This window comes from Cetorhinus maximus, chromosome 6 (genome assembly GCF_964194155.1).
Source record: "Cetorhinus maximus chromosome 6, sCetMax3.hap1.1, whole genome shotgun sequence".
Lineage (NCBI taxonomy): Eukaryota > Metazoa > Chordata > Chondrichthyes > Lamniformes > Cetorhinidae > Cetorhinus > Cetorhinus maximus.
Window position 1 is genome coordinate 125,819,601 of NC_135884.1, and position 144,179 is coordinate 125,963,779.

Here is a 144,179-nt window from a genome sequence, read left to right on the forward strand (position 1 = left end):
AAAGAAGTCAGAATAGACACCAATGTGTTCATGTTAAGCACATACCTCCTGTTGCACACAATAATATTGTTTAATGTCAAACTTAAAAAATAAAATTTTAATTACCCATATTGACTGCCTGTGTGCTTTCCTAAGATTACCATAAAGTCACAGATTTATGATTTCTAGAACATATCACTAGTTGTCTTCAAATTGTTTAAAGTAGGCAAACTTAGCGCTGCAGAAGATACCACCATGTACTAATAGTATTTTCCAGATATTACAAATTAGTTCTCTGCCAATTCATTTTTCAATAAACAATTCTATTGAATTTGTTGTTACTGTCTATATTAGAAAATATCATTTATTATCCCTATTAGAATGTAACAGCATTAAATTAGATTTATTACTCCCATGTAGTATTGTGACTATAGAGAGGCTTTATATATTAGACTTCTACAAATTAAATATAAAAGTAACCTCCAAATCAGTTACATATATACACAACCATTCTAGGTTCTACAATGTAAACTGCTACACAAAACTGTTGAAACATATTTGCTGAGACTGTGCTAATTGGAAAGTTTTCTGCAAATGTGAAATGGTTGTATGAAGGCTGTATTTTAAGATTCATGAAAAAAATACTCGATACATATTCTATTAAGTGCTCCTTAAGCTCTCATTTACCACTGAAAATTGAGAGGAGGAAGGAGGGAGTTTCTTGTAGGAGAGATGGGAATTCCTGCACTGTTCAGATTGTTTGCAATTTGGATCAGTTACTTTACAGAACTGTACCGACAAAACAGTTTCAGCTACATTCAATTACATTGTTTCTTCCACTTGCCCTCATTGAAGTTATAAAATTCAGTCTCACAGGAATTTCCCTGCTCAGTTTTCAGGGGAAGGAGGAGAAACAACCAACCAGCCCAACCACCACAATAACTAAATGGTCCAAGCCTGAATGGCCAGTAACTAACTAAGAATTGAAAACATAACTGTATATTTGGAGAGAGTTTAGAATCACCTGTGGTTTGCAGTTTTGGATACAAGAGTCCACATTCAAAAACAGATACTGGTATGATTCTTGTTGATATTTTCTCCTCCCTTTTCAATTCACTAATTATTGTTCAGTGTATTTGAGAGCTTCCACCCGCTTTGTAAAACATAAGAACCCCAATACTCAATAACCTAAGAAAATAGTCTTTATTCAAACTTAAATTGCATTCATTAAAGGGCCATCAGAAGCAATCAGCCAAACCACCTCATTACTCTCATTAAGCATTTAAAGCTGTATCACTGTAAATCTATATCACCGATACCAACAATGTTTTCATTCATCCCATTCAATCATCATAGTTCTTGTCTGTTTAACAGTGCTTACCGGCTACACAAGACTAATTATCAACATACAATGTGTTATGCAATCTTGAAATGTTTTTGGCACTTTTTTCAGAACGAATAGGTATGTGTAACAAAGCTTCATACTTAAAAGGAAAGCTGTGTAACCAAGAAGTATCTCTAATATTTTTGTGATTAAGCCTTTATTTGCTTTTTGCCAAACCAGCAAAAAGTTGCACTGATTCATAAATTCTCTGTTCAGATGAAGAGCTTGCTGCCACTGAAGACAAAAGGTGCAAATTGGTATATCTTGTTCTTTTGACTCTGCTAGCGTAGCTGTACATTAACTGGGTTCCCACTCAATGAATGTTTCTGTGCTTAGCTGGTTTGGTTCTGTTTCAACACACTCAGCTGGTTTGCTTTTATCTGTGTTCTGGGTCAAGGGATGAACCATGGACATATGAACATTCAAATTGTGGGCTTTCTCAAACCTCTTTCCACATTGGTCACAAGCAAAATCAAGTTCAGCTTCTGCCTTGTGCTTAGTCATATGGTATTTCAGGGATGCCCTCTGTCTACACTGGAAACCACAAATTTCACACCTACAGGCAGAAGGGAAAAAAGAAACCATATTAGACTCCTGAAAAGAAATGTAGCTGTTCTTTAGATTACTGTCACCAATCCTGCTGGAAACCGTTACTACATTACTATTCTTGGTCCTCCCCGCATAATTTAGTCATAGAGGTCTACAGCATAGAAAAAGGCCCTTCAGCCCATCGAGTCTGCGCCGGTCAAACAAGTACCTAACTATTCTAATCCCATTTTCCAGCACTAGGCCCATAGCCTTGTATGCCATGGCATCGCAAGTGCACATCCAAATACTTCTTAAATGTTATGAGGGTTTCTGCCTCTACCACCCTTTCAGGCAGTGAGTTCCAGATTCCCACCACCCTCACATCCCCTCTAAACCTCCTGCCCCTTGCCTTAAATCTATGCCCCCTGGTTATTGATCCCTCCACCAAGGGGAAAAGTTCCTTCCTGTCTACCCTATCTATGCCCCTCATAATTTTATACACCTCAGTCATGTTCCCCCTCAATATCCTCCACTCCAGGGAAAATAACCCCAGTCGAACCAATCTCTCCACATAACTAAAACTCTCCAGTCCAGGCGTCATCCTGGTAAATCTCTGCACTCTCTCTAGTGCAATCATATCCTTCCTATAATATGGATTCCAGAACTGCACGCAATATTCTAGCTGTGGCCTAACCAGCGTTTTATACAGTTCCAGCATTATCTCCCTGCTCTTGTATTCTATGCCTCGGCTAATAAAGGCAAGTATCCCATATGCCTTCTTAACCACCTTATCTACCTGTTCCTCTACCTTAAGGGACCAGTGGACATGCACACCAAGGTCCCTCTGATCCTCGGTACTTCCCAAGGTCCTACCATTCATCGTGTATTCCCGTGCCTTGTTTGTCCTGCCCAAGTGCATCACCTCACACTTATCCGGATTAAATTCCATTTGCCACTGATCAGCCCATTTGACCAGCCCGTCAATATCCTCCAGACAATTGTAGAAGCTGTTCCATGGTGACAGGAACTGGAAGCATGAGATCAGGTTCTATAATGTTTTCACACCCTCAGGATGGTTCCTTCATTTATATATTAATGCTCACTCTTAGCTCCTCCAAAACAACTGGTTTACTTATTGTTCTCCATCCTCTATGCTCCTGTCGTTGCTACTGTTATCTGGAACCCCTTTTCCAAATCTTTCCACTTTACCTTTTTCCTTTCTACTTTCAAAATCATTATCAACTCTTCAGCCTCCTTTCCCCAATTCCTACCTATAATATTCCACGTATCACAAGGGATTGAGGGCAAAATTATCTGTGGCCTGGCACAAATTAGTTTCAGTAACTGAGAAACTGATTGCGGGAATTGCCTACAAATTTTTGGTAAAATATCTACTGTATCCATGGTCCTACCAATGGAGCATGTCTCCCATAAACGTAAGTAGATTCTGTAATTCTCTCTTGATTAAAATATCAAAAATTTTCTTTTTCTTGTGCTTTCTGATGGCTCGCAACCATTGTTCAATGCAGTGGGTGGTGCATTACCTAATGTTTTCCTTGCTGCAATGTTATCTACCAAGTTTACAAAATCAATCCCATCAAAACATCAGTGCAATATGAACATTTTACACCTACTCTAACAAGTGTCATCCTGCCTCCACTACCCAGCTCGGAAGATTCTTTCAGGTATTGATCACTCTGTGCAAAGAACATCTACTAAAATCAGACCTGAACCTACCCCTTTACCAGTTTTTACCATGGCCAATTATCTAATTATTTTCCTAGTTTGTGTAGAAAAACAGGAAAAATAAAACTATAAACGTTCTGAATTCCATTGGATGCTTACTGTAGAGGTTTTGCTCCAGAATGGCGCATTTGGTGAACTGATAGGTGCTTCCTTTGTTTGAAAGTTTGTCCACATTCATCACAAATGTAGTTTCTTTCTTCTGAAAAGTGAAAAAACACATATTCTTAGCATAGATTTGAGACCACAACCCAGGGTGTAATAAGCAGAGTCCTCAGGTGTATACTTGTTTTAACAAAAATAAAAAGGCAGATGTAAAATGTGCAAATATTTTTAAGACAACACTGGAACACTATCAATTGACTTTAATTTCCACAAAAGTTTTATGATGCAAGTGGGAGTATTCTATTCATTAAGATCACAGATCATGCATACTGACTTGCATTCATATGACACCTTTAATGTAGTAAACATTTCAAGTTCCTTCACAAATTGGACAGACATTGCACAATGGAGTAATAGGTGAGGTGGCATATTTTAACTACCTGAGGACTGGCCTTAATCTATCTTTACTACACAGATGAATGATTTGATTAAGGAGGCCATTTGGCCCATTTAATTAAATCACCCATAGAAACCCAACATATCTACTGCCTCATGATTTGAGTTGTTGCCTCCACTACCCAACTCAGGGTAGTGGAGACAACTTGAGTTGCTACTATTACTCCAACTCAGAAGATCCTTTGATGCAGGGCACTTAGCAAAATTCAAGGCAATCAGGCAGAGTCAACATGGTTTATTGAAGGGGAAATCATGTTTAACCAATTTATTGGAGTTCTTTGAAGGAGTCACACGTGCTGTGGATAAAGGTGGATGTACTGTACTTAGATTTCCAGAAGTCATTTTATAAGGTGCCACATCAAAGGTTATTGTGGAAAATAAAAACTTATGGTGTAGGGGGTAACATATTGGCATGGACAGAAGATTGGCTAGCTAACAGGAAACAGAGGGTCTTTTTCTGGTTGGGGGGATGTAACTAGTGGTGTACCACAGGGATCAGTGTTGGTCCCTCAACTTTTTACAATTTATATAAATGACTTGGATGAAGGGATCGAAGGTATGGTTGCTAAATTTACTGATGACACAAAGATAGGAAAGTAAATTGTGAAGAGGACATAAGGAGGCTACAAAGGGAAATGTGTGAGCAAAGATCTGGGAAATGTGTGAGCAAAGATCTGGCAAATGTGGGCATGTGTGAAATTGTCCATTTTGGCAGAAAAAAAAAGCATATTATCTAAATGGTGAGAGAAATTGCAGAGCTCTGAGGTTCAGAGGGATCTGGGTGTCCTAGGTACAGCAAGTGATTAGGAAAGCTAATAGAATGTTATTATTTATTGAGAGGGGAATTGAATATGCTTCAGTTGTACAAGACACTGGTGAGACCACATCTGGAATATTGTGTACAGTACTGGTCTCCTTATTTAAGGAAGGATGTAAATGCATTAGCAGTCCAGAGGAGGTTCTGATGAAGAGTCATATGGACTCAAAACGTTAACTCTGTCTTCCTCTCCACAGATGCTGTCAGACCTGCTGAGTTTTTCTAGCAGTTTTTGTTTCAGATTTCCAGCATCCGCAGTATTTTATCTCAGAAGATCCTTTTATGTATTGGTCACTCTATATGAGCAACTGCTGATATTTATACTGAACTTGCCCTTTTACTAATTTATACCTTGTCCTGTTATCTACTTTGCCAAGTTTGTGTGTAGAAGACAGGTAAAAGTAAAACTACAGTATTAATTGGTTAAGTCTCTCTACATATGCGGTGTAAGATTCTTACATTTATGATGGTATCGTAAATGCGCAAAAAGATGGGTTCAACTCAGAAATAAAACATTATATACGCCTGGAATTTCCAACCATGTCCCTGTGATTTCCAACAACCTTCACCAAAGTAATGCTGGTAGATCAAGAACACCCCTGAGGAATCTTTGCTCTATAAGCTTCACCATACGGATAGTAACAATTTGATTTTAACTGCAGTGCATCAGTAATCTATTGAACTTGGCACGAGACCCAACCAGACGTTCAGCTGGCATTTAAATGGACCAGTTTTAACCTGTTTCCAGTCCACCAGATTGCAGAACATGCTCATCACACATTAGTATCTGAGATGTGAGAGGAAATATGATGGCAATATAACAGAAAAGCTTATATAATGCTACTGCTGATAGGTCACTTACCTGTGTGAATGAGTTTTACATGGCGTTGCAGGTAGCGATCAATCAAAAATACTTTGTTACATCCTGGGTGGGGGCAGGGTCGCTCACGCACCTCTTCATGATGTTCCTTTACATGTTTCTGAAACAAAAAAACAATTTACTTGTTAGAAATAGTCTTAATGAGGTTAATATTTCATCCATAGGCCATATAATTGCGCAAAGACAGGTCAGAAGATTGGACAGAATATTAAGAACAGCAAAGGTTGACAAAGAGATTAATAAGAAGGGAAAATTAAGAGTATGAGAGAAAGCTAGCTGGAAATATAAACACAAATAGTGAGAGTTTCTATAGATGTTTAAATAAGAAGACAGTTAATAACATGAGCTTTGGTCCTATAGAAAGTGAGTTTGGGGAATTAGAATGGAAAATAAGGAGGTGGCAGATGAATTGAACAGGTATTTTGCAATGGTCTTCACTACAGAGAATACAAGTAACATCCCAGAAGTAGCTGTAAATCGGGAATTGGAAGGATGGGAGGAACTCAGGAAAATTACAATCACCACAGAAGTGGTACTTAGCAAATTGTTGGAGCTGTGGGCTGACAGATCCCTGGGTCGAGATCCTAGGGTCTTAAAGGAAGTGGCTAGTGAGATAGTTGACGCATTTGTTTTAATTTTCCAAAATTTCCTTTATTCAGGGAAGCTGCTATTAGATTGAAAAATAGCAAATATAACTCCTTTATTCAAAAGGAGAGGGAAACAGAAAGCAGGAAACTACAGACTAGTTAGCTTCCCATCTGTCATAGCAAAAATGTTGGAAGCTATTATTAAAGATGTTCTAGCAGGGCACTTAGCAAAATTCAAGGTAATCAGGCAGAGTCAACATGGTTTATTGAAGGGGAAATCATGTTTAACCAATTTATTGGAGTTCTTTGAAGGAGTCACACGTGCTGTGGATAAAGGTGGATGTACTGTACTTGGATTCCCAGAAGCCATTTTATAAGGTGCCACATCAAAGGTTATTGTGGAAAATAAAAACTTATGGTGTAGGGGTTAACATATTGGCATGGACCGAAGATTGGCTAGCTAACAGGAAACAGAGGGTAGCCATAAATGGGTCTTTTTCTGGTTGGGGGATGTAACTAGTCGTGTACCACAGGGATCAGTGATACACGACTTGGTCCCTCAACTTTTTACAATTTATATAAATGACTTGGATGAAGGGATCGAAGGTATGGTTGCTAAATTTGCTGATGACACAAAGATAGGTAGGAAAGTAAGTTGTGAAGACGACACAAGGAGGCTAAAAAGGGACATAGGTTAAGTGTGTGAGCAAAGATCTGGCAAATGTGGGCAATTGTGAAATTGTCCATTTTGGCAGAAAAAAAAAGCATATTATCTAAATGGTGAGAAATTGCAGAGCTCTGAGGTTCAGAGGGATCTGGGTGCCCTAGTATGTAGGTACAGCAAGTGATTAGGAAAGCTAATAGAATGTTATTATTTATTGAGAGGGGAATTGAATATGCTTCAGTTGTACAGGACACTGGCGAGACCACATCTGTACATATTGTGTACAGTATTGGTCTCCTTATTTAAGGAAGGATGTAAATGCATTAGCAGTTCAGAGGAGGTTTACTGAACTAATACCAGGAATAGGCAGGTTATCCTGTGAGGAAAGATTGGACAAGCTAGGCTTATATCCACTGTAGTTTAAAAGAGTAAAAGGTGACTTGATTGAAGCACACAAGATCCTGGGGAGTCTTGACAGGGTTGATGTGGAAAGGATATTTCCTCTTGTGGGAGAATCTAGAACTAGGAGTCACTGTTTAATATATGAAGTCATCCATTTAAGACAGAGATGAGGAGAAATCTTTTTTCTGAGGGTAGTGAGTTTTTGGATCATCCTTCCTCAAAAGGCAGTGGAAGCAAAGTCTTTGAATGTTTTCAAGGCAGAGGTAGATAGATTCTTGATAAACAAGGGGCGGAGGGTTACCAGGGGTGAAGGGTTACTGGGGGTAGGCAGAAGCTTACAGTTAGATCAGCCATGACCTTATTGAATGGCTCGAAGGTCTCAGTGACCTACCCATGCTTCTAGTTCATATGTTGAAATATCCTTTCGATAATAAATGCAATTCATGAGCTTCTAACTTTTCACTTCTCACTTCCTAAATTTGTCATGTTGTTTTGCTATTATCTTTAATCGCAGCCACAATGTATTTGGTTCAGAGGACAGGCATATGTTATACATCAAGTAACATTAGTGTGGTAGTTATACATTTCTGCTTTAAACTTAATACCTTCACCATAAATCCTTGTGCAAGAATATTTTTAAAGCAGTTGTTAACAGCAATGTTGACACCGAATAAATGATTATCCGATCTCTGGTTTTAGGATTTTAATGTCCAATCAACGGTTGCCAGGTTTGTCAGATAAAAATCTTTGCATTTCAAATACTGAGATGTTGTGAGATATGATAAAGTGCTATGTAAAAGAAAGTCACTGTCATTTCGCCTGTGAAAAATGAGGTGTTATGGACCAAATACCATACAGTAAATGAAAAGAATTCTCCAGCCCAATATATAGCTTTGACCAGAAGACCTAAAAGTAGCAAATTTAAAATTCAGTAGTAAATAAAATATTATGATTTTAGATTGAAGGGCCTACAGCCCTAGTAAATTAGTTTATATTCATTCTCTATTTTTGTTGCATTAAAAAAATAAGAAAGTACAACCCATAGGACTAGTAGGGTTTATTCTATGAATGAAGATATTTTCCACACAAGATAATGACATGCTGCCAGCAAAGGTGCGCAATAGATTCCATAACATCAAGCATTCATGTTTGCAACAAGTCATTAAGGGACCTTTCCTTTATCTGATACAATGCTCTACACTGGCCCTCCATCTGCAGACAGACTCACTTGTGTTGATTCTGCATGGCTTAATGATGCTAATGTACCAAACCAGCCACTATCTCCTTATTTGACTTGGTGTCATATTTTGTTTTATAATGCTCTCATGAAATGCCTTGGGACCTTTTATTACGTTAAAAGTGCTATATAAATTAAACTAGTGTTCGAGTTGTTGTTGCTGTTCTAGTTTCGCAAGTAGAAACATTAAAAAGAATATACATATGAAAAGTCCTCACTCTAATATTTGTATATGTTGCAGGAAAACATCCATAAGTTGTCACTTAACAACGAATTGCACTGTGCAAATTCTGTTAAAAATTCATTGATGGAAAAGACCAGAGGAGGCCATAAAAGCCAAGCTAGAGCAGCAACATCTTTTGGTTACATGCCACAACATGCTTAGTCATTCTTGCCCACAGCACATCCCATGTAAATTAAACAGAAGCTTGAAGGATCTGTATGATCCTTTGAGTTCTGCTTTGAAGACTTTTGTCAGCAAGGATAAACACCCTTCTGAATTTTGTCTCTCCTGGCCCAGAAGAAGAAGCTATGAAAGCACAACACTCAGGAAATGTGGAGAACGGGCAGCATGATCTCTCACCGTTTGCATTTTATTCTTGTGATCCATCAGGCTCAACAGGAACATGTACAGTGAATTGTCTAAAGTACATTCTACACTGTTCTCAGTCGTCAAACCCACTTAATTGCAGTAACAATGTAAGATGAGTTCCACCAATACACCCACAATGGTTCTGAATCTGATTGACCACTACCTGGGGAAGCTTTCCACTATAGCCAACAATTAGCTCAAAATCAGCCAAACTAGCATAAAAGACCGAGGGATTTCAAGCGCAAATTGAATTACGGTGATCTTTCATGCGGACTAAAAAAATATTGCACTGGAAGATGGCCTGCTCACAAAACTGGTCATGCTTCAGATCAAATTAATGAATTTGTGAGTTTCTGCCAATTGCACCTGTTTGCAGCCGCACGAGGAGGCTCTTCAAATTAAGTTGAGCTTTTGTTTAAGCTGCAAAGGCACTAGTAGGCATGTTTTAAGAATTTTTAAATATTAAACATTTAACTTACTGAGAAACTAACTAGTGTACAACAATGCCCAAAGTGGAAACTCTTTCTCCCCCACTGTCCATAAAGTCAATTTGAAATAAATCCTAATGTTTATTGTGGGAGAGGATTTACTGTAGACCGTGTCTCCTGCCAATGCAAGATGGCCACCGATATCTGTCTGTGCACACGCACTTGTCAATATGCACTTGACCAATTTGCCTTGAGCATAATTTTACCTTTAGTCCATCAGCTCCTCTGTAAATGGCACAGCAGCCCTTGTACTGACAGCGGTACATGGTGGGAAAGTCTTCTCTGAAAAACACCAAATGTGTGCTATAGGGTCATATTTTGTTTTATAATGCTTACATGAAACGCCTTGGGATCTTTTACTACGTTAAAAGTGCTATATAAATGAAACTAGTGTTCTAGTTGTTGTTGCTGTTATATGCATTATGCATTCAATAGCCATACTGAGTAACATCCAGGCCTCTTTTATTCCAAAGAATTACCAACCTCAGTCAAAACTGACTTGGAGGATTTCCCGTATTTTTGTTTCAGTCGTTATTTCATGCAACATTATGATATTTTTTGTTACGAGGCATGCATTATATTGAAAGAATCCTGAAACTACTAGCTAACTTTCTGTTTATACTGGCTGCCCGTTAGAGTTTAGCAAATATTTAAAGCCTCTTTCTTGATTTATCTTTTTTCTTCATCAATGCATGATGCTGCTTAGTTATTAACAGGAGGCAAAAGAGGGTAAACGCCCAAAAAATAGAAAGCTAGGTACTTTGAAGATAAATAAATATTTACAGTGACTCAACAATGAGCAACTTGAATGCATCTTTCAGAATTATTAACTCTACATTAATGGTACTGTAACAGACTAAAATAAACTAAGCCTCGGAGAATTAATAAAATCTTATTTAATATCATAAATTACTTCAAGCAAATCAATTCCTAGCCTAATCCAACCACACCCCAGCCAAATTACAAAAGTGTCTTTCAAGTTGTACTGCGTTTGGTGCCTAAAAAAAGACAATTGCATTGAAACAGAACATCATTTAACCACCTTCATTCTCCAGAAGAATTAGCATTAGTACCTTTCAGAGTTTGACTTTGGTTTTCGTCCACGCTTTTGTCCGGGTGTTTTCTTCACATCCTTACTATCGCATTTCTTAGTTGGTACTTTACTGAAAAGAAAAGAAAAACGAAATCAACTACCTAACAATTACTTTTTAACTGTTCCAAACTGAGTTTGAAAAGGTTAAAAATTGAACAAAACGGTGATGATATAAAGGCTGTCATCTGTGTATTTCTTGTCTATTTACAGAGAGGAAACTGATTTTTATGTCTAATTCCTTTTTTAAAACAAAGTTTTCAACCATGAATCTGAAAGCTGTGGCATCAGAATCATTGCACACAAATATAAAGGAATTCAGCCACTGCAGAGTTATCTTCAGCCCTTGAGAAAATCAAGTCAGTAACTGTTGACAAAAACCGACTGTGATGTTGTACCTTCCAATTTATACTCTGAAGATAGCAAAGTTCAGCCACAAATATTCAGCTCCTTGTTTTGATAATGATATTCAATTTATACTACGGGTGGCAAAAGTTAATGGAAATTCTGCAACAGGAATGGAAATTCTTAAGGAATCTTAGACCAACTGATATTATTGCCAAATTCAGTTTCTAATAAAGACCCAGTTATGTAATATGGTATTTGTCGCTTCATTTGTCAACTTCGGGAGAAAATCCATTGCCTGCTCCAGCACTGTCCAAAGGATGCAGTCCTGTTAAGCCTACTGACCTTGTCCAATTTTAAAACGTTCTTACACTTTTAACACATTAGGACATAAAAACTATAAGCTCTTACACAATTACAAAGATAGAATTTCAATCTAATAAAAACTTAACCAAATTACAAACTAAGTTATAGCAAAATAAATCCAGAAACTGCCATTATACTTCTGTTACATAACTTTTTAGCATTGTTTCATGTGGAACCACAGAATTAATTTTTAGAATAACGGAGAGTTTACGGCGTAGAAAGAGGCCACTTGGCCCATCGGTCTTTGCCGGCTGAGAAACGAACCACCCAGCCTAATCTCGCTTTCCAGCACTTGGTCTGTAGTCCTGCAGGTTACAGTACTTCAGCTATCCTCCTCGCTATCAACCATGCAGCCAATTTTTGTGTCATTTGCAAACTTCTTGATCATTTCCTCTACATTTGCATCCAAATCATTAATATATACCACAGAAAGCATGGGACCCAGTCCGGAGCCCTGCAGAGCCCCACTGAATTTTTGAAGAAACTAATTTCTTTAATTTGGTATTTTTCATCGTAGAATCACTAATATTTAATTCTATCAATAAAACGCCAAATAAAATATTTATTATGAGCAAACTGTCACCATTTTAAATATGAGTGAGCTCAGTGTGCTCCTACCCTCCTGCAGAAGGCTCAATTTTCAACGCAATAATTGAAACAGTGACATCAACAGTAAGGTTAATTATTGTATCAATTACTCAGAGCCAGAACCATTGTGGAAGGCAAGGTCAGCTGAATTAGAGAAATGTACAGTAGGGACTCTATAATTAAGTGATAAATACAGCTCTTAAGATTAGCCACATGGTGCGATTGAAATTAATACCAAAACCATTGGAATACTAAGTGATTATTTGTAAAGGTTAAAAACACTTTAGCCCAAATTACCAGTTTTAACCAAGTATAACTACAATAATTGATAGATAAATGCTTTCTTAGAGCCCCTATATTCAAATCAAAGCCAGTTCGTTCCTGTAAAAGGAACATGTTATGTCTGTTAGGACTCACTTCTTCTCCCAATATGGTTGAAAAGACTCATCTGAAGAACCATTCTTAACTTTTTCCACCCCATCATCTTCACTTGACAAATACCTATAAAAATAGAATTAGTAAGATTCATTAGCACAATTAAAACAGTATAGTTGATAGGATACAGGAAAACTAACAGTGCAATATGTCACATTCCCCTCAATGTGTAGTGTATGGCCTCACTGCCACATGCTGTTTCATCTGGATGCCCAAATGAGAACCTGTCTATCTAAACAGCTTAGCATTGGAACTTGTAGCGTGTAGGGGGGTGGATTCAACTTCATGGAAAATTATGAAAAAAGTGAAAAGAAAGGAGAACCCAGGAGAGGCTATTAAAGTCCCCAGAACACAAAATAGGACAGTGTGTTTGGAAAGGGCTAGGAATCTAACTTCAAGCACATCAGATAAAGGGACGACAATGAGAAAGGGGACGGGAAATACAGGACTGAAGGTGTTGTATCTGAATGCACGCAGTATACGAAATAAGGTAAATGAGCTTGTGGCGCAGATTGAAATTGGCAGGTATGATGTGGTGGGCATCACAGAGACATGGCTGCAAGGGGATCAGGACTGGGAGCTAAATATCCAAGGATATATATCCAATTGAAAAGATAGGCAGGTTGGCAGAGGGGGTGGGGTTGCTTTGTTAGTAAGAAATGAAATTAAATCGATAGCAAGAAATGACGTAGGGTCAGATGATGTAGAATCTGTGTGGGTAGAGTTGAGGAACCGCAAAGGTAAAAAACCATAATGGGAGTTATGTACAGGCCTCCGAACAGTAGTCAGGATGTGGGGCACAAGATACATCAGGAGATAGAAAAGGCATGTAAGAAAGGCAAGGTGACAGTGATCATGGGGGATTTCAATATGTAGGTAGACTGGGAAAATCAGGTTGGTAGTGGATCCCAAGAAAAAGAATTTGTGGAATGTCTACGAGATAGCTTTTTGGAGCAGCTTGTGGTGGAGCCCACTAGGGAACAGGCAATTCTAGATTTAGTGATGTGTAATGAGGCAGATTTGATAAGGGAGCTTAAGGTGAAGGAACCCTTAGGAGGAAGTGACCATAATATGATAGAATTTATCCTGCAATGTGAAAGGAAAAAGCTGGAATCAGATGTAACAGTATTACAGTTGAATAAAGGCAACTACAGAAGCATGAGGGAGGAGCTGGTCAGAATTGACTGGAAGATGAGCCTAGCAGGAAAGACAGTGGAACAGCAATGGCAGGAGTTTCTGGGAGTAATTTGGGAGACACAGCAAAAATTCATCCCTAGGAAGAAGAAGCATACTAAAGGGAGGACGAGGCAACCATGGCTGACAAGGGAAGTCAGGGGCAGCATAAAAGCTAAAGAGAAAGCATACAATGCGACGAAGAGAAGTGGGAAACCAGGGGAATGGGAAGCCTACAAAGACCAACAGAGGACAACTAAAAAAGAAATAAGGAGTGAGAAGATTAAATATGAGGGTAAACTAGCCAGTAATATAAAAGAAGATTGCAAGAGTTTTTTTGATATATAACGGGTGAGAGAGGGGCAAAAGTGGACATTGGGCCGCTGGAAAATGATACTGGAGAAATAGTAGTGGGGAACAAAGAAACGGCGGAGGAACTGAATAGGTACTTTGCGTCAGTCTTCACATTGGAAGACACGAGTAACATCCCCAAAGTTCAAGAGAGTCGGGGGGCAGAGGTGGGTATGGTGGCCATTACCAAGGAGAAAGTGCTAGGAAAATTGAAAGGTCTGAAGGTGGATAAATCACCTGGACCAAATGGATTACACCCCAGGGTTCTGAAGGAGATAGCTGAAGAGATAGTGGAGGCGTTAGTGGTGATCTTTCAGGAATCACTCGAGTCAGGGAGGTCCCAGAGGACTGGAAAATCGCTAATGTAACCCCCCTGTTTTAGAAGGGAGTGAGGCAAAAAACGGGAAATTACAGGCCGATTAGCCTGACCTCGGTCGTTGGTAAGATTTTAGAGTCCATTATTAAGCATGAGATTTCAGAATACTTGGAAGTGCATGGTAAAATAGGGCAAAGTCAGCATGGTTTCATCAAGGGGAGGTCATGCCTGACAAATCTGTTAGAATTCTTTGAGGAGGTAACGAGTAGGTTAGACAAAGGAGAGCCAATGGATGTTATCTACTTGGACTTCCAGAAGGCCTTTGACAAGGTGCCGCACAGGAGGCTGCTCAGTAAGATAAGAGCCCATGGTGTTAGAGGCAAGGTACTAGCATGGATAGAAGATTGGCTGTCTGGCAGGAAGCAGAGAGTGGGGATAAGGGGGGTTCTTCTCAGGATGGCGGCCGGTGACTAGTGGAGTTCCGCAGGGGTCAGTGTTGGAACCACAACTTTTCACTTTACACATTAATGATCTAGATGAAGGAACTAAGGGCATCCTGTTTGCAGATGATACAAAGATAGGTGGAGGGACAGGTAGTATTGAGGAGGCGGGGAGGCTGCAGAAGGATTTGGACAGGTTAGGAGAATGGGCAAAGAAGTGGCAGATGGAATACAACGTGGGGAAGTGTGAGGTCATGCACTTTGGTAGGAAGAATAGAGGCATAGACTATTTTCTAAATGGGGAGAGAATTCAGAAATCTGGACTGCAAAGGGACTTGGGAGTCCTAGTCCAGGATTCTCTTAAGGTTAACTTGCAGGTTGAGTCGGTAGTTAGGAAGGCAAATGCAATGTTGCCATTTATTTAGAGAGGACTAGAATATAAAAGCAGGGATGTGCTGCTGAGGCTTTATAAGGCTCTGGTCAGACCACATTTAGAATATTGTGAGCAATTTTGGGCCCTGTATCTCAGGAAGGATGTTCTGGCCCTGGAGAGGGTCCAGAGGAGGTTCACGAGAATGATCCCAGGAATGAGAGGCTTAACATATGAGGAACATTTGAGGACTCTGGGTCTGTTTAGAAGGATGAGGGGGAATCTGATTGAAACTTACAGAATACTGAAAGGCCTGGATAGAGTGGACGTGGGGAAGATGTTTCCATTAGTAGGAGAGACTAGGACCCGAGGGCACAGTCTCAGAGTAAAGGGAAGACCTTTTAGAACAGAAATGAGGAGAAACCTCTTTAGCCAGAGAGTGGTGAATCTATGGAATTCATTGCCACAGAAGGTTGTGGAGGCCAGGTCATTGAGTGTATTTAAGACCGAGATAGATAGGTTCATGATTGGTAAGGGGATCAAAGGTTATGGGGAGTAGGCGGGAGAATAGGGTTGAGAAACCTATCAGCCATGATTGAATGGCGGAGCAGACTCGATGGGCCGAATGGCCTAATTTCTGCTCCTATGTCTTATGGTCTTGTAAGCTTCTGATCATTGCTCAATTCACTGGGTTGCAGAACAGGAAATCTCCAATTATTGAAATTCCATGAACAAAATAAAATGGTAATAAGAAGCATTGAGATGGTAGAGAAAATCAAACAAGTTTTAAAGTGCAAAACAAAAACAGAATTACCTGGAAAAACTCAGCAGGTCTGGCAGCATCGGTGGAGAAGAAAAGAGTCGCCATTTCGAGTCCTCACGACCTGTTGAAGGGTCGTGAGGACTCGAAACGTCGACGCTTTTCTTCTCCACCGATGCTGCCAGACCTGCTGAGTTTTTCCAGGTAATTCTGTTTTTGTTTTGGATTTCCAGCATCCGCAGCAGTTTTTTGTTTTTATCTCAAGTTTTAAAGTGCAGCAGTTTGAGGGCTTCCAAGTCAGAGAAACAGGAACAGTACGATATAAATCAAAAGACAAGAGGATGAGGGCTTTAAATAGGACAAAATGAAATTAAAGCATTTGAAAGCAGATGACACAAAGATTGGCCGGGTGGTTAACAGTGAGGTTGAGTGTCTTGGGCTACAGGAAGATATAGATGGGATGGTCAAATGGGCAGATAAGTGACAGATGGAATTTAACCCTGAAAAGTGTGAGGTGATACACTTTGGAAGGAGTAATTTGACAAGGAAGTATTCAATGAATGGCATGACACCAGGAAGCTTTGAGGAACAAAGGGACCTTGGCGTGTGTGTCCATAGATCTCTGAAGGCAGAGGGGCATGTTAGTGGGGTGGTGAAAAAGGCATATAGGGCACTTGCCTTTATCAATCGAGGCATAGATTACAAAAGTAGGGAGGTCATGTTGGAGTTGTATAGAACCTTGGTGAGGCCACAGCTGGAGTACTGTGTGCAGTTCTGGTTGCCACATTATAGGAAGGATGTGATTGCACTGGAGGGGGTGCAGAGGAGATTCACCAGGATGTTGCCTAGGATGAAACATTTAAGTTATGAAGAGAGGTTGGATAGACTTGGGTTGTTTTCGTTGGAGCAGAGAAGACTGAGGGGCGACCTGATCGCGGTGTAAAAGATTATGAGGGGCATGGACAGGGTGAATAGGGAGCAGCTGTTCCCCTTAGTTGAAGCGTCAGTCACAAGGGGGCATAAATTCAAGGTGAGGGGCAGGAGGTTTAGGGGGGAATTGAGGAAAAACTATTTTACCCAGAGGGTGGTGATGGTCTGGAATGCACTGCCTGGGAGGGTGGTGGAGGCGGGTTGTCTCACATCCTTCAAAAAGTACCTGGATGAGCACTTGGCACGTCATAACATTCAAGGCTATGGGCCAAGTGCTGGTAAATGGGATTAGGTAGGTAGGTCAGGTGTTTCTCACGTGTCGGTGCAGACTTGATGGGCCGAAGGGCCTCTTCTGCACTGTGTGATTCTGTGAAATTAAACCTTAGTTCAATTAAATTAATAAGAAAATTAAGCACAATCATAGCACCTACCAGATTTTAAGCAATTATATGGAATTTGCTCCATTATGGTAAAACTAGTGGTATATCATTTAGGCCATTTAACTTATGAGCTCTAAATCAAATCCAGTTTTTAGGCTTGAATTGCCAGAGTACTGCAATTTATACTACCTGTTTCAAATGCAAAACTTTGAAACATGAATTGAAAAGCACAACCTGTTTATAGAAAATCATATTACACAAAAATTGTCTAGAATTCTAGCAATCTCAGCACACTAAATCAGAATGTTTCTGGGGCTAGTGCCCAACTGCAGCAAATTAAAGTTAAGTCTGGGGGCTGCTTGAAATATATCAATTATGCATTCATCTGCCATAAAAATTAACAGAACTAACTGTAATGAAGGCCTACCTGTCAGAGAGATCACTGGATTCTAACCCATCTGCAATATCATCCTTTACAGAACATGATGCTTTGTTGCAGTTAATTTGATCTACTGCATGAGAGGTGAAAAAAAATACAGTGACAGAAAGGGTAGTAAATGACCATGGAACAGTATTAAATCAGCACAAAACATTTCCCCATTATGGATTTTGTTATGAAGCGACAATCATACATTTACCGGTAATAAGATAACATCTTCTCCCTCTTTAATTACAATCACTTAACTTAGAAATACTTTCTCTATTTGCTGTGATATTTAGAAACCGTAGTAGCTTTCCTGAGGCCAAAGGTCATATTAATATTTAAAGTAGGCAGCTGTCTTTCCTAGGCCACAACGTTCACTAAAACAAGTAGCATAATACTGTGATTCCTGGTGACAGTGGTAACTCTATTAACTTTGAAATTAGTTCCTTAAATGCAGGTATGTATTCTGTCAGGTACTTCCTTACAACATTTGATGGTGTGCAAAGCCATTCTTGAGATAATTCATTGCTACCATTTGGCTTAGATGATTGGACGGGCCGAACATTACAAAGTCAAACTATTAAAAAAATGAAAATTCATCAAACAGCTGGTTACGTTTCTCAATATTCTACCAATGCAGCTTTAATACTTTTGAAGAATCTCTTCACTTCTAAACGCAACTCATCGTTTTAGAGATTAACACTTGATCAGCAATAATGTTAAAAGTTCAACAGGCTGCAAATCAGGGAGATCACTGGATTCTAACGCATCTGCAATATCATCCTTTACAGAACACAATGCTTTGTTGCAGTTAATTTGACCTACTACATGAGAGGCACCCAAAGAGAGAAACTTTCAACTATACTCAATAAATTTACACACTATGTCATTCCCAGACTTTTGGTTAATGTACCCTCTCCTAAATTTGTGTCACTGCTCCACTTACTTTTAATTTTTCCTCCTACTTAGCAACTTAAACAAAACCTTGTGCATTTACACTCTTGGGTCACAGTCTTTGAAAGTTTTGGGTTGCCATTAGCTGCCCTTTTCAAATGTAATTTTAATCCACTATGTTCACTTTATCTTGACACTGATTTCCTCAAAGAAATTAATTAAAGAAACAAAACCTGCCTTTTATAAATCCATATTGACTTTCCAAAATTAGTCTTCTCCTTTTAAGGGTTCACTAATTTGGGTCTGTATTGTGCACCATACAATCCCAATTTTACAACATTTTATTAGTGCCTATGTTCCTGGCACTCCCAGATCACATTATTACTCAGTCATCCTAAAACAGGGTCTAACACAAGCATGTGGTTTTCAATTAAAAAAAAACTCATCACTATAGTATCCTTATAAGATCAAAGCTCACAGTACATGAGATGTATGCATTAAATGCAACATGCATTGGAGTTTTTCAATGAAGTATTGAAAAAACATGACATTTCATATGGTTCAGATTTATTTTATTCGGACAGATTGAAAGAAGGGGTGCCTTAAATTATACTGCAGTAGAGCACTCTGAATGAATCTCCACCTTTCTGAAAGTGAGAAGTAACATTTTCAGTTTAAAAAGAAAGCTGAATATTCACAACACTGCTGGTTTGTCCTCCCTACAACAAAGCAAGAATAATAACTCATCTAAAAAACAGGATCTCAATAGTGCAGTAGTCCCAACGTCTGCATCGAAGTGTTCCCTTTATCAGGGATCTTCAGTCTTTTTGCTTCTGATCACCATATTGCGTTATAAAAATTCCAATTTCAATTGTGTAATACCAAAATTACAATTACATAATTTGGCATTTCTTACCTTTTGAATTTAATGCTCGCGTGGCATCCTGTGACTGACCTTTTCCCCAAGAGCACTCAGTACTATCAGGATCTATCAGCAAAAACATATCTTTGCTTAACAGACATTCTGTGTTGTCCACATCTGCTGGCTGTGAAGTAACTCCACTGTGTGTACATGGCTGAGAATCAGATGACCATAGCGACACTGGAACTGGTTGAAGCTTAGCGATAGGACTACCCTCACCATTTTCAGTACCTGTTCCATTATGAGGTGGGAGAGGTAATGCGCTTCCCACAATTTCCTCTTTCTTTGAGTCATTATTCTTGTTGTGTGGGTACTGTCCCTCACTCAGTGCAATGTTGTGATTTGGATGCACATCCAGGATGTAACTGTGTCCCTCTGGACATCCCCATACTGCTCCAACTACACCACAATACGCTGCAGATAAGACGCTCTGTACATTTGGTGGTGACCCACAGCTGCTGCCATGATGGTGAGCCCAGGTGACCAAAACTTGCAGACATTGTGGGCTTGCACTTACGGCACCATCATTTAACATCCGTTTAAAATCATCTAAAAATAAGAGAAATGATAAAACAATCTGCAGCACAATGCAATTAGAAAGAGATTTCAAAATAACATTGTTTAATTATTATATTTAATTAACAGTTCTGTTGAAGAGTCATACGGACTCGAAGCGTTAACTGTATTCCTCTCCGCAGATGCTGTCAGACCTGCTGAGTTTTTCCAGGTATTTTTATTTTTGTTATTGTTTAATTATTGTTGTACATTCATTTAGATGTTCAAATATTACTGCAATTGGGCAAATTAAAATGCAAAATGGATATTGCTCCTAACGATGTCAATAAGATGAAGTTATCAGGAAATATTATAAGCAAATTTCAATTCATTCAGGTTTGATTCTCAGTATGCATCAATTGTCCAACTAATCAATCGGGAATAAATTTATCACGGGAATAAAGTAGCAAACCTTTGCTGAACAGGACCTACATAGACTCAAGTATATATGTAATGTTGTACCATGTTCACAAATATATAGCATGCACATTCGATTTATCAAGAAAATTATTTCATTTTTGCCTTTTAAAACTGAATCAATTTATGGGGTACTCTTGATAAAGAAGTTACTCTCTTGGCAAATGTTTTTGCATTGACCTCAAAAGGTGGTTGAACAGCATTTAATAGCATTTTTATTTCAAAAAAACAATTAGCAGTGCACTGAACCCAGATTGTCAAATTAAATGTATGGTAAGGGGACAAGACACCAAAATCGAGTACAACTAACCATCTATTTATATTTTATGTTAAAAGCCCAATGTAGCATGGAGTTCTTTTTATTTCACCCAGTAATTATTTTTGACATCTCCAGCATATATTACTAAAACAGAGGATTTCTCAGACTTCCTCAATCTAAAAAAAACAATTAAAAAGGCAGTGTAATAATTAAGGGAACTTAAATGGTACTATTTTAATAAAGGATTCAAAAAATAATTAGATATGGTATGTCCTTTCACTAAATAATGAAACTACTTATTTCTTCAAGTAATGAGCTATAAACCAACATGTTGGAAATAGTAATGTCTATTCTTAGAAACAGCCTCATTCTTGAATAAAATCGCCATGATTAGCTCAGCCTATACACCGAATTTGATACAAATGACTCAAAAGATTTCTCTAATCACTCAAATAACAGTAAGCCAATGGCACTAAACATCTTAAAGTCTTGTAATAATCCTACACCTGATACAACTGGACAATAAGATCCGAGCAGCATGGAATTGTTACAAGAACATAAGAAATATGAAAAGGCCTTGCAGCCCATCGATCCTGCTCTGCTGTTTAACAACATTTTGGCTCAACTTCTATATCAACTCCATTTTTCCACCATATGTCCCCATATCCTTTGATTCTCTTAATGCCCCCAAATCTGTCCTGAATATATTTATCGACTGAGCATCCACAGCCCTCTGGGGGTAGAATTCCAAAGATTTATAACCCTCAGTAAATAAAACTCCTCATCTTAGTCTTAAATGGACAATCCCTTATCCTGAGACTATGACTCCCTAGCCTGGAGAAACAGTCTCTCAGCATCTACTCTGTTAAACCCTCTAAAAATATTAGGTGTTTCAATAAGATCACTTCTCATTCTTCTAAACACCAGAGAGTATAGGCCTATTCTAGTCAATCTCAGTCTCAACCCAGGAATCAATCTAGTGAACCTCTGTTGCACCTCTTCTAAGGTAAATATATGCTTTGTTAGAAAAGTAGACTAAAACTATACACAGTACTCCAAAAGCTCTTGCAATTAGTTTTTATATTTCTTGCTAGTTTCTCATATTTTATTTCTCTGCCTTTATCATTTTCTTAATCTTCCTTTACTGATTTTAAAACACTCCCATTCTTCAGGCTTACTATTCTTTTTGGCACGATTGTAATTTTCTTTTAATCAAATACTATCCTTAACTTCTCTAGTTAGTCATGGCTGTTCCATTTTTCCAGTGAAGTTTTTGTTCTTCAAGGGAATGTATACTCCTTGAGAATGATCTTTTTAAGTGTTTGAAATTGCTTATCTACTGCCATATCTTTTAACCTAATCTTCTCACACCTCATTAACTTGTGTTGTTTAAACGAGGCCCTCACTTCGGATTTAATTACATCATTCTCAAATTCGATATGAAATTCTATCATATTATGAACACTCTTTCCCCAGAGGTTCCTTTACTCTAAGTGCCTAATTAACCCTGTCTCATTAGACAATACTACATCTAAAACAGCCTGTTTCATAGTTGGTTAGAAAACTCCTTCAAATGCATTCCATAAACTCATCCTCCAAGCTACTTCTGGCAATTTTATAAGATTAAAGTCCCCCATGATTATTGCATTACCCTCGTTACATGCTCCTCTAATTTCCTGATGGTGTCCAACATGATGACTACTATCAGGGGCCTATAAATTACACCCAAGAGTGTCTTCTGTTCTTTATTGTTAACTCTACTCATATTGATTCTACATCTTGATTTTCTGGGTTAAGGTCCTTTCTCTGTACTGCCTTTATCTCATCCTTTATTATCAAGGCTACCCCACCTCCTTTTTGATTTTGCTTATCCCTTTTAAAGTCAAATACCCTGGAACATTTAGTTTCCAAATTTGGTCACCATGTAATAGCTACGAGATCAAAGCCATCCATCGCTATTTATGCCATTAATTCATCTATTTTGTTATGAATGCTCTGTGCATTCAGGTTTGGACCTTTAATTGTTATTTTCTCCTGATGTGGTTTTGGTTACTAATGTTATTAAACACTCTCTCCTTTCCTGACACAATCTGCTTGATTTTACTCAATTCTGCTCTACTGCCTTGACCTTTCCATTCAGACTTATAAATTTACTCTCATCTGAACCCTCCCTCCCTGTTGTCAATTTAAAGTAGTGCCTGGGTTAATGGTGCACAGCCAATTGCTGCATTAAGTTAATGCAATATTATCTATGTTTGCCTGAGTCTGGCCTGGACTAGAACAGCTTTAGTGATAGAAGATGAATTTTGGCAAGTTGTATAAACTCATTCCAGTGACCATGGCAGGCAGTAACGGCTTAAATTCATTTTTCATAGGAAAGTTGGTACCTTTTCCTCACAAGTTGCAACGTTTTTGCACATCTTAACAATTGGAAAAACAGGTCACCGACCTGAAATGCAACTCTGTTTCTGTCTCTACGGATGCTGCCTGACCCTGCTGAGTGTTTCCAGCATTTTCCTTTTTATTTAATCATTTCCAGCATCCACAGTATCTTGCTCTTATTTGGAGAATCTGCCCTAGGTTGTGTAAACAAAGATTACACACAATTCCGAGTATAGCTATTGGTAGGAGTGACGGTTGGAAGAGAAGAGGATGTTGTGATGAGATTAAAAATGACAGGAAGTTATTTATTTTTGCTAAAAGCCTGACAAAATTAGCTGTATAAATTAGATGTATAAAACAACATCAAATAAAAAAGAAAAAATTCACAACATCTCTGAAATCGTGTTAACATTCATGAAAAGCTTGGCAGAACCAGTTTTTGAAGTATGGTTGTGGGAGGGGAAGCGGGTGGAGATGACGGCTTAAATTATTAAGAAACATTCAATCTAATCAAGATTTTTTTATCATGAGTAACATATGTTGATTCATCATCTCAAACTGGTAAGCAGTTTTACTCATCATGAAATGCATTTTTCCCAATGGCAGATATAGGCAGTATCTAAAAGTAAAATTTATTCTGTTATTTCACTAGGGTAGCTAAAGGGAATCTATATCTTTTTGTGGGGAAATCCAGACAAGAGGACATAATTTTAAAATTAGAGTCAGGCCAATTCGGGAGTGAAATGGGGAAGCACTTTTTCATAAAAAGAATAGCAAAAATCTGGAACTGTCTCCCCTGAAAGGCTGTGAATGCTGAATGAATTGACACTTTCAAGACTGAGATTGGTAGGTTTTTGATAGGGAAGGGTGGCAAGGGATATTGGGACATTGTACTATATTAAAGGTGCTATATAAATGCAAGTTGTTGTTCTTAAGTATTATGTTCTATGCACAGTAAACTGAAGTAGAGTTGATACCACGATTCACTTACCAGAGATGGAATTGTCTAATGGAGATTGTGAAAGTGATTGCATTGATGATGACTTTGTTGCTGCAACACATCTACAATGATAAAATAAAATAGAAGCATTATATCCAGAGATTGAAAACAATACACATTACTCCTATAAAACTAAAAGATATGGGAGAGCCAGCGTGGAGAATAGGAAGATTTGTTTATGTCATTGATGGATTTTCCCATAGTACTCTGCCATTGTTTGGAGCTGAATTGCCGTGGCAAAACCAATTCAATTTGCAATACATCTAGCGTTTTGCATTTGTACAGCCTGACAATTGTTGGAAGATAACTGACTACACAATGTGTAGTACTGAACTGTAATGTTAACATTCGGGGTTCTGAAAATAAAGAAATTCTATCCCATGGACTCAATTTTCTGTGATACAACTTTACATCAGTCATTAATTTTTGTAATCTAAGCATAATCTGAACAACAACTTGCATTTATATAACGCCTTTAACACAGATTATATTCCAAGGTCCTTCACAGAGGGGAAACAGAAGCTTGATTGTAAACTAGCTTTCAGAGAAACAGCACGTGCCTCTGCCTACTGATGGTGAAATGGATGGACTGGGGGAAGGTGTTTAAAAAAAAGGAGGAAAGAATGCACTAGAGGGGAAAGATGGAAAGGCAGGAGCTGGAGAAAGTTGCAGACACAAATTGGGGGCAAAGCAAAGAATGATTTTGTAACTGAGGATGAGGATTTTGACTTTGGTGCATTGGAAGTCAGGGCATCAATAGAAGAGAGCAACGACAAGAATGATGGACAGGCTGAACAATATAATAATAATTCAGGTAATGAGGGACATTTTTCAATTTTAATTCAGCTATCCAAATGAATCCTAAAATTAAACTGTTCTTAGTGATGTTAAATTGAGGCTGTGTGCACTCTTTAGGGTGGGTGTGTAAGATCCCATGGCACTATTCAATTGTCCTGTTCACCATCTGGGCCAACACTTATCCCTCAAACAACACCATTAAGGCAGTTTATTTAGGAATTATTTTATAGCTTTTTCAGTGACTGCCCTGGGCATAAATTGGCTGCAAAGTTGCCCCACATTGCAATCATGACTGCACTTCAATAGCACTTTATTGGCTATGAAATGCTGTGGGACATCCCGAGGTCATGAAAGGCGCCAAGAGAACTCTTCCTCTTTTTGCGTAGTGTCATGGAATCTTTTATATCTGTTTGAGACAGCAGACAAGAGCTTTGGCTTAACACCTTATCTGAAAGATGATACCCACACTTGTGCAGCATTCTCTCAGCACTGGACTGAAGTGTCAACTGTGATTATGTGCTCAAGTCTCTGAACCTACAACCTTTTGGCTCAGAGGCAAGAGTGCTATCACTGAGTCAAAGCTGACCCAAATTAGACACAGTAATATTCTCTGCCCCAATCCCTGGAGTATCCTCACTCTAACATAACTCATACTTTTTGTTTCTTATCATTCAGGACATTTCTTATTCATTGCAAGGGTTTCTCCTGAACTCCCGAAACTTTGAAATTAATTAGTAACCTTTTGTGTAGAACTTTATGAAATGTATTTTAGAAGTCTAGGTATGCCATGTCCTATGGCTTTCCAGTTAACTTATGCAACATTTCCTCCAAGAAAAAGGAGAAGGTTGGTCATGCAGGACCTTCCCTTCAGAATCTATCCAAAAGAAATAATGCAAAGGAAGGCCCAAACTCTTCTGCCCCCAACATATCCTGGGTTGATATGCAAAGATAGAAACATTAGGGTTTCACCTTTGCAAAAGGCCTCCAAGATGTTGCCCAAAAAGAGATTTCCTTGCCACTCACAGATCATCAGTCAACTGATGACAAAGATGAGCTTGAGATGCTAAATAATATTCCTGAATCATTTTAATCTTGCATTTTTAATTTGTGAATACAAAATATACTTGGATTTGTTGCATGTATAATAAACAATATACATTTGGTAACATTAGACAATTGAGCACAGTAATCGTTCAATCAGTGATTTGAAGTACCTGCTAGCCTCTTGTCCACGCTGTACAGAAGCTACTGGTGAAGTGTTTACTCTTTGAATGTAGTTTCTCAAGATACTCCGACATTTATAAAATTGAGCATGACAGTTCCTACAGATATATTGTGGCAAAGTGGGATCCTGCCTCACCACAACACCTACTAACTTCTGGAAATCAGCACCAAAAGTCTGTTGTGCTCTGCGCTGCATCTCTGGATTTGCCTCAACCAGAGGAACTTTTGCAAATGCATTACGTAGACTCCTGGAGGAAAACTTTCCATGACAGAGACGGCAGTAGCTGGTCGTCACAACAAGAGGCGCAGCTAATGAGAAATGGGATACAAACACAGAAGTCAACTACTTTGCAATGAACATAAATTATGCTGGGAATCGAATATTCAAGATTACTCTAAGCATTTCACTTAGCATTACATTTAGGATAAAACCCATAAACGTGTGTGAAATTTAACAATGTGCAGCCGTACAGTTGTTATTCTAAGGAAAACTCATTAAATTGGGAGCTCTGGTTTAAGGAAAACACATCACTTAATTGTAAAGATATAATATTTAGAAATAAATTATGACAATTGATCTTGCTGGCAGTGCAGCATGATTGGAAACTGGCACTGCACATCAAAGGTGGTTGAATATAGGATCTCAACTAATTCCGAACTAGATCAAAATGGTAAGCTTGTTCACCAGGAGAAAATATGGTAAGAATGTGGAACTCATTATCACAGGGAGTATTTGAAGCATACAGTATAGATGTATTTAAAGGGAAACTAGACAAGCATATGAAGGAGAAGGGAATAGATGGTTACAATGGTAGATTTACATGAAAAAAGATGGGAGGAGGCTCAAGTGAAGCATAAACACTGACAAGGATTGGTTGGGCCGAATGGCCTGTTTCTATGCTAAATATCCTATATATCATGGGATACATTTAAATTCTATGTCTAGTTACAAAACAGTAGGACCTGAGGTTAAGAGAAAGGGAAGTTAAATTAAATATGTTTTATAGATAATTTGATTGTGCCTATCTCTGCTGATCAGATGGATAAGACGTTGTTTGGGGGAAGCATTTATCTATATCTTAATATTACAATTTATGATTAATCAAATATTTTCTGTACAATGAAGAGAATGTAATCATGTAATGTACTAATAACTTGTAAATGATTTTCAGAGTTCATTATTTTAATGAATAATTCTGAAAAAGGATTTAAATATAAAGCTATCAATGCAACTTTCCTAAAGCAGGAATTTACATTTTACTCATTCTTCAATGATGTACTTGCTGTCTAAATGTTCCCGAAGTGTTTTGTTGATCCCACCTGCTTCAGGTTTAGCATTAGCATTATAAATATATCACATTCAAAGACATAATACAAGGAATACCTTGAAAATCATTTTTCAATAAGATACAGTTTAAACTAAATATTTTTTTCAAGTGACAACTTTCTTTGAGGTACTTTGGTTTAATGTACAATATACGATACCATCCTTCATTTACATAATGTAATATATTCTTGGCAGTATAGCCCGTGAATGTAAACTACTCAAATTGGAAAAACTTGTGTTAACACTCAAAAATACATAAGATTGTAGAAATCATTCTAAAAGCAATCAACGTATAATGAAAAAAGATATCCAAGATAAATGAAAGTCAATAGAAATTAAAAATGTGTCAGATGGTAAATTTATTCATAGAATCCATAACTTTAAGAAACTGCACTGTTAGGTGAAGAATACACTAATTCAATTCAATCATTTTTGCAATTCCAATGAGAAACTGGAACTGTTGTGTTTGCACACAAGGGCATTTTAAATGTCTCACTGATTCTAGCAAACAATGGATCTTATGTTATTTCTCTAATATCATTCTCAATTATCACATCAAATTCTAGGGTGGGTTTGACTACTCCATATGCAGAGAATCACAACTTAGTTTTCTGTATGTTGTTCAGTCTCTTCGGTCTTTTTGAAACTATGTACGATAAAGTTACCAGAAGGATAATTAACAATATGAAAGTAAAATATAAATATTTCCTTTTGGATGTTAAATTGAATTTTAAAATTTACTTCACCTTTTTCGTATTCATTATTTAACAATAACACTGAAACACTTCCACTGTGTCATGAACTCCAACTTGCTGAAAACTCTGACATGTTTATTGTGCCCCACTTGCTCATTGTTTATTTAGTTAGGACAATGCCAATATACACTGTTTGCTGATCTTCCAACAAATTGGTCTGAAGTTTGTGGCAAAAATAACAATGAGGCTATCAGTGATCAAAGTTGAACGTCAATTTCTGGTGGCCACACATGCGTGGTTAAACATGGAAATCGAGAAGTTTCTGTTTGAGTTGCCCTGCTCTGCCAGATGCTGCACCATAACAGAATCCCACCAAGGGACTTAGCATTGAAACAGATGGAACAGTGTGAAGTTGGTGTTCTGCATGATAGCTACCTAGTAAGCACACCATAACATTAGTGCATGCTCATTCCAGTATACATTTTTAACGGCAGTCTCATTCCTTCAGATTTTATGTTAAGTTGGAAAATTAAAAAAATTCTCTTAGTTTTCTTTTATCTCCCACTTAATTCCATCTTCCTTTCCATCTTTTTATTTGACTTTCTGTACATGATGTCATTGAATGAACTATTTTAACGGAGACTTTCCTGGTTCAGACTCCATGCATCGCAGTAAGACTGTACATCGTAGTAAGGATTCTTCAACCTCATGTACACTCGCTAGCCCTGTTCACATGGGTCCCAAATCCCCTGGAGCAGCTGTAGGCGGTTTTCAATTTCTAATCGCTGCAAAAGCCCATGGAAAATCTATGTGAAAGTGTAAGCATAATGAACAACTTGCACTACTTGTTCGCCGCTGACCTAATAAATCTGGGCCATTGTTCTCATCTATAAATCACTCCATGGATTTAACCCATCCAATCTCTGTAATTTCCTTCAGTTCTGTATTTCTTCAAGGACACTCACTACCCCCGTTCTGTGCCATTCCTCAGTCTTCACCCTGATTTTAAAAGGAGTGCAGAAACAATGAGGCCTGGGGGTTCACATACACAAATCTTCGAACAGGTTGATAAAACTATTTTTTAAAAAAAGTATATGGGATCCTTAACAAAAACAGATTTAATTACCTGGAAAAACTCAGCAGGTCTGGCAGCATCGGCGGAGAAGAATAAAGTTGACGTTTCGAGTCCTCATGACCCTTCAACAGAACTGAGTAAAATTAGGAGAGGGGTGAAATATAAGCTGGTTTAAGGTGGGGGGAAGAGAAGTGGCGGGGGGGTTGTAGGGACAAGCAAGCAGTGATAGGAGCAGATAATCAAAAGATGTCACAGACAAAAGAACAAGGAGGTGTTGAAGGTGGTGATATTATCTAAACGAATGTGCTAATTAAGAATGGATGGCAGGACACACAAGGTACAGCTCTAGTGGGGGTGGGGTGAAATAAGACGAACAGGGCATAAAAGGTATAAATTTAAAAATAATGGAAATAGGTGGGAAAAGAAAAATCTATATAAATTATTGGAAAAAACAAAAGGGAGGGGGAAGAAACGGAAAGGGGGTGGGGATGGAGGAGGGAGTTCAAGATCTAAAGTTGTTGAATTCAATATTCAGTCCGGAAGGCTGTAAAGTGCCTAGTCGGAAGATGAGGTGCTGTTCCTCCAGTTTACGTTGAGCTTCACTGGAACAATGCAGCAAGCCAAGGACAGACATGTGGGCAAGAGAGCAGGGTGGAGTGTTAAAATGGCAAGCGACAGGGAGGTTTGGGTCATTCTTTACCCCACCCCCACTAGAGCTGTACCTTGTGTGTCCTGCCATCCATTCTTAATTAGCACATTCTCTTAGATAATACCACCACCTTCAACACCTCTTTGTTCTTTTGTCTGTGACATCTTTCGATTATCTGCTCCTATCACTGCTTCCTTGTCCCTACAAACCCCCCTCCCCAACTTCTCCCTCCCCCCAACCTTAAACTAGCTTATATTTCACCCCTCTCCTAATTTTACTCAGTTCTGTTGAAGGGTCATGAGGACTCGAAACGTCAACTTTATTCTTCTCCGCCGATGCTGCCAGACCTGCTGAGTTTTTCCAGGTAATTCTGTTTTTGTTTTGGATTTCCAGCATCCGCAGTTTTTTGTTTTTATTTATGGTATCCTTAGCTTTATATACCGATGCATGGAGTACAAAAGCAATTATGTTATGCTAAATCCTTTATAAAATCATTGACTAGGCCTCTGCTAGAGTCCTGTGTCCAATTCTGGGCACACACTTTAGGAAAAGTGTCAAAGCTTTGAAGGGGGTGCAAAGAAAACGTACTAGAATGGTATCAGGGGTGAGAGAAGCTGTGATTGTTCTCCTTGGAGCAGAGAAGATTAAGGGGAGATTTAACGGAAGTGTCCAAAATATGAGAGATTTTTATAAGAGTAAATAAGAAATGGTTTCCAAAAGCAGGAAGGATGGAAACCAGAGGAAACAGTTTGAAAATAATTGCCAAAAAAACTAGAGAAGGGATGAAGAGAACTTTTTTTTAAATGCAGCGAGTTATCTGGAATACATTGAAGGAGATTCAATTTTAAGATTCAAAAGAGTATTGGTAATATACGCGAAAAGGAGAAAATTGCAGGGCAATGGGTAAAGAGCAAAGGACTAATTGGATAGCTCTTTCAAAGAACTGATATGAGCACATTCGGGCCGAGTGGGCTCCATCTGTGCTGTTTGATTCTATTTGTGGTACTGCTTGTTACTGCCTTGTATTATTCACTGAATTACCTCACTACACCTCTCTGCCTCTCTCCACCTTTAAAAGCCTCGATCCATCTTTATAAACAAGCTCTCAGTCAAACACACTCCCCACCATCTCTTCTTTCAGCTCATCCTCTATTTTGTTTACACCTATACAACTGGGATCATTGCTTTCAGGGAAAAGCAACAAGAACGATTTGTATATTGTCCTCCTCACACAGAGGGTATCTCAATATATGACAGGGAGGCAACTGAATATTAAGCATTCAATAAGGAATTTAGAGGGTAGACTAAAAGGCACAATTGATAAGAGGTGGCTTTTAATCAGTATTTACGTTTGTGGTTTTCAAACTTTTCTATATAAGAGCCCTTGAATGCATGGACATATTCTGAGAGAATTCATCATGACTTCTGGTAGCATGAATTTGCTTTACGTAGCTGACACCATTATTTTTTGTTATACAGCAGAAATGTTGTGGAAGTAATTTAAGATACAGAAATATGATTTCACAGACCCTTTAATATTCTCTCAGGTTATTATTGTGCAGTAAGCAAGTTCAGTTTGAAAACTTACCTAGTGTGACATAAAGCTGAAGAACTGGGACATTATCAGATTAGTTAAAGTCATTTTCCTTTTCAGCAGCACCAGCATATATTTAGGTTTATACATATAGCATTCTGGATAGCATTGGATTTCATTTATGTATCAGATCAAATTCTCTTGCTACCAATGAACAGTCAATTATCAGGCAGGTGTTTTGGTTGGTGGGATTTTTAAATTACTAGATCCCAAATATTCACAAGGGTTTCTCCCCATCTCCTGATGTAATTATAGTGGTTTCTCACCTTAGAGAAACAGTGATAACTCCCATAGAAATTCAGGGCCATTTAATTTTCAAATGTGTTATTGTAATATACTTTAAGCTACAATAAGCACAATATCAAGAAAGTCTCTGGGAGATAGCTATTTATTTGTTAATGAAGCATGTCAAACAGCAGAGGAATTCTGCAAGTACGTGCAGTACCCAGAACACTCAGGAATACACTGTACTGGAACACCATTACCCCAGACTCCCAGGGAAAAGGCATCATGAAGCAGACAAAAGTCACTGGTCTATGTGCACGCAAAATACATTTCAGATTTATTGTGGCCTAGGAAAGGATGTGATATTATTTGTTCATTGATGACAAACCAAAATGAATGCCTTGCAAGACATGATATCCAAGTAACTTTAGTGATGGGCCAAATGGAAAATCCAATGAGCGTGTATAAAAAGGCTTAAAATTAGAAATGAATATGATTGTCAACAGGAAAAGATTAGCACTTTCCAGTTAAAATATTTTCTCTCACCCAAATAAAGGGTTGTTACAAAAAAAATCATCTGCAAAAGGGGAAATTCTAGATATTTCAAACCAATGCTGTGCTGGAACATTACCATATCTGGTCCTTTGACCAGAAAAGAGCAACTCAGGTAGTATGTCTAGTCAGTGGTAATATTGAAGTTGAACAAGTATTATCATCCAGGACCACATTTTGCTGAACAAAATGAGAGTGACCCGCCATGTGAACCAGACAAGCCACTCTGTGAGCTGGGAGACTTGACAGCATGGTTCTTACTCAATTGAGAAATCGGAGATTTCTCTGCTTGGGTAGGAGAAATTGTGAACAATCTTGGACACAACACACTTCTATTCTTTCTAGGGAAAGGATTTTCCCATATTAGGTGCTAAAGTCAATGTTTACAAACTTCAGTGGACAACTTCTGCAAAAATTGCTGCATTTAATAAACCTTAAAATAATTACAGAAAATTATCTATTGATGGAAGTTTGTCTTCAAGGGGATGTCGAGGGTTCCGCAAGGCCAGATTTCTGCCCATGTTGTTGCATGAATTTTTCAGCATTTGCTGGCATGTTATTTCTGTATGCTAATACAGCTGTTCCACAATGGTAGCACTTTCCTTTATGGGTTCAATACTGTTTATCTGAAGTTAATATGAGGAATTTGTAGAATTCTGTTCACACTTACAAAGAACGCCACATGGAAAATTATGAAAACCACTGAGCTACAGAATTTATTTCTGATTCGATTATTCACACGCCTATTGATCCAAACAGAAAATGGGTTTAGTCAAGCAGACCTGTAACAAATCTGAATCCCTTATTATTACTTTATGGTGATTTAGAAGGTATGTGGATCACACCTTTGAGGATTTTTTAAAAATATATTGAACAGTGAGGGGAAATGTAAAAAAATATAAAAGTCAGAAGAATGGATGGCTTGAGTTGACATGTAGGGCTAAAGGAAGCTGCAAAGATACAGAACAACATGTCTCTAGAGAAACTTACAGATCAGGACGAGGATTTTGATTAAACATTAGAGGTTGGAATACTAATGAAGACTGGTGAGCACAGAATTTAAAGGGGTTCAAGATATGGGCAACTGAATTTTAGACAAGCAGGAGTTTATGCAACTTGAGTGGTCAGCAGATTGAGTGTCAAGGTCAGAGGTGAAAGTAATGGTTGAGGGTTTTAGGTATTAGCTTTGGTTGAGTGGGAAAACTCAGTTCTGCGTCAGCAGGTCCCCAAGGGAGTGCTGCACTGTTAGAGGTGCCATCTTTGGAATGAGACATTAATTAGAGGCCTTGTATGCCTTCTCAGGACATTCAAGATCCTCATACTACTGTTCAATGAAGAGTAGAGGGGTTTCCCTTGGCATGCTGGCCAATATTTATCCCTCAACAAATTATTTGGCAACTTATCTCATAGCTGTTTGTTGGGCTTGTGTGCAAGCTGACTGCTACACTGTAGAAGTACTTCATTGGCTGTGAAGCACATTGGGAGGTTGTGAAAAATATTATATAATTCTAAGCTTTTTCTTCTTTTAAGCACTAGTGGAAACAAGCTGGGGCAATGGGAGTAAAGTTGTGGAGGCAGAAATTTGCATCGCCGCTGGTGACTAGAGTGTGTGGAATTGATTCACAGCCCAGAAACAAACAGGACACCAAAGCTGCACATTATCAGGCTCAATCTGACTGAGTTATTTCCACACACAGACATTTACTAAGTGTAATGGAGACCAAAGAATGTCTTTTAATGTTAATGTTACCTTCAAAAAAGAATAAAAGGGGGAGATTTGAGGACAGAACACTATAGGAAGCCTATTAAGATGATACATTTTGGACAAGCCAATTTTGTGAATTTTGAAGGAGTGCATGAAAGCATTAAAATGGCAGGAAAAATTTACACCAAAGAATCTGGAAGCAAAATCAAAGCATTGAAATGATTTCCTTTTATGGTGCAAAAGCAAATTTTCCCTAAAGGAATGGATGAAATAAAAGATTAAAGCAAAGCATCGATAACTAAGAAAGCTAAGGAAGGCACTAGAAAGAACTATTAATAGCATCCAAAATGCTAAGAAATAAGATGTTAAGAGGAAATGCAAGAAATACATAGCTGTTAACATGAAGAACAGTAAAACCTTCTTTAAATTTGTCAGAAGTAAAGGGATACAAAGAAATGCAGTACCATTAAGAAATGACAATGCAAGACCGAAGGCAAAAGTGTTGCTCAAATATAAAACCATTACTTTGCAAATACGATCACAAATAAAATAGGGGGAGAAATACCAAAAATGAAGACACAGTTTAACAGTCAATGTAGACACAAAACCTACAAGCTCTCAAGGGAGGATCTATTGGGAAAGTTACCATAAAGCAAAAAAGCCCCAGGACTTGGGCAATTTTTCTGACAGATTTATGAAGGGATTGTGAATCTTCTCAACAATATTTTCCAGTGCTGAATGGACTCAGGTCATACACTTAAGATTGGATAGTAACAAATCTGACTCCTATTTTGAAAAAGAGGATTAACCATCAAATTGTAGGGCATTACCTTGGGAAATTGTTTTGACACAGTGATAAAAATTAATCAGTGATGTTGAGTGACAGGAGTTAATTGCAAAGAATGAATATGGTTTCTGTAATTGCAGATTGTGCTTACTTTATTGAATTTAAAGGTTTAGTGGATAGAAATTATACAATTGATGTTGTATACCAGGATTTCAGAGACAGTTGACACTCCCCCACATAACTGACCACTGTGTAAGGCTGTGCCAATGTTGAGCAGTTGTTGAATTGGATTAGAATTCGGTCGTGCTGTAGACAGCAGTAATTTGTGCTGTATGAGGTGGTACTGGTTAGCAGGCAAGTTAAGTGGTGTGCCATGGAAATCAGTGTTTGTAAGTGATTTGGAGAATGAAATCATGTCAGTTGTGTCTAAATTTACAGATGACAGACACCACACTGGTAGCAGTAGCAAATAATGATCAATGTGCACAAATCTAAAAAGAGAAGCGGCAAATACAATTTAACAGAGCATATCTTTATGAGATTTGGCAGAAAAACTTATGACCCCAAACCCCTGAATCTCAAATACTTCTATCAAGTCTGTTTTTCAACAGTGAGAAGTCCTAGGGTAGCTAGTTCCTTTAATTCTGGGATTAATTTAGTATATATTGCCTAAATCGTACATTTCATATCTCCAGGACATCCCTGAGCTTCACATGTAACTTCTGAAGTCTAGTTAACATTGCTTTGTAATCCAATTTCAAAAAATCAGAGAATCTTTACAGAGCAGGAGGCCATCTGGCCCATCGAGTCTGCACTGGCTGAAAGAGCATTCCACATAGTCCCACTCCTCTGTCTTATTCCCGTAACCTTGCACATTCTTTCTTTTCAGATAGCAATCCAAATCCCTTTTGAATTCCTCAATCGAACCTGCCTCCACCACCCTCTCAGGAAGTTCGTTCCAGATTCCAGCCGCCCTCTGGGTGAGAAAATCTTTCCTCACATCGCTATTACTCCTTTTGCCAATTATTTTGAATCTGTGCTCTCTAGTCCTTGAGGCTCTCTTGAGTGGGAACAGTTTCTCAATATTTACTCTGTCCCTACCCCCCAGGATCTTGAATACCTCTATCAAGTCTCCTCTCAGCCTTCTTTTCTCCAAGGAAAACAGTCCCAACCTCTCTAATCGATCCTCATAGCTACAGTTCGTTATCGCTGGAATCATTCTTGTGAATCTCCTCTGTACTCTCTCCAATGCCTTCACATCCTTCCTCAAGTATGGCACCCAGAAATGGTCTCAGTACTCCAGATGAAGCCTAACTAGTGCTTTATACAAATTCAATATGACCCTATTAATAAAGCCTAAGATGCTATATGCTTTATTAACTGCTCTCTCAACATGCCCTGCCAACTTCAATGACTTACGTACATATACACCGAGGTCCCTCTGTTCCTGCACCTCCTTTAGAGTTTCTCCCTTTATTTTATACTGTCTCTCCATGTTCTTCCTGTCAAAATGAATCACGTCACACTTCTCTGCATTGAACTTCATGTGCCACTTGTCTGCCCAATCCACCAACAGGTCTATGTCCTTTTGAAGTTCACGGCTACCTTCATCACACTGGCATTTCAAATCTTAGTATCATATGCAAATTTTGAAATCATGCCCTGCACACCACAGTCCAGTATATTTATATATATCAAGAGCAGCAAAGGTCCCAACACTGACCCCTAGGAAACTCCACTACAAACCTTCCTCCAATCTGAAAAACAACCATTTATCATTACTCTCTGTTTCCTGTCACTCAGCCAATTTCTTATTCAAGTGCTTACTTTCCCTTTTATTATATGAGCTAGAATTTTGCTCACAAATCTATTGCATGGTACTGTCTCAAATGCCTTTTGAAAATCCAAATGCACCACATCAACAGCATTGTGCTTATCAACCTTCTCTGCCACCTCCTCAAAAAACTCCAGCAAGTTAGTTAAACATGACTTTCCCTTAATGAATCCATGCTGGCTTTCCTTAGTTATCATGCACTTGTCTAAGCAACTATTGATTTTGTCCCAAACTATAGTTTTCATGAGTTTCCCTATCACTGAAGTCAAACTGACTGGTCTGTTGTTGTCAGCTTCATCTTTGCACCCCTTTTTGAACAAGGGTGAAACATTCACAGTTCTCCAGTCTTCTGGCACCACCCCTGTGTCTAAGGAAGACTGGAAGATTATCACGAGTGTCTTTGCAATTTCTACTCTCACTTCCCTCAGTACCCTTGGATGCATCTCATCCGGTCCTGGTACCTCATCGATTTTAAATAAGGATAGCCTTTCTGACACCTCTTTCTCAACTGTAAATTCTTCTAATGTACCAGTTACCTCCTCTCTCATCTCGGCCAGGGTAGCATCTTCTTCCTTTGTAAAGACAAATGCAAAGTACTCGTTTAATCCCTCCACTATTTCTCCTGCCTCCACGTGCAAGCCCCCCTTTTTAAATCCCTAATCGGCCCAGCTCTTTCTTTTACCACCCTTTTATTATTTATATGCTTGGGATTCCCTTTTATTTGGGCGCAGCAAACCGCAAAGGTGATAAAGGATCAGAGAGTTTGACAGGTTTAGGTAGCAGGCTGACTGCTTGTCAGGGCCACAGGACAGCTAACTCTCCTGTTTTTCTTCAAAGTGTGCCACAGGATCTCTCGCATCCACCTGAATGGGCAGACAGCGCCTGGGGTTCGCGTCTCCTCAGAAAGACGGTGCCTCCGGCAATGCTGCACCTAAGTGTGGACCCCAGAGTGGAGCCGAGCTCCTGGGCGAAAGGGGAGTCACTCACACACTGAGCGGGTGAGTGAACGGAGTCAAGGTGATAGGCTGCGGATAATCCCGGGACAAACAGACTCGGCGACGAGTGACAGTCATTCAAAGTGAAACGGAAGCAGTCGGCCCAGCGGGCGGCACTGACCTGATTCCAGACCGGGCCCGGGGGCCTCGGCTCCCCCTGGCGGAGCTCCGGCCTCGGGCCCCGGCCGCTCGGTGCGAACCCACCGCTGCTGCTGAGCCTCGGACAGCCTTTCCATCTTCTGCGCCATCGCCACCGACACGAAGCGGCCGCGTTTGTTCCGCTTCATGTTCTTTTCCCTCGAGTCAAAAGTTAAAAAATTTAAAAACCGTCACCCGGGCGAACGGGAAACAACCGGAAACGGCCGGAAAGGGAACCGCGCGGATAAACGCTCCGGACTGCACATCGACACCGAGAAAACGGTTCCGGCGGTGAAAACGGGAGCTATCAATAGACACATTCTGGTCACGCTGATGTCCAAGGCACCTCGAACAGCTTGCTCAGTATCGACATTTTAATCTTAATTCAACAGGATCACATCAAATGCGCCCGCCGCAATTTATAATTAAACGCTGCATCAGTATCCCTCCCGTTCCTCGACAGCTATAGATAAATTAAACATAAAAACTCTCCATTGTTTGAGAACGCAACAAAATTCAGCACCGGCGTTTTAATTAAAGATGTTATTTTTCCGCAAGCTAATGAACTCGAGTAAAGTTATTTTCTAAAGGGTTTGCGTAACTGGGCGCAGGCCAGCCTTGTGGTTGCCCTGATTCCGGCCCGTTCCTGGTCCGACTCTGTCGTTGCCATGGTTACATCCGGTTCCGGCTCTGTGGTGGCCCTGGTTCCGGGTTTCGACCCTGTGGTTGCCCTGGTTACGGCCGGTTCCGGTTCCGACCCTGTGGTTGCCCTGGTTACGGCCGGTTCCGGTTCCGGCTCCGGCCCTGGCCCTGTGGATGCCTTGGTGACGGCCGGCTCCCGTTCCGGTTCCGGCTCCGGCTGAGCGCGTGCTGTTGGAGATGCGGCCACTGACGGAGGAGGAGACCCGGCTCCTGTTCGAGAAACTGGCCAAATAGTGAGTATCGGGCCGCGGCTTCCGGTTTATTGTACCGAAATATCCAGTGAATCGCTGTGGTTGGCCAAGTCTGCTTCGGTGTCTGGTTCAGGGTTGTGGGAGGAGGACAGGGGTGAAAAGCAATTGAGTGAATCCAGGCTTAGAGATGGGGGAAAGCTGGGGAGGGGGGAATCCACCTGTGTGTGTATAATAATGTGTATGTATATTTTACACATACATATATAGGTAATACATATTGCTGCTTGCTATCCAATTCGGAAGAAACTTTTGGAGATTTAACAACGTGGCTGAAACTTGCATTTCCAGCCACTGGGACTGACTGGGGGCCACTTTGGGTCATGTTGCACTTAATATTAGGGAGTTTTTTTTAAAGGCTTCGGACTGGCGTACATTGCTGGGACAGAGTAGAGGCAGTTATGCTGTTTCTAACCACAGTACCTGATCTAGGAGTGCTTAATTTTGACAGTTTTGAAACGAAAAATGTTCCTTTCCCAGCACCAACATCTTGTTAAACTTAAAAAGCCATGATGACAATGTGTTGAAGGCTGCTGGAAAATCCTCCCCATTTGCCGGGAGTATGGGAGTACTGAGCCTTGAATGAAGTTCTTGAGTGTTGACATGAAATTGTGCGATATTGTTTTGGGCTGGAACTCATATTTGCCTATTTTTTAAATCTTCCTCACCATGCAGTATTAAGGGTTTTCTTTAGCAAGATTCCATTGGTCCTAAACTTCTCGTAGTTGTAAGTGTGTAGTCTAGCAAGTTATTGATTATTTTACTGGACAGTTATATTTCTTGAGTATTGCTGAGAAAAAGAGACCTGTCAAAGATTTTCGTCTTGCACTCATCAGGATACTTGGCAAGAGCACCAATGTAAGGATAAAACAATTTATACTGTATTAGAACAGAGTGCTGATTGAATGGCCAGTAGACTCAATTGGTGCATTCTCCATGGCAACGCCTCTACCAATCGGAGTTCACTTGCCAACTAATCAACATTCTCATACAGTATAAATTGTTTTCCACTTATATTGGTATTCTTGTGAAGTGTCCTGATGAGTGCAAGATGAAAACTTCAACATATCTCTTTTTTCAGCGATACTCAAGTTCTGTACCATCAGACAACTAGTTATATTTCTGTACTAAGTACTGATAATTGTGTGGTCATCTTCTAAGTACTGTTTGGCAAATAGAGCACTAACTTTGGAACACAAAATTTAAGTCATTTTATAATGTTCGACTATTTTTCAGTATTGGAGAGAATATTAAGTTACTAGTGGATCGTCCGGATGGAACCTATTGCTTCCGTTTACACAAGGATCGTGTTTATTACGTCAGGTAAGAAGTGCAATAAGTTTTTAAATCCTACGCTCCTGGCTTTGAGAGAGAGGAAGAGATTTCAGCTGAAGTATATTGGGGATTGGGAAATTGAGGAAAGAATTGTTTTAAGGATGAGGGAAAGGTTCAAGAATTTGTGCATTGGTTTTCCTGAAGAGCAGAATGAACAGTTGTGAAAGTGCACATTACGTCATGGCTATGATTAAAGGTTTTTAAGAAAAAAATATTTGTACAGTGCTAACTGGAAAGGACATTGTTACAAAATATACCTGAAATTTGTTTTATTGTCTCCTGTAGTGAGAAAATCCTGAAATTGGCAACAAATATCTCTCGAGATAAACTTGTTTCGTTGGGAACCTGCTTTGGAAAATTCACCAAAACTTTAAAATTTCGACTTCACATTACAGCGCTTGACTATCTTGCTCCTTATGCTAAGGTAGGTGATGTGGTGTTCTGCTAACTGGTAGGAGCATTACTGTGAATGGGAATTTAGTGTTATTTTAATATGGACATTGTTGGAACTGTATTTCATGAATATTAGAATGCTAAGTACTTGAAGATACATGTGGACTTTCAATCTTAACTATATTTTGAATTGTTCCGTTATACAGGGTAATTGTTTCTTTTTATTTCAGTACAAAGTGTGGGTGAAACCTGGAACAGAACAATCTTTCCTATACGGAAACCATATATTGAAATCTGGTTTGGGTCGAATTACAGAAAGCACTGCACAATACCAAGGTGTAGTGGTATATTCCATGGCTGACATTCCACTGGTAAGAGAAAGGCTTGTCCGTCCCTCAACAATTATTGAAACATAACCAAAACCATTCTGTTGGAGGGGGTCAAAGAGACAAACTCTGACCATAATGGCCCAGAACTTCCAAGGAGTAGCAATCACCGTCTATTTTCCATTCCACTCCTTTTTACTTATCCACATTGTGAGCTACACATTTCTCACCTGGACCTCTGACCCCGGCAGGATGAGAGATGTGCAGCGCAGCAGCTCCACAGTCCTTCCAGTGTAATGCACCAGTATCAGGGAAAGTGAAGCCTCGCCCATTTTTTAAAAATTCTTTCACGGGATGTGGGCATCACTGGCTAGGCCAGCATTTATTGTCCATCCCTAATTCAGAGAACATTTTAAGAGTCAACCACATTGCTGTGGGTCTGGAGTCACATGTAGGCCACACCAGGTAAGGACAGTAGATTTCCTTCCCTAAAGGACATTAGTGAACCTGGTGGGTTTTTACAACAATCAGTAATGGTTTCATGGTCATCATCAGACTTTTAATTCCAGATTCCAGATTTTAATTCCAGTTAGGTGGGTAGTTGGTGGGTGGGGGAGGAGAGTGGGAATGGGTAGTCAGGAGAGGTGGTTTTGGGGGCCGGGGAAGGAGGGGTGTTGGTCAGTATTATAATTGCCCAGGAGTTAGAAGTGGTTTTAATCCTTCCAACTTTTCCTGGGTAACTATTCTGCTAAGCGAGTCGGAACCATCCAAAGCCTCAGGTTTAAATCATAGTATTGGGTGGTTGCAAGTGTCAGGTAATTGCCCAAAGGAAGTTTGAACTTCTTGGGAAATTCCTGTGCAGTCCTTGTGTGCGTACTTCCAGGAGGGGTATCCCAGCACATCTCTGGGGTACGCCCCCCCACCACGCCAAATGGAGATTGGAAGTTCTGGTCCAATATATCAAGGTTTACTCTTAGGATATTACTATTTTAACAGATGCAATGACATTTAACATTAATTTACAAAGATTTGCTTCACAACCTGAAATCTGCTAAGTTACCTCTGTCATGAGTGGTCATAAATACAGCTGCCCGTTCCCTTTGAGCCTAAAACTAGTTTCTTTTTAGTTTAGTTCTTTTCCTTATACCTTTTACCTCCAAGTTAAAGGTGCTGAGTAAAGTCATTTTCTCAGTGCTTAATTATTTTTGCAACGCTAATCAACTTTAGGGCTATAATGTGACTCTCAATGTTGACACCTGTTGTTTACTCTTGGTTCTGGCTTTTTAAGCAGCAGCAGGAAACTGATGAGCTAAGCTGTGGTCAAATTATATAATTCACAGCATTTTAAACATTCTTGAATTATTCCTGAAGGGCTTTGGAGTTGCTGCAAAGTCGACCCAGGATTGCCGGAAAGTGGACCCCATGGCAATTGTTGTATTTCACCAGGCTGATGTTGGCGAGTATATTCGGAACGAGGACACGCTCACATAACTCATCTTGCCAATCACATAAAGACACTGTTGTTCTCAAGCTGAGAAGATTATCAACAAGGGTCACTCTTTACTAACCAGGTTCCTCTGACATCCTCAGAAGGAAATGCACAACAACCAATTTTGATGGAGAAATGAAGTGATTTCAACTAACTTTCATCTGAACTACTAACATGTAATAGCAACATGCTTCCAAGTTAGTATCTTTCATAAACCTAGCAGGTTATTAGTTCAGAACTGTTAACAATTGTACACAGGAGCACTTTCTTTTGGAAAATGTTACTGGTGATTGAGCCTCCTCTTTTTGACCTTGTTATTTGTTTGGTTATAAATAATATTGAAATTTCAGATAATGGAGTAATTTAGTAGATTTGACTTTTGAAAACCCTAAAATCCAATTTGTTAAAAAGTGAGACACAAGGTAGAGATGTCCTAGGCATCTCTACATGTATATGTACACATGTGGTTCATTTGTAGCTAAGTGGCATGTTTTAATTGGAAAGCATTGAAAATCATTTTGTTATATTTGAATAAATGTAATTAAAGAGACTGTTTTCACTGCTTGCGCTCTGTTCTTTAAATGTATTAGTTAGTTTTAAATTAGATACCTTTCTACATTATTAGCTGCTTTTTTGTTTTTATAATTTAGACATTAAGTTCAGCTGATCAAAAGAAGTAACAGAATATAGTCCGGTCCAGTGGAGCAGGTGAACTAGATTTTCATTTTCTTCCTTCAATGGGTCTTATTCTAACGTTATACCTTGGAGTTAATAGGTCCATGAATGTGTCCTCTTCGGCAACAGAATATGAAACATTCGATAATCACACTGCATAAGACTGACCTTTGTTTGCGGGAATTTAGTGTTCAGAGTAATTATTGAGAAGTATGAGGTTGTCCATTCCAACAAAACAGATCTGTAATATTGATATCCTTGCCTTTCAGCTGGAATTTGAAAATTGAGCTACACAATATTCAAATAACAGTGGACATTATTGATCCATTAAACCTCCAATGTTTGTGTTCACTTCCTGTCTACAAAACCATAAACTTTTTCCCATCATAAATTGCTGTCTGCATTTATAATGGGAACTGCAAATGTAAACATTCAATCCAAAATTACAGCCCTCTGCTGATGGGGCTGCTGTATTGTTTCAGTTTTGTATACAACAGTTCCTTAACCTTTAGAGCATAGAAGTTTCTGCAGTAACCAACTTTGCTTCCCAAATTGCTATAATATAAATTTTATGTGCATGTACTCTTGGTCAACTTATTTCATTTTGAATTCCTACATGCACATTTATAATGAGCACTGTTCTAAACTCATCACACTGTAATGATGCCCTCCTGCCAATGAGAAACTACAGCAACACCTCTTGTAAAGGTTCTGTAATTATAATGTAATAAAATTGTTCCACCACTGGCAGCCTGCCACGCCCTTAAGACGCTCCTTAAAATCTTCCTCTTTGACCAAGTTTTTGATTACCTGCCCGATTATTTCTAATGTGGTTCAGTGTCAAATTTTGTTGATCTGCCTCTGAAATTCTGTGGGACATCTTACTACTTTAAAGGTGTTACCTAAATGGGCATTATTGTATTTATCATTATAAATGTGGATATGAGTTTATAATAAAAATAAACAATTTCAACTTTAAAATGGGAACTAATACAATCCTTGTACAGTTAGCCTCTAACCACTTCAAAACCCATCCTTTCAACTAAGTCTCTGTAAATACTCCTAATCTCTCTGGTTTAGCATTTGTTTTCCCAATGCCTAATTGTAAAGCATAATAGAGTTGTCTTTGCATTAAAATCACTAGGCTGAGGGAGTGCTGCACTGGTGGTGTGCAGTCTTTTGGATGAGACCTCTGCTGTCTTAAAGTGGATGTGAAAGATTCTATGGTACTATTTCGAAGAAGGGCAGGGGACTCCTTCCTGATGTCTCAGCCAATATCTACCTCTCAACCAACATTTCCATTTATCACATTGCGGTTGTGGGATCTTGCTGTGCCCACATTGGCTGCTGTGCTTCCTACATTACAACAGTGATTATACTTCCAAAATAATTTATTGGCTGTGAAACATTGGGATTTCCTAAGGTCGAGAAAGGCAATAAATAATTACAAATATTTCCATTTAAATGAAAGTTGTGAATCATGCATGCTGTTGCTCATGATGAGCTAAATGTGGTGAGGGGAAGAGAGTGTAAGAACACTCCGACCGTTATCCCGTAAGAGCATTTATCAAGAACACCAGATGAAGCCTCACACTTTTCTCATAATGACCCTTTGGGTTTGCCATCCATTTTAGGAGTTATTGATGTTTAAATTTGACTTGAAAAATGTTTACGCTACCGACTTCCCAACAGGCTCCACAAAAATTACAAGGTGAATTAACTCTTGACAATTATAAAATAAAAGTGGAATGCAGAACTGGAGTTAGTATTGATGCAAAGACTGTCAACATGTAAAAATAGGTTGGACAAGTGGTTGCAGGAAAGGGGAAATAAAGAGTGAGAATATGGGATTAGGACTACAACTGATCAAATATAAACACTAACACGCTGCATGGGCCGAATGTGTTGTTATTTTTGGCTCTTAATTAGCATTTGTTTACTCACTTTAGAATTATAGCAGTACTTGAGTATGCAAATAATTAAGATTATTAAATAGGTGACATAAGTAACACATTTATAAAGTTCAGTTATATCACTAATTCATCGTTAACTGCTTGCTGATTATGGCTGGAATTTTATGACAGGGCCGTAAAATGTGGCGAGCTATTCTAAACTCCATTGACTTCAGCAGGAACGTAAAATCCAGCTGGTGTAAAATTCTGCCTATAAACTTCAGCCAAGATCAGTACCTGAAATTGCTATAAATTGGCCAGATTAATTTAGGATTAGATAACTGATAAAGTAACAATTTTTTTCAAGATGTGTGCATTGAATTCTGAAGTAATGAATCCACCAAGACTTTTAGAGATTTTAGAAATTAAATTAAAATATTTATTAACAAAATAAAAGATTTCAAGCACATGCAATTACTTACTACTTTAATGACCCTTAAAATTCCTAATTAACCTGACTCCCAACTACACACCCCCTTTCAGGCAACAGTCCAAAATAGACTTTAGATTTAAAAGAAAACCAAGTTAACCCACTTGACAGTGGAATTCCAAATGGCTTTTCCCCAACTTCAGTTACTGGACTCAGCCGACTTATGCACAAATGGCTAGAAACTTCTTGAAGGCTGTTTCTCACACTTCTGTTAGATCTTACATGGCCCTCTCACATCGTATTTCATTCTCCTTCATGTTTCTCTCTAATATTTAAATCCATGTGACCTTGGTATGGCACCTTTCCCATAATATAAAAGCTTTCATGTTGCCAATATTGTCAGCAACCTTTAGGAAAAATAAACACACTCCTTAGCCTTGTTTATCTGGCTAGTTGTAAACATACATCCTTTGGAAATCCAAACAATCCCTTCGTTTATCTAAAAATGCAAATTTCCTTCACACCTTACATGCTAAGCCAGCACCATGTTTATTCATTAGCATTTCAAGCACAGTTCTACACCTAGCTTCCTTTGATAATTCCAAATTTGCAGCCCACCTGGCTCCAAATATAATTAAATCACGCAGGCAAACTCAACTATTCTCACATCCATGAACTTATTTTGCAATAAACCAGAAAAGTATTATGAAAATTATTATACTTTTGTAACAAGGTACAAATTAAGCTTTCTACCCAATCCTATCAGTTCCTTGACTGGAGAGTTAGATTAAAATTCCTTCCAATGTCTATGCAGCCAAAGAATGCTGATACAGGGGTGTAGTGCTGCTGGAGTGCCACTCCGGCACCACCTATTTAAAGGTTTTAATATTCACTGCAGGATGGTAAACTCTGCTTTGCTGATTGCCCATCCGTTATACACCTCACTTAATTTTTCTTTCCACTGACCTTGCTAACATTATTTAAGAAACCTAATTTGCATCTGAAATCAAACTTTTCAAAGTTGATTAATCAGAACTTTCTAATGTTCCCCAGAGTGGCAATAATTAAAGGTTTAACAGTAGATAAAAAGCTTGTCATCTGCAGGTGGGCACTGAATACCTCACAGGTAAAAAGACAAAAGACCGAATCTGTAAAATATTCCCTTGGTGATGATGTTTTGTATTTTGTAGCAAAGGGGAACAGTTTGATACAGTCTACGGGAGCAAGTTTTGCAGAGTTGGTGGTAGCATTTATTTGTCTTGGAACAGAAGAAATACGAAGCACATAAAATTACATTAGAAACAGGATGAATGCACCCTAGTTCTGACTTTTGTTAAACAATGTGTGGGGAGTATTTTACAACAAAAAGGTATTATGTGTGAGAAATGTTTTTCCACATCAATCAAATTACAAACCCCAAACTTCCGCTCTTTATTAGAATTGGAATGACATTTGGGCTTTGATTTACTAAGTTTCAGTAAAGTGCAAATTAAAAGACAGTTTACTTCCATCTTAATAGTATATTGTGTTTTATATGCAAAATAACTGGTCACTAGTCAACAATTAATCGTCACGTTCATTCCCTTTTAAGTACAATTGAGTGTCTTGATCTTTGGTGCTCACTTTTCACAAGCATCAATATTTTCTTGCTTTTAGTGCAGGATATTTTCCACTCAACGGTTGTTTGTACTTGAGTACTTCATTAACATTTAGGTACTATATATTAGAAAAATGTGTTGCAGAACATTTAACATAATGTAGGCATAAAATTTTGTAACATGGTACATAAATAAAATTATACCTTTGTTTATTATAGATACACTTTCAATGACTGCACTGCATAATACTAGTATTGAATTCCTCAGCACATCAATAATCTTTATTGCTCAGCTGTAGAAATAGTTTTTTGAATATCAGTGACTTAACTGGTGTTTTATAAAAATGGTACAAAATTACAGAAATCATTCTACTTTCAAAATAAAGCCTTATTCATTTGTATTTTCATTTAAAACAGGCACCTGTTATCAGGTAATTAAATGATAAATTTCTGAATGTTGCAGTTTTGGAGCAAGGACACTTATGTGCAGCAAATACATGGAGTATGTTTGTGTGTGTGTGTACTGCTGTGATGTGATTTTTTTCAATTCTATTTGGTGAAGCAGCTTGAGTTTTTGTTTTTGCCTTTGTTCGGTTAAGATACTGACTGCATGTGTTGATTGACAGATACATGGCGAAACCCCATTCTGCTCTTCACAACATAGGTATGATGGATAGTGATCTCTTGGTCCAGCAGAATACAGGGACCATGCATGCTGTAATTGGTCAGGTATGGGGTCAGCAATTTCTCAACTCCTCCCTTATTTTGCCCCACTTGATTTTTCTTTCCACTGACCTCGGTGGAATCTACTCCATTTATCATCTGACTGGATTTTCAATCTGTAAGATCTGCCACCAGTACTTGTTTCCAGAAGTAACACATGTAGGGGGATTTGCCTCATTGATAGCAACAATTTGAACTGGAGGGAAATCCTCTCTTGACCACATGGAACTGCTAGATGTGTGACGCAGAGGCAGCTGCACGGGGACATGTCGAGTGAATTCTATCTGTGTTATTATGTGGGGCATAAGGGCATGTTTGGCCACGAGTTCCTGGAGTTTGAATTCAGACCGGATGGTAAGAGTTGACCGGAATGTCTGGAACTTGTGGTGTGGCTGTGAATCTGGAGTCTGGGGTGGTTAAGAGGTGGTGGAGGGAATGCCAGGCCCAGCATCCCAGGCCTCATGCTACTGCTGCTGAATGTCTCTGAGTCAATGTGCAGCAGCAGCAGTACAGCTCCCTGACTAAAAAAAAATACAGACCTTACAACTCCCTGCTTTCTCATAAACAGGCGTTTCAGGATCTTTGAAGCTGCAGGTTACCGGGGTCTAAAGTAGCATCAGTATCCTACTGATTGTTTGCCTGCTGAATGTTAGTTCCTTGGCCATGGTGGCCTGAGGATGTGAAACGCGGTAGTGTTTGTATTTCCTGCTGGTAGCTTTACATGGAATTTACAGCACAGAAACAGGCCGTTTGGCCCACCTCATCTATGCTGGTGTTTATATTCCACCCAAGCCCCCTCCCACCCTTCTTGACCACACTGTCAGGGTAACCTTCAGCTTCTTTTCTCCTCATGTCTTTATCAAGTTCCTTGAATGTATCTATGCTAGAACCATAGAAAGGTTACAGCACGGAAGGAGGCCATTCAGCACATCATCTCTGGGTTGGTTCTCTGCAACAACTCAGCTAGTCCCATTTTGTCTTTTCCCTGTAGCCCTGTAAAATCTTTTCTCTTTAAATAATTATCCAGTTCCCTTTTGAAAACAACAATTCAATCTGTCTCCACCACAATCTAAGTTCATTCCAGATCCAAACTACTTGTTGCGTAAAGAAATTTTTCCTCATGTCATCTCTGGTTCTTTTGTCAATCACCTTGGGGTTCTTGACCTTCTGCCAATGGACATTTATTTTGTCCAGACCCCTCATGATCTTGAATACCTCTAACAAATCTCCTCTCAACCTTCTCTTCTCCAAGGAGAACAGCCTATCTTTGTCAATCTATCCACATAACTGAAGTCTCTCAACCTTGGAACCATTCATGTAAATTTTCTCTGCACCATTTCTAAAATGTTCACATCCTTCTCATTGAGGCTAAACCAATGTTTTATGAAAGTTCATAACTTGCTTTGTATTCTGTGCCCCTATTTATAACCCATGATTCAGTGTAACTCATTTACTACTTTCCCAACCTGCCCTGCCATCTTCAATGATTTATGCACATAGACACCCAAGTCCCTCTGTTCCTGCATTCCCGTTTGAACTGTGCCCTTTATTTTATGTCACCTCTCCTCATTCTTCTGACCAAAGTGTATCACTTCACACTTCCCTACATTAAATTTTGATCTGCCACGTGTCCATTCCACCAGCCTGTCTATATCCTCTTGAAGTCTATCACTATTCTTCTCATAGTTCACAATACTTCCAAGTCTTGCATCATCTGTAAATTTTGAAATTGTGCCCTGTACACCCGGGTCCAAGTTATTAATATAAATCAAGAAAAGCATCCCCCAGTCAGAAGTAAGTAAAGTAAAGTAAAGTAAAGTTTTCTGTCATTCATGTTTTAATAGGCTTGAATTAAATAATTAAACTGTTACATAATAAAATTATAGCTATGCTAAAGACTAGTCATTCAAAATTACACATGGTTCAAATAAAATGTCTACCAGCACTAATACTTTTCACTTAAAAAGCACAGTTTTACTGATTTTTGTGGACTCAAATGATTAATACACAGGAAAACAATGTAATGGTAGATTTAGGTATGATATGGCCAACGCATTTTCTTAGAGCTGTGGCACCTCAAAATTTGGCACCACACCCGTGTTGATGTGATTTATGCTTTGAAACAGCAGTAGTGTTTGAAAATGCCATGCCTGATGTTCTGTGGGTAATGCACATGTTCCATTCATTATGGGAAAAATTTGAAAGACAACTGCCTTTGGCAAAATAAGCTCATCCCAATAGTACAGGCGACAACTGCAACTGACACGGTCAATGGTCAAGTCTAAAGTGAGCTCTTTGAGCACAAGTTCCCTATTGCAACTGCTAGCAGACATCATTTTTGCATCAATTGTTAACCTTGATAAAGTCTTGAAATCCTAATTGCTGACTGGTACGTATTATTGGTGCTAAGTGGAAAGATGTTGCTACTACTAGGATTGAGAGTGAAAATGATGGCCACAGTAAGCAAATGGAGGTAAGGTCATGGTGCCAGATTATATGGATTTGCTGAGAAAGTGACAATTAAGCCAGAAATTCTGTGGGACTCTTCAGGAAATAGAGTTGACAATTTTTTAGACGAGAAACAATCTACAATCACAGACTTATTTTCTGAAATGACTGAATTTTGCTTTGTGCAGTGGGAAAGTTTTAGTCATGTGAACTGTACAGTTTCTGGGTAGGTGTGAGACTTATCAAAAGGGATGGGCTCATTGGCTTCTTGCTAAAGATTGTCGCATATAAATTTTCACTATTTCTGAGGCAATTATATTAGCTATATATAAAATGAAAATATTGCAATGCACTCTTGTACCACATGAGGACTCCAAACTGCTTTTGCAAACTCACAAGCACTTCATGGCAGCATTTTAGACTGGGACAACTTTTTACAATCGGTTCCCTGGGTATGATTTCTCTGTTTCTCATTTCTGTCTCTCTAGAAAGGAACCTCAATGTTTGGTTTGCTTTTTTTTTAATGGCCATGTTCACCTTTGTTGCTAATTTCAGTGATTTGTGTATCTGTATCCTTAGATCCCCTTGCTGTTCTACTCTATTTAGACTCTTATCCAGGCAATATGTGGTCTCTTCATTCTTCCTGCCAAAGTGCACTAAATTACACTTGTTTACAACAAAATTCAGTTGCTTCTACATGGCCATTCTGGAAGTTTAACAATGACTTAGTGTATTTTGTTGCATTCTTCCTTTGTATTAACTACAACAACACAAGATTAAAGTACATTCAGGACAGAGAACCAGGGGAAGTTTTTTATATAGAGACTGTACACTACTGTACTTAGTGATTAAACCAGAGACCATGTCAAAGTTTAAGAATAGATCATGTAGATCAGCGGTTCCCAAACTAGGCTATGACCCACAGTGAGGTCACAAGACAAGCAATTGGGACCACGACTTATATGGCAGCTGTGGAGTGGAGACTGACATGTGATAGTCCTGGGATTGGCTGTGAGGCACTTTTAAATGCACATGATTTTTATTTGGTGGTTGGTGCGGCCTAATGTAATGAACTCTGAGGCTCGATTGCTGACAGCAACAAAGCCTGTAAAATAGTAGATGTTCAACTTTTCTTTGTTTGAAGTCCCTCTTCCCCTCCAGTCAACAACCCTTCCCCCTGCTTAACAACTCTTCACCCCCCACCTTCAACAAATGCTCCCCTGCTGCTCAACAACGCTCTCTCACCCCTCCCCCCCACCCCCCCAAGAGTCAACAACTCTCCCCATCAATTATCACTTTGTGGTTGCACCAAGTGCGAAGCATTAAAATGGAGTCACAACAGGAAAACGTTTGGTTTGATTTAGATGGTTGAATGGGAGTATTGAAGTATTAACATGGATTGTGTGGTTCAAACAACTGTTTGGATGTTGCCATTTTTACATAATTCTATGAGTCATGATGTAATCCTGCCTCCTAAACAATATATAATTCCTAACCTACACACAGCCATGTACACAATTCTAAATAGAGTAGGCCACTGTGTTCATCTGTATCAACAGTGTGACATACAGCACTACACTCTGATTTCACAAAACATCGGTTTGTTTCTTAAATTAAATGGAGGAAAAGTAATGCCTGAATTTTCCTTCAGATACAAACTCTGTCTCAATTTAGAGCCTTGAGCTTTAACTGGGCATTTTACCTGGCTTTTAGTGATTGAATTCTAGGTACTATTGCAACCTTTTAGTTGCAGGTTTGTGTGCGAGAGAGAGATGTATCATAGGAATTGTTCTCACCCTGCTTGAGTGCAACTATAATATGCAGGAAATCCTTGAGTGAGTAGAAGAGGCCGGCCAGGCTCTCTGGTTCCTGTATTTTGTGCGTGCGCTAAACAGAGAAGGGAGAGTTGCACAATGGAAATTATACTTTTCGGTCTATTTTGTGGAACAACAGTACCTAGAATAACTTTGAGGAATTACTAACCAAAAAAAAGATGTTTTCTGCTTTTATATAGTTTGAGCCATTAAATAAACCAGTCATTGGAAGCATCTGGACAATGGAAAATACCTAAGGGATAGACTTTTCATAGGGAACTCTACAGAAACAGTTATTTATTCCTGCTTTTGCAGAATTTCTACTAATGCTATGGTGGGAGATTGGAAGAAACCCCATGGAAATTCTGCCTCTAAATCTTCCTTTGTATTCAGATTTTTCTGGGTAGTTGCTCAGGGGCTATTGCTGTACCTCTATCACCTTGTTTAACTCTTACACTAATAAATAGTGTGCTAGGTAAGCTAATGTGACAACTGTAGGCAATAACACCAGCGGGGTTCCATTATTGTTTTGATTCTGATATCCATAGCCAGTTCTGCATTGATTCTTAACCTGTTCATAAGGAATGGGCTCGTCATCTCCAGAAGAGTTGGTCTTAACCTAGAAAACAAGCAGAAATACATATATGTTAGTTAACTCATGCAGTCCATTACCATTTAAAACTTGCTTAAAATTTAATGCCAACCCAAAATATGAATTGCAAATTTTATTGAATTAATGGAAAATGAATTCCATATTATATGGTAGTAAAGTTCAAAGGATGAACATATTGAACATGTACCTTCAATGTTATTGCCGATTTTATGCTGATATTTCTCTTTTATGGACAGTTATACAGAATATATGCACAACCATCAAATATTCAAACATACAAGTGATATATATATGTTAGACAATTACTTTTAAAGTAAGACTAGGAGTGTTGCAAATGAGTTATTGTGCTTTGTCCATAGTCAAGGGTTATGCATTGGGGCATTGACTGGCTGAAAAACTAGCATTCGGAACTGGTTGTAAAATGGATGATGGGACCTGTTGAGAAAATTAAGTTTGCGAAAGAAAATTAAAGAAAAATTAAATAGCACACTGAAATTACAGATAAAATAAAATATAAGCCAATATTTAAATAGAACAGGGAAGTGAGATTAGGGGAAAAGGAAGCCACAGTATGCAGAAGTAAAAGTTTAATTTTAAATTTTTTTTCAAATTGTTTTTAGTTGTTTATTTTAGTTTCATAGGCTCTACAGTCTGAATGCATCCAGTCATGAATGGTGTTGAACAATTAAACAACCAACCAGAGGAGGAAGTTGCAAGAACATACCCATTCTAATGGGAGCAGAGCTCAGTATGTCAGTGCAAAATACAAGGCTGAAGCATTTGCAACCATCTTCAGCCAGAAGTGCCGAGTGGATGATCCATCTCGGACTCCTCCTGAGTTTGCCAGCATCATAGATGCCAGTCTTCAGACAATTTGCAGGATATTAAGAAATGGTTGAAGGCACTGGATACAGCAAAAGATATAGGACCTGACAATATTCCAGCAATAGTACTGAAGACTTGTGCTGCAGAACTAGCTGCGCCCCTAGCCAAGCTATTCCAGTACAGCTACAACACTGACATCTACCTGGCAATGTAGACAGTGGCCCAAGGGTGTCCTGACCACAAAATGCAGGACAAATCCAATTTGACCAATTACCGCCCGATCAATCTACTCTCAATCATCAGCAAAGTGATGGAAGGTGTAGTCAAAAGTGCTATCAAGCAGCAGATACTCAGCAACAACTCACTGGGCAGAATTTTCTGCCTACCGGGTGGGCGGGCCCGACCCAATCTCTGGCGGGCGGGGAGCCGATCCCCACCAGAGAAGCGGGCCCTGCCGCCATTTTAAGTGGGCGGGCCAATTAAGGGGGGGATTCCCCAAATGCGAGAGTGCGCACATCTACCTGAGGCTAAGTGCTGCCTCAGGGAGATTGCTGAAAGTTGTCCAAACTTTAAAAATAGAAAAATAAAAAAATCATTAACATGTCCCCCTCATGTGACAATGTCACACGAGATGGGACATGTTAATAAATTTCACTCAAACTTTATTAAAGTTTTTTAAACCCTACATGAACCCTCATCCCGCCACTGGATGAGGTTTCATGTTTTTTCAGAAGCCCTCTGGGGTTGGATGGGCAGGGCCTTTAATTGTTTTAATTATCTTGTCAATGGCCTCAATTGGCCATTGACAGGTCAGCGGGCACACAGCTGATTTCGCTGTGCCCCCACCTTCCTGAATATTTAAATGAGACGGGATGACGTCGGGGGTTCCCCCCAACGTCATCCCGCGTCATTTTGCATGTCGGCGAGTGGGCCCCGCCCCCTGCTCGCCGATGGCAAAATTCAGCCCACTGTTTCTGACTTCATTCCAGCCTCGGTAAAAACATGAACAAAAGAGTTAAATTTCTAAGGTGAAATCAGAGTGAGTGCCCCTGATATCAATGCAGCATTTGACTGAGTGTGACACCAGGGAGTGCTGACAAAACTGGAGTCAAAGGGAATCAGGGGGAAAGCTCTCCACTGGTTGGAGTCATACCTAACACCTAACACAGAGGAAGATGGTCGTGGTTGTTGGAGGTCAATCATCTCAGTCCCAGGACATCGCTGCAGAAATTCCGCAGGATAGTGTCTAGGCCCAACCATGTTCAGTTGCTTCATCAATGATCTTCCTCCAACAATAGATCAGAAGTGAGGATGCTTGCTGACGGTTGCACAATGTTCAGTACTATTCACAACTCTTCAGACACTGAAGCAGTCCATGTCCATAGGCAGCAAGACCTGGACAACATTCAAGCTTGGGCTCATAATTAGCAAGTAACGTTTATGCCAAAAAACTGCCAGGCAATGGACATCTCCTACATGAGAGAATATAACTGTCTCCCCTTGACATTCAACGTCATTGTCAATGCTGAATCCTTCACCATCAATGTCCTGGGGGTTACCCTTGATTAAAAACTGAACTGGACTAGCCATATAAATACTGTGGCTACAAGAGCAAGTCAGAGGCTGGGAATTCTGTGACGAGTAACTTGCCTCCTGACTGCCCCCAAAGCTTGTCTGCCATCTGCAAAGCACAAGTCAGGAGTGTGATGGAATACTCTCCTCTAGCCTGGATGAGTGCAGCTCCAACAGTACTCAAGAAGCTTGATACCATGTGAGACAAAACAGCTCCCTTGTTTGTCACCCCATACACCACCTTAACTGTTCATTCCCTCCACCACCATCACACAGTGGCAGCACCATGTACAAGATGCACTGCGGCAATTCACCAAGTCTCCTTCAGCAGCTCCTTCTAAACCCGTGACCTCTATATCTTGAAGGATGAGGGCAGCAAATACATGGGAACACCACCAACTGCAAGTTCCCTGAAAGTGGCAAATTCTGGAACTCCCATCCAGGGTGGTGGTGACATAGAGGGCCAGGCTAATTCTCTAGGGACACAGATTCAAATCCCACCACGGCAGCTGGCAAAATTTAAATTTCAACTAATAAATCTGAAATTAAAAGCGAGTCTAGTGGTGACCATGAAACCATTGTCGATCATCATAAAACCCATCTGGTTCACGAATGTACTTTTGGGAAGGAAATCTGCCACCCTTACCTTGTCTGGCCTACATGTGACTGTCATGAAGCTATTAATGTCAATAATATTTTGGAAAATATTTTTCTTTTAAATCAGAGGTTTAGCCTGCGGGTCTGTCTTAACTGGATTAAAGCCAGCTGGTCTGGGTGCTTTGTGTACTAGTTTTGATATGTAAGAGAGATAGCGTGTATTTGCATTTTTTGAATAGACCATTCAAGAATGGGGCTGGTAGGTATAATTTCAGTAATTTTCGGGTGTGCAGGCAGAGGCAATGTGAGATCAAAAGGCAGCCTCAAGCCTCCAACTGGCTCCACAGTGAAAGGAACCTCATTTTGAATCCGTAAAGTGAAAATGCTTTGCCTGGTGTTTGGTTAAGTCTATGGGTCACTGTTGCCTTAATGGAGGTTGGTTTGGGAATTTGTTGAAAGTTATGATAGTAGGAATTTGTAGCAATGTGTACATATATTTTAACCTGTGTAAAATAATAAAATGTTTAATTTAGTTTAATGTAAAACCTCGAGAACTAGTGGTCTGATTCCTGAGTTTAGAGTCGCATCTCAAACATTACACTTAAAATTATTGGTTATGACAGTTGTTTAAAGTTTCCCTCTGGGATTTTTTTAAATAACTCCGCTTTACCAACTGCATCGATCATAACAGTGACTCCAGACCCAGAGCAATGTGGTTGACTCTTAAATGCCCTCTGAAATGGCCTAGAAAGCCACTCATTTGTATCAAACCACTACAAAGACTACAAAATGTAATGAAACTGGATGGACCACCTGGCATTGATGCACCAGAAGTGACGACGGCAAACCCAGCCCTGTTGAGCCTGTAAAGTCTTCCTTACTAATACCTGGGGGCTTGTGCCAAAATTGGGACGCTGTCCCGCAAGCAAGCCAAGCAACAGCCTGACATAGTCATACTCACTGAATCATACCTTACAATGTCCCAGACTCCACCATCATCATCCCTGGGTATGTCCTGTGCCACCGGCAGGACAGGCCTACCAAAGGTGGTGGCACAGTGGTGTACAGTTGGGAGGGAGTTGCCCTGGGATTCTTCAGCATTGACTCAGGACCCCATGAAGTCTTGTGGCATAACATCAAACATGGGCAAGGAAACCTCCTGCTGATTACCACCTACTGCCAACCCCCTCACACACCCCACCTCCCACCTTCAGCTGATGAATCAGTACCTCTCCATGTTAAAACACCAATTGCAAGAAGCACTGAGGATGGCAAGAGCACAGAAGATACTCTGGGTGGGGGACTTCAATATCTGTCACCAAGAGTGCCTCGGTAGCACTACTACTGAGCCAGCTGCTGAGTCATAAAGGATATAACTGATATACTGGGTCTGCAGCAGTTGCAGAGGAAACCAACAAAAGGGAAAAACCTACCTGACCTCGCCCTCACCAATTTACCTATCGTAGATGCAACTGTACATGACAGTATTGGTGACCACTGCACAGTCTTTGTGGAAACTCAAGCCCCGTCTTCACATTGAGGATAGTGTTGTGTGGCACTACCACCATGTTAAATGGGATGCATTTTGAACCAATCTATCAACTCAAAACTGGGCATCTTTGAGGTGCTTTGGGCCACCAGCAGCAGCAGAATTGCATACAACCACAATCTGTAATCTTATGACTCGGCATATCACCCAGTCTACCATTACCATCAAGTCAAGGGATCATCCCTGGTTCAATGAAGAGTCTATGAGGGCATGCCAGGAGCAGCACTAGGCATACTTAGAAATGAGATGTCAATCTGGTAAAGCTACAACTCAGGACTACTTGTGTGCCAAACAGCATTTGCCACAAGTGATAGACAGAGCTAAACAATTCCACAACCAATGGATCAGATGTAAGCTCTGCCGTCCTGCCACGTCCAGTCATGAATTATGGTGGACAATTCAACAACTCACTGGAGGAGGAGGCTCCACAAATATCACCATCCTCAATAATGGGGGAGCCCAGCACATCAGTGCAAAAGGCAAGACTGAAGCATTCGCAATCATCTTCAGCCAGAAGTGTCAAGTGGATGATCCATCTCAGCCTCCTTCAGAGGTCCCCAGCATCGCAGATGCCAGTCTTCAACCAATTCAATTCACTCCATGTAATATCAAGAAATGGCCGAAGGCACTGAATACTGCAAAGGCTATGGGCCCTGACAATATTCCGGCAATAGTACTGAAGACTTGTGCTCTAGAAATAGTTGCACACCTAGCAAAGCTGTTCCTGTACAGCTACAACTATGGCATCTACCTGGCAATATGGAATATTGCCCAGGTGTATCCTGTTCAGAAAAAGCAGGATGAACCCAACCTGGCCAATTACCACCCCTCAGTCTACTCTTGATTATTAGCAAAGTGATGGAAGTTGTTGTCGGCAGTGCTATGAAGTGGCACTTGTTCAGCAATAACCTACTCACTGACGATCAGTTTGAGTTCCATCAGGGCTACTCAGCTCTTGATTTCATCACAGCCTTAGTTCAAATATGGACAAAAGAGCTGAATGCCCGAGGTGAAGTGAGAGTGACTGCCCTTGACATCAATGTAGTATTTAATTGAGTGCAGCATCAAGGAGCTCTAGCAAAACTGAAGTTAATGGGAATCTTGGGGAATCCACTGGTTGGAGTCATACCTAGCACAAAGAAAGATGGTTTGTTTGTTGGAGATCAATCATCTCAGTTCTAGGACATCACTGCAGGATAGTTTAGGGTAGTGTCCTAGGCTCAACCATCTTCAGCTGCTTCATCAATGCCCCTCCTTCCATCATAAGGTCAGAAGTGGGGATGTTCGCTGATGATTGCACAATGTTCAGCATTATTCACGACCCCTCAGATACTGAAGCAGTCCGTGTCCTGATGCGGTAAGTCCTGGACAACATTCAGGCTTGGGCTGATAAGTGGCAAGTAACATTCGCTCCATCAAGTGCCAGGCAATGACCATCTCCAACAATAGAGGACCTGATTATCTCCCCTTGACAATCAATGACATTACCATCACTGAATCCCCCACTATCAACATCCTTCTAGGTTGCCATTGAGCAGAAACTGAACTGGTCTAGCCATATAAATACTGTGGCTACAAGAGCAGTTTAGAGGTTAGGAATCCTGTGGTAAGTAACTCACCTCTTAACTCCCCAAAGTCTGTTCACCATTTACAAGGCACGTCAGGAGTGTGATGGAATAATCCCCACTTGCCTGGATGAATGCAACGCTAAAAACACTCAAGAAGCTCAACACCATCCAGGACAAAGCATCCTGCTTGATTGACACCCCAACCACCACCTTAAGCATTCACTCCCTCCACCACTGATGCATGGTAGCAGCAGTGTGTACAAGATGCAGAAATTCACCAAGGCTCTTTCGACAGCACCTTCCAAACCCACAACCTCTACCATCTAGAAGGACAAGGGCCACTGTCACAAGGGAACACCACCACCTGGAAGTGCATTTCCAAGCCACACATCATCCTGACTTGGAAATATATGGCCATTCCTTCACTGTCGCTGGATCAAAAACCTGAACTCCCTTCTTGACAGCTCTGTGGGTGTACCTACACCACATGGACTGCAGCGGTTCGAAAGTGGCTCACCACCACCTTCTCAAGGGCAATTAGGGATGAGCAATAAATGCTGGCCTAGCCTGAGGCACTCACATCCTGTTAATGAATAAATTTTAAAAAAACAGCACTATGAGAGTACCTACACCACATGGACTGCAGTGGTTCAAGAAGGCAGCTCACCACCACCTTCCCAAGGGCAGTTAGGGATGGGCAATAAATGCAGGCCAGCCAGCATGCCCACATCCCAAGAATGGATATATAAAAAAACATTTTCTCAGTTGCAGTATGCTTGAATTTAGTAATAAATTGTGGACTTAAGCTACCCGGTTCTGAGCATATACAGGCTGATATTCCAGTACAATACTGAGGGAAAGATGCATTTTCAGGGCTGTAGTGCTTTGGATGAGATGTTCAGGTAAAATCAGCCCGCTTGATTCAAACCCACCACCACAAACATTCACTCTTCTGCAACTGGCACATCAGAGCTGCAATTGCACCATCGACAAGATACACTGCAGCAATTCACACTGTCTTCTTTAACAGCACCTCCTCTTCAGCCTCTTCAGCAGCTTCCCTCAGCCAAGGCCGCTAAAAATAAACTTAATTAGCTGCTGCTGAATGTATCTCACTGTCTGCAAGATAGCTGCTCCTTCCACCTACATGTGAGTGGAAGAAGCAAGGCTGAATTGTTTGCAAGTGTTTTCAGCCAAATGTACTGAATAGACAAGACTATTTGGCCTCCTCCCAAGGTTCTCAGCATCATAGATACCAATGTTCAGCCGATTTGGTTCACTACTCATGACATTAAGAAGCAGTTGAATGCCTCTGCTGTGGCAAAGGCTTTGCCCTGACAATATTCTAGCTGTAGTGTTGATGGCCTCTACACCAGAGACAGCCACTTCTTTAGCCATAATGATTCAGTTAGATCATGATAGCGGCACCTATTCTACAATCTTGAATCCTGTTCAATTATATCCCGTTCAAAAACAAGAATAGATATAACCTGGCTAGTTCCCGCCCTATCTTCCTCCTCCCAGTAATCAGGAAAATAATTGAAAAAGTTGTTAATAAGCATTTCTCAACATTAGCCTGTTTACTGACACTTGCTTCCTGCTTCACCAGGATGACTTGACTTGTAATTTTATTACAGCTTTGATCCAGGTATGGATGCAAAAGCTGAATGCCAGAGAAGAGGTGAGAGTAATTGTCCTTAAGGTAGCATTTGACTCGTATGACAATAAGGATCCTTAGCAAAACTGAGTTTAATGGGAATCAAACGAAAAATCTTCCAGCTGTTGCAGTTAATACTGTCACGGAAATTTTTTATATTATTATTCTTCATGGGACATGGGCATTGCTGGCTAGACCAGCATTTGTTGCCCATCTCTAGTTGCCCTTGGGAAGTTGGTGGTGAGCTGCCTTCTTGAACCGCTGCATTCTATGTGGCGCAAATACACCCAGAGTGCTGTTTGGAAGGGAATTCCAGGATTTTGACCCAGCGACTGTGAAGGAGTGGCAATATAGTTCCAAGTGAGGATAGTTTGTGACTTGGAGGGGAACTTGGAGGTAATGGTGTTGCTTTGCATCTGCTGCCCTTGTCCTTCTAAGTGGTTGAGGTCACAGATTTGGAAGCTGCTGTCGAAGATGCCTTGGCGAGTTGCTAGAGTGTATTTTGCAGATGGTTCATAATACTGCCACTGTGCATCAGTGGTGGAGGGAGTGAATGCTGATGATGGTGGATGGGGTGCCAATCAAGCTTGTTGCTTTGACCTGATGGTTTTGAGCCTCTTGTTTGTTGTTGTGCTACACTCACCCAGGCAAGTGGAGAGTATTTCATCACACTTCTGACTTCTACCTGTAGATGGCGGACAGGCTTTGGGGATTCGGGAGGTGAGTTATTCTGACCTACTCTTGTAACCACAGTATTTATACGGCAGGTCCAGTTCAATTTCTGGTCAATGTTAACCCCCAGGATGTTGATAGTGGGGGATTCAATGCTGCTATTGCCATTAAATGTCAAGGGGAGATGGATGGATTCTGTCTTGTTGGAGATGGTCTTTGCCTGGCACTTGTGTGGCGTGAATGTTACTGGCCACTTATCAGCCCAAGCTTGAATGAAGTCCAGGTCCTACTGCATATGAACATGGACTGCTTCAGTGTCTGAGGAGTCGCCAACGGTGCGATGATCTTTGTGGTTATTGGAGACAAGTCATCACAGCCTTAGGACACTGCAGCAGGAGATCTTCATCCTTGGCCCAACCATATTCAGTTACTTCATCAAACACTTTCCCTTCAACACAATGTTTCAAAATTATACATATACATAAATACTAACCCCAAAAAATGCAAAGGTTGACCAGAGTCAAAGCTACTATTTACTGCCCTCTGTAGGTATGCCCTATTTCTTAATAGATGGAAAGTTAAAGGTATAGCTTATTTAGGTTGCAAGTGATTATTTGGTCCTCTTAAACCCTTGATCCACTTCCACATAATAAATTGCAAGTCAAAAGCTATTAGCCTGAAATTGACTGTTGAAATGATGCAAAATTGGCACTATTTGCCATCATTACTGTGTAAATCTGACAACAACTTCTGCCATTCCCACATGGCTGAGTTAAATGTGGAAATCCAGAGGTTGCTATCAGTAATACCCCGTTCCACTACAGCTCCTCTACAGCTCCTCTACTGCTCCTCTACAGCTCCTCTACTGCTCCTCTACAGTTCCTCTACTGCTCCTCTACAGCTCCTCTACTGCTCCTCTACTTGCTCTTCTACTGCTCCTCTACTGCTCTTCTAATGCTCCTCTACTGCTCCTCTACAGCTCCTCTGCAGTTCCTCTACTGCTCTACTACTGCTCCTCTACAGCTCCGCTACTGCTCCTCTACAGCTCCGCTACTGCTCCTCTACAGCTCCGCTACTGCTCCTCTACTGCTCCACTACTGCTCCTCTACTGCTCCTCTACAGCTCCTCTACTGCTCCACTACAGCTCCTCTACAGCTCCTCTACAGCTCCTCTGCAGTTACCTCTACAGCTCCTCTACAGCTCCTCTACTGCTCCTCTACAGCTCCTCTACTGCTCCTCTACAGCTACTCTGCAGTTCCTCTACAGCTCCTCTACTGCTCCTCTACTGCTCCTCTACTGCTCTTCTACTGCTCCTCTACAACTCCGCTACTGCTCCTCTACTGCTCTTCTACTGCTCCTCTGCTGCTCCTCTACAGCTCCTCTACTGCTCCTCTACTGCTCTTCTACTGCTCCTCTGCTGCTCCTCTACAGCTCCTCTACTGCTCCTCTACTTGCTCTTCTACTGCTCCTCTACTGCTCTTCTAATGCTCCTCTACTGCTCCTCTACAGCTCCTCTACTGCTCCTCTACAGCTCCACTACAGCTCCTCTACTGCTCCTCTACAGCTCCTCTACTGCTCCTCTACAGCTCCTCTACTGCTCTTCTACTGCTCCTCTACAGCTCCTCTACTGCTCCTCTACAGCTCCTCTACAGCTCTTCTACTGCTCTTCTACTGATCCTCTACTGATCCTCTACTGATCCTCTACTGCTCCTCTACAGCTCTTCTACTGCTCCTCTACTGCTCCTCTATTGCTCCTCTACTGCTCTTCTACTGCCCTTCTACTGCTCTTCTACTGCTCCTCTGCAGCTCCTCTACTGCTCCTCTACTGCTCTTCTACTGCTCCTCTACAGCTCCTCTACTGCTACTCTACTGGTCCTCTACAGCTCCTCTACAGGTCCTCTACTGTTCCTCTACTGCTCCTCTACTGCTCTTCTACTGCTCCTCTACAGCTCCTCTACTGCTCCTCTGCAGCTCCTCTACTGCTCCTTCACTGCTCCTCTACAGCTCCTCTACTGCTCCTCTACAGTTCCTCCACAGCTCCCCTACTGCTCCTCTACTACTCCTCTACAGCTACTCTACTGCTCCTCTACAGCTCCTCTACTACTCCTCTACAGCTCCGCTACTGCTCCTCTACAGCTCCGCTACTGCTCCTCTACTGCTCCACTACTGCTCCTCTACTGCTCCTCTACAGCTCCTCTACTGCTCCACTACAGCTCCTCTACAGCTCCTCTACAGCTCCTCTACAGCTCCTCTGCAGTTACCTCTACAGCTCCTCTACAGCTCCTCTACTGCTCCTCTACAGCTCCTCTACTGCTCCTCTACAGTTCCTCTACTGCTCCTCCACTGCTCCTCCACTGCTCCTCTACAGCTCCTCTACAGTTCCTCCACAGCTCCCCTACTGCTCCTCTACTACTCCTCTACAGCTCCTCTACTGCTCCTCTACAGCTCCTCTACTACTCCTCTACAGCTCCGCTACTGCTCCTCTACAGCTCCTCTGCAGTTCCTCTACTGCTCTACTACTGCTCCTCTACAGCTCCTCTACTGCTCCTCTACAGCTCCGCTACTGCTCCTCTACAGCTCCGCTACTGCTCCTCTACTGCTCCACTACTGCTCCTCTACTGCTCCTCTACAGCTCCTCTACTGCTCCACTACAGCTCCTCTACAGCTCCTCTACAGCTCCTCTACAGCTCCTCTGCAGTTACCTCTACAGCTCCTCTACAGCTCCTCTACTGCTCCTCTACAGCTCCTCTACTGCTCCTCTACAGCTACTCTGCAGTTCCTCTACAGCTCCTCTACAGCTCCTCTACTGCTCCTCTACAGCTCCTCTACAGCTCCTCTACTGCTCCTCTACTGCTCCTCTACTGCTCCTCTACTGCTCCTTTACAGCTCCTCTACAGCTCCTCTACTGCTCCTCTACAGCTCCTCTACTGCTCCTCTACAGCTCCACTACAGCTCCTCTACTGCTCCTCTACAGCTCCTCTACTGCTCCTCTACAGCTCCTCTACTGCTCCTCTACAGCTCCTCTGCAGTTCCTCTACTGCTCTTCTACTGCTCCTCTACAGCTCCTCTACTGCTCCTCTACAGCTCCTCTACAGCTCCTCTACTGCTCTTCTACTGATCCTCTACTGATCCTCTACTGATCCTCTACTGCTCCTCTACTGCTCCTCTACTGCTCCTCTACAGCTCCTCTACAGGTCCTCTACTGTTCCTCTACTGCTCCTCTACTGCTCTTCTACTGCTCCTCTACAGCTCCTCTTCTGCTCCTCTACAGCTCCTCTACAGCTCCTCTACTGCTCCTCTACAGCTCCTCTACAGCTCCTCTACAGCTCCTCTACAGCTCTTCTACTGCTCCTCTACAGCTCCTCTACTGCTCCTCTACAGCTCCTCTACAGCTCCTCTACTGTTCGTCTACTGTTCCTCTACTGTTCCTCTACTGCTCCTCTACTGCTCCTCTGCAGTTCCCCTACTGCTCCTCAACTATTCCTCTACTGCTCCTCTACAGCTTCTCTACAGCTCCCCTACTGCACCCCTACAGCTCCTCTACTGCTCCTCTACTGCTCCTCTACTGTTCCTCTACAGCTCCTCCACTGCTCCTCCACTGCTCCTCTACTGCTCCTCCACAGCTCCTCCACTGCTTCTCTACTGGTCCTCTACTGCTCCTCCACAGCTCCTCTACTGCTCCTCTACAGCTCCCCTACTGCTCCTCTACAGTTCCCCTACTGCTCCTCTACTACTCCTCTACAGCTCCTCTACTGCTCCTCTACAGCTCCTCTACTGCTCCTCTACAGCTCCTCTACAGTTCCCCTACTGCTCCTCTACAGCTCCTCTACTGCTCTTCTACTATTCCTCTACAGCTCCTCTACTGTTCCTCTAAAGCTACTCTACTGCTCCTCTACAGCTCCTCTACTGCTCCTCTACTGCTCCTCTACTGCTCCGATACTGCTCCTCTACTGCTCCTCTACTGCTCCTCTACAGCTCCGCTATTGCTCCTCTACAGCTCCTCTACTGCTCCTCTACTGCTCCTCTACAGCTCCTCTACAGCTCCTCCACTGCTCCTCCACTGCTCCTCCACTGCTCCTCCACTGCTCCTCTAAAGCTCCTCTACTGCTCCTCTACAGCTCCGATACTGCTCCTCTACTGCTCCTCTACTGCTCCTCTACAGCTCCGCTATTGCTCCTCTACAGCTCCTCTACTGCTCCTCTACTGCTCCTCTACAGCTCCTCTACAGCTCCTCCACTGCTCCTCCACTGCTCCTCCACTGCTCCTCCACTGCTCCTCTAAAGCTCCTCTACTGCTCCTCTACTGCTCCTCTACTGCTCCTCTACTGCTCCTCTATTGCTCCTCTATTGCTCCTCTCAGCTCTTCTACTGCTCCTCTACAGCTCCTCTACTGCTCCTCTACAGCTCCTGTACTGCTCCTCTACTGCTCCGCTACTGCTTCTCTACTGCTCCTCTACAGCTCCTCTACAGCTACTCTACTGCTCCTCTACTGCTCTACTGCTCCGTTACTGCTCCTCTACTGCTCCTCTACAGCTTCTCTACTGCTCCGCTACTGCTCCTCTACAGCTACTCTACAGCTACTCTACTGCTCCTCTACTGCTCCTCTACAGCTCCTCCACTGCTCCTCTACTGCTCCACTACTGCTCCTCTACAGCTCCTCTACTGCTCCTCCTCAGCTACTCTACTGCTCCTCTACAGCTTCTCTACTGCTCCTCTACTGCTCCTCTACAGCTACTCTACAGCTACTCTACTGCTCCTCTACAGCTCCTCCACTGCTCCTCTACTGCTCCTCTACTGCTCCTCTACAGCTACTCTACAGCTACTCTACAGCTACTCTACTGCTCCTCTACAGCTCCTCCACTGCTCCTCTACTGCTCCTCTACTGCTCCTCTACTGCTCCTCCACTGCTCCTCTACAGCTCTGCTACAGCTCCTCTACTGCTCCTCTATAGCATGCGCCGTTGCAGTCTTTGCAGATACAATCAGCACAGGGATCAGTGATTTAATCTGGACTTCAACTTATTACGCATTATTTCCAATGTAAGAACCATTGAAAATGTTATGTCTTGTTGAATAAGGTGTACTCAGTTTTTAACCATTTAGTAAGCCAGAATTACTGCCTAAACACTTCTCTGGCCCTGAAAAAACTAATTTTTGAAGCCTGGAGTGTCATGCCCTCCATTTCACAATAAAAGTTCAACTGATTTTCAAAACAATATATATTTTTCTGTATATTTTTAAAGCTTTCTAATGATGTTTCAGCTTCTACCTTAATTCCAAGGGCATTTCCAATCTTTATTCTGTTTTCTGTAAAATGATTAAAAAGTGAATGATAGTCAGTACTTTTTACTTCCTGGTTTGCTGGCTGCAGAATTCTTCAATCTCATTGGCTGTAGAGTGTGCTTGATAACATCAATGTTCCTGGATGCCAGAAATTCCCAATAGGTTGCATTGGAATGAAATTGATGTTAGAGTAGTAGAAATAAATGCCAAAGAGCTTGCTAGGCCTTTATGGGGAGCTTTCTTCAAGATCAGCACCGAGCAGCATCCCTTCACTGCTGACCGCAAAATTGAGCCTTTATATTCCAAAGCAACGGCACAATTTTGGCATCAGTAGTCTGGATGGTACTGGTATCATCAGGGACTGTTGAATAGTTAATTCTTATGTCCTCTTTAAAAGAGTGACACTTCATCGAATAGAGAATAGAGAGTGAGAAGTTGCTTGATAGGCAAGTTGGATGCTTGCTCCACTTAACTTCACCAACACATTTACAATTGTCACCCTTGGTCCTTTTCATTCACAATTACATGGGATCTGCAATTTCATCCACTTATTGATATGGCATTTGTTAGGTAACCCTCACCTGTTCCACTTGCTCAAAGACTCGTAGAAGGTTTTCTCCAAGAGCTGCTTTCACTTCCCCATCAGTCCAGTTTCTCTTCAGTAGCTCAGCTACTAAATCTGGATAGAATGACACATCATCCAAACCTGCAGGAACACTTCAAAATGAAAAATGTAAGCTATAACTTGGTTATTTGATGGTGAGACAGTCCAATCAGGTTTTACCTGCTATCCACATGCATGCATACTTTCCAGCAGTGGTTATAGACACTGGCAGATACTTTTTCCCTACCTAACCTGGGGCCTTGGTGACCACATGTAATGTCCTTATTGTATACCGTAGCCTAGGAAATTGGATTGCTCTCTTTGTGTCAGTATCACACCAGGATGTGCTCTTATGCACCAAACTATGAGGGACCTGGAAGCTCATTAATTCAATATTCACATTTTCCAACTATATATTTGGGTAATTTAATGACAGAAAGGAACTTCCAATTTTCTTCTTGCCTTGGGCAAGCAGCTTACACATGGTCAAGCAAACTGTCAGGCATAGGCTAATCATTCCTGGTTCCACTGCAATAGCATTCAAATGTTAGAAACCACTCTTACAGTAATATCTTGACAATTACTCTTTGAACATAGGAGATGCTATTTTTAATTAGAATTTTCATGCATTTAATAGCTGAAAGCATTAGAGTTGCATCATAAATGAAGATAAGTTGAACATTTTAAGATAAAAAGAAGAAAATGTATGTCGTAATATGAAATAAAAACAAAAAATACTACAAATTTTACTCAACAGTCCTGATGAAAAGCCTCAGCATCATGAAAAGCACCAAATGCAATTACCTTCACTGTGTATTTTTTTCGTTCTCTATGTTTTTCTTTCGGTCATCAATGTCAATTATCATTATATTTGATGGTCAATTTATTTCCAATTTCAGACTTGTTGAAAACTGGGACAGAATACATTTTTCAGTAGAGTGAAAAGGTTTCCTCATGGTGGGTTTATGCTAATGTGAGACCTTTCTTATGGCACTCAGGTTTATTTTTCAGCCAACTCATGCCAATTCTGCTGACAAAGATTTTATATGTAACAGGATAGCGTTCTCTAGGCAGATGCAAATGAATTACAGAATAATAGACAGCATTATAGATAGGCAGCTAGATTGATATTGACTATTACCTGGAAACACCATCATAATCTCCACCAAATCCTACAGTCTGGTAACCAGCAACCTTTTTGATGTAGTCAAAATGATCTAGAGAAATTATTTGAAAAACATGAATTTTTTCAACCATGTATGAATTCCATTACAATAAGTGTAATAGTTAAATTCAAAACCGTGAGTAAGCTAATAGTGATGTGCTAAAGCTCCCTGCCAGAAATTGGTGGTAGAAATTCTGGAACTCCCTCACTAACAGCACTGTGGGAGCACCATGACCACACAGACTGCAGCGTTTAAAGAAGACATCGCACTGCTCCCTTCTCAAGGGCAATTAGAGATGGGTGTCCTGGCCTAGCCTTCCTATGAATGACGAGTAAGATAAAATCCCGCTCCACATTACTCCTGAACTGAACCATGTTAAGTGGGGGAGGGCTATGCAGAGTCTGCAGCACCTCCCAACAGAAGTAGAGTAGGGGGAAGGAGGACAATTGGAGGAATCACATCGGCAGAATATTTGGGAGCGCCTAAAGGCTATTTTCAGGCAGCAGTACCAACATCCTGGGAGGTTACATTCTTAGCTGTGAATGTACCAGATCAAGCAGATGGAGAAAATGAGTTGGAATTAGAAAAATAAATAGAAACTTAACCAAAAAAATATGCACAAACAAATTAAAAAAAAGCACTTTATTACAGTTACCTGAAAAAATTGCCACAAAACTGTATTCAATGTTTGCAAAGACTTTTGATCAATAATTTAAATTAAAGCATTATCATGTGTATCAAAGGAACACCAATAATTACACCAGAAATGGGATAAAAGATTAGAGTTTTTAGTCTTTATTCACCTAAAGTTCAAACAGTTCCAATATCTTTATCATGCAGCTTTAAAATATTTTAAGTTACTGAAATAATTCATTTTCTGACACTGTGGGGAGAAAACTGGACACAATTGTGTCTATTAAGCTAAAATTCAAAAGGCACCTTTTTGTTAGTGGCCTGAAGCAATCCTTTTCAGCGAGACCGGTTAGGCTGCAGAAGAACACTTAAAACTCTGCAAGCCTGGTCGAGTTTCAAAATAGGATCATGAAACAAGCATTAGGCCGCATATTAGCATATGTAATGGGCCTAATGCCTTTCTCAAACACCATCTACAGATATATCTAACTGAGCCACTATGGTGTCAGATGTACTTTAGACGTGGTTTGGATACGCACGGGACACAGCCCCACAAGATTGGGGTATCTTGTCCTGTTCTGCGTTTGAAAAAGAGACACACCAACTACTGCTGTGTTTCTGTGGTCTCACACAAAAACTAACATTAGTTAGTTCCTGCTGCTCAGAAAGCGGCATTGTCAGCACAAAGGTTAGCCCAAAGTCACACTAACACTAATGAAAAAGTAACTTAAGCTCTGAAAAGCTGCATTAAAGGGAAAAAGGTAATTCTAAGATGAGGGTTAGATGATGACTTTTTTGAAAAATATTGTTTTGTCTTTTTTGTTTCCTATCTTTCCTTAAATTTTCAGTAGCACTCTTTTTCAAAAACAAATCTACCGTTTGAGGTAAGGCCCCCATGCAGGACTTCCTACTGAACTAAGGAAGAGACTTGATGCTTTGCGTCCCTTACCCCAGTAGAATATTGTGGTTAATTGCTACTGTAAATGCTAGAAATCTGAAATAAAAACAGAAAATGAAGGAAATACTCAGCAAGTCTGGCAGCATCTGTGGAGAGAGAAACTGAAGCCCAGGTTTTCATCCCCGGGTCGGGTTTGCTGAGTCAGGAGATTTCCTGGCTCAGCGAACCCAACCTTTAAAAATGGTGGGATTTTTGGTCGGCTGGGGCCAGGCCGGAACAGGTGTTGGGGCTGGCGACCCCGGAACGAATCCGCAGGTTGCCTGGCGTTGAGGCGAGCTGAGCGCAAGGCCTGCCTCTGTGCCCCGGCACTGTGTTTAAATAAGCAAAAAGCAATAATAAAACAAAAAGCATCTCCTCAGCTCTCACCCCTTACACCGCACACTCCCTATGGGCATGCTGGCTTAGCCATCCTATGAATGACCCACACACTCCCTATGCCCCATCCATGCCAAACTATGCCAACTCATGCCCCCCCACCCACTGCCATGACCCCCACACCTCTATGCCAACTTAGTTAACATCTACCCACCCCCATTGCCCCATACCCCTATGCCAACTTAGTGCCAACTCATGCCAACCCATGCTCCCAACCATCCTTTGCCCTTATCCTCACCATGCCAACTCATCTAGTATCTATGGACAGCTCCTTTATGGCTTTGACACTTCCTGGGTAACTTATATAGATTTGACACTTTCTGGATAGCATTGACAGATTTGAGAGCTGGACAGTTCCTTAATATTTCCTTGACAACTGGACATTTCCTTGACAGCTGGATAGCTCCTTAATATTTCCTTGACAACTGGACATTTCCTTGACAGCTGGACATCTCTTTTACAGCTTGACAATTCCAATGAGTTTACGTTGTCACGTGTAAAAGATTATGCGTGAAAAGTGCATAATCATGTTTACTATTAATAATCTCAAAGGGTGCCTTACCTCTCCCAAAGGTGTCCCAGTACCCTATCCAAACGGGTACCCTGACTATCCATAAGAATCCACCAAGTTCAGACCTCCTCTTATCTGTCCTAATCTGCCCACTCTGAATTCCACACTCCTGTTCTTCCAAATCCTACTTCAGTGGAGGCAGTTGGTGTTTTAAATGACCAGCTGCCTCCGTGATTCCCACATGTGCGAACCCCATCCTGACTCTAGTCCCATCCTCTGCAAGGATGGGAAATGCCAGATTCGGGAGTAGGACTTAGGATGTTTGGCCATTTAAATCTGGACCAGAGTTAACGTTTCAGGTCGATAACCTTTCATCAGAGCCCCTGAAACATTAACAATTTTTGCTCCTTTGGAGAGTCAGCACAGGCGAGACGGGCTGAATGGCATCTTTCTCTGATGTAACATTTCTGTGATTCTGTGATAAAAAGGTGGTAGAGGTGCAGAGCCCTCTCCCACAAAAAGCAATAGATGCTAGCTCAATTAACCATCTTAACTCTGAGATGGATTGATTTTTTTACTAGCCAAAGGGATAAGGAACCAAGGCAGGTGGGTGATGTTGAATCCAGATCAGCCATGATCTCATTGAATGGTAGATAAGGTTAGAGAGGCTGTATGGCAAATTCCTGTTTCTAAGTTTCTACGTGAGCCTTTATTATGATAGCAGAAACGTATTTTAAATAGCAATTTGACTTGAGAGCGCAATGTAAATACTGACCTGCCACATTTGAAAGATTAGCTTTGGAATTGCAGGTAACATACCAATTGTAAAAGTTCACCATCACGATACCTTTCTTCTCACTCTGTAAAGTGAATCCATTCATACAAGTGATTCAACAGGTTTATTGATAATCTCTGTATATATATTACAGATATACATGAGCCTTTTTCTTGTCCAAAGATAAAGTTGCATGAAGGATTAATTGTCGCAGAGCCAAAAACCTGGAACTTCCTAGCCAACAGCAATGATGAAGCATCTTCACCACATGAACTGCAGCAGTTAAAGAAGGTGGCTCACAACCATCTCCTCAAGGGTGCCTAGGGATGGCTAATAAATGCTGGCCTTTTTATGATGGCCAAATCGCGAAAATTAATTTTTTAAAAAGCAGTGAATGTAGCTGGGAAATATGAATTTAGGACTCTTTGTAAATATCCAGAGTTTCATGTATTTTGTTTTTGCTAAGTGGAACTCCTTTTCCTTAAGTTTCACCCATGGCTCAGTTGGCAGCACTCTCATCTCTGGGTCAGTAGGTTGTGTGTTCAAGGCTCACTCCAGAGACTTGTGCACAAATATCCAGGTTGACACTGCAGAGCTGTACCAGAGGTGCCATCTTAGATGAGATGGTAAACTGCTCTCTCAGGTGGATGTAAAAGATACCATGGCATGATTTTGAAGAAGAGCATGGGAGTTATCCTGGTGTCCTGGCCAATAATTTATCCCTCAATCAACAAATTAAAAACAGATTATCTGGTCATTATCACATTGCTGTTTATGGGATCTTGTCTTACATAAATTAGCAGTCATGTTTCCAATGTTACAACAGTGACTTCAAAAGTACTTTATTTACAGTAAAGTGCTGTGTGACATCCTGAGGTTGTGAAAGGGGCTATATAAATGCAAGTCTTCTTTCTTGCTTTTTGGGTCTTTTCACAATACAAACATTTGGTTGAAGAGGCAGGAGACTTTCTCCCAGGCTTTCACTAATGTCAATTTGAAACTTAGGCTGGGAGTTGTGCAAGTGTACCCTGTGACAAGTCTCATTCAGAGTTTCATGTCACCTTTGTGGGGAAGTAGCTGACCACCACTTGACATCTGCTGCACTGCCATAGAATCAGCACCTTAGCATGTTTTAGATTAAGGCCATCATCCATACCATTACCATCTGGCAACACAGTTCAATGTAATCAAACACAATTGTTTCTTCATTTAAAACAAATAAGAAACATATTTAATATCAATATTAAAATTGTACAAGTACATTCTCTGTTGTACTGTAAGTTTTTGCAAATTGTCCCTTAGCTTCGCTTAGCCTAACCTTTGTGGTTAAAGAACATAGCAACAGGACTAGATCATTTAATCCTTGTTCGGCTATTCAATTAGATCGTGGCCGATCTGTATTACAATTCCACGTATCTGAGGCCAGTGAGCTGTGGACAACTGTTGGACCTCCCCCAGACAACTTACCGGCAAAGAAGAGGATGGATTGGGAGGTGGTGGTAGATTGGGGGCTAAAGACAGTGATAATGAGGGGTTCAAGGCATGATAGTGAGGAGGGTTGAGACAGTGTTGGGTGGGGGTCAAAGCAAAGATAGAGAGGAGGGGGGGTGAAGCAGCACTAGGAGGGGTTCGTGGCGGTAATAGAGAGGGGGGTCGAGGTAGCAGTAGTCAGAGAAAGTCATAGCGGGGATAGAGAGGGGATCAAGACAGCAGTAGAGGTAGATGATCAACGTGATGGTAGAGTGGCGGAGTTAGGGGTGAGCAGTGGCCGGCATCAACATGTGGTTTTATTGTGAGGTTGGAAGGAGCATTGCTGCTCCTCGTGACTGCACATTGACAAGGAGGTAAGTATATTTGACACTTAGCTTTGTAGTCGGCGCTTGCAGAAATACCTTGAAGGAGCCAGTTAGGCAGTGTATAAACCTGAAATTCCTGAATGCAGCTGTCCCAGTGATGGAACCCTACTCTGACTTAAAATCCACCTCATGGTTCTCACGCCTTCTTCAATTGACCTCTTACCAGTGTGGTATCGGAAGAATTTTTCACTGTTATGTTTTATCTATGCTTTCTCCCCAGGTCTTTTTGGCTGTCTAATCACCCTTACAACCCAGATTGGGAATAGAGAGCAGTAGGGTTTAGATTTATTCCCCTGAAAGAGGAAACTTACCCTCACAAAACCTACAGCATGACTTTGACTTTTATTGATAACACCAGGATCACAGCACCAACCACACATTCACTTTTAAAATTGTATATACCTACAACCTCTGCACATGTCGTGCTTTTTATTAACGAGTGAATAATTTTAAGCTCATGAAAACATTTAGATGGAACTGGAATACTTTATTTTATCAAACTGGGAGATGTTTAATTACTCCAAATAAATTAATATTTGGAAAGACTCTTGCAGAAATTTCTGTGCACCTGTGTCTGATGTTTAATGGGAATGTGTGTCGTGACTAATGTGCAGTGTTACAAATACATTTTCCCAAATATGCAATGGCATCCTTCAACATTTCCACAAAATCTGATCAAGAAAAGTAGTAATGCATGAATTTATAACAGGGATTCTTACCACTATCTTCAGAATTTCATCTGGCACATTACGCTTACTGTTACATAGGGCATAGGCAGATGAGTGACTAAATATCACGGGAGCCTTTGAGAGCTGCAGCACATCCTTCATTGTCTTGACAGACGTGTGCGCTAAATCGATGATCATTCCCAGGCGGTTCATCTCATGGATGATTTTCTGGGATTCAATAAAAAGAAATAACATTTCCAATGTTTTACTAAAGATCGGTGAAGCTCATTTATTAGATTATGTTTGAAATAATTTCATTCTGACTACTTGCAATACCTCTCTGTCTTAGTTCCCAGTCTTACTGTCAGCCACCAAACTGCATCAACTGCCCATTTTAATTTTTATTCCACTGTAAGTAGCTTTGTTAACTCAATAACTTTTACAGGCATTATTCTTTTAATGAGTGCTGCTCCAATCATTGGCAAAATAATGAAACAAAATATAACTTGGTTTATTTACAAATGATTTGAACTAAGGATTGTGTAATAGTATGGTTTCCATGAGCAGAATTTTTCACTTGGTGCGTGGGTCCGTGCCCGACATGCTTAAGCATAAAATAGCACATGATGATGTTGGGCGAGCGTCCCGATGTCATTGGGCAATATTTCGGTTGGCGGGCGTGCGCTAAACTCGGAAGCGCACCTGCTGACAATTAAGAGGGCTATTAAGCTCATCAACAGCGCAATTAACTGGGATTTTTTGTTGCCTGTCTGACGTTATGGTTGGCGGGCAGGCGAATCGGCCAGGCGGCCTTTGCATTTTTCAGGAAACCTCATCCAAGGGCGGGATAAGGTTTCCGATATTAATTTAAGAAAAATAAAAATGTTTGGACAGAATTTTCATCATCCATATGTTCCGGTGACTGATTCTGAGGCATGGGCATTTTTTCCTGGCTTTTAAAATCTTTATTTACTGCATTTAAATTCTTCAGCTCCCTGAGGCAGCTCTCTACCCTCAGGGAGCTTTCTGTGAGCGCTCCCCAGCACCCGCGCTGACTTTAGTGTTCGCCGTCCTCCCGCCCACAACCCAGGCAGCGCTGATCATATCAGCGTGTGCTTCACGCTGGCTGATAATTGGCCAGCCAGCGTGAAATTGTGGTTGGGGGCCGATCGTGATTGGCGGTCTGTTTCCTGACCGCTGCTGGGCCTGCCGATTGCATCCGCCCGCAGAGCTGAAAATTCAGGCCCATAAGTCTACTCCATGCCCAATACTTCAAATTTGCAGGGTTTTTTCAGTTATTGTTACACCATCATAACAGCAGCATCAGTACAAAGGCAGCAGCAATTCGAGGAAAAGGTTCATCACCACCTTCTTGGGGCAACTAGGGAGGGGCAATACATGCGGTCTTACCAACACCGTCCACATCCCAAGAACAAATCTAAACAAGTGAATATTTTGAAGGTTGAAAATGTCTTTCAGAATTTCAGGGAGCTATCAGCAATATTTACAGAGTACACTTCCTGCAAATGATCCAGTGTTGTCCACATAAGAACCTAGTTGTTTGCCTCACTGTGCATACCAAAACTTTCCTAAGTTGCACTGTTTGCAGATGGCCTCTCTAAAATCTACATGTATCATTTTGCAAAACTGTATTCTGACTTGGACTCTTGGCTACCAGGAGTAAATGTCATAAATCCGGGGTGCCTCTTCCTCGTGACTTTCCGTCCAATACTTGGAAAGTTCAGGGAGGCAACCATCCAAACTTACAAAATGTGTTCCTGGTAGCAAGGCTCTGAGCCAGGAATGTGATTCTGTAAAATTGCTGCTATATTTTTGACAAAACTTCTGTAGTTTGTGTAGGCAGAGGAGTCCAAAAAACCATGTGTCATTCTGGTCATAATCATGTCTAAACCAAGTGTTGCAATGATGTAGTTCAAGGAGATCGACATCCACATCTGGGCTTGCAGGAAATGATAAAAGAAGTTTGTTCAAACAAATTTTCATTGAAGACTTTGCCCCTTGAAGCTTTGGAAAATTTATTCAATGTATAGTTTGGATTAGTACACAGAAGCTTTGCATTTATAGAAAGAATGTACTGATTAACACATTGAGATTTCAAGTTAAACACTCTTCAGTGGCAAGCACTAACCTTCCCAAACTCGGATAATCCATTGCTCTCATGTGGTTCATCTCCAGTGTCTACAAGCCAGTTATCCGCCCTGAAAGATTTGATAAAAAGAGCTTATATCTCTAGGGCATGGATTCCAAAGGAGCATAGACATATAGGCTGCAAGTTTCATGTGTTTGTTGGCTGCAAGAATTCTTTGAAATGAGTCTGTCAGTCTTAATCAGTCATTTGTCATGGCTTCAAGTGGGTTTGGGTCAAGGGCACAAACTGATTATAACTTGGCATTATACTTGTACTAATGGGCATGTATCTGTGAGCCCTCAGGGCTGCAAACATGAAGGAATTAGAGCTCCATAAATAATTAATCTGGCACTCGACTTCAAGTCTGACAGAAATAGATATGCACTAACAATCAAGCTGAAGTACCATGTTCCATTCTGCCCTGCTAACTCCACCATTGATACTTCTACATAAATATATCAAGAGTTCAACATAAAACATTTTTAAAAATTTATTCTTGCCAGCATTTGTTGCCCATCTCTAATTGTCCTTGAGAAGGTAATGGTGAGCCGCCTTCCTGAACCGTTGCAGTTCATGTGGTATAGTTGTTTAAATGTCCACCACCCATTCATCACTGGATGTGACAGGACTGCAGAGCTTAGATCTGATCCATTGGTTATGGGATCACTTAGCTCTGTCTCTTGCATGCTGCTTCCATTGTTTGACATGCAAGTAGTCCTGTGTTGTAGCTTCACCAGGTTGACACCTCATTTTTGAGTATGCCTGGTGTTGCTCCTGGCATGCCCTTCATTCCTGGAACATACATGGATGACCTTTTCAAAAAAGAGAAAATAAATTTTCTAACTTTGTCTTACCATGGTGTATTACAGCTGTGTGTGAGGGTCATGTACCGAACGCCCAGCTGATAGAAAAGGCGTAATGTAGCCATGCTGCTGTCAATGGAGTGTCCGCCCTCTACACCAATTAAGCTGGCCACTTTACCATTTTTGAAAGTTTCATTTATCCCTGCATTTGAAAGGAATTACAGGTTATGTCCAATAATTCACTTGGATTCAGATTGAGGTCACTTAGTACATTTATATTTGGCAAACAGATTTCAGATTTTTTCCTATTTTTAACACGTGATTCTAATTGTTTTATTTAATTTATTTGTTTTATTTAATTTCAAAACTGTATTTGGAAAATATGTATTGATTGAAAAGCTGAAGCATGTCTTGTTGCTGAACAGCTTTCTATCTTTCAGGTAATAATTCTTTCTTCAAATAGCTAAACAGAGCAACATTTAATATCCTATTCAATAAAGAAAAATGTGAACTTGTCTGCTTTGGAAGGGAGAATAGAAAAGCAGCATATTATTTAATTAGAAAGAGATGACAGAACTCTGAGGTACAGGGGGATCTGGGTGTCCTGGTACATGAATCACAAAAAGTTAGTATGCAGGTACAGCAAGTGATTAGGAAGGCAAATGGAATGTTGATATCTATTGCAAGAAAAATGGAATATAAAAGGAGGGAAGTTTTACTACAGTTGTTTAGGGTGTTGGTGAGACCACATCTGTGTACAATGTACAGTTTTGGTTTCCTTATTTAAGAAAATATATAAAAGCGTTAGAAGTAGTTCAGAGAGGGTTCACTCGATTGATACCTGGGTTGGGAGGGGGTTATCTTGTGAGGAAAGGTTGCACAGCTTGGGCCTATATCCATTGGAGTTTAGAAGAATGAGAGGTGGCCTTATTGAAACATATAAGATCCTGACAGAACTTGACAAGTTGGATGCTGAAAGGATGTTTCCTCTTGTGGGAGAGACTAGAACTAGGGAACATAGTTTAAAAATAAGGGGTTTCCCATTTAAGATGGAGATGAGGAGAATTTTTTTTCTCTCAGAAGGTCGTGAGTCTGTGGAATTCTCTTCCCCAGAGACCAGTGGAGGTAGGCTCATTGAATACTTTTAAGACAGAGATTGATAGATTCTTGACTAATGAGGGAGTCAAAGGTTATTGGTATAGGTAGGAATGTGGAGTTGAGGCCACAATCAGATTAGCCATGACCTTATTGAATGGCAGAGTAGTCCGAAGGGGCTGAATGGCCTACTCCTGCTCCTAATTCGTATGCTTAGAAACCCAGAAACTAGGAGTAGGAGTAGGCCATTTGGCCCTTCGAGCCTGCTCTGCCATTCAATATGATCATGGCTGATCCTCTATCTCAACACCACATTCCCACTTTCTCTCCATAGCCCTCGATTCCCTTAATATCCAAAAAATTATCAATTTCTTTCTTGAATATACTCAGTGACCTGGCCTCCACAGCTTTCTGTGGTAGAGAATTCCACAGGTTGACCACCCTCTGATTAAAGAAACTTTTCCTCATCTCAGTTTTAAATTGCCTGCCCTGTATCCTGAGACTGTGGCCCCTGGTTCTAGACTCCCCAACCAGGGCAAACATCTTCCCTACATCTAGTCTGTCTAGCCCTGTTAGAATTTTATATGTTTCAATCAGATTCCCTCTCATTCTTCTAAGCTCGAGTGAATACAGGCCCAGTCGAACCAATCTCTCCTCATATGACAGTCCTGCCATTCCCGGTATCAGCCTAGTGAACCTTCGCTGCACTCCCTCTATGGCAAGTATATCCTTTCTTAGGTAGGGAGAACAAAACTGCACACAATACTCCAGGTGTGATCTCATCAAGGCCTTGTATAACTGCAGTAAGACATCCCTACTTCTGAACTCAAATCCTCTTGCTATGAAGGCCAACATACCATTTGCCTTCCTAATTGCTTGCTACACCTGCCTGTTTACTTTCATTGACTGGTGTACAAGGACACCCAGATCCCTTTGTACATCCACATTTCCCAATATAGCACCATTTAAATAATACTCTGCCTTTCTGTTTTTCACACCGAAGTGTATTACTTCACATTTATCCACGTAACACTGCCTCTGCCATGTGTTTGCCCACACACCCTTGTCTAAATCACCCTGAAGCCACCTTGCATCCTCCTCACAACCCCACCCAGTTTTGTATCATCAGCAAACTTGGAAATATTGCATTTGGTTTCTTCATCCAAGTCATTTATATATTTCGTGAATAGCTGGGGCCCAAGCACTGATCCCTGTGGTATACCACTAGTCACCACCTGCCATCTGGAAAAAGACCCATTTATTCCCACTCTCTGTTTCCAATCTGTCAACCAATTCTCAATCCATGCCAGTGTATTACTCCTGATCCCATGTGCTTTAATTTTGTCCACTAGCCTCTTATGTGGGACCTTATCAAAAGCCTTTTTGAAATCCAAATACACCACATCCACTCATTCTCCCTTATCTATTCTACTAGTTATATCCTCAAAAAACTCCAGTAGATTGGTTAAGCATGATTTCCCATTCATAAACCTATGCTGACTTTGTCTAATCCGATAAATGCTTTCCAAGTGTTCTGTTACCACGTCTTTTATAATAGACTCTAGCATTTTCCCCACTACTGATGTTAGGCTAACTGGTCTGTAATTCTGTTTCTTCTCTCCCTCATTTTTTAAATTGTGGGGTTACATTTGCCACCCTCCAATCTGTAGGAGCTGCTCCAGAGCCATTAATTTCTCTAGCACCATTTTTTAATTAATACTGATTTTCTTCAATGCCTCCCTCTCACTAGACCCTTGGTTCCCTGACATTTTTGGAAATTATTTGTGTCCTCGTTTGTGAAGACAGAACCAAAATGCTGTTCAATTTTTCTGCCATTTCTTTGTTCCCCATTATAATTTCCTCCATTTCTGACTGCAAGGGACCTACATTTGTCTTTGCTAATCTTTTTCTTTTCACATATTTATAGAAGCTTTTACAGTCAGTTTTTATGTTCCCTGCAAGTTTACTTTCATACTCCATTTTCCCCTTCTTGATCAATCTTTGTGTCCACTTTTGCTGAATTCTAAACTGCTCCCAATCCTCAGACTTGCTGCTTTGTCTGACAGTTTTATATGTCTCCTCTTTGGATCTAAAACTATCCCTAATTTCTTTTGTAATCCATGGTTGAGCCACCTTTCCTGTTTTATTTTTGTGCCAGACAGAAATGAATAATTATTGTAATTCATGCATACATTCCTTAAATATTAGCCATTGCCTCTCTACCATCAACCCTTTTAGTAAAGTTCCCCAATCCATCATTGCCAACTCACGCCTTGTACCCTCGTAGTTCCCTTTATTTAGATTCAGGACCCTAGTTTCGGATTCAACTTCTTCATTCTCCATCTTAATGGACAATTCTATAATTTTATGGTCGCTCTTCCCCAAGGACCCCGCACAGCAAGACTGTTAATTAATCCTTTTTCACTGCAAAATACCCAGTCTAGGATAGCCTGCTCTCTAGCTGGTTCCTCAACGTATTGGTCTAAAAAACCATCACATACACACTCCAGGAAATCCTCCTCCACAGTATTATTGCTAGTTTGGTTTGTCCAATCTATATGTAGATTAAAGTCACCCATGATTACAGTTGTACCCTTATTGCACATGTCTCTAATTTCCTGTTTAATACCTTCCCTTACATCTCCATTACTGTTTGGGGGCCTGTAGACAACCTCCACTAACGTTTTCTGCCTCTTGGTGTTTCTTATCTCCACCCAAACAGATTCCACATAATGATTTTCCGAGCAAATATTCTTCCTCACTATCGCATTGCTCCTTTATTAACAATGCTACACCACCTCCTTTCCCTATTTGTCTGTCCTTCCTAAATATTGAATACTCCATAAGACCATAAAACATAGGAGTAGAAATTAGGCCAATCGGCCCATCGAGTCTGCTCCGCCATTCAATCATGGCTGATAAGTTTCTCAACCCCATTCTCCCGCCTTCTCCCCGTAACCTTTGATCCCCTTACCAATCAAGAACCTATCTATCTCGGGCTTAAGTATACTCAATGACCTGGCCTCCACAGCCTTCTGTGGCAATGAATTCCATAGATTCACCACTCTCTGGCTAAAGAGGTTTCTCCTCATCTCTGTTCTAAAAGGTCTTCCCTTTACTCTGAGGCTGTGCCCTCGGGTCCTAGTCTCTCCTACTAATGGAAACATCTTCCCCACGTCCACTCTATCCAGGCCTTTCAGTATTCTGTAAGTTTCAATCAGATCCCCCCTCATTCTTCTAAACTCCATCGAGTATAGACCCAGAGTCCTCAAACGTTCCTCATATGTTAAGCCTTTCATTCCTGGGATCATTCTTGTGAACCTCCTCTGGACCCTCTCCAGGGCCAGAACATCCTTCCTGAGATACGGGGCCCAAAATTGCTCACAATATTCTAAATGTGGTCTGACCAGAGCCTTATAAAGCCTCAGCAGCACATCCCTGCTTTTATATTCTAGTCCTCTCGAAATAAATGCCAACATTGCATTTGCCTTCCTAACTACCGACTCAACCTGCAAGTTAACCTTAAGAGAATCCTGGACTAGGACTCCCAAGTCCCTTTTGCACTCCAGATTTCTGAATTCTCTCCCCATTTAGAAAATAGTCCATACCTCTATTCTTCCTACCAAAGTGCATGACCTCACACTTCCCCACATTGTATTCCATCTGCCACTTCTTTGCCCATTCTCCTAACCTGTCCAAATCCTTCTGCAGCCTCCCCGCCTCCTCAATACTACCTGTCCCTCCACCTGTCTTTATATCATCTGCAAACTTAGCCAGGATGCCCTCAGTTCATTCATCTAGATCATTAATGTATAAAGTGAAAAGTTGTGGTCCCAACACTGACCCCTGCGGAACTCCACTAGTCACCAGCCACCATCCTGAGAAGGACCCCATTATCCCCACTCTCTGCCTCCTGCCAGACAGCCAATCTTCTATCCATGCTAATACCTTGCCTCTAACACCATGGGCTCTTATCTTACTGAGCAGCCTCCTGTGCGGCACCTTGTCAAAGGCCTTCTGGAAGTCCAAGTAGATAACATCCATTGGCTCTCCTTTGTCTAACCTACTCGCTACCTTCTCAAAGAATTCTAACAGATTTGTCAGGCATGACCTCCCCTTGACGAAACCATGCTGACTTTGCCCTATTTTACCATGCACTTCCAAGTATTCTGAAATCTCATCCTTAATAATGGACTCTAAAATCTTTCCAACGACCGAGGTCAGGCTAAACGGCCTGTAATTTCCCATCTTTTGCCCTACTCCCTTCTTAAACAGGGGAGTTACATTAGCGATTTTCCAGTCCTCTGGGACCCTCCCTGACTCCAGTGATTCCTGAAAGATCACCACTAACGCCTCCACTATCTCTTCAGCTATCTCCTTCAGAACTCTGGGGTGTAATCCATCCGGTCTAGGTGATTTATCCACCTTCAGACATATCAGTTTTCCTAGCATCTTCTCCTTGGTAATGGCCACCATACTCACCTCTGCCCCACGACTCTCTTGAACTTTGGGGATGTCACTCGTGTCTTCCACTGTGAAGACTGACGCAAAGTACCTATTCAGTTCCTCCGCCATTTCCTTGTTCCCCACTACTACTTCTCCAGCGTCATTTTCCAGCGGCCCAATGTCCACTTTTGCCTCTCTCTTACCTTTTATATATCTAAAAAAATTCTTGCAATCTTCTTTTATATTACTGGCTAGTTTACCCTCATATTTAATCTTCTCCCTCCTTATTTCTTTTTTAGTTGTCCTCTGTTGGTCTTTGTAGGCTTCCCAATCCCCTGGTTTCCCACTGCTCTTCGCCGCATTGTATGCTTTCTCTTTAGCTTTTATGCTGTCCTTGACTTCCCTTGTCAGCCATGGTTGCCTTGTCCTCCCTTTAGTTTGCTTCTTCTTCCTAGGGATGAATTTTTGCTGTGTCTCCCAAATTACTCCCAGAAACTCCTGCCATTGCTGTTCCACTGTCTTTCCTGCTAGGCTCATCTCACAGTCAATTCTGGCCAGCTCCTCCCTCATGCCTCTGTAGTTGCCTTACTTCAACTGTAATACCGTTACATCTGATTCCAGCTTTTTCCTCTCAGCTTTTTCCTGGATGTTCAGTTCCCATCCTTGGTCACCCTGCAGCCATGTCTCCATAATTGCAACTATATCATAACCATTTATATCTATTTGTGCTGTTAATTTATCTGCACTGGAGTGCTGCTTTGGGCTGCAGCAGAGTGCTTAAGTTGGAGTTTGGTGACTGAGGGAGTTTGGTGACGAGGGAACGAGGTGATCCTTTGAGTACCGTGAGTACGGTCGGGTAGATACTTACTACTTTTATCGCTTATAGTTTTTAAGGTCTTATTTTGTGGTTCATTGTTTGTAAGGGCTATATTCTGTAATGACGAGGAGCAGGGAAGAAGGGCTGTGGAGTAATTGATATTATTTGATATTAAGTATCTTCCAAAAGGTTTAATTTAATTTAAAGGGGTAAGTCATAGCAGGAGAGCTCAAAGCCGTGGTGTGCTCCTCCTGCTCTATGTGGGAAGCTGGGAACATTTCCAGTGCCCGGGGCCAGCATGTGTGCAGGAAGTGTCTCCAGCTGAAGCTCCTGGAAGCCCAAGTTTCGGAGCTGGAGCGGCAGCTGGGACACTGTGGGGCATCCGCAAGGCGGAGAGTATCGTGGATAACACATACAAAGAGGTGGTCACACCACAGGCTTAGAGGCCACAAGCAGGAAGGGAATGGGTGACCACCAGGCAAAGCAAGATGACTAGGCAGGCAGTGCAGGAATCTCCTGTGGCTATTTCCCTGCTTTGGATACTATTGAGGGGAATGGCCTCTCAGGGGAAAGCAGCAACAGCCAAACTCGTTGCACCACAGTTGGCTCTGCTGCACAGGGGAGGAGTAAAAAGTGTGGGAATGCAGTAGTTAAAGGGGATTCAGTTATAAGGGGAATAGATAGGCATTTCTGTGGCTGCAAATGAGACTCCAGGATGGTATGTTGCCTCCCTGGCACTAGGGTCAAGGAGGTCTCAGATCAGCTACATGACATTCTGAAGGGGGAGGGTGAACAGCCAGTGGTCGTGGTATACATTGGTACAAACGACATAGGTAAAAAAAGGGATGAGGTCCTAAAAGCAGAATATAGAGAGTTAGGAAGTAAGTTGAAAAGTGGGACCTCAAAGGTAGTCATCTCAGGATTACTACCAGTGCCACATGCTAGTCAGAGTAGAAATAGCAGGATATATCGGATGAATACTTGGCTGAAAAGATGGCGCGAGGGGGAAGGTTTCAGATTCCTGGGACATTGGGACCAGTTCTGGGAGAGGTGGGACCAGTACAAACTGGAAGGGTTACACCTGGGAGGGACTGGGACTGATGTCCTAGGGGGAACATTTGCTCGAGTGGTTGGGGAGGGTTTAAACTGAAGTGGCAGGGGATGAGAACCTATGCAAGGAGTCCGAGGAAGGGAAATCAAGGACAAGAACAAAAGACAGAAAGGGGAATAAGAAAAGTGATAGGCAGAGAAATCAAGGGCCAGAATCAAACAGGGCCTCAGTGGAAAATGGTGGCAACAGGACAAGTAATGTTAAAAAGACAAGCCTTAAGGCTTTGTGCCTTAACGCGAGGAGCATTTGCAATAAAGTGGATGAATTAACCGCGCAAATAGATGTAAACAGATATGATATAGTCGGGATTACGGAGACATGGCTGCAGGGTGACCAGGGATGGGAACTGAACATCCAGGGGTATTCAGTATTTAGGAAGGACAGACAAAAAGGAGGAGGCGTTGGAGTTGCATTGCTGGTTAAAGAGGAAATTAACGCAATAGTGAGGAATGGTATTAGCTCCAACGATGTGGAATCTGTACGGGTAGAGCTGAGAAACACTAAGGGGCAAAAAATGTTAGCGGGGGTTGTATATAGACCCCCAAACTGTAGTGGTGATGTTGGGAATGGCATTAAACAGGAAATTAGAGACATATGCAATAAAGGAACATCTGTAATTATGGGTGACTTTAATCTGCATATAGATTGGTCAAATCAAATTAGTAACAATATCGTAGAGGAGGAATTCCTGGAGTGGGATGGCTTTCTGGACCAATGCATTGAGGAACCAACTAGAGAACAGGCCATCCTAGACTGGGTATTGTGTAATGAGATAGGAATAATTGGCAACCTAGTTGTGCGAGGCCCCTTGGGGATGAGCAACCATAATATGATAGAATTCTTCATCAAGATGGAGAGTGACGTAATTGATTCTGAGACTAGGGTCCTGAATCTTAATAAAGGAAACTATGATGGTATGAGGCGCAAGTTGGCTATGAAGGGCTGTGAAACATTACTTAAAGGGATGACAGTGGATAGGCAATGGCAAACATTTAAAGAGCGCATGGGTGAACTGCAACAATTGTTTATTCCTGCCTGGCGCAAAAGTAAAACAGGAAATGTGGACAACCCATGGTTTACAAGGGAAATTAGAGATAGTATTTGATCCAAGGAAGAGGCATACAAATTGGCTGGGAAAAACAATCCTGAGGATTGGGAGCAGTTTAGAATTCAGCAAAGGAGGACCAAGGTGTTGATTAAGAAGGGGAAAATAGATTACGAGAGTAAGCTGACTGTAAAAGTTTCTATAGGTATGTGAAGAGAAAAAGATTGGTGAAAGCAAATGTAGGTCCCTTACAGTCAGAAACAGGGGAATTTATAATGGGGACTAAAGTTTATCTCTGCTTCACTGATGATTTTCAAGACATTTAGTAAGAGGCTGTTTTTTCCACTATCCCAGTGTTGCATCCAGGTTCTGCTTTAACCTATTATCAAGCTAATTTTGTTCACAAATGAAGAGTAGCTAACTGGAAAAGAAAGATATTCAGACTAAAATATATTAATGTATACAAAGCTAAAAATGTTAATGAGAAAGTACTTGAGCCCAATTAGAAATGCAGGAGGTTCTGCAACCGTGTCATCATTAAGATATACAATGAATAGCATCTGCTATTATCTTCTGTCAGTTGTGGCACATGTAAAGTTTACAACTGTGGCTGAGCTTTCACCTGTGATTTCCAAGGTCCTGCATATGAAATTGTGATCTAGAGAGGGATCATCAGTATAGTGATAAAAAAATAAACTAACATGGATTGCTCTGGCAGAATGTTTTTTCTCATCTATCCAGAATCATCCTTTTCCTATCACGGGAAGAATGAAAGCAGGAAGCTACAGGCCAGTTAGCTTAACATCTGTCACAAGGAAAATGCCTGAATCTATTATTAAGGAGGTTATAGAGGGGCATTTCGAAAATCTCAATGCAATCAGGCAGAGTCAACATGGTTTTGCGAAGGGAAATCATGTTTGACTAATTTCTTGGAGTTCTTTGAGGAAGTAACAAGCAACGTGGATAAAGGGGAACCCATGGTTGTGCTGTACTTAAGATTTTCAGAAGGCAGTTGACAAGGTGCCACATCAAAGGTTACTATGCAAAATAAGAGCTCACAGTGTAGGGGGTAACATATTAGCGGGGACAGAGGGTTGGTTAGCTAATAGGAAACAGAGAGTAGGCATATGTGGGTCACTTTCAAGTTGGCAAGATGTGACGAGTGTCACAGGGATCAGAACTGGGGCCTGAACTATTTACAATTTATATCAATGACTTGGATGAAGGAACTGAATGTATGGTGGCTAAATTTGCTGATGATTCAAACATAGGTAGGAAAGTATGAAAACAATGTAAGGAATTTGCAAAGGGATATAGGTAGGTTAAGTGAGTGGGCAAAAATTTAGCAGATGGAGTATAATGTGGGAAAATGTGAAATTGTCCACTTTGCCAGGAAGAATAGAAAAGCAGCATATTATTTAAATGGAGAGAGATTGCAGAACTCTTGAGGTACAGAGGGATCTTGGTGTCCTGGCACATGAATCACAAAAAGCTGGTATCAGCAAGTGATTAGGAAGGCAAATGGAATGTTGTCATTTACTGCAAGGGGATGTAATATAAAAGTAGGGGTGCTTTGCTGCAGTTGTACAGGGCATTGGTGAGGCCATATCTGGAGTAGTGTATACAGTTTTGGTCTCCTTATTTAAGAAAGGATATAAATGCATTAGCAGTTCAGAAAAGGTTCACTTGATTGATCCCTGAGATGGGGAGCAAGGTTATCTTGTGAGGAGAGGTTGGGCCTGTATCTATTGAAGTTTAGAAGAATGAGAGGTGATCTTATTGAAACATACAAGGGTACTTGCCAGGGTGGATGCTGAAAGGATGTTTCCCCTTGTGGGGAGAACTAGAATTCAGGGACACCATTTAAAAATAAGGGGTCTCCCATTTCAGACAGAGATGAGGAGAAACTTTTTCTCTCAGAGGGTCATGAGTCTTTGGAACTCTCTTCCCCAGAGAGCGGTGGAGGCAAGGTCTTTGAATATTTTTAAGACAGAGATAGACAGATTCTTCACTAACAAGGGAGTCAAAGTTTATTGGGGGTAGGTGGGAATATGTGGTCAAGGCCACAAATAGATCTTACTGAATGGCAGAGCAGGCTCGAGGGGCTGAATGGCCTATGTCTGCTCCTAATTTGTATGCAAGTTCATATTAAGATCAAGACAAACAGACATAGGTTAATTTTGTTTGGCATCGCTATTCACTAAGGTTGCATAGTATTACTTTATATTATGACACAGCTGATGGGAAAGGCTGAATTGTTCAAATCCCAGAGGGAAACTTGAAATAACTGTCATAATCCATTTTTGCAATTTGTAATTTCGAGATGCAGACTTTGAATTCAGTAGGAATAAGATCGAGTCTCGTGGTTTTTACATAAAACTAAATTAAATATTTATTAATTTAACAACAGATTAAACACATACACATGGTTACAAATTACTACTATAATAATTTTTTAACAAATCCCCAAATTAATCACCCCCAGGCAAATCTCCACTAAGGCAACAGTAACCCAGAGACTTTAAGTAGACACCAGGCAAAACACATTTGACTCTACGAATTCCGAATGAGGTTCCTTTGCATGTTGGTTGGAGGCATACAGGCTCCTTAGGCATACGTCACACATACAAACTCCTTTCTTTTATATACCTAGCTTTCCCTTTGAATGTAAATTTTCCATTGTATCACTAGGTCTTTTGAACTTCAGCTCTTCTAACAATAAAACCCCTTTCATAGCACAATTTTATTAGTAAGATGAAAAAATAAACTCATTGTTTGGCTTCTTCTAGCTAGGTGCAAGATTTTACCCACAGTCTTGAATGGTTTATTCAACAAATGCAAATGAACACTTTACCTTACTGTTCACCCAATTAACATGTCAAAACTACTATACATCAAAGCACCCAGTCTGGCTGGCTTTAATCCAATAAGACACAGACAGGCACACACCCAGACACAGACGCTCACTAGAATTCCAATTTAAAAATAATTTCCGATAACATTGTACACATTAGTATCTCTTCATGACACTTAATAATCAATAAACTTATGTTCTAACATTTTGGCAAAAGACATTAAACAAACCCTAAAACATAGATTAACATGTGACAATGTATTTTGCTCTATCATCTTGTATAAAACAAAACAATATTTTATTCAGGTAATTTTCAAAGATATACTGTGGAACAAACAGTAAATTCCAATAGTACAGCTCTTTTAAAATCAATTCTTGACACATGTATGAATGTACAGCAATATAAAATGCATTGAAACGCATTAAGTCACTAGCAGATTTAATTATGATAAAGATGAAAATTCTCTCTCTGCCCGTTTTCATTCTCCAAAGCATATTTTTCACAAGGACAATTTTCCATTTGAGTATGTTTGGATATCAACATATCCTCCTATATATATTCAACATATATTGCACAATTTAGCTTAGATTGCTTCGTTTCTTTCTTCCTTCCAAAATAAATTACTTCACCCTCCTCTGCATTAAATTGCATCTGCCATGTGTTTGCCCATTTCACCTTGGGCTTCAGCTTTGCTGATAAGCCTTTAATGTAGCACTTTATCAAACACCTTCTGGAAATCCATATACACATCAATTCTATTACATTCATCAATCCTCTCTGTTACCTCAGTGAAAAACTTAATTAAATTAGTTAAACATGATTTGCCCTTATCAAATCCATGCCGGCTTTCCTTAGTTAATCCACATTTGTCCAAGTGGCTGTTAATTTTGATTATCATTTCTAAAAGCTTCCCACCAGCGAGATTGAACTTGTAGGTAAATCTAACAATGAGTGAAAAAGAAATGAGTGAAAAGGGAATGTAATATCAACAAAATGTGCTATTGACCTTAAACGAAAATAGAAAATGCTGGAAATGCTCAGCAGGTCAGGCAGTATCTGTGGCAAGTGAAACAAGGTAAACCTTTCATAAGAACATTGACCTGGAATGTTAATTTTGTTTCTCTTGTCAGATGCTACCAGATCTGCTGAGCTTTCCAGCATTTTCCGATTACCAGCATCTGCAGTATTTTGCTTTTGGAATTATGGGCTTTTTGTCCATATTGGGCCGTAACTTCCTCGAAGTGGCAATCAGTGTTAGATTGCCGCTTCGTGCCCACTTACCTACGCCAAATTTCTTCCATGCCTATCTCGCCCGACCTTCCAACTTGGGCCGGGGGAGATCCAGGCAGTGCAGCAGCCTCTGAAGCCCGGCGTCATAGTCCAGCAGAGTCGGATTGAAGGAGGATACGCCCCCTTTTTACAGCACCAGTTGCCGTAAACCAGGTAAGCTTAAAGTTCTGATTGAGATTGACAGGCCAGAGAGACGGTAAGTGCCTAAGGTAAGCAGATAGGCTTTGGAGGGTGATGGGTATTGTTGGTTGCGCTGGGGTGTGGGGTGGGGGCGGGGTCAGACATCGCAGGGGGCTGGGATGGTTGGACATTGGGCGGATTGGAGGGGTTGGACATCGGGGGGGTTGGACATCGTAGGGTGTGGGGATTGGACATTTGGGGGATAGGGGGGTTGGACATCGGGGGGATGGGGGCTGGGCATCAGGGGGGTGGGGGTTGGACATCATAGGATGTGGGGGTTGGACTTTGGGGGGATAGGGGGGACATCAGGGGGTGGGGGCTGGACATCGGGGGGGGGTTGGACATCAGGGGGGCTGGGGGGGGTCGGAGATCGGTGGGGTGGAGGAGTTCAGACATCAGGAGGTGGGGGTGGTGGGGGTTATGGGGGCGGTTGGGCCGGGAAGGTGGTGGGTGTGGGTGGGGCCAGACATCTGGAGATGAGGGGATGGGACATTTGGGTAGTGGTAATGGGGTCGAAGGTTCTGGAGGGGGTGGGGGGTGTCAATCATTCGGAGGGATGGGGGTCGGGTCTGACCTCGGGGGGAGGGTGGATGGGGTGCCGGGGGGTGCAGGAGAGTCTGGCCCCAAGGTGGCGGGGTGGGGTGGGGAGTCCCATGGCAGGTGGGGAATAGCGGGTGGTTAGTCGGGGTGTTGGTGGGGGAGTCCCCTGGGGGGCCAGGGTGTGGGGGTAGGCCTGTGGAGGGAATTGGTCTGAGTCTTTACGATTGCTACCCAGGAGTTAGAAGAGGTTTTAATTCTAACTTTTTCTGAGTAACTGTTGGTGTTTCCCTGTTGGGACCATCCGAAGTTTGCGTTTTAAAATTGCATTTTCGCCTGGTTCAGAGCGCAGGGCAATGGCATCTTTTGGGGTACCCCCCCCTCCCCACCCACCCCCTCCCCCCACATCCCCCAATCCGACACTGGGGAGCTCAGAACTTACGGCCCATAAAGTTCTTCTCTTGGCTTTCTTATTCCTTCAAAAGTTGGTTCACAAATATTAGCAAACACAAAAAAATGACATATTTGATTTTACATCCTTGTTACAACCCTTAATGCAGAATTGGAACAGCATTCTGTATTTTACTCCTTTTCAGGACTCAAGCTGGTGGGAAGAAATGTTGAGGATTTGCATGTGGATGGTGCTATTGGGAAATCTCCGGTGTATTATCTGTGATTTCCTGTCCACTGAATGTATGTTAAGTTTTATGACGAACAATTCTGATTTTCTCATTAGTCGCCTACTGTGTGCAAAGCCTACAGATTGTGAGGAAGGGAAAGATTTTGAATTTCACTTTAACAATGCAGTACAATAACTGAATATTACATTGGAGTTATTTTTCTTTGAATTATGCATTCAGGAGACAGTGGTGGATGTATTTCTGGGGAGCAAGAGAAGGGGGAGGAGAGGGAGGCATGGGGATGAAGGGAGCGTAGAAAGCTTGCAGTTAATACTAGTCCCACTCCATTACATCAAAGGCAACTACCTAAGCATCGTGGAGAAACAGCGCAAGAGGATGCACAGGTTCACCAAGTAAGTTGTGACTAAAATGTATCTCCTGTGCCTTGAAGACCTGCAGTTATAGCCACATATTAGCTAAATCCCTCCAAGTGTTGGGAATGTTTCACCACAGGGTGACCAACCATCCTGTATTTTACAGGATTTTCCAGTAATTTGCCTTACTGTTCTGTGTCCCGAATGTTGGTTGCCCAGGGTGCCATTCATTCTGGATTCTTCCAGGCTGTGACTGAGGAAACTGCTGGACTCTCCTCTTGCTGCTGCCTTTGTCTTTGGTGCCTGCACATTTGCACTGCACTGCTGCATGTGTGCACTGTGCTGCTGCACGTGTGCACTGCGCTGCTGCACGTGTGCACTGCACTGCTGCATGTGTGCAGCCCATTCAGCTCTGAGGAACAGGAGACAGGACACTTGCCAGCACTCAGAAAGTTGTTTGGCAGATAGGTGGTTGAGGGGAGGGGGTCTGGCACCACTCAGGCTCAGGTTGGAGGGCTGGGTGGGGGGGGTGGTCAAAAGGCAGCTCTGTCAGGCCCGAGTTGTGGGGTCCAGCGGAGGCTCTGTCAGGCCCGAGTTGTGGGGGTCCAGTGGAGGCTCTGTCGGGCTCGAATCGTGGAGGTCCAGTGGTAGCTCTGTCAGGCCTGTGTCAGGGATGGTCCAGTGGTGGCACTATCAGGCCCAAGCCGGTCGGGGGGGGGGGTCAGGCAGCGGCACTGTCAGGCCCGAGTTGAGGGTCCAATGTCCAGCAGGCCTGAGCGGGGTGAGGGGCTTCTGTAAGTATTGAGAGGGATCTGGGGAGAGGATCTGCTGAGTGAGTGAGGGCAAGGGGGGATTTGGGGAGAGGGGCTTCTGAATATATCTGTTGTGGGTTTGGAATTGGACAGTGTGTTTGTGTGGTGGGGAGCAGTGCGGCGCTTCGATCGAGCAGAGGTGGGTAGAATATAATTAAACTATTTTATATGCGATTTCTAATGAGGGCCTAGTTTCTCTTTTCACAGATGCTGCCAGACCTGCTGAGTTTTTCCAGCATTTTCTGTTTTTATTTCAGATTTCCAGCATCCACAGTATTTTGCTTGTAGCCTGGTTTTATATTTGGTCAAGACCTGTGGGCCTCCTTGTTTCTGTCGACCCTGTGCCCACTGTGCCCTCAAGGTGACCTCCACCTCTGGGTCCGGTCTTGCCAGCACCACTCCTGCCACCCGCCCCCACTCCGCCTTACCCCACGCTCTGGCCTCGTCAGCTGCAGCCCCCAGCCCCAGACTTCTGGTCTCATCAGCAACCCACCCTCCCCACCGCCCCACCCACTACACCCCCCCCCACCCCAACTACTCCTCCGGCCTCATCAACACCTACTAAGTTCCCCCAAAACCCCTGTTGAAGTGTCCCTTTTGTTTTTGCTCTGAGTTGGTCAACCTGGTTCACCGCAATCCTTAACCTTAATGTCACAGGAATCTTCCGATTCGCAAGTGGGCATTGCAGGAATCAGTCCCTTTGTTTACCTGTTAAACACCCAAGCCCCTGAGATTACAAACAATATCATGACACAGACCCACTCACACTAGTAGAACTGAGGGTCTGGAAAACGGGTACTGTGATAGGTCAGAAGTTCAACTGGGGGAGGGATGAGCAATTCTTAAAGGGTTGCTGCTTTCCATTAAAGCAGAGTGCTTTGTTTCATATCTTGGGAAAGAATTTATGGAAAAACCCCACTGTAAATAAAATGTAATTGTAATTTACAATGTACAATCTCTCTCATCCTACTCGCTTTTTTTGTGTTTAAGGGAAACAAGACACCAAAGATTTTTATGTGTCAGACATTGATCCTGCTATCTGTTCCCATTCTTGTGACTGTAGTATTAGGGTGTTCAGGGTTGAAAGGGTTAATGCGTGGGACTGGAGAAACAGTACCACCCACAAGATGATGTAAGAGACTCATGACCAAGGGTCGAGAAGGAGAATGCGCGTGGCTCAGACTGAGTAACACTTATAATCTTGTAGAGCTGTATATAGTTATGTTCATCCAATAAACCAGTTATTGTTCAGACATACAATATCAGCAATCGTTCTTTAGCCAGTCACAATTAACCTACAATGTGGTGGCCGTGGTGGCAGCAGCTGTGAAGGACCCCAAAATCTCTGAAAATCAATATTTAAAATGTTTGCAAGTCTGACCAGGAAAAAAGGTGCCAAAACTGAAGACTTCAGTAAGTGGAAAACCTCCAAAAGAACTCCACAGAAGACATGGAGACAGAGAGGTAGAGAAAAAAAATCAACTGTTCAACTTACGAAGGACTGCACCATAGCACATGGTGGTCCGTAAAAAATCCTGATCCAGCAGCAGAGTCAAATAACCTAGCGACAATCGAAGAAGGGTGAGCAAGTCTTGAAAAAGGCTCAAAATCTTCAATTTAATGGCGCAAGAAGCAGGCAGCATGGGACAAATTCCACTTTGGTGAGAACGGGTCTTGATACACCTCGCAGTCTGGTTGCGAGGTCGGCGCCAGTACATGTGGAGACTGCGAGGCAGCAATTGAGAAAAAAAATAATAAATTCAGCTGTTTAAAAATGACTCTCCAGCAGGAGGAAAGTAGTGGACAAAGCTTAATAGTCACTTCCAGTGATTAGTTTAAAAACTCTGCCAAGTTTAGGAACAATTACCAAAAAAGGACCACAGCGGCTATCAGTGAAAGGGAAAAACTTCATTACTGCAAAAAAATCAAGGCAAACCTCCTAAAAGCTTAAAACAGCCATGGATTCCAAATTCACTTTGCCTGATCGATTTGGGCATATGGAAGGACCAAATCAAACACAGAATTTTGCACAATGGAGGAAGTAATTTTTAAGATTCAGAACTGCTTCTGGAGTGGACAATAAATCTGAGGCTGAACAAGTCAATACATTATCAGAGCGGGTGCGGATGATGTTATAGCAAGACAAGGCATTAATGAAACATCAGACAAATTCAAAGAAGTCTTAACAGCCTTTGATAATTACTTTAATTTACGAACTAACAAGATCTCAGAAAGAGCCATGTTTAACAAAAGGATCCAGAAGCCATCTGAACCAGTAGATGACTTTATCACTGATCTGCATTGACTGGCTGAAGGTTGCGAATATGGTGATCTTAAAACCGAGCTGAGATGAGATCGCATTGTAGTCATGTTACCAATCACACCCCATCTGACCTTCTGCAATCCAAAGAAAATTTAACTTTGGAGCAGGCTAACAGTTGGTGAGACAAACAGAAGTCCTTAAACAGAATAGAGCTATACTCAGAGGAGAGGACAAACCCTGACTCAGAAAACCCCCAATGACGGTACAACTTATTAAACAAAAGGTCAAAGGCAATCCAGGGAAGAAGACACCTTATGGAACAAAAGCTCAAGATGCTAGTAAACCATGCCAGCGCTGTGACGTGAAAAAGCCCCGCAGGTGCGAGCAATGCGCTGCAGAATGCTTTCAACATTAAAGCTTTGAACACTTTGGAAAGATGTGCAGGGCTAAAACCTCCAGACATGCAGAGGATAACAAGAGAATCTTCACACACAAGGCCATCAAAGGAATTGAGGAATCCCAACAAGAGGCACAACATGTTTCCTAGGTAAGATCGAAGACCCAGATACACATTCTGGAATACAGATATTTGTGTCAATGGACATATCACTAATTTCAAATTGGGTACAGGAGCAAGTATAACAGACTTGTCCAACAAAGAACCATGGCTAGTAAAACAATGGCTGATGACAACTGAAACCAGATATATGTCCCAGGAGGGATCAAACTACAAGTCACAGGCATGCTTCAGGCAACAGTCCAATACAAGAACAAGCAGGTACTGGAAACATATCTAATTCACAATCAGGAATTTTCTCAACTGAGCCAAAATGCCTGCATCGACCTCAACCTCATTAGGACAGTGGGGGACGTCAATCAACAAACAGTCATCGTAGATATCAAATCTGAGCCCCTCAATCTGCCCAACTGCACTGATTTGGATTGGGAATTCAGCGCTGATGTTTTGACACTCTTCACAGATGCCGATAGTCCAGTCCTTTTCCAGGAATATGTCGAAGAGGGAGAGAGTAAACTTGTTCTCACCGAAGAGGTAATGAACCAATTGGACTAACAAGTACCTGAGTGCGGCCATGATCCTGCAACAGCTAAGAAGGTGGAAGATGAAACTCAATCGATGGAATTCACTGGTACAATACCACATTCATCCGACAGTGGTGACCCTTTTGTAGGTGCATCCACACCTATCCATCTACCACAAGTGGTAGTTAAGGATCCTTGCAGTCAAACAAATCCAGAGCTATAGACAGAACCGAACCAAATCATGTCCACCTCCTCCAAGTTGGAAGACGCTGACCTTATAGCTACCCCAGGTTTACTGGAATTTGAGGGAAAATAAGATGTTGATCAAGTGTCTTCCTCATAGCTTCCTATCCTGCCGAAACAATTATTCCCAGAGGCAGCAGTCCAGGATTACCCAAGAGTTCACGAACAAGAGGCTACAAGGTATCATCACTCCAGAAGTAAAGAAAGACAGACAAAACTGTCAAAAGAAACCAGGTTCAACTTAGCAGACAAGGATAGGGAGCATATCAAATGCACAGAGAGGCATTAACCCACAAAATCCAATCATGAGAAATAAATATCAGATTGAGAGAGGCATAACAGCAAGGAGAGGAAAAAAAGAGGATCAAGTCTTGAACCAGATAAGGGAACCATCCATTATACATTTGGAAAAACAAGATGTTGAGTCACAAACTGATGATGCACCAGATACTGTAACTTACCGAAGACCAACCAAGTCAAAGCAAACATGTCCAAAGGGGGACTACCCCTCTTCCAAGCCTGACAATAGCACAGTCAGGGAGAGTCATGAAAACTCCAGACCATTTAAACCTATGAAGTCAGAGACTAGAGGTGGAGATGGGATAGTATGTAAATATAAATGTAAAAAATATTTGGACAAAGACTTGCAGGGGTAGATATTGTGTTAGAGTGTTAGGGTTGAAAGGGTCTCCAGTGTGGGACTGGAGAAACAGTACCACCCACATGATGATATAAGAGACACATGATCATGAATCGAGAAGGAGAATTCTCATGGCTCAAACTGAGTAACATCTATAGTCTTGTATAGCTGTATATAGTTATGTTCATCCAATAAACCAGTTATTATTCAGACATAAAATGTCTCAGCAAATCATTCCTTAGCCAGTCACAACCAACATACAACAGTGGCTACTAATCACCTAATAAACCTCCAAATGATATTAGACTGTGGATATACTTTCCTGTTGACACTGCTACCTGTAGTATCACAGAATGTGAAGGACAGATAGGAAGACTCAAGTCATTACTGATCATAGTGAATTATACTCTTAACCAAGCAAGACATCTGCTGTTATTTTAATGTTACAAGAGCCCAGGCGGAAACATTGCTTTCTCATAATATTAAGGAGATTTGCAGTAATTTGATTGAGTTTTTAATGCCTGGTTCCAATCTGCGCTCCACATAATGTCAAAGACCTGGATGAGTTCTGACACCCCTCGGTTTTATTTTTCATTCAGGAGTTGGATTGATGCAAGGTTGCAAAGCTCAAATCTAATCCTGGTGGAAAGTGGTGTACTTCAACCATTAGGGAGGCATGCGGTCTAAAATTTATTAGTGTGCTAATAATTTCCAAATAAGACTCTCCATTGTTTCCAGAAGTTTCCTATTTATCTAGTAAGGGGATGGAACTTCCATCAACCCTCATAAGGCAAATAACACCAAGGAGGGCAGAGAAAAGCAGCAAGGACTCCTGTGCCATCCAATGTACCATGCACAATTGGCACCTGTAAAGAGCTGAATTTCAGGTAACTATTGCTATCACTCTGTAACACCCAAGGAGTCCCTGCTGCTTTAGCTAAGCCAGTGGCTGCAATATCTGAGAGTACTGAGTAAGTTGTGATGTATCAGAGTTCAGAAGACTGAATGCGGGCTCAAAAAATGGGACCCATATCAAAGTTTAGCATCCACTACCCTGTCAAAGGAAAGAATTAATAAAAGGTAAACATTGTCTGCTTGATGCAGAGGCAGGGGATGGAGGTTTCTGAGTCATAGTTCCACAAGACTGGATGGGTGCAGAATCTTTTGGCCATCGTGGGCAGATGAGGACCAGAGATATATCCAAAGTGGCTCTTGTACAAACCTGACCCTTGTTAATGAAGGGTTCTCCCGTTGAGCTGGCAAACTCCACTGGCGTCAATGCTGGAAGGTTCTGTGGACTTTCAGCAACAGTGTTTTTATTACTTAGCTTACACTGCAGGAACATGCAGTTTTGAAGTGCTTCCTCAGAATGAGCACCACATTGACCAAGCATGTTGGTATGCTGAAACCTGTTGTAGTGCAGCGCTATATGAGTTTGTGCTGGGAGTGCGATATGTATGGATACTGAGTTTCTACTCATGATTGTCCATCAGAGAATGTAGTGAGCAACATAACCACAGTTTATGTGGGCCATAAGGCAAGTAAATAAAATTTTGATACCTTAATTGGAACAGTTGACAACAAGTGTTAGAAATAGATTACTCACCTTTGCTTGAGCCTACACACTGGAAAGTTTTAGGATACATCTGACACATTCTGTGAATGACATCAATCTGCTCCAGGGTTTGCCTCACAGCATCCTTGAACTGGGTTTCACATGGTACATATGCTGACCAAAACTGAAAGGACAGACTATACATTATTGTTCAATTTAGAACTTTAATAAATTAAATCCACTGAAACTGTGTATGCAAGAATCCAATTTATACCTTGGCTATTAGTGAGTAACATCAATAATAGAATTAAGAAATTCAGCTCCTTTCAGGAGCACACGTGCTGTATTGGATGAAATAGGCTAGTTGGGCTGAATGGCCTTTTCTCACTCCATTTCATCACGTGTTTTATATTCTTACAGAGAATGATATTCCATTAGCTTCTGTGTATTGCTGCACGAATGGCAACAGGTTGAAAGATGGATGACCAGGATGTTTCCATTGGCGTCATCAAAGGCTGAGTAAAATTCATCTCAGTGATCCTAATGCCATTAAAGAACCTGCTTCAGCTACGATTGCAAAGGAACGCAGGCCCAGACCTGAAGATTCCTCATGTGTTGGCATTAGAGGGGCTTGGAAGAATGTAGCCTTTTTGTAACTATCCTGAGGGACAAATAGCTATGCAGGTAGTGGCAAGGATTCAATTGATCTAATAGTTGACATGAAAGCAAGTCAAATTAGCTCCAAACATATTCTGGAATGTCTATCAAATCAACCCGTTAAGGTTGTCCTGTAAGGCATTTACTGAAGCAGTTGTAGCTGCCACTCCCGAAGTCACTACTATCATCAGAAATTTCTGACACCTTGCGGTTGCAGTTTCTGCCTGGACTGCTTCATATTCCAGGGTGTTCTGCATGGCCTAACATTGGCACTGCATAGTGTTGCGCATGTTGACAGTGGATTCCTTATCCACTTTTCTGGCACATGCATGGTAACCATCCCGGCTGTCTGCATGTGAGGTTGATACTCCCATGTCATTGTTCTTTTGAAGAATGGGTACAAGGATGGAGCCCCTCACATCCACAGTTTGTTCATGAAATTTCCCTTGGTAAGAGGGTAAAGGAAGGAAATTAACTTAGAAGGTTGGACTCTCAGTTGTCACTCTGTAGATGTTGCAGGTCAGAAATGCATTTGAACATCTGGAAATAGCAGCAATCTAGTAGGTACGATACATTGACCCAGTGCTTATCAACCCATTCTTGGCAGCTCACCGCTTACTTTCCCATTTTTCACTTCCTCTGCTGTGTGCCTTCTGAGGGCTTGCACTGTTTTCTCCTCAAACACACTTAATGTTCCTATTCTGGCTGATCCTTCCCCTAGGGCTGTCTTTTAGTGCTGATTGTGGGCCACCTGTTCCTTTACAACCAGAAAGACACAAGAGAGCGGTATTTATTAGCAACTGCATTTACTTTCACCCAGGTGATTGCATCCATACCACGGTGATACTGCTTTTAGGTGCAGGCTAGTTTTAATCATTTCTCATGTGATACTCACATGAGAACTTGTGTGTTAGCCTCAGAGAATACACAGTGGTTATGGTGGGAATGAGGTGTGTGAGCAATTCATGAGGTTTCTTGTGAATATTAAAAATTTAACAATCACCCATTTATTTACTTTGTGAGGTTTATGGTAGCTATGGAAGTAAGTCATACCACCGTCATTCTAACAGTAGTTACGTGGGGACTTGTACCTTTACTTATCTTGGTTAATCTTAAGATCGTTAAAACTTTTCTTGCACTATTTTACAGTACATGAGTAATGGAGTTAGCATTGTCTGCCTCTGTCACTTCCCTTTATAACTCCTGCCCCACTGTTTTACAGGACTTCCTTTTCTTAAAACAAAAAACACAGATTTTCAAATAATTGAATGCACTTTCTCACCAAGTACACTTTAGCTTAGGCAAGACTCCAACTATTCACTTACCTGCTTTCCCAGTCTCCTGGCATCTTGCAACATCTCTCCAAAACTTTTATATATCTTTTTGTGGAAATCAGTGCAAGCAAATTCCAATGCCATTGTTACAAATTCTAGTAAGACTCCCAAAAAGTCCAAAGAGAGAGGCTGGACTATATTTTTCCTCATTAAAGATGTTTTGGAGATTCCAAAGGTAAGTTATTGTCCTCCTAACTCAGCGCATCATGAATACTAGCCATGATTAGTGTTTGCATTTGCTTATCCTTATTGGCCAAATTTCATTAGTTATCTGTTCCTTGCATCTTTGTGAAGCATTGTGAGATGTCTTTCTACGTTAAAGAAGCTATGCAAATCCAGGCCGTTCTTGTTTATTTGTTTATAAAAGTCATCCCGATGCTAATGTGTAATGTTAGCCTGAGGAAAATTTGTTGGACTGTTCACCATTCTCACTGCCTGGCAATAAGTCATTGCTTCTTCAAAATTAATGTCGGTAATACATAGAAGCTACATCTTGGAAACAGGCCATTCACTCCAACTGGTCCATGTAGGTGATTACTCTTCGTCCGAGCAAATAGTTTAATCACATTTACCCACTTTGTTCCCTTATCCCTTTATTCCCTTATCTTTCATCTACCTAGCTAATCCAACCTTGAATGTTGAATATTAATGTGAAAATCAATTATTCAGCAAACTGAATACCTGTCCTCCTAGAAGACCAGCTCTCAGCTTGGGGATGTTGGTGTGGGTTCCATTCAGCTTGTTCAGATCCACTTTACTCAGTTGGTTGTGGTAACGTCGGAGAAGTTGCCATGGGAGGTCATTGTGTCTGAATTTGGAAAAATAGTCTCAAAGGTCAAATGCCTAGATGGGTTGTGATACATTAGTTTGTATACACTTCCTTGCAATTTATGGCAAATTGGGAAGTTTGCAAAACTTTTTCAATTCCACATAATTTTGAGACAAATATTTTACAGTATTCAAAGAATTACGCATTGAGAAAGTACCCTGACTCTTAGAAATTTCTTTGAAATTCAGGTATGAATTGAAATAAAGAAGAAAATTTTAACATGGGGGAAGCACATTGATTTAAGTACAGATGAGGAGGTTAAAGGCAGAAAAAATATGAGCATATTTAAAAAACTGGAAGCTATCTCTCTAACCTGTTGCTATCTGCATTAAACCCGGGGACATTAGGCTGGTTATACGCAGCCCCCTTGGGAAAAAAACGCTATTCGCTCAATTGGAGTAATGTTTTAACACACTTTTAACTTTAGTGTCACATCCTCAGGTTTTCTGGAACTTGCCATTGAAAACAAGGTGAGAACACAATGACAATTGAGGAAGCTGATTATGACTCACTCAAATAATGCAAGTAATACTCAGTATAAAAGCTGCTTTTTTAACCTATTGGTGAGGAAGGGTTTGTTCACACTAGTTTTGCTGAGAGTTATTTTCTACACTTGTGAAACTTTTTGAATCATATCAGGATGGGTGCCGCCTTAGCTGCCTGAGACTGGACCTCAGAAAAGGAACAATATGAACAGAGCTGGAGCTGCACAACAATGAGGGGATCACCAGTAGCATCAGTCTGCTGTAAAAACCTGAAGCTGGACATCAGAGAAGGGCGGGGGCAGAGAGGGGAGCAGCAGATGGAGTGCAGCTCACTGGAGGCTCTTCCCACAATATAGGATGTACAGGTGAAGACTGAGTTTCCTTGAAATGCTGGAACAGCAGTGTTTCAGGAGACTCAGGTTGTCATGTCAGGTGGTGGCAGATACCTGTAGCCTCCTGGAAGAAGACCAGTTCCTTGCTGGCCATGGTGGTCATGCTTTACTAGTAGCAGTTAAAGCCAACACCACCTCAGCTTATTTGCCTCCAAGACCTTCCAAAGCTCTTCTGGAGGCACATCAGGAAGTCCCAATTGGCAGCTCACAAGATAGGGTAACTGACTGACAATTATATGAATTTTGCCTGTGACACCAGTCAAACTGAGTGGGCCCTCAGGTTTGCACCTCTGGCTGTCTTCCCACAGGCACAGAATACATGCATTTGCCAATCCACACAGCTACCCAGATTCAAACCAGTGTATTGGTAAAGTGCAGGAGTGTCCACTCCGTTCATGTGCAGCTGATGGGTGCAAGATTCCCAGGCAGCTGTAGACGCTTGCATTCTGTGGCAGTCCCTGACGACTTTGGACTTGGAAGCAAGGGATAGCCTCTGGAATATTGTTATATTATTCCAAGGCGATTTAGGAACTACCTTGTCATTCACATGTATAGGTTTATATCCTGGATGCCATATCACTTATCACTTCATTACAGTCTGTGTACTGAACCAACAATGTATCATTCAATGTATCACACATGGGAAAATATACTTGATGTAATCTCCAGTATCTGTGTCAAAAAATGTAATTATATGGAATTTCTGGGAACCACAGGGCATAACATATGGCAGCAGGTGTTTGTGAGTAAATACCATATATTATAAATGAAATGCTGAATTAGATTGAGAAAGATCAACCCGGATTAGTGCCAGAGAGAGAAAAAAGACTGAGTGAATTGTTTGAAAATGAGAGATAACTGCCACCTAGCAATGAACATGCAGCTCTAGCCCAGGACAAATTGGAAGGCTGATGAATTTGTGGAAGCATTTGAGAAGATATAACAAAAGTGCAGACCGACATTCAGTATCTTTCTGAAAGGCACCGGTGAAGAGGAAGGAGTCAATTACATCTTTTTACAGACAGGAGAGAAAGGTTTAGACCTTTTCAGTAGCTGGGAAATGAGTGATAAAAACCCAACCAAAATCTTTGAGAAATTCATCGCACATCTCCAGTCAAAGTCAAACCCACTGATATGAAAATCAAAGCAATGAGGTAGGAACCAGGTGAGCCTGTTGATAATTTCTTAATGAGATTGACAGATGTAGCCAGTAAGTGTAAATTCATGGATGGATGAAAGGCAGGTGGATCAGCTCATTTGGGTTGCTGCATACCCTGACATACAAAAAACTCTGATTGGAAAGGACAAGTTCACACTATCACAGGCTGTTGACACTTCCAGGGCACATGAAGCCACAAGTAGACAGATGAACATGCTGACTACCCAAATGGCTAGCCTTCAGTTAAGTCAAGGAAAAGGCAGCAAGATTTATGCAGTGAAACAGCAACAAAAGAATGCACACCAGACAGAGAGAAAGGTGTGCAGGAACTGTGGATGACCACGAGTTCACTGATAGAAGGAAATGTCCCGCATATGGATCAAAGAGCTTGTGAAAAGCCCAATCACTAGGAAAGAATGTGTAGAACAAAGAAAGAAATGACGATTGTGCTACTAGAGGCAGAGTAATAGGGTTAATGAGAAAGAAACCAAAACATCCATCCCCTGAAAAGTGAGTTTGAGGACACATTAGACATTGGAATCATACACCTACATGAAACGTCAGGATGCAATTGTTCTCAGAGAAAAGAAATTCACACAATCACTCAGCTCTGAAAAAAAGATTAGAATTAAGCCCACAGCCATAAATCTGAAGCTGAAGCTTGATACCAGAGCACAGAGTAACATCATCCCATTCAAACTATACCAAAAGATCTTTCTTGAAAAGAAAATAGTAACCCAAAGAAAGATGCTCCGAAATTGAATAAAATCACGTGGATAGCATATGGTGGAACTGAGATTCCACAACTAGGAATGACCCAAATCAGAAGAGCACATAAAGGAAAAAGCATTAACTGTATGTTCTTCATCATTGAAACAGATGGTCCTGCTATCCTGGGATTGGACAGTTGTGAAGAGCTGCAGCTGATCTCAGGGAATTATGAAATGAAGGAGACTTCACAGAAGGTTAAAGGTAGTACACCCATTGAAAAGCTCTTCCTATTGGAACTGAGAAAAGTCTGATACAAATGTATCCAGAGTGTTTTGATGAGACAGTTGGATACTTTGAAGATTTTGAGTATCACATAATTATAGATCCAGAGGAGAAACCATTAATTCCCCATGTAAAGTAACAATAGAACTAAAAGGAAAGCTTGAAAGAGAGCCCCAAGAGATGGAAGAAAAGAAAGTGATTGTCAGAGTCACAGAGCCTACAGGTTGGGTAAATTCCATCATTGTAAGAGAGAAAAATTGACAGTTATGAATTTGCCTGGATCCCAAAGATCTTAATCAAGTAATAAAGAGAAATCACTACTCTACTCCAGCATGGGGAGAGATCACACCAGCAGTAGCAGGGGCCAAAGTTTTTAGCAAGTTCAATGCCAAATATGGCTACTGAAACATGTAGCTTGACGAGGAATCTTCGCTGTTGACAACCTTCAATAGTACAAATTCCTGTGTCTACCTTTTGACCTTAAAGTGAGTCAGGATGAGTGCATTCACACCTCGCATGTCAGAACACACAGCAAACCTATGAGAGCTGATGAGAGATGTTGAACATCAGTGATCAGAGTCACATGAGAGGAGTTTCAGCAAACTCAGGGTACAACAAACACAGCCAGCAATACGGCAGTATTGGTCAATTAGAAATGACATCTCACTAGGAGTTGGCATTCTACTGGCTGGATCTAGAATCATTGTATCCAGAGAGTACTCTTTCAGAAGATACATGAAAGTAACCTAGGAAAGGAGAAGTGTAAGCTCAGCACCAGATCAGCTGTGTACTGAATAGGCATCTGCAAAGACATCGAAAGAATGATAACTACATACAGTGCATGCCAAAAGCATAGAAATACACAGCAGAAAGAGGTGGTGATAGCTAGTGAAGTACCACCCAGTCCATGGCTACTGTGGGAGCTAACATATTCACACAAAGCCAAGAATGACATTGTATAATAGCTGACTATTACTCAAAGCTTCCACTCATCAGAAAGAACACAAGAACACATGAATTAGGAGCAGGGGCCGGTCTTTTGGCCCCTCGAGCCTGCTCCACCATTCGATAATATCATGGCTGATCTGACTGTGGCCTCAACTCCACTTTCCTGTCTACCCACCATAATCCTTGACTCCTGATCAAAAATCTAACTCAGCCTTGAACATATTCAATGACCCAGCCTCCACTGCTCTCTGGGGAGGAGACAGGAGTCAGACATTCACATAAGCTATTTGAGGATCCAAGAGTTTCCCCATTGCATGTCGTCATCATCCTCTTGGAATGTAGGGTCTATGGGCACCCACTGCATCTCCATCACAGCAGCCTTATCACAGAGGGTATGTGTGCTGCCATCAGCCAGACTGGGGTCAAATGTTCACATATACATTGTGAGGATCTATTGTATCTTCTCACTGCATGTCGTCATCATCCCCTACGAATCTAGCAGCTATGAGGGCCTCCCGTGTGCGCCTGCATCAGGCCAGTGAGATGACTTCATCACCGTCATCATCGCCTTCAAGGACCTCCTCACCCTCATCCCTGTTGGCGTCCTCCTCATCAGAGGTGACCTCCAACTTCTCCATCTCCTCCTCAGCTAGCTCCTGTCCCCTTTGCAGCACCAGGTTGTAAAGGGCACAGCAGGCGACGATGATGCAAGACACTCTCTGTGGGCTGTATTGCAGGGCTCCACCAGACCGGTCCAGGCACCGGAATCTCATTTTCAGCATTCTAATACTTTGCTCCACCAAGGTGCAAGTTACAGCATGAGCCTCATTGTACCTTTCTCTGCTGCAATTTGAGGCTGCCGCACGGGTGCCATCAGCCACGTCCTCTGCGGGTAGCCCTTGTCCCTGGGGAGCCAACCTTGCAGCCTCTGCAAGACATCAGGGATCTGATACCTACTGAGAATGTAGGAGTTGTGGACACTCCCTGGAAACCATGCGCAGGCCTGCAGGATGCGTTCGTGGTGGTTGCACACCAGCTGCACTTTCAGTGAATGGACGCCCTTGTGGTTGACATAGTTGACCACTTGTTGCGACAGAGTTCTAAGCGCCACGTGAGTGCAGTCAATGGCACCCTGCGCCTGTGGGAAACCCAAGATCTGGGCAAATCCCGGCGTTCTAACATCCTGGCTTTTCTGGTCTCGGATGAAATGCACAGAGTTGTGTGCCTTCGTGAAGAAGGCGTCTCTGGCCTCATGGATGCTTTTGTGGGTGGAGGCTTGTGATATCCCACAAAGGTCACCAGTGGAGCCCTAAAAGGAGCCACTGGCATAAAAATTGAGTGCCACAGTCACTTTCACAGCCGCTGGCAGTGGATGCCCTCCATGTCCCCATGTCGCCAAATCCTGCATCAGGTAGCAGATGTGACCGACCAGTTCCTTGGACATGTGCAGCCTTTGGTAACGCTGGTTCTCGGTCATCTGCAGGAATGAATGGCGGCATCTATAGACCCTGGTTCTAGCTAGGCTCCGACCAGTAATGCCTTGCTGTGGCTCTTCAATAACCTGTGTGGGAGCCCCAGCCGTCCCTTCTTCCAGAGGGTGCTGCTTCTCCCTCTCTCCAGCTAGGCACCTCGGTTGCTCTCTTCTCCTTCGTTTCAGCTCTCTGTAAGGCACGAGGCTTACACTAGGTCACCGGGCTCCATGCTCCTGACGTACTCCTCCTACGGGATGAAAGAGACACACCTATGTGCATACCCTTGGTGAACTACAAAGCTTATTCTCTTCCTTTTTCTATCGCTCTAATGTGGTACCTTCAACAGAGGTGGAGGCAGGTTGCTCAGATTCTGCTTTGGCTGTTGAGATGTTCTTGACTGATGTCCTTGGGACTTAGTAGCCTATCGGGGCCTTGCCAAATACTGTTCCACCCGTACTTGTGCAAGGACAAACTCAATCATCTGGACATCTGATGGAGGGGAATGTCAACGGATGAAAAATGGAATCATTTTGAATGGAGGTCTCATTTCCATGTTCTCTTTCACCAACCTTCTCAAGACCTAGTCATACCTTCACTGCAACCACTCTGCTGGACAGTAGCTTGGTGCCAATCAGTGTGGCACTGGTAAGGTATCTATCATTCTATTTAAGGCAACAGACATGCACGGTCATGATTAAAGCTGACATGGACTTATGTGATTGCCGCATTTGATGTTACACGGAACTGGCCACTCTATCCGTGCAAGAAGACATCATTGTAATGCTCTGCAACATCAACACGCCCATGTTTGAGGTTTACTGTTCTATTCTTTCTGTGATTGTGATAGTGTGCTTGGGAGGTTCTGCCACTACATTGTACATTTTCTGCTGCTCGTCAATTATTTTTCATCATGGCTTTTGGGGTACAGCATCTGTGTCCAGCTTGGAAAAGGTTGGAAAAGTGACCAGGTGAAAAGCCAACTATCTGTCTAACAGGTCCCACTGAAATGTGAGCATCTGAGCTGGTGCATGGTAAATATGAGGTCCATGATAGTGCACTTTCAGGAGGAATCAGCTCCTCTGAGGATTCATCATAAATGAGATTCCTGGAAGGCTGCTGCATGGACAAAAAAGAGATAAATTATATGAATTAGTATTGTGAAGACTTGCAACTTATCATTATGAAGATGATCATATTTCATTCACTGCCTAAATCAAGTCAACATGACGAAGTGTTACATAGCATGTATGTGCTTTATGCGTCATTCTGTCAGCAGGAAGCTGGGAGCTCACCATCTCTAATGACTAGGGACACTGAGGTGCCATTGATTCTCCAGCGCTTCCTCTGTTGTGACATCTGTGGAGGCCCCCCTCCCTTGTGTTCTGTACTCTCTTCGTTTGCAGTGGGGAATGAGCAGACTTATGAGCGACTGTGATGGTATGTGCTGGCCTGATGGATGGAGTGCATTTGGTGAGGGTAACTGTTAGGGAGAGGTATCAAATTTCAGAAGGATACAGATGCGTGATAGTGGTAGATGAATTGGTGGGGATATGAAGAAGTATATAGAAAGAAAAGAATGAGTACATTTGCAAATTAAATGTGTGCAAAGAGTGATATGATGCATTAGGCTTGACAAGAGAGAGTGAGGTGGGGGGCAGTGTGTTGCTTGATACAGACAGCAGGTTGTAAGTGATTGTGCAGCTGTACCACTTTTTGTGACTTTACCAGGTCATTGAAGTACTTGCTGCGTTGATCCAGGAACATGGCTCAATGTTTCTGCTGCTTACCTCCTGGATACCAGAGTATTTGTGGCTGCAACAGGTTTCTTCATCCTGTTATTGGGGAAGGGTATCCCTCTCTGGCTCCTCACAGCCCTTAGCAATACATCACGGGAGGCATCAGTAAAGTGGAATGCAGCCTGTAACTATCCTGAATCCACTGTCAACATTATGGAGGGACTATTACTTTTGTGTCCAGTCTCACATAGCCCATTTACAAAATAAGGATAGAAGACCAAGGGATGAAAGAGCCACAGTTTTCATGAGGAAATGGCAAAACGTATAAATTGCATCAAATTGTATCATTGTGTCACTTGTGCCTTATGCTACTTTGATAAATTGACATATTTTCTAGCTTTCTCCTTCCCAAATGATGCAGTCTGTCAAACTCTCATGAAGAGAGTTTACCTTTTAAACAATTGTTGTCAGAGGAATTTTCTATTTCAATTTTCTTAAAAATATGCATTTTGATGATTATTGGCCAAAGTAATGAGGAAAACTATAAGGAACATGCTACACTGACAACAGTACTTTATCACCTTAGCTGACTGCAGCTGTAGCTACATTTAACTTAGAGACAAAGCTTCCAAAGAGACTAATTTGACTCTATCTATGATTTGTTGGAGGGGGGGAAGGTGATTTTCATGTCGAGTGTTAATCAGGTGGGGTGTACACGATGACTGCCTGTGGAAATCAGCATTGGATCCAATCAAGTATGTTCCTGGATCCTCATTATAATGTGATCAGCAAGATGCTATCATGAAATGCATTCCCCAATCGGCAGCTTAGCGATCTGGAGGTGGAAAAGCAGGCAGGGCAGCTTTGCTTTTAATGGGCCTCGAGCAGCAGCATTAAAGGGAAGGGTATCAGCCTCATCAATAAAAAGAAGCAGCATTTTGGAGCAGAAAACAATACACGTACAGACCTTACAACACAAATGTAATGTATATGAATGTCTATAACATGCAAATGCCACAAACAACTTCCATAAAAATGTCTCCCAAAGCAGAATCCAGGTAGCTCTGACTGCAGCTGAAGATCTTTCTAATTATTGCTGGAAACAACCATCACCCGACTTGCATTGTCCATGGTTAGTAAGTGACAACTGGAATTGGTGGTAGTCAGAGAGACAAAGACAAAAATAGCAATGTGGTCTTAAGTGCATCATTCAACCAGAGGTGAGATGAGAGTGACTGCCCTTGACATCAAGGCAGCATTTGGTCAAGTGTGGCATCAAGGAGCCCTAGTAAAACTGGGGTCAATGGGAATCAGAGGGAAAACTCTCCGCTGGTTGAAGTCATACCTAGTACAAAGGAAGATGCCTGTGGTTGTTGGAGGTCAGTCATCACAGTTCCAGGATATCATTGCAGGAGTTCCTCAGGGTAGTGTCCTAGGCCCAACCATCTTCAGCTGCTTCATCAATGACCTTCCTTCCATCATAAAGTCAGAAGTAGAATGTTCACTAATGAGTGCACAATGTTCAGCGTCATTCATGACTCCTCAGATACTGAAGCAGTCCATGTCCAAATGCAGCAAGACCTGGACAATATCCAGGCATGGGCTGACAAGTGGCAACTAACATCCGCACTACATGAGTGCCAGGCAATGACTATCTCCAGCAAGAGAGAATCTAACCATCGCCCCTTGGCATTCAATGGCATCACCATCACTGAATCCTCCACTATCAGCACCCTGGGGGTTACCATTGACCAGAAACTGAACTGGACCAGCCATATAAATACTGTGGCTACAAGAGCAGGTCAGAGGCTAGGAATCCTGTGGTGAGTAACTCACCTCCTGACTCCCCAAAGCCTGTCTACCATCCACAAGGCACAAGTCAAGAGTGTGTTGGGATACTCTCCACTTGCCTGGATGAGTGCAGCTCCAATAACACTCAAGAAGCTTGACACCATCCAGGACAAAGCAGCCCGCTTGATTGACACCCCTTCCACAAACATTCACTCCCTCCACCACTGACGAACAGTAGCAGCAGTGTGTACCATCTACAAGATGCATTGCAGAAATTCACCAAGGCTTCTTAGGCAGCACCTTCCAAACCCACGGCCACCACCATCTAGAAAGACAAGGGCAGCAGATAGATGGGAACACCACCGCCTGGAAGTTCCCCTCCAAGCCACTCACCATCTTGACTTGGAAAAATATCCCTGTTCCTTCACTGTTGCTGGGTCAAAATCCTGAGACTCCCTCCCTAACAGCACTGTAGGTGTTCCTACACCACAGGGACTGTGGCAGTTCAAGAAGGTGGCTCACCACCACCTTCTCAAGGGCAATTAGGGATGGACAATAAATGCTGGCCTAGCCAGCAACACTCACATTCTGTAAGTGAATAAAAAAATATATATGGATGAGCCTCCTGTTTGTTTCTGAGAAGAGCTCTGGCCAACCTGATTGAGGTTATCTCAAAGATCAAGGTGGACAGCAAGGCAGTAATAAATTAGCATGACTACCCATTTTTATCCAGCTACCATGCCATTCTTACACCTCACAAAATCTAGAAGTGATTGGAAAATGGCCCCCAAACTCTCTGCCTAGGCCAAAAATATTCCTAAGGCAGAAAAACACGGCCTCGATTTCCCCAGATCTGGAGGTGTATTATCAGGTGTGATGACGTCAGGTGGCGTTGCCAACCTCATAATGCCAGTTTTGTATAATACGCCTGGCAGGCTTAAAAGTCGGAACCCTGCCCGCGTTATGTAAATGTCAATTAACAGTGTGTTCAAGTCATTAATGACCCTATTGACTGCCATAATACAGTGTGAATGCTATAATACGCCCTTAGAGTCCAATTCGTGCCACATGTGGTTTGTGTTTTTTTAAGGGGCAGCTTGTTAGGGAGCCCTGAGTCTCAGCTTAGCAGTTAGTAAATCTGTTGCTGCTGGGAGTGCTTATTTGAATGAGCATTTTAAAATCATATGAGTTAGAGGCCTTTTCTCGGTTGCTGAGTTCTCTGCTGAGTGCAAAGGGACTTGGGAGTCCTAGTCCAGGATTCTCTTAAGGTTAACTTGCAGGTTGAGTCGGTAGTTAGGAAGGCAAATGCAATGTTGGCATTTATTTCGAGAGGACTAGAATATAAAAGCAGGGATGTGCTGCTGAGGCTTTCTAAGCTCTGGTCAGACCACATTTAGAATATTGCGAGCAATTTTGGGCCCCGTATCTCAGGAAGGATGTTCTGGCCCTGGAGAGGTTCCAGAGGAGGTTCACGAGAATGATCCCAGGAATGAAAGGCTTAACATATGAGGAATGTTTGAGGACTCTGGATCTATACTCAATGGAGTTTAGAAGAATGAGGGGGGATCTGATTGAAACTTACAGAATACTGAAAGGCCTGGATAGAGTGGACATGGGGAAGATGTTTCCATTAGTAGGAGAGACTAGGACCCGAGGGCACAGCCTCAGAGTAAAGGGAAGACCTTTTAGAACAGAGATCAGGAGAAACTTCTTTAGCCAGAGAGTGGTGAATCTATGGAATTCAATGCCACAGAAGGCTGTGGAGGCCAGGTCATTGAGTGTATCTAAGACCGAGATAGATAGGTTCTTGATTGGTAAGGGGATCAAAGGTTGTGGGGAGAAGGCGGGAGAATGGGGTTGAGAAACTTATCAGCCATGATTGAATGGCGGAGCAGACTCGATGGGCCGAATGGCCTAATTTCTGTTCCTATGTCTTATGGTCTTATGGAGTGCTATATTTTGTTCCTGGCCATCTCCCAGGGCTATGAAGTATCTGAGAGAGATGGGCATCGTGGTCTTGCTTCTCCTGGAAAGATGTGTAACAGCGTACCAATTAACAGTTTCAGACTGTTTTATGGTATGCTGCCTACCCATCATTAGCTAAGTGTGCGCCAGCCTGGATGCTGTGCTCATCCATCATATGCTCATTCTGCCAACCATCCACCCTACAACTGGACAATGACATCGTTGAAGACAGCTGTGTCCTTGTTCAATCATGCTACCTTTGAGGTCCAGCCAAAATGACTTTCCTTCTGCATTCATGGGTGTGCCCTGTAACACACTGACTCAAGACTGCACATACTGAGGCCTTACTCACCCTGGCCGCCCTCATTAGGTCATTGAGCCTTTTCTGGCATGGGACCATTTTCTTCTGACCAGCTGATCTACTTGATCACCTCCTCCCAGGCTGCACGTGTCTGGTTTGGCTTCCTCCTGTTACCAAGGGCAGGCATCAGCTGCTCACGTCGATTGGAAACTACACGTAGGAGAGCTCTGAGGGAGTCCTTGTTGAATCTAGGGGCTGGTTTGGCCCTTCTTCCCTACTTCTCCCCTCAATCCAATGGCGCAGACATCTCTGGAGGGAAATATGCAACAACTAGACAACTCCTCCACCTAAATAAGTGATTAACTAGTTTGGGTTAAAAAGAATGCCACCTCTGATTGCTGCCAAGGTTTGGAGACAGAAGAACTCAAAATAAAATGCACTCACCTTAGAAGCCTGCAAACTGCTCAATGACAAATCATCCTGTGGAGTTTGAAGCAATCCTGCATTTGCTGGGTCCCCTGGCACTGTCTCATGCCAGGGGTCTCTTTAAACTGCTCACCGTGACCTCGTTCCGGGGCACAGCCAATGATCATGGAGGCTGGACATCCCGCCCTCCAACACTGATTGGATGAGATGACGGCCTCAAACCCGCTCTGGGAATTACCAAGCACCAATTATCGGGCATATTCTGAAGGTGGGCCCGGACATTGAAAGGCTGCCGACTTCTGGGTGCAGAACCCGCCCTTGGCACCCCAGCGTATTATTCAGCCTCTAATGAACTAATTAACTTCCATAGACAAACATATAGTTTACATTAAGCTTGTCACTGAAAAATCAGCCAGTGAGGTGTGCATTTCCACTTTATACATTATAACTTCTCAAAGTACATAGGAGAGCAGGCAGAGGGTGGAAATCAGAATCTCTCCTTACAAAGCACTGACTGTTGATAGGTGTGGAAATTCTATGGTATAACCACTGGTATTGGAACTTTTCTCCATCAATTTTCAAGAACATATATCAAGAAAAAAAGACAAACTTGGGTAAAATGACCAAAAATTTTCTCAAAAGCTGTAGACAACTAAGTGAATGTCAGGGTCTTTTTCACTGTAAGTCCAGCTTGATGATTTTTGAGGAAGTTTACAGTTGACACTTTTACATAAAAAATTGGTTTCACTCACCCATCTATAAGAGGAGTTTCTTTCATTAGTTTCTCTGCCCGCTGTCGATATTGATCTGCAGAACAGGATGTATAAACACACAAAAGGAAAAGAAAAATCTGCATCTTCTCTTTTGCTGATATTTGTGGCTCAGGTATCACTTAATTGAACTTCCTGTTTTCTTGCTCTCATTTTATATCAGAGAGATAAGTCGAAACTTTAACCTCTCAGCTTATAAATTCATTATCTTTTAGCGCAGTCACTGGAAATTCTGTAAATAGTTAATCAGAGTGAGTGGCGCCATTTGGAAGTGAGAAAACTAGGAACATTCCAGGTCAGGTTCTTATTCCCGTGATGTTTGGAATCAAACAGATTGAGGAAATTTGTGTTTCAGAGCATTAAGCTGCTTGTGCACTGTTGTTGCACTAAATGTAAAGGTCCTAAATCTTCTATCATTTTGAGAACCCACCTGAACAAACCGCATAGGGCTCATTTGTAAACAGGTGCAAATCACCTGGTGGCGCTGTGCTCGAGCATTTACACACTTTAACATCCTTACTGCATTCTAAGTAAATTTGAGCCACATAAACCAAGTGCAGCTGCTCCCTAGTAACACGATACAGACAGTGATGAGGAGCCTGATAGACATTCAAAGACACTGCGAACTTTCTTTGCAGATGTTTTTCTTCAGAGATTTTCTCTCTGAGACTGGCTCCTTGCGGAAAATTTGGTGGAAGGTTGATTGTTTGTGATAATGCTACAGGTTGGCAGGACGATAGTTGTTGAAGTATTCTCCTTACACTGGCTATCTTCCACTGGCCTCAGCATCAACTGTAGCTTTGGGGCCACACATGCTCCAGATGCCCAAGGCCCTAGGGGATCAGGAGTCTGCAGATGCCTGCTCCGAGGCAGCATCTGTGGAGAGAGGAACAGAATTAATGGGATGGAATTTACAAGGAGACAGATTATCCACCTCCTGCGGCCAAAATGTCCGTGCCGACCAGAAAGCTGTCTGCCACGCAGCGATAATACACTGGGGGCAGCTGTGCCTGATTTAATTCCTCCCATTTGGGAGGAAGTCCTGCCCTGGAGAGCTGCCGGCCAATCTGGTTGCCTGGCAGCTCTGTAGTCCCAGCAGCCCCAGAATCAAGTAGTGGCCACTGCTTGGACTACAGGCAGTGCATGAAGATGAAGAAGTCATGGGGCAGAATCTTTAGGTCGACATGTGGGCCGCGCCTGACCTAATTGGATGTGAAATGACGTTGGGCGAGCATCCCGACGTCATCCTGCGCTTGTGTGATATTTTGGTTCGCGGGCGCGTGCGAAATTCGGAAGCACGTCCACCGACAATTAAGAGGCCTATTAAGGCCATTAAAGTTGCAATTAACTCCGATTTTTCATGGCCCGTCCAACCTTATGGTTGGTGGACGGAACAATTGGCCGGGCGGACTTTGCATTTTTCTTGAAACCTCATCCAAGGATGGGATGAGGTTTCCGTTATTAAATTTAAAAAAAAATCTATGGACAGCACTTTTATCACGTATATGTTCGGGTGACTGATTGTGATGCTTGGACATTTTTTTCCTTATTTTACAAACTTTATTCATTAGTTTTCAAGTCTTCAGCTCCCTGAGGCAGCTCTCTGCATTCAGGGAGCTTTCATTCAGCGCTCGCCAGCACTTAATCAGCGCCCTCCCTCCTCCCACCCCCAGCCCGGCAGTGCTGAGCATTTTGGTGCACGCTTCACGCTTGCTGGCCGGCCGTTAATTGGCCAGCCCAATGTGAAATCGCGGTCTGCGGTTCGTTCCCCAACGGCTCCCGGGCCCGCCGATCGCACCCGCACCCCAACCTAAAAATCCTGCCCATGGATCCTGGACTTCAGGAAAGCCAGGGATTCTGGTCCGGTCTGCCTGGCAGATCCCAATGAGGGGGAGGGGATGTGGAGAATGGGTTTTAGAGGTCGGGGGAGGGATAAAGGGTGGGGGGGGTTGATCTTGGGGGTTGTTCCTAATGGGCACAGGCCAATCTCCCCACCCCAAAGGAGATATTCCCCTTTTTCTACCCAACAGCAGCCCGCACAGTGATAGCTGCCGGCTGCTCACCTTGCCTCTTCCTTCCCCAGCCGGGAGTAGAATGGCAGCAGAGGTGGAATCAGGCCCTTAAGGGGGCCTTCATTGGCCACATAAGGACCTCAATAGGCTTGAAGGGCAGGCAGGCTGCCTGACACATTATCTGCCTATCATAATATGGGAGACAGGTTGGGAGTTGGCAAGAAGGCAGCAGGCAGGCCACCAGTTTTATTTTACGAAATCTGGAAAAAGTTACAGATGTAACAGGTTTCACAAGCAAATAGAGAGGGGGAGGGGGAAGAAAGAACAATAGGGAAGGTTTGTCATAGGGTTGAGGATATAAGTGATTTAAATGACAGCAATGCAAGATAGATGGGTGGTAATGGGACAAGTAAAGGTGAGTTGAGAGGTGCTGTAAGTGGCAACAGCAGAACTGTTACTAACAGCTGCAGTCTGAAGAAAGTGAAGCAGTGGTTAAGGTCTGAAATTGTTGAACTCAATGTTGAATCTGGAAGGCTGTAATCAAAAGGTGAGTTCTATTCCTCAAGCTTCCAGTTAGAAACCTTCCTGCCTTCCAGACTCAACATAGAGTTTAAAAATTTCAACAATTTCAGATCTGAACCACTGCCCCCATTTTTCTGAATAATGGGTGCTTAACAATGTTCAGTTTTGTTCTTTCCGATCTTCTCCTGTTCACTGTCTCAGTACTCACAGAAAACCTATCGGATCTCTAACTTTTTCCACTTCTAAAAGAGGACCTAAATATTTACTCTGCCTATCTCCGTGGATGCTATCTGACCTGCTGAGTATTTCCAGCATTTTCTTTATTTATATTTCAGACTTTCCGCATCTGCAGTTTTTGCCTTCTGTAATTTTTACAGAGTTGTGTAAGGCAGCTGTTGGGGTGGTGTGTATTTGAAGTCATTGGGGTTTACAGCACAGAAAAAGGCCCTTCGGCCTGTCGAGTCTGCACCGGTCAAACAAGTACCTAACTATTCTAATCCCACTTTCCAGCACTAGGCCCATAGCCTTGTATGCCATGGCATCGCAAGTGCACATCCAAATACTACTTAAATGTTATGAGGGTTTCTGCCTCTACCACCCTTTCAGGCAGTGAGTTCCAGATTCCAACCACCCTCTGGGTGAAAAAATTATTCCTCACGTCCCCTCTAAACCTCTTGTCCCATACCTTAAATCTATGCCTCCTGGTTATTGATCCCTCCACCAAGGGGAAAAGTTCCTTCCTATCTATGCCCCTCATAATTTTATACACCTCAATCTTGTGCCCCCTCAATCTCCTCTGCTCCAGGGAAAATAACCCCAGTCTATCCAATCTCTCCTCATAACTAAAACTCTCCAGCCTAGGCAGCTTCCTGGTAAATCTCCTCTGCACTCTCTCTAGTGCAATCACATCCTTCCTATAATGCGGATTCCAGAACTGCACGCAATATTCTGGCTGTGGTCTAACCAATGTTTTATACAGTTCCAGCATAACCTCCCTGCTCCTTTATTTTATGCCTCAGCTAATAAAGGCAAGTATCCCATATCCTTATCTACCTGTCCCGCTACCTTAAGGGACCGGTGGACATGCACACCTAGATCCCTCTGATCCTTGGTACTTCCCAGGGTCCCACCATTCATTGTGTATTCCTGTGCCTTGTTTGTCCTGCCTAAGTGCATCACCTCACACTTATCCGGATTAAATTCCATTTGCCACTGATCAGCCATTCTGACCAGCCTGCCTATATCCGCCTGTAATCTAAGGCTATCCTTCTCACTATTTACCACCCCACCAATTTTCGTGTCATCCGCGAACTTACTGATCAACCCTCCTATATTCAAGTCTAAATCGTTTATATATACCACAAACAGCAAGGGACCCAACACTGATTCCTGTGGAACCCCACTGGACACAGGCATCTAATCACAAAAACACCCCTCAACCCTCACACTCTGCTTCCTGCCACTCAGCCAATTCTGGATTCAATTTGCCAAATTGCCTTGGATCCCATGGGTTCTTACCTTCGTTGTCAGTCTCCCATGCGGGACCTTATCAAAAGCCTTGCTGAAGTCCAAGTAGACTACATCAAATGAATTGCCCTCACCTACACACCTGGTCACCTCTTCGAAAAATTCAATCAAATTGGTCAGACATGACCTCCCCTTAACAAAACCATGCTGACTTGATTAATTTCTGCCTCTCCAAGTGTAGATGAATTCTGTCCCTCAGAATTGCTTCCAATAGTTTCCCCACCACTGAGGTTAGACTGACTGGCCTGTAGTTCCCTGGTTTGTCCCTTCCTCCCTTCTTGAATAACAGTCCCACATTGGCTGTCCTCCAGTCCTCTGGCACGTCTCCTGTGGCCAGAGAGGTATTGAAAATTATTGCCAGCACCCATGTTATCTCCTCCCTTGCCTCACTTAACAGCCTGGGATACATTTCATCCAGGCCTGGAGATTTATCTACTTTTATATCTGCCAGACCACTTAGAAGCTCCTCCCTTTCTATACTAATTTCTTTAATTATATCACAGTCCTTCTGTCTGATTTCCATACCCACATCGTCCCTTTCACTTAGTCACAAAGTATTCATTTGGAACCCTACCTATGTCTTCCGTCTCCAGACACAAATTACCACTATGGTCCTTAATGGGCCCTACTCTTTCCCCAGTTATCCTCTTACTCTTAATGTACTTTTAAAATAACTTTGGATTTTCCTTTATTTTACCTGCCAATGTACTTTCATGCCCCCTTTTTGCTCTCCTAATTTCCTTTTTAAGTTCCCCCCTACACATTCTATACTCCTCTAGGGCTTCCGCTGTTTTGAGCCCTCAGTATCTGCTATAAGCTTCCCTTTTTCTCTTTATCCAATCCTGTATATCCCTCGACATCCAGGGTTCCCTGGATTTGTTGGTCCCACCCTTTATCTTTACTGGAATATGTTGGTCCTGTACTCTACCTATTTCCTTCTTGAATGGGTCCCACTGCTCTGACGCAGTTTTACCTAAAAGTAGCTGCTCCCAGTCCACTATGGCCAAATCATATCTGATCTTATTAAAATTGGCCTTCCTCCAATTTAGAACTCTGATTTCTGGCCCATCCTTATCCTTTTCCATAATAACCTTGAATCTAATGGAGTTATGATCACTCCCTGCAAAATGCTCCCCCGCTGATACCTCTACCATTTGCACGGCTTCATTCCCTAAAATTAAGTCCAGGAACGTCCCCTCTCTTGTTGGACCTTCTACATACTGGCTTAAAAAGCTCTCCTGGATGCATTTTAAGAATTCTGCTCCCTCTAAACCTATCACACTATGACTAACCCAGTTAATGTTGGGGAAGTTGAAATCCCCCACTATTACCCTATTATTTTTACATTTCTCTGAAAGTTGCCTACATATTTGCTCTTCTATTTCTCTCTGGCTGTTTGGGAGCCTATAGTACACCCCCAGCAATGTGATTGCTCCTTTTCTGTTTTTAAGTTCTACCCATATGGCTTCATTTAAGGAGCCTTCTAAGATGTCATCTCTCCTGACTGGTGTAATTGATTCCTTGATCAATATTGCGATACCCCCTCCTCTTTTACCTCCTTCCCTGTCTTGCCTGAAGACCCTATATAACACAGGACTGAGCTGCCCAGTCATGCCTCTAGTTGAAAAAAAAACCCTACTTTAAGTTAAATACAGTAAAAAAAAAGTTAAATTATTTATGTACTTTAAATAAAAACTAGAACTCTTACCTTTCCTTAGCTTAATCTATTTTAAACTGGAGAAAAAACTGGAGAAAAACACTTACCCACTACTCACCAATCAGCTCTCACTTTTGTGCTGACGTCACTTTTTGAAGCTGCTCCACACTTGCGCTGGTTCTGATCTCTCTGCCACTCTCTTGTGCTGTCTTGTGATGTCACTCTTGTTATTTCAACAAGAACTGACTGCAGCACACTCTTCCCAGACTGCTTCACCGCAATGCTGACTGCAGGACACTCTTCCCAGACTGCTTCACCACAATGCTAATTGCAGGACACTCTTCCCAGACTGCTTCACTGCGATGCTGACTGCAGGACACTCTTCCCAGACTGCTTCACCATGATGCTGACTGCAAGACACTCTTCCAATTCCAATGTGGGTGACAAAATTGCCTGAGAATCAGCTAGGCAATTGGATTGTCTGGTTAAATGTCTGGTATCAGGCTAGTTACTGAGATTGAAGGACAGCCAAGATCACTTTCCACTGAATAAATCTATTAATTTGTGTTTGGACCAGTTTTGTCATTTAGAAATAAGATATGGAGCTTGATTTTTGCAGAGTCAGGGAGACGCTATGGAACTCTAAAAATGGCAGACCGAAGTCCTGCCCTCATCTCTGGAAGATCCCATTTTCACTAGTAGGGGAAAGGGGGCAAGGCGTGAAGCACACTGGCACAAATTACAGATTAGCTGGGCCATTTAAACTTAGTGCACAGAACAAGTAGATCCAATTTTTGCTCCAGGAGCTGCCTCAACCCGCATGTATGTTCCATGACTTTTATGTTGGAGACGTAAATGCTTGTGAAGGGTGGGTAAGGTATGTAGAACTGTCATGCTGTCAGGTTATTTAAATCCTTTGCTCTTTAATATTTAAAAAAACCTGCCAACCTTTGTCTGAGTTAAAGCAAAAATCAGTTCTAGCAGTTTCAATAGATGTTTGTTCACATAACCCCAAGTGCTATCATTATAGCATTATTAGTGCTTGACTACTTCATTATCACAAAGGTTGGGGGTTGTCAGGTCACAGTTTGATTGACAGCTCCAAGAGGTAATTAAAGGACTAGCTGTCTTTGATGTGGGGTTTTGAATACAAATGCTTGTTCTTATAAGGGATTAAGTACTTGATGGGATTTAAATGAATTGAATTCGCTTTCATGAATGAGTTTCTTTTATATAGTGAAGTCTGTAATAGATGCTTAGAATTTTATTTCATCTCAGCATGGCTCTTGTGGTCTGTACATGTGGATAATAGGTGAATTGGAATGGAGGGTGTAAAGGCAAAGGGTGGTGGGCATGGGTTAGCTCTAAGTTAAGGGACCTTGGGGATGGGTGGGGGGTTATGAGTTGGCATGGTGAGTATGAGGGGCATGGTTTGGCATGAAGGGTATGAAGGATCATTGAGGGTGGGTGGAGGGCAGGATTGGTATGGATGGAGCATGGAGAGTGGATGGGGGTGTGTGAGGGCTAAAGGGCCTAATATTTAACAGAATAATTCCCAGAAAACCAGAAGAGGCCTTTTAACCAGCACTCAGAAATCTGTGGCCGCCTCCAATCTGCGTCTGGGGTCGGTGGGCTCGGCTCGATTCCACACCCGCCACTCCAGAATGAAAATCCCACACCATTCAGGGTACATTTTCCTGAGGCAGTTGCAACGAGCCAGGAAATTTCCCGATTTCAGCCATCCGCCTCAATGGTGAAAATCTGGCCCATGTATTTTGTATGCCTATCACTGAGATTGGTTGTAGATATTAAAACTGGAATTGACAATCCCGAGAAGTCAACTGGACTGAAGTGGCATATCAGGATGCATCATGGGATCACTCAGGCTTGGCGAAGTTGCGTATATAAGTTTTAAAAGTGCTTGCAGTAAAAAAAACTAGAATGATTATAATAGGGAATGTGAACTTTTGGCCAGGCCAGGAAGCTGATGTCTAGCCTATGGACCTGTCAATGGTGGAATGTAACCTTTGGGTCAGGAGTAATAAATGATCTATGAGTTATACTGTAATGGAACTGATTGCCTGAGCTCAGGATGAAGCTAAGCTATGCTGATGACTTGGTATTACAGTAAAATGTCAGGATAGATAAGCAAAGTTCATATTTTGGAATAAACTGTGGACATTGCTTGTGCTATAGGTCAGGTCATTCCATGATTTGGTTTGCAAATTCCACTGTAATTGCAGACGCACCAAACAGGTCATTTCATGTTTGTGTTGTAAACTCATTTGTCATCACGGATGTACCGAACTAGATGTGCAAGATAAGAACATTGAAAGTTAATATGAGGTATCACAAAGATGGTATAAATAATCAACAGCAACAGTGTAATTTTGAATTGCCTCTTAGAGCACTTTGAGAGAGCACTTCCCTATGCGCAAACTTGTATTGAATAAACTGCTGCTTGTTTTTAACTACAGCTGACCCTGTTTTGAGTGTCTTTTAGATATTCCACAACAGTATTCATGGTGTGAATAGGGAATTGTTGGTGCCCTCAAGCAGACTGGGGTATGAAGAATTAGTAGCATGAGCATTGCTTTCTGTGGGTTGATTGTGTGAAAGAAAGAAAAGAAAGACTTGCATTTATAAAGCACATGATGTTAGGACATCCCAATGTGTTTTACAGTCAATGAAGTTTTAAAGTGTAGTTACTGTTGTAATGTAGGAAATGCAGCAGTCAATTTTCACACAGCAAGCTCCCAAAAGCAACAACGTGATAATGGGCAGATATTTTGTTTCCAGTACTCTTGGTTGGGGGATAATTATTGGCCATTGGGAATAACGCTCCTGCTGCTTTGTTCTTTGAAATAGCACCTTGGAATCTTTTATGTCCACCTGAGAGTCAGATGGAGCCTTGTTTAATATCTCATCCAAAATAAAAATGTAAAATGGCAGTTTTGAAACTCACTAGTAAAATATACAATTATGGTTTTATTAATGTGTAATTCTTCATTATAGTTGGATTTAATATTATGTAAAACATGTAAACTCCCATTAATTACTGTAAATGTTAAATTATCAGTGGTAACCAGCTACTATAGGTGACATTGGTGACTCTATGGATGCTGCCACTATCTCCATGGCAGACAATCTTGCAATTTCCTACACCACCAGTCCACAGTTTGTCATGAAAATGTAATAATTTTCATAATATTGTGATTTATTGTAAAAGTGGGTTAATAGTGAGGTTTGGATTAGTTTCTCTGTGTGGATGTGTGTGTGGGGGATTTAATTGAATTGCAGACAACTAGTCTGGATCTTTTGAATTATCAGAAGGGAAGCTAGGTTTGAAATACTAAATATGTAAACATAGCTGAAGTTTTTAGATGTGAGGTGTGAGGAACATTTGCAATTTTAGATAAACCAGAGTAGTTTGAATTTCAAAGAGATGATGGATGTTACACCTAGCCGTAATAAGTTAAGCCAAACAGTGTGTTTATTTTTCCCAAAAATTGCTGATAATATGAGTACAATGGAAGATTTATATTATGGAAAAAGTAAAGCTGCAAAGACATATTGGAACAATGGGATTTACATTAAAAAGGGAGGAACATGTATAAAGGAGCTGAGGTTATGTGTAAGGAGAAGGAATTCTAAGAGCTAACAAGTGTGAAAAACCTCCAGTCTCTAGGTATCAAGTTGCTGTCTACTGGAACTGAAGCCAATTTAAAACTCAGGTAAAAGCAAAATACTGTGGATGCTGGAAATCTGAAACAAAAACAGAAAATTCTGGAAAAACTAAGCAGGTCTAATAGCATCTGTGGAGAGAAAACAAAACAGAGTTAATGTTTTGGGTCCTTATGACTCTTCTTCAGAGAAAACTCAATGCCTGGGACTGTTGGAATTTATTTGTTTTTACTGTTGCCTTAATGGAGGTGTAACTGGGAGTCAGATTAATTAGGGAATTTAGGAGTTATTACAGTAGTAATTTGTAGACCTATGTATGTGCTTAAAATCTTTTCCTCTCTTAATAAATGTTTAACTTAGTTTTGTAAAAAACCTCTATGACTTGGTGGACTTATTACTACTGAATTCAAGGCACGCATCTGGAAATAAAAATTCAAATTGCAAAACAGTTGTGGCAACTGTTTCAAGTTTCCCTCTGGGATTTGAGCAGCTCAGCATTTACCATCTGCTGTGCCATAAGACAACTGTTGGAGTTGGACACTTCTCTTTGCTATTGTGGAGAGTGTGCATGACTCATTTATATCTCACAAAGTTGCTGCTGTACATTTATCATCTTCCTTCCCAATGATGGCCCCCAGAACTCAGCATGTGTATCTAGCTGAGCAGAGTTCAGAGAGGATTGACCCCTGACGCTGAATCTCCGGAGCTGTCCCAACTAACCAAATTAACTTTCTAACTGGACCCACCAAAATGTGAGTGTTTGCACTGGTGCATGTCTGTATGTCCTGTGATGGTGCACACTCGGAAGGAATAAGGTCCTCTGAGGAATTGCCCTGGCATCTCTAGCATCTTTTGCTATGTATGAAGACCCTGGAAGGCAAAAGGCAGGGAGAGGAATTAGTCCTGACAAAGTCACAATTTTGACAATCACCATATTCAGTCTTCTCATAGTTCAGTACTTGATGAAATAAAGTCAGCATGTACCAGAGATATTTTAATTTCTGTTACCAGCCACCTATGAGTTTGCAGTCTCTCCATCTTTGACTAAGAAGGTTACTCCTCTGCATCTGAGAGTTAGACAATTTGTTGCCAGCCACCTCCAGTCCCTCCTCATCCTGGCATTTTGTGCTCTCTTCTACAAGGGGCAGAAGTATGAATCAAGGCCAAGTGTTCACCATTTAGTGAAGGTGACTAATACAAATGTATCACATTACTTGTGGATTGGGTACATGAAGGGGTGAGGAAATGCAAAGAAAAGGCAGGATGGATGGATGCAGCTGAAACTTACGTGTGTTTGACTAGTGATATAACAACATACATTTTTGCAAGTTAGAGTGTGGGAGTGAAATGTTCAAACCACAAGTGCACCAGAAGAGCTCCTGAACTGGTTCAGTCATAAGCCACTTCCTAACTGAGTCCAAGGCAATGCTCCTGCTACACAATTCCTCAACCACCTCCAATAATGCCTTCTTGGTGACAAGAACGGAATTTATCTTCCAATGCTGGGGAAAGTTTAACCCTCCTACTCCTGACTGCAGCCAGCAGTAATTCAAGAGAAGCATCATTGAATCGGGACGCTGCCCTTAATCTTTGTGAATTCATCCTAAATGCCTTCTGACTTCTCCAAATTCCATTTCTGCACAGGCCCTGTAAACACTGGACTTTAAATCATGCCTTATGAGTGCGCCTCACATCTGTTGCACAGCTTAGAGACACAAAACCTGGAATATAGGGCTGGATTTTCATCCTAGGAGTGGGAGTTGGGGAATTCTCCGGCTTGGCGCACCCACCTAACTCGGGAGAAAGTTCTGTAAAGGCGGGATGTTTGCTCGGGAGGGTTGGGGGCAATGAGTGTTGGACACAGGACCGCCACCCCCGGGAAAAAGTTTGGAGGCAGCCACAGGGGCTGCTGAATGCCGGGGCAGGCTATTTAAAAGGCCGACCTTCATTCCAGTTATAATAAAAACAGTAAGGCCTTCTTCTAGCCCTCACACCTACTCACCCCCCACATACTCCCCATGTGACCTCATGCCCTCCACCTAACACCGTGGACCCTCATACCCTCCATGCCAAGCTATGCCCCACCACCTGCCCCACAAGGCGTCTCATTACCTCCATAAGCTATGCCCCTCCCACCACTCTACCATGGCTCCTCATACCCTCCATGCCAAGCTATGGCACTACCACGCCCATCCGCCCACTATACACTCTGTATGGAACAAATGAGCCCTATAGTGACAATAGGATGCATTAAAAAGCTTTAAAAAAGTAATTCTTTATAAAAATAACTTTCACTACAGCCCAATAAAAGTGTCAATCATTCCAACCCATTAAAGTATCATTAACAGAAACTGCAAGTACTTGAAACCTCTTTGTCTTGTGTAAATAAACATTGTGAAATTGATAGAATGGATTGGAGAACCAGAGCTGTCAATCAAGCAATATTTTCCCTGGGGTGCAGCTGTTTCAACACTCTAATGGACGTCTGGACTCTCAGCCAAGAATGCATAATAAATTCCATAGCTTGGCATAGAGGATATGAGGGTCCATGGGGGTGGGTGGGGGGCATAGCTCGGCATTGGTAAGAGCTTTTGAACTTACCTTTCTAAAGGTTCCCTCATCTAGACTATGGTTCATGACACTTCTGAGATGCTTTGAAAAGTTGGCCCAACTCCATGGAAATTGTGGAGGACTAGGGTATACCTATTCCTGCAATGGAAGCAGCCAGGTCAGGAGTGTAAGGTGTTGGCTTGTGACCTGAACCAGCTCACACCATTAAACAGCACTGCTGAAAATTGGAAACCCCAGGAATGGGGTGAGGAATCCCAGAATCGGGTCCCGGCTATCATTTCCATTCCTCCAAGGAGTCTCCTTGACTCCATGAAAATCCAGCCTTAATGATTACATTAAGTTGAAATTGGAGATTTTTTCCTAACTTTGCTTCTGGATTTCACTGAGGTAATCCTTCCTTCCGCTCGCAAGCTATCTTTGCATTAATATTGGGGCTTATGTCTCTACTGAATTCTTAAAAATATCAAAACCCCTACAAACCTGATATACAACCTCTTACAGAACTTTGATGCATGCATAAAAGAAATCAGTTTTTCTCATGACTTTGATTTCTTACTTGAAAAGCACCCATTGCCTCTGAGATCTGCTTAGTGTAGAAATCCCTACGCCTACATTGTGGAAAGTGGAAGGAAACAGTTTTGCACAGATCACAGAATACACATGGTTAGTTAATGCGCTGTTTATCTCAACAATATTTGCCATTACAACAGATTGGTCTATGATAAGATGATCTAAAACATTTAGACAAGATAGCTTGCCTTTTCTTCTTGTTTGCTCTAAGGGGAACTGAATATTTTGCATGATTTTACTTCCCAAAAATGATCTTTTTAGTGCTTTGCACCATGCATCCCTCGCTTGGTAAGAGAATGAGCAGGCAGCCTAATGTGAGGTCTGTGTCTACCCCTTGCCTCCAATTGTGCTCCCATTGTGACATATAGGGCACGACATTGCATTATGTGTCAGGGTCTTGATGTCAGGGTCAAATTGGGGTCCCGACCCCGCACAGTGTCGGAAGCAGTTGGCCGCCAGTGATTTTTCCTGAATTGGCCAATAAGTGGCTAGGGTGCATGCTCGCCGTCCAGTTAAGGAGGATGGGAGGGTTTCCAAAGCTGGAGGACCAACAGGAGGCCCTCCTGCACATAAAAAAGTGTAAGCCTGCCTTTGCAAATAAGGGGGAGAGAGACAAGTTGCCTCCATTTTCAGGTGCCCTCTCAATAACTTTAAAAAGCCTAAAATGAAAAGTAGCTACAGCTGCTGGGCCACTGTTGTGGAGGGGGAACCCATGTGACTCGGGGGATTCTCAGGATCTTTCTGAGCTGCTGGCCCACCTCTCTGTTGCTGGGAAGCCTCCTCCAGGCAATGGACCTGTTCCCAACATGGCAGAGGCTGAAAAGTCTAGTTGGCTTCTAATAATTGGCCTTTAACTCGCCTCAATTAGCTACCCAAAGCCCCCAATCCCCCCTCCCTGGCTTGTGTGGTGTTGCCAGTGAACTGGCACAGATGGCAGCATGAAATTACTCATTCATCCACCCCTGTTTTCCCCCCATTTTGGAGCAAAATTCAGCCTGTAGCATGTTCTGGGCACATTATCGCGAGGTCAGCTCCATCAGACAAAGGCACAGGCACTACCTCAAGAGCAGTGGCTCAGTGTCAATATCTGCTCCATATCAAGTATTAGTTGAGGCTCAGTGGTTGCACTCTTGGGCTGGGTTTTCCCCCCAGGGGCTGGAAACAGGAGCTGGGACCATTTCTGGGTCCTGAACCCGCCTCCTGGGGGGATTTTAATGGAAGTGCCCCTTAAAAGGCATAAGGACAGGTTCGGTGTCCGATGAAGGGCAGCAGGCAGGTTCTTGAAGGTGGAAGGCCAATCAGAGGCTTCCAGCTTGAGAGGAGCAGCAGGCTGCAGAAGAGGGTAAGTCATAGAGAGGGTAAGTCATAGAGAGGGTGCTTATGGCAATGCCCTCTCATCAATTCTTTTAGAAGTTTAACACAGGGCAGCTTTTTTGCTGCACCCTTAAGCAGGCAAGCAGGGAGGGAGGGCCTGTAAGCCTGCCATGAACACTGAACCTTGGCCTGCCGTTGGATGCCTGCCCGCCAGGAAGTTAAACTATACCCCAGTGGTTAAGGAAATTGGAGGGTGACTGGAAAATACTAGTCAGCCTCCATTAAATGTGGTTAAGAAGGCTCTTAATGAGCCTAATTGTCTACCTGCATCATGGGGTGGATAACCCTGCCAGACCCACACCCACCTTGGCAAAAATGGTTGAGGCCAGGGACGGGTCGGGAAACGGGCTGGCTGGCACCAGTATTTACAGGCCCCATTCACCTCCTTTCCCAAGATGCAGCCTGAAAATTCAGCCCCTTATCTCTGAATCAGAGTAATGTAAATCCAAAGGCAGGAACTTAAGCACAAAAATCTAGGCCAGCAGTCTAGGCCCTGCACAGTCCTGGGGGAGTGCTGCACTGTTGGAGGTGCCATTTTCCAGATGTGATGTTAAACCCTGTTTGCTCTAAGATCCCATTGCACTCTTTTGAAGGGTCCTCACCGGTGTCCTGGTTAATTACTTAAAAACGTATTATCTGGTCATTATTACACTGCTATTAGTGGGAGAATGCTAGGGGCTAATTTGCTAATATACTTCCTAAATTACAACAATGAGTATCCTTCATTGGCTGTAAGGTGCTTTGGGACATCCTGATGGTATGAAAGACACTATGTGAATACTGGGCCCTTGGCTGCATTTTGAATAACTCACTAAATTCTGGGTCAGTTCCCCTAGACTGGAAGGAGGCTAGTATAGCCCCTATCTTTTAAAAAAAAGGAGATAAGATGGCCTTGGATAATTACAGGCCCTTTAGATTTACATCGGCACCAGGAAAGAGAAAACCATATAATGACACAACAGAGAAGGAGGCCATCTGGCCCATTGTGCCTGCACGGACATTAATGGTGCAATATTACTTGGATAGAGAGGGACTTACCAAGGTCATCAATGAAAAAGGGGGGGGGGTTCGTGTCTTACAAATCTGAGTGTATTTTTTGAAGAAGTCATCAAGACGATGTGGAATACCCATTGTACATGTCTACTTAGACATCCTAAAAGTTTCTCAGCAATATTGAAGATTTAGTGGTAATATACTGAGTTGGATTGAGAACTAGCTGGAAAGTCATAGGCAGAAAGTAGTTGCAGATGTGTTTGTGTAACAAGTGGTGTTGCACAAGGATTTGTGTTGGGACTGCTAAACTTTTACTACTTAATGACCTAGATGTAAATATTGGTGGCGTAATTTGCTAACTTAGAGATATTACTAAGATAACTGAGTGTTAACACTGTAACTTTCTTTCCACGGCTGCTGCCTGACTGTTGTGTGCTTCCAGCATTGATAGATTCACCTCCCAGTTCTTAAAGACAAAACTCCTGAAATTGCAAAATCTCTTGATAGAACTCGCTTACAGAGTGTGACGTGCTTGATCATATGTTGATACTGTGCCCAAATTGATAGACATTGAAAACTTTGTTGTGTTTTATGTCTTTAAATTCCTTTAAGTAAAAGCAATTACTTGCAGATTAATCTAATGAGCAAATCAACTTTGATGAATTCACAATTCACATAGAGTTGACAAGCAGTTGACACTTGACATCAGCAATCACAAGAAATCATTATAAACAAAGGGAGTCAACATCACTAAACACACAAATTACATGCACTCCTGCCTGGGAAGCTGCTGTTGATTTTGCATTTTCATTCTAGAACAAAGGAAGATTATTTGCTGTAGCTAATTCTTTCTCTACGGAAACTCATCAGGACCAATTTTAACTGGGAATGGGAATTGGGCAGTGTGGTAAAGTGGAGTGCCATGTACCTTTAAGAGAATTTAATTAGTTGACCACAAGACTGTATTGATCACTATACAGCATGGGCTTCTTGGGTAACTGTAAGTCTAGAGCTGGAGGTGACTGAAGAAGCACACAGTGTTAGTGCTCTGTTCTTAGTTCCAATAAACCACCAGTGTTTGTTCAGTTAATCGGTCCCTCTGTCTATTTTATTTAAAGCACCAACTAATGTGTTAATATCAAGGGCGCAGCAAGTGTTCACTGGACAAAGCGAACCTGATAACCAAAAACATAAAAGGGTGAGGTGAGGTTAGATTGTCAAAGCTTCTTTAGAAACGTGAAAAGGAAAAGATTATCTAGGACAAATGTGGGCCCATTACAGGTGGGGACAGGAGAATTTAGAGCGAAGAACAAAGAAATGGCAGAGAAACTTAACACTTACTTTGATTCCATCTTCATGGAAGAAAATACAGAAACTCTCCCAGAAATACTAGTCAATCAAGAGACTAGTGAAACTGAGGCACTGAAAGTAATTAATATTAGTAAAGAGGTAGTGCTTGAAAAGTTAAATGGATTGAAGGTTGATAATTCCCCTGGACCAGATGAGCTTCATCCCAGAGTGTTGAAGGAGGTGGCTATAGAGATGGTGGATGCATTGGTAGTTATCTTTCAAAATTCGATAGATTCTGGAAAGGTTCCTGCAGACTGGAATGTAGTAAATGTAACCCTACTATTTAAGAAAGGAGGGAGAGAGAAAACTAAGAACTACAGACCTGTTAGTTTGATGTCAGTAGTAGGGAAAATGTTAGACTCTATTATAAAGGATGTGATAACTGGACATTTAGAAAAGAATGGTAGAATTGGACAGAGTGAACATGGATTTATGAAAGGGAAATCATGTTTGAAAACCTGTTGACTTTCTTGAGGATGTTACTTTTAGCTTAGGTAAAGGAGAACCAGTGGATGTGATGTTTTTGGATTTTCAGTAGGTTTTTGATCAGGTCCCACACAGGAGGTTAGTAAACAAACTAGAGCGCATGGGTTTGGGGGTAATATACTAGTGTGGATTGAGAATTGGTCAACAGACAGAAAGCAGAGGCAGGAATAAACAGGTCATTCTCAGGACGTCATGCTGTTACTAATGAAGTACCACAAGCATCAGTGCTAAGGTCACACCTGTTCACAATCTATATAAATGATTTGGGTATGGGGACCAATTGTAATATTTCCAAATTTGCTGACAACATAAAACTAGCTGGGAATGTATGCTGTGACGAGGATGCAAGGAGGCTTTAAGCAGACTTGGACAGGCTAAGTGAATGGGCAAGAACATGGCAAATGGAATATAGTATGAATAAATGTGAAATTATCCGCTTTGATAGAAAAAAAAGAAAGACAAAATATTTCTTAAATGGTGAGAGGTTGGGAAATGTTGGTGTCCAATGCGACCTGGGTCCTTGTTCATGAGTCACTAAGAGCTAGCATGCAGGTGCAATGATCAATTAAGAAGGCAAATGGTATATTGGCCTTGACTGCAAGGGGATTTGAGTACAGAAGTAAACATGTTTTGCTGCAATTGTATAGAGCCTTGATGAGACCTCACCTGGAGTGTTGTGTACAATTTTGGTCTCCTTTCCAAGGAAGGATATACTTGCCATAGACGTCGTGCACAGGAGGTTCACCAGACTAATCCTTGGGATGGTGGGATTATTTTATGAGGAGAGATTGAGGAAACTGGGCCTGTATTCTCTAGAGTTTAGAAGAATGAGAGGTGATCTAATTGAAATTTACAAGATTTTTACAGGGCATGACAGGGTAGACGTGGATAGGATGTTTCCCCTGGCTGGTGAGTCTAGAACCAGCGGACATAATCTCACAATAAGGGATAGACCATTTAAGACTGAGATGAGGAGGAATTTCTTCACTTAGAGGGTGGTGAATTTTTGGAATTCTCTATCCCAGACGGCTGTGGAAGTTCAATCATTGAGCATGTTCAAGACAGAAATTGCTAGATTTCTGGAGACTAATGACCTCAAGGGATAGCACGGGAAAGTGGCATTGAGGTAGATGATCAGCCATGATCTAATTGAATGGCAGAGCAGGCTTGCCAGGCTGAATGGCGTCATTGAGGTACATGATCAGCCATGATCTAATTGAATGGCAGAGCAGGCTTGCCGGGCTGAATGGCCTACACCTGTTCCTATGTTCCTAAACTTCCCCCCCCCCTCTTCCTCCTCCCTCCAACCCCCTCCTAACCTCGGCAGCATGAGGCCTAGGTGATTTTAACATCCAGGCCTCATTTGCATGCTGCCAGTCAGCTGCCCATGTGGAACAGGGCAGTGGGCGCAAAATCATGGGTGGCAGGATGGTCACCAACTGGCACCAAAGGAACAGTTGCCAATGATCAGCACTCCTGTTCCTCCTGGCCCTTGAGCAGTGTAAAACAACTTACGAGTTTGGACCTCTTCTGCACCCTGATCCTCTTCCCACTGATTTGACTTTGCAGGAAAGTCACACAGTTCCCTGCTCAGGCCACAGCTAAACTTGTGCTTGGGGCCAGATGACATCATTGGATCCTAATCTACATACTTATGACTCTCCTGGTGTCAGGTGGTCACCCTTGCCTTCTTTTAAGACAGCAGGGTCCATGTTGGAGTGTAGGTTAGTCAGTCAATGCTAACTGTTTGCCCACCTAATGTCTGGGTAGAGTTAAAATCACCTCAATCCTTTCTAGTAAACAGCCAGTCTCCAGTTGACCTGTTTAAACTTAGATTACCTGGGGTAGATTTTCAATTTGCTGCTGGGTATAAGACCAGTATTGTGGATTGACAGCCCTTTATAGAAACTGCCTAGTTTTCATTAGTATTGACTCCAGTGGAAATTATAATCGGGTAGTTTCTATATAGGCAGCTGATCCATAATACCAGTTTAATGTCCGGGTGGCAAGTTGAAAATCTATCCCATAGGTTTCAAAAGAAAATCTACGCAAAGGGAGGATTGGCGGAGCTGCAAGACTAAAAGCTTGTCACCTGATGCCAGGTGAAGGAATATTTTCAAGTGACGGGAAAGGAACTTGGTCGGGAAGAACCAGTTGTTGTAATCCATGTTAGAAGCATCAGTATCAGGAATAACAGGGAATAGGTCCTGCTGAGGGACGATCAGGAACTGAGGGTGGAATTTTCCATGCCCACTGGAAGCGGAGGTGGTAGGTGGCCTGCGCAATATGGCACAATCGGTTTCACGATGGCAGGAAGGCAGGTCGCGATCACCTGCTCAGCCTGCCAACGGCCGGCCAAGTTTCCTGCCAACGGTCGTCAGGGAGCTCATTGTAATACATCAGCATCTCATTAAAAGGCCATCCCGCCAGGCCCTTGGACTCCCGCTGGATCATCCGTCCACGTCAGCGGGAAAACACATCGACGTGCTTCACAACAGCACGCAGGCGACGTGCACTTGGCGGCCTTCACTTTGGGGGAACTGGAGGTGAGTGAGCAGCATCGTTCTGCAGAGCTCTCCAGGGTCGCTTGTTGCTTTGCAGGCTTCAGGGGCGCCGGGGGGCCTGGGTGAAGTGCAGCCCTGCCACGGAGGTGACTGTTGTCGTTAGGGGATGTTCAGGGGCAACTGCTGCCCAGCCTCTGATGCGACTGTTGTTGGGGGGGGGGAGGGCAGGGGCAGCTGCTGCCCTGGCGTTGGATCCCGGTGCACAAGAAATTAAGGTGGGTGGCAGGGTAAGAGAGGGAAGTGACCAGGCAGTAGGGACACCTGTATAAACTGACCATGCCTCTGCAACTGAGACAGATCAGGCACAGCCACAGTGACATGATTGGGGTTGGGCTCCTAGGCTGCCTGCCCATGCAAGCAATGCGGAGGCACCAAAGTTCCACCAAGCGCTCCATACCTTACCCCCCAACCCCGGCACAGACTGCGAGTTCATGACCATTTTACTGGACCACAGAGCAGTTGGACTGCATACGTCGTACAATCTCCTGGCCAATGCTGGCCATGTAGCAGTCACTGCTGGAGGTGCTCACAGCCCCTTGCAACCTCAGCATCCTGGTTAGGAGCAGTCTCCCCCATGTCACAGGCTGACAGGGCAGCCATGCAGCGCACTCATCTGTGGCCATCCAAGGAGTGGTCAGCACTCTCTGGGAAGTGTTAAGGGGCGGTCACACAGGGCCAGGAAAGGTGCTAAGTACAGCCATGCTAACCACGTCCCTCTCTCTCTCTCTCTCTTTCACATCGTAGGAGGACCACATCAGGAGCATGGAGCCTGGTGACCTAGCTGTAAGCCTGATGGTTTACAGGGAGCGAAGAAGATGGTGAAGAGAGCAACTGAGGTTCCTGGTCACGTATAGGCAGGAGCAGCAACCTCATGAAGAAGGAGCAGCAGGGGCTCCCACACATGCTGCTCAGGAGCGACAGTGTGCTGTGGCTGTTCAGCACCTAGAGTCACCAGGGTCTACAGATGCCGCCTGTCATTCCTGCAGATGACCGAGAACTAGTGTCACCGACAACTGTGCATGTCTAGGGATCTGGTCGCTTACATTTGGCATTTACTGCAGGACGTGGCACCAAGGGGACATGGAGGGCATTCACTGCCAGTGGCTGTGAAAGTGCCATGGCGCTCAATTAGAATGGGGTTGAAAATCAAGGGTCTGCACCTAGGCAGAGTCCTGGAGCTATGATGCATGTCAAAGTCAGAGTGCTAACATTGTGGGAGGGGAGCTTCCAGTTGGCAGGGCACAAATCCATCTGCTGGTCTTTGCGCTCCATGAGCTTGTGCCTCCTTGCTTAGCAAAGTGACACCTTGTGGTGCCACATGTGAAGGAGGCAGCATTTGGGCAATGGGGGGTGGGGGAGTCAGCCCTGGCTGGTTTGGGTGAGTGTGCAGCAGCTGCGGGGTGACGAAGAACTGGAGTCCTGCAATGTCCCACTCTGGCTGGGTTGGCAGGGATGCGATGGGAATTCAGGTACAGGCTGGACTAATCAATGCTCCTCTCTCCTTTTCAGGAGAAGACTGCACACAATGCTTCTGAACGAATGTGGACTGGCGGAGGGAAGGCCCTGTTGGCCATCCTAATGGCTTATGAGCAGCTGACCATGGGTCTGGAGAGGCGCCATGCCCCCAGGTCCACCAGTGGCGGTGAGGCTGGGGTGCCAAGGGGAGGTATGTTTGGTGAGCACTCAGGTCACCATGTGTGTCCCAGAAGCCATGGCACTGCTGAATGCTCAGTGATTGAAGTTAGCAACATGGGTTGACCATTGATTATTGAAGGATGAGCGTATAATGATCCGGGGGAGCAGCATGCAAGTTGACATTGTCTGCACTGTAACTAATCAAATGTCCTTTTTCTTCCTTTCAGCATCACTGGAGCAGGACCGGGAGGAGGAGGCAGAGGGCCCACCTCTCACCCCTGAAGCCCCAGAGCAAATCCACTCACCAGCATCACACCATTCAACCAGGCAGGCACCAGCGCAGATACTAACACATCGGTGGGAATTAGACATTCGGCTAGTGTCCTGGGGTGCGGCGGCGGTCAGGACACTTCACACTCACTTGAGGTGCGGGTAGTGACAGAGAGTGCCCCGGGCGCCAGCAGTTGGAGGACTGCTGGGGACTAGGTACTTGCTCGGCCGGTGGCTGATGTGCCTCTGGAGTTGTCTGTGAGGCAGTGAATGCTGGAAGTGCGGGAGGATCTGGCGGAGATACATGAGACTATGCGTGGCACGGTGCCCGTGTTGGAGAAGTCCACACGGAGCATCACCGATGCAATGAGCCTCATGGCTGAGAGCCATGCTTCCTCCATGGAGAGCGTGGCGACTCACGTGGAGAGACACCTCCAGGAGAACAATCGGGGCCTCCTGGGGTTGCGCTCAGACCTGTAAGCCCTCACAGCGGTATTGACCACAGCTGGTCAGCGCCAGTGTGGGAGATGGTCTGGGCACCAAGTATCCCAGCTCGGTGCCCATCCAACAATGGTGAGCAGGGAGGTCTGAAGCGACCTCACGTCAGTGCAGCAGCTGCTCGTCGTCTCTGCGGGCTCCTCTCAGGGCGCTTTGGAAGAGGGCAGCAGCTCCTCTGCCCCTCTGCCCCTCTGCCAGTGACCGTGGCATCCGATGAGACTGTGGTGACTGGGGGAAAGCCAGCTGTGGAACTGGCTGCTCCCTCCCAGCGGGGCCATCAAATGCTCCGCGGGCTAGAGGTCGTCGCCAAGGTCATCGAGGCCAACAGGACAGCACAGTGAGCAGGCTGTCTCAGATGCCAGTGTCAGTGAGGGGATAGCACCTAGACGTAGCACCTGTAAGTGTAAATTCAAGGCACCTTAGGCACATCACGGGTTTCTCACTTTATGTTGGCCCATAATCCTTGTCGAAGACTGTGTGATGTCTGACACCGTTTTTGTTTTGTTTTATGAATTTATTTTTTGTTCCCTCAATAAATTTTGACATGTTGCCATGCCTCAGGGTGATTCCTTCCTCTGCAAGTAGACGGGAAGCCATGATGTTATGAGTGAGTTGTTTGACATTGAGCTTTATTGACAAGGGCCTTAGTTAATGTTAGTATCCAGGCTGATTTAGCACTCAGGTATCGAGTGTGGAGCCTGCAGCCCTGGCGTGTGTTGAAGGTCCATCTGTGGTGGGCTAGCTGAAGGTTCTTTGGATTAAAGTCTCCCAGGTGTCCCTGCCTCCCTGGAGTATGTCCGGGTCAGCGTCTACCCCCTTAGCGTTCTCCTGTGCGTGCTCATCCTCGGACTCACTGCTGGACTCATCGTGTGCATCTGGAGCAACTGCATCCACGTCTTCCTCGTCCACTCCATCCACCCTTTACAGCGCCAGATTGTGGAGAGTGCAGCATGCAACCACTATCAGAGACACGCGGTCTGGGGGCTACTGGAGCACACCCCCTGAGCGGTCCAGGCATCGGAAGCGCATCTTGAGAAGACCGATGGTCTGCTCCTCCACAGTCCTTGTGGAGGCTTGGCTCCTATTGTACCGCTGCTCAGCCTCTATTCTTGGATGGTGGAGAGGCGTCATGAGCCATCTTTTCAATGGATAGCCCTTGTCACCCAGCAGCCATCCATCCAGCCGGGCTGGAGCACTGAAGACCCTCAGCACTTGTGAGTGTCTGAGTATGTAAGCATCATGGGGGCTGCCTGGGTACCTTGCACAGACTTGCAGAATCTGCATCCTGTAGTCACACACTATCTGCACGTTCAAGGAGTGAAATCTCTTCCTGTTGACAAAGGCATGGAGACACAGCCATGAAACTGATGCTTTGTCCGCCTTCAGCACCTGAGCCCTTCAGGAGCTGGAGCACTGTGTCAGTGGTCACAGATGCTGAGAGATGGGGGCCAGTCCCTCCTTAAAGGTTCTGAGAACATATCGAGTGGATGAGAGAACTCTGTGGTGCCTTCCCACAACGTTCTGGCAGCAATGACAAGCACTGCCGAGGTGCAGGCATCAGTAATGTATCCAAGGAGTGTGAGGCTGGACCAACACTTTTGTCTGAAGGCTGCACAAAGCACAGGGAAGAGGCCCTGGACTGAGACACCTGCCTTTATCTTATGCAGAAAGGTTTCACATCTGAGTGACAAGAACACTGCTCATCAGAACAAGGAGCCAAAGGCAGGGAGAAATTCTTGAGAGTTTATTGACAATAGTGAACAGTATGTACAAGTGATTAACACTCATTCCCAGGCTGTGCAACTAATTCTCCTTAACTCTCTTAACCCTGCTGTTACGTCTTGGTGCTCCCCGGACATCCACAGCGGAGGTGGAGGCAGCCTGCTAACTTCTACGCCCTGTCTGCGATGACTTTGGTGGGCCCCGGCCTGCTTGCAAGGCCCTGCTGTGTGGCAGTGGCACCCTCCTTGGCCTATGGAGCTGGAGCTGCTGAGGTCACAGGAAGAGGGGAGTTGGATGGGCTAGTCACTCTCGGAGTCACCTGGATGAATGGGCCCAGAGTGTGCCCCTGCTGATCCTCCTTCCTGTGGGTGCCCAGGGACCCCTGGCTGACTCCTTGAGGAGCAAGGGTAGCTGGATTGAGATCGAGCTGCCCCACACCCCTCTCACGTACACACTGTTGGAGGCCAACTATGGTGATGGAGTTGAACCTGTGCAGAAGTGTAGGAGTGAAACCCTGGACCAAGGTCTCCATGGTGGCCGCTACCCTACCAGTGTTGACCTCGGTGCTTTGGCATGCTGGTGCTATCACCTCAGCCTGAAGGCGGACAGAATCCTCCATGGTGTCTTGCACTTTAAGGAGTGCAGTGGACATCCCTTCCTGATGTTCTCAAGCTTGTCTTTGCAGTTCCAGCAACTGAGGTATGACCAAGTCCAGAAGCTCATCATCTGACTCGGACTCAGCAACGTTCTGGCCTCCAGCAGTCCTCTTAGTGCCGGGCACCTGGGAAGTGCCTGCTGCCGCCTGCTGTGGATCAGAAAGCGCAAAGTGCTCACCGGATTGTGATTCCGGGGCTACTCTAAATCTCGATCCCACCGGGGTGTGCGTGTCTCTCCGCTGGTGGAGGGTGTGGGTGAGCGAGTGATGGGACTTCAGCGAGGGTGCCTTCAGATTCCTCTTCAGAGGTTTCTTCGGGGCTTGAACTCTTGGCTGTTTGGCAGATGTGCCTGCGAAAGAAAGGGGGGATAATTAGCGCCTGGCAGTGGCCTGTGAAACAGGACACATCACTCATGGCGTTGTTATCTGATGGATGTTGCACTGCCAGATCCTCACTTGGTAGAGCAGCGCCGACCTCACCGTCAGCACAGGTCCAGTCCAGATCGTGGCTGGCCAGCTGGATGGCTCTGTTTTCAAAGTCTGTGAGGACCTTGATTTCGGTCATTCCGCCACCGGTCTGCGGCCTCTCTGTCTTGTTATGTGTCAGCTTGTCCTGCATGGGTAGAGTTGGAGAAAGTGTAAGCAGGACACCTGCCAGGCCAGATGATAAGTATGCCTGGCCTGTGTGGGTGGTGAGTGGTCCCATGGATGGCATGAGGACAATGACGGTGTGTGTGAGAGAGTGAATGGTGATGTCCCTTGAACTGGCAGTGAGTGAGGGCCGAGTGGATATGTGATGGGTTTATGAGTGTTTGAGTTGAGAGTGATGAGAAGAGTGTCTTACCTTGGCAGAACGGAGGAGATCATTCATCCTCTTGGGACACTGGGTGGTTGTCCTCTTCTGAAGGGCATTGGCGCTGACCACCGCTGTCGCCACCTCTCAAGCTGGGTTGGTCACGTTGCTGTCCATCCTGCGGCCAGAGCGGGGGTACAGGACATCCCAGTGGGCCTCCATGGCATCCAGCAGTCGCTCAAGAGACCTGCCATTGAAGCGGGGGGGCTGCGGTCTTTTTTCCTTGCTGGCCATGTCTTCCAGCAGTGGTGAGCTGGAAGTAATGAGCACTGTGCTTGCGGCTGGACTTTAAAATGGCGCCGACATGATGTGGTGGCGGGGTGATGGCAGGCGGGCAAATGAGAGCCCACCCACCATGGAAACGGTGTCGTTCCTGGGAGTACATAAATAATGAGGCGGATTTGGGACGATATGGCGCTAAAGCCCACCAACATGGCCATTGTTTTACCCGCCTGCTACCGCACTTAGTGCAAATTTGGGAAAATTCGTCCTAAGTTAAACAGGCCTTTGAGGGTAGTGATCTCCAGGTTGCTATGCAACCCACGTGTTATGTGTCAGAGGAATGAACAGAATATGTGAATGCAGGATAAAGAGAATGAAAGGTACCAGTTTATGGGACTGGGATCAGTATTGAGACAGGAAGCAGTTGGACCGCTGCATTTAGCAGAACTATGACCAAAGCTGTAGTGATAAGGATCAATAGGACTGTCAAAGGACTTTAAATGGTAAAGAGTGTAGGGCAAGGAAGGGGTTAGTCTGGGTGCCAATGATAACTTAAAGATAAGGAAGTAAGTTATGACAGCAAAAGTAGCTGCACTACAAGATAGAAAGATAACATAAATATTCAGAGAACAGTGAAGGTTATAAGAAGTAAGATATGTTAAAAATAAAGTTGGAGTAATGAAAAATAAAAGTATATTAATTTGCCTGTTCAACAAAGGACAGAGTGTCAGCAACCAAATGAGGAATTAGAGGCAACAAAAATGAGGAAATAAATGTATTATGTAAAACAGAAAAATGTCTGAAGACGGAACAGATTGGCAGGTAAATAATGCTAGCTATGATGTATTTATAAATGAGAGGGAAAGAAAGACGGGTGGAGGAGCTGTGTTAATCAGAAATAATATAATGGCAGAAGCAAGAAAGGAAATAAGTGACAAAGAGGTAGAAACAGTAAACATATGGTTGAGATAAAGGATAGGAAGGGGGTGCTCACATTATTAGGGATATTGTACAGGCTAATGCAGGAAAGAAAATGGATGGAAAAGTACATAGACAAATAAATGAATGAAAACCATTGAATCATACTAATGGACTCAATTTCAACAAGCTGAAATAAATGGATTGGGAGAGGGAGTGTAATCCAACAAGATTTGAAATTTTGTCCTCCTTAACTTTGGCTAATTTGGCTAGTATCTCCTCTCTATTCCAAGTGTTGTCATATCAACTTTTGATTTATCGCACTATTGTTATTTCTACTTTGATATCCTCAGTGAAAACTAATGGAAGGTTTATATTCAGCATCCCTGCAAATTCAGTACAATCTCCTGTGAGTTTACCTTGCTCATCCATTAGCGGCCCTATTCCTGTCCCAGTTCTATGTTTTGTTACTTACCTGCCTGTAGAATACTGTACAATTTTTAAAATATCTTTTGCTATTTTCATTTTATATTTCCTCTTTGCTCCCTAATTGTTTTTTTAAACTTCTTTCCTATGCCCATCATTTTCCCTTTTGCCGCTTTCATTTTTTATTGCTTATGTACCTAGCATATGCCTTTATTCCTAGATTCAATTTTATCCTTGCTTCTTTATTTATTCATCGTGACTCTTCTTTAGTGAGTGTATCTTATTTTATGGTGGTATATTCTCCTGAACTCTATTGATCTCTACTTTAAATATTGCCACTGTTATCTGTCAATACTTTGTGAAGTTTACATCCCTAAACTCCATTAATAATTCCTCATAGTTGCCTGTTTCTTATCTATGACCAGGATTTCCTGGTTGGTGAGTGGCCAGGAGCCCTGGCGGGCATTGGAAAAAGCATGAAACCTCATCCACGGGCGGGATGAGGTTTCATGTAGGTTTTTAAATTTTTAATAAAAGTGTCAATGAAAGTGATGAACATGTCCACACTGTCACATGAGGGGACATGTCAGGGGAATTTTTTTTTCTATTGTTAACATTTTTAAATTTGGCGCCGATCTCCCTGAGGCAGCACTTAGCCTCAGGGAGATGAGTGCGCTCTTTCGTACACATGCGCAAAAGAGCGCACTCTTGGTTTAGGGAATCCCCCCTCGTTCGCACAGGGAGCATATAGCGCTTCCTTGCGGACGTCATGCTGGGCGAGCCTTAATTGGCCCACCCACATAAAATGGCGGCATGCCCCCAATCGGGGGCGCCGATCAGAGGCGCGCCTATACGTGCCCACTCCTAAACGTCCCCCCCAATGGGGGGAAAATTCTGCCCTATTACTTTGATCTGTGTACTATCTCTTTGAGTCATAGCCTTAAACTTTATTATTTTGTGATTACTATTCCCTAGATGTTATAGAGTCATAAAACCATTACAGCACCAAAGGAGGCCATTCAGCCCATAGAATCCATTCCAGCTCCCTCTAGAAAAGTCCAGGCAGTCCCATTCCTCTACTCTATCCACATGGCCCTGCAAGTTTATTTCCTTCAAATGCCCATCCAATTTCCTTTTAAAATCATTGATTGCCTCCCCTTCCACCAATCTCATAGGCAGCAAGTTCCAAATCATTACCAGTTGCTGCATATTATGCAGTGTGGTGTGTTCAACCACAGTTTGCCTGTTAATTCATAAGCACCTCATACTTACTCTGAACATTAGAGTATACGATGGGTATTGTAAATTGTTTTATCTTTCTGACCTTGTCTAGTAAAGTTTATTTTTATTTGTTCAAAGCCATGGAATCTTGTGGCTTTCTTCACTGAGAAAATGTCTTGAATCTCAAATTTTGTCTACTTTAAACAAAGCGTTATTGGTCCCTAAGAAGATCCTACCAACAACTTGGGGGTCTGACCAAGCATCATAACATCACAGAAGACTTTTGGATTCCCTTTTATGTTAGTTACTAGTCTCTTCCCATACTCTCTCCTTGTCTCTCTTACTTCCTTTTTCACTGCTTTTCTGAACCTTTTATATTCAGCCTGGTTCTTACTTGTATTATCAATCTGACATGTCATGTTCCCCTTTTCTGCTTCATCTTACTCTCTGGGCAGAATCTTCAGGTCGGTGAGCGGGTGTGGGGCCCGCTCGCCGATGTGTAAAATGACGTGTGGTGACGTCGGGCGTGCATCCCGATGTCACTGCACGTCATTCAGATCTTGAGTCCGGCGGGCGCACACCGGAGTCGGCTGTGTGCCCGCCGCACTGTCAAAGGCCTGTTAAGGCCATTTAAATATTGATTAAACTAATAAACTGTGCTGCCTGTCCAACCTTAAGGTTGGCAGGCAGATTAAGAGCCCAGGCAGCCTTTGCATGTATCATGAAACCTCATCCACAGGCAGGATGATGTTTCATGAAGGTTTTTAAAGCTTAATAAAAAATTTTAATAAAATTCATTGGCATGTCCCAGCTCATGGGGCACTGTCACATGAGGGGATATGTCTTAAATTTTTTTTTTCTTTGTTAAAATTTCCAAAATCAAACTAATCTCCCTGAGGCAGCTCTGTGCCTCAAGGAGATTTCTGCACTCTTTCACCCACATGCACAAAAGAGCGCAGGCCCCGACTCTCCCTCCTCCCCCTGCCTGCACAGGGAGCGCACAGTGCTTCCGGGTGCGTGTCACGCTGGACGGGCCTTAATTGGCCCTCCCACGTAAAATGGCGGCACGCAGCCGATCGTGGCCAGCAATCGGCTACGCGCCCGTCCGCGTCTGCTCCCGTCCAACACCCCAAGCGGGGAGAAGATTCTCCCCTCTATTTCTTTTGTCACCCAGTGAGCTCTCTCTTTGCTTGCTCTACCTTTCTGCCTTGTACTACAACTATACCCAGAACTATCACCTCTTTAAGACAACCTATTGTTCCAATACAGTTTTGTCAGCCAAACTTTCAATCCAATTTACCTGCGCCAGATCCTTCTGAATCCACTGAAGTTGAGTAATTTTACTCTAGCTTGCTCCTTATCTTTTTCAATACCTAATTTAAACCTTATGATACTATGATCACTGTTCCCAAATGTTTCCTCGCTGACTCTTGACCCACTTGACCCACCTCATCCCTCAGTACCAGTTCCAGCAATGCCTCCTTCCTAATAGGGTCAGTAAAATACTGATCAAGAAAATCCTCCTGAATACACTTCAGAACCTCTTCCCCCTCATTGCTCTTTACACTATCGATATCCCAGTTGATGTTAGGAAATTAAAGTCCTCCATTATCATGCCTCAATAGTTTTGCAACTCTCTGTAATTTCCCTGAAAACTTGCCCCTCGTATCCTTCCCCCTAGTTGGTGGCCTATAGAATAATGTAACGGTAGCTCTGTTGTTTCTTAAGTCTACAAAATATCAAATTCATCATTCTTTTAGTTATCTAGAAAGTGCCATTTTACAGGATTGTTCACTATATGCAACAGATTTGATTAGGTAAAAGCAGAAGAAAAAATATTCTGTATATGATGAATTCTGAATGGCTTTGGGCAAACAATAAGACAAAAGCAAACATAGAAAATGGCATTGATAATCAACTGAAACTGAAAATAAAATTTACAGCCCTAGAATAAAAATTAAATTTGAATTCATGTTGAATGAACATTGTGAGAGACTTCGTCATGAGCCACCAGTGCAGGATAACTTTGTCACTTGACCCTTGGAAACTTTCTAAGATGGTCATTTGGCTGTTCTAAAGCAGAATCATAAGGTTATTAGAACCTAATAAAGGTCACAAAAATTCCCCCACCAAATAAGGTGGGAAGCTAGCTCATCCTGCATGGTCACTTCCTCAGTGCAAAAACTTATTGCCTCAAGCTTTTTTGTGGTTTGCGTAACACTTGTGTGACGAAATTACAATGAAATAGAGAAGTTATTTCCACAGGTAATATACCACGCTAAAGTGATATCGCTGAAAGTTTCATATTTTTGTTTTGGTCTCCAAACATTACAACGTACCCTATCAATCTTTTTTCCTGGCTGAAAATTTACTTTAAGACAAACAGCGCTCACCATTATTAAAGAGTAAATCAGACAGTAAATTCCACAGATGTGCAGTTAAAGAGGAATTCAGGAAGTCCTGGTTGTCCTGTTGCTGCAGAAAATTTGCTACATCACTGTACCTCACTGAGAAACTTGGCATTCAAATACGCGGAAGGGTGTGAGAGGTATAATAGTTACATGATAAAGGGGGAGGCGGCGGTGTAGTAGTATTGTAATTGGATGGGTTATGCTCCCAGGACCCGGGTTTGAATCCTACCATGGCAGATGATGGAATTTGAATTCAATTAAAAAAAAAATAAAAGTCTAATGATGACCATGAAACCATCGTTGATTGTTGTAAAAACCCATCTGGTTCCTTTAGAAAAGAAGATCTGCTGTCCTTACTTGGTCTGATGTACATGTGAGTCCAGATCCATAGCAATGTGGTTGACTCTTAAATACCCTCCAAACAAGGGCAATTAGGAATAGGCAATAAATGCTGGCCTAGCCAGCAGCACCCACATCTCATGAAAAAATGAGGGCTAGTCTATTCAAGCGTAAGTGAATTTTTCACAGCATGCTAAGTTTTAATTACCCCAGCACTGAAAATGAACTTCTACAAGCATGGAGTCTCAATCCTTCAGATTCTAATTACTGTTGGGAGATTTTTAAAAATTAGAGAATTTTTCTTACTGCCTCTTTTATCTCTATCTTAGCCCATCTTCCTTTCTCTCTCTATTTAATTCTGCACATGATTTGTCATTAACTTAACTATTCAAACCCCACATGACTCAATAATAATTTTCAACTTGTTTGTTTAAGGAGAACTGCTGCAGCTTGTCTAGTTCACACAGGTACCAGATCCCATGTAGAGGATGCCACACTGAAATGGATTTCCAATAACCTCTAGTCGCAGTGTTAAAGCCCAAAGGAAACCTCTGGGCAAATATAAGTGCAATGAATGGCTAATGCCATTCACTCACCACAGACTGCAAAATCAGGGCCAATGTCTCTAAAAGTTTCCCCACCACAGACATTAGGCTCACTGGCCAGTAGTTGCTCTCCTCTTTTTTGAACAAAAACGTTTGCAATTTTTAGGCCCTCTGGCACTGCTCCCATATCTAAGGAGGATTGGACATTTAT

The 144,179-nt window shown here is 42.4% G+C and overlaps 3 protein-coding genes across 4 annotated transcripts; 1 reads left to right on the top strand and 2 right to left on the bottom strand.

Moving 5' to 3' along the window:
• Positions 1-1,163: 1,163 nt before the first annotated feature.
• Positions 1,164-38,502, bottom strand: znf276 (zinc finger protein 276). Of its 2 annotated transcripts, none has more exons than XM_078544450.1 (11): positions 37,841-38,502; positions 26,272-26,590; positions 24,251-24,321; positions 19,641-20,195; positions 17,834-17,915; positions 12,669-12,752; positions 10,936-11,025; positions 10,069-10,144; positions 5,875-5,992; positions 3,737-3,836; positions 1,164-1,919 (listed from the first exon to the last, which is right to left on the bottom strand). In XM_078544450.1, exons 1-11 carry the CDS (start codon positions 38,004-38,006, stop codon positions 1,661-1,663), a joined length of 1,920 nt encoding a protein of 639 aa, XP_078400576.1. In that variant the 5' UTR covers positions 38,007-38,502; the 3' UTR covers positions 1,164-1,660. The 2 variants fall into 2 exon arrangements, with proteins under 2 accessions (XP_078400576.1, XP_078400575.1); XM_078544449.1 differs by having other exon boundaries at positions 17,834-17,918; positions 37,841-38,501.
• Positions 38,503-38,577: 75 nt separating this feature from the next.
• nip7 (NIP7 nucleolar pre-rRNA processing protein) lies at positions 38,578-42,911 on the top strand. The gene is made up of 5 exons (XM_078544451.1): positions 38,578-38,792; positions 40,044-40,130; positions 40,428-40,566; positions 40,766-40,906; positions 42,233-42,911. Exons 1-5 carry the CDS (start codon positions 38,737-38,739, stop codon positions 42,350-42,352), a joined length of 543 nt encoding a protein of 180 aa, XP_078400577.1. The 5' UTR covers positions 38,578-38,736; the 3' UTR covers positions 42,353-42,911.
• An 8,929-nt stretch (positions 42,912-51,840) lies between these two features.
• dpep1 (dipeptidase 1) lies at positions 51,841-113,048 on the bottom strand. Its single transcript, XM_078542980.1, has 10 exons — positions 112,926-113,048; positions 100,358-100,484; positions 97,737-97,869; positions 76,813-76,963; positions 75,959-76,028; positions 73,861-74,037; positions 71,286-71,370; positions 68,009-68,084; positions 66,845-66,980; positions 51,841-52,548 (listed from the first exon to the last, which is right to left on the bottom strand). Exons 1-10 carry the CDS (start codon positions 113,027-113,029, stop codon positions 52,381-52,383), a joined length of 1,227 nt encoding a protein of 408 aa, XP_078399106.1. The 5' UTR covers positions 113,030-113,048; the 3' UTR covers positions 51,841-52,380.
• Between the last annotated feature and the right edge of the window lie 31,131 nt (positions 113,049-144,179).

Bases quoted from the DNA above. Each gene is read 5' to 3' on its own strand.
- znf276 (XM_078544449.1), bottom strand. From the start codon at position 38,006: ATGAAGCGGAACAAACGCGGCCGCTTCGTGTCGGTGGCGATGGCGCAG. The intron at 24,322-26,271 runs GTACTTCAAATC...TTATCATTGTAG, and splicing joins CGTGGACAAGAGGCTAGCAG to ATGTGTTGCAGCAACAAAGT. The intron at 3,837-5,874 runs GTAAGTGACCTA...TTCACTTTTCAG, and splicing joins TGTAAAACTCATTCACACAG to AAGAAAGAAACTACATTTGT.
- nip7 (XM_078544451.1), top strand. From the start codon at position 38,737: ATGCGGCCACTGACGGAGGAGGAGACCCGGCTCCTGTTCGAGAAACTG. The intron at 38,793-40,043 runs GTGAGTATCGGG...ACTATTTTTCAG, and splicing joins TTCGAGAAACTGGCCAAATA to TATTGGAGAGAATATTAAGT. The intron at 40,131-40,427 runs GTAAGAAGTGCA...TGTCTCCTGTAG, and splicing joins GATCGTGTTTATTACGTCAG to TGAGAAAATCCTGAAATTGG.
- dpep1 (XM_078542980.1), bottom strand. From the start codon at position 113,029: ATGCAGATTTTTCTTTTCCTTTTGTGTGTTTATACATCCTGTTCTGCA. The intron at 74,038-75,958 runs GTTAGTGCTTGC...ATTGAATCCCAG, and splicing joins GATTATCCGAGTTTGGGAAG to AAAATCATCCATGAGATGAA. The intron at 52,549-66,844 runs GTGAGGGTTACC...CTTGTTTTCTAG, and splicing joins TCTTTGAGCAAGTGGAACAG to GTTAAGACCAACTCTTCTGG.